General features: G+C 58.0%; 2 protein-coding genes across 2 annotated transcripts; one reads left to right on the top strand and one right to left on the bottom strand.

Moving 5' to 3' along the window:
* Positions 1–15,680: 15,680 nt before the first annotated feature.
* SLC29A4 (solute carrier family 29 member 4) lies at positions 15,681–26,241 on the top strand. The gene is made up of 10 exons (XM_026515539.2): positions 15,681–15,855; positions 18,353–18,484; positions 18,676–18,789; positions 19,228–19,356; positions 21,167–21,241; positions 21,675–21,922; positions 22,639–22,780; positions 22,900–23,087; positions 23,876–24,116; positions 25,271–26,241. The coding sequence occupies exons 1-10, from the start codon at positions 15,681–15,683 to the stop codon at positions 25,408–25,410; spliced, it is 1,584 nt and encodes a 527-aa protein (XP_026371324.1). The 3' UTR covers positions 25,411–26,241.
* A 2,639-nt stretch (positions 26,242–28,880) lies between these two features.
* Positions 28,881–113,879, bottom strand: TNRC18 (trinucleotide repeat containing 18). Its single transcript, XM_048224641.2, is given in 31 exon segments — positions 28,881–29,202; positions 29,584–29,658; positions 29,781–30,017; positions 32,980–34,313; positions 34,648–34,812; positions 35,413–35,529; positions 37,891–37,999; positions 38,082–38,157; positions 38,599–38,716; positions 40,487–40,628; positions 40,961–41,113; positions 44,887–45,320; positions 55,484–55,735; positions 60,527–60,802; positions 64,334–64,694; positions 66,083–66,254; positions 67,923–67,963; positions 67,965–68,052; positions 68,280–68,416; positions 68,973–69,148; positions 73,750–74,748; positions 76,099–76,528; positions 77,877–78,067; positions 78,564–78,710; positions 79,155–79,360; positions 79,618–79,720; positions 86,670–88,391; positions 88,828–88,953; positions 91,243–91,398; positions 111,124–111,556; positions 113,501–113,879. Coding segments are annotated over 30 exon segments (8,937 nt in total). The 5' UTR covers positions 111,311–111,556; positions 113,501–113,879; the 3' UTR covers positions 28,881–28,995.
* Between the last annotated feature and the right edge of the window lie 14,444 nt (positions 113,880–128,323).

Genomic DNA, 128,323 nt, shown 5'->3' with positions numbered 1-128,323 from the left:
AGCTGCCGGGCACCGACTTCAGTGCCCGCGGGCTGGACGATCGTCCCCCGTCTTTAGCGTAATTAGCCATGATCCCAGGACACGGCTGCTGTTGGGACCCCAACTTGACAGATGAGGCAAGTGAGTCTGCTCAGCGGTCCCACAGCGGAAGGCCCAGGTTGGACTCGATTTGTCTGACGGCGAGGCTCAAACCCAAGCGTCCTGCTCTCCCGAGGGGAGGAAAGGACACGGTGTCGGGGGCAGTCTCCAGGGACCTTAGCAAAAGGGTCTGGGGTAGGGTGTCACCCTCTGTCTGTCTCTGCAGTCTCCCAGTCCGTGATCTCACCGCACACGGGCCCCCAGACATGGCGAGCTGCTCACAGAATCATCTGGACAGATACTGCCCTCAGCAGACGTTCTCCGTCCAAGGAGTGGTGCGTCTCGCTTGGCTTACCTTCCTGTGTCATCCATTTCTGGATTGGTGAGTTACCTTCTTTATATGCAGAGGAAACAATAAAGCTATTTTCAGCTTGGGAGCAAAACGAATCCAACAGTAAATAAAACCCCAAAGGCCGGTGCTGGGAAGGTCTGTAGTGTCCTCCAGCCGGCAGGCTTCCTCCACTTGGGAGGGGCTCCGTCTACACCACAGGGGGTGGGGGTGTGCGGGTGGAGAAGGGACGCAGGCAGGGAGTCTTCTGGAGTCCTGGCAGCTACAAAAGCCCCCTGGGCTTCACAGATGCAGATAGTGAGGTCCAGAGAGGGTGAGCTCCCTGCCCCAGGACACACAGCCTGCGGGCGCCAGGGAACGCTCTCCATGGCTCCCCTCGACTGCTCCAGTGTTTTCTCAGCACTTGGGAACAGATGGCTCCAACTCCCACCCACAGAAGCCAAACATTTTCCCTGGTTACCCTGCTAATTTGCTCGCAAGCCTCCTCTTGTAAATAGAGAGTACAAAGGCTCCTGCGAACAGTGTGCCTGACGAGCAAATTCTGAGTCCACGGGAAAGGCTCCAGGCGGAGCGCGGCAAGCCCCAGGTAAGGCCCAGTGTGGCTCAGGTGTGGCCAGCAGCCTCGGCCGGCTGGCCCGTCACAAGCAGGGTACCGGCTCGGGGTGCAGACAGGCCCCGAGCTCCAGCCCTGGTTCTGCCCCTTCCGCCGAGGCCATCTGGGAAAGCTTGGGCTGGCCTCTGGGGCTCTCTGGCCTCCTTCTCTCATCTATGAAATGGGCGTGAGAGCAGAAGGACATGAGACAGCGTGTAGGTGCTCTGGGAACAGAGGTGTCTGTGAGAATCTGGTCACCGTCATCTGATGACACTGGGCTGGCGTCACCCTGTGCCCCCCCTCCCCCCCACCAGACAGTAGTCCACTCACTCAGCCCCTTTCATTTCCGGAACGCTCCTCCAGGCCCAGCCCTGCCCGGAGACCCAGAGAGCAGCTAATGCCTTAAGAGTCTTAGCTGTGTGACGCCGGACAGGTGCCTTCACTTCTCTGGGCCTCATCCCCACCTATAAATCAGGCTGTGGTTGGTGAGGATTCGATGATGCCTGATACCCGGTGAGTGCTCAGTGTCATCCTCACCTCCCCAAAGTCAGGGGAGGCTCCCTGGAGGAGGGGACCGTGGCCCAGGGCCTTTGCAGAGCAACAGACAACAGTGGGGGAGAGGGGAGCGTGGGATGACAGGCAGGCCCTCCAGGAAGAGGGAACTCCCCCGGGAAAAGCTCGGGAAGGAGTCACCTCCCTGTGGGGGAGGGGAAGCCACAGGAGACTGGGTGTGGCTGGGGTGTCGGAGGCGGTGCAGGGGGCAGGTGGGCAGGGGATCCAAAGGTGTGGCCCTGGCGGGGAGGGAGGAGTCAGGGCACCCAGCAGGTCCCAGGGTCCCCAAGCTTCCCCCCCCACCTCACCCACAGCAGCCGTAATAAAGAGTTCTTCCTGCTCAACGCTCCGGGAGCCAGGCCAGGCGGCTTCTGCCATCCTGGCCAGCCTCCAGTGGCGGCTGTCCCTCCACGATCTGCCCAGGGAGCCTTTATCCCAGCCTGCCACCAGCCTGAGCCACCCTGAGGGGTGGAGACCTGGGAGGCCACTTACGGCTTGGGGGCCCCAGTCCTGGAAGCGTGGCCAGGGTGCCACCCTTTTGAGCTCCAGGCCGGGGGTGTGGGGGTACCGGGCACGGCATCACCCACGGGACAGACAGGGGTGGCTGGGGAGGGACGAGCGTCAGCCTGGCGTTGCGGGGTGACGGGAGTCTTGCCCCCCTGTCCTAGCTTCCCCAGAGTCGCTGTGAGGATTTGAGCAGAGCCTGGCTCCTCGCTGCTGTCTCTATGCGTCCAGCCCCCCCAGCCCCGACCTGCTCATCCCCTCACGGGTAGCTTTGCCCTCTGAGGAGAGAATTATGGGCTTTGCTTGTTTATCTGATTTGCCTTTATTGGGTCTCCTCTTCTACCGAGTCTGACGGCGCCGTCCTTGCATGGGGACAGGGCAGCGTGCTGGGCTGACTGCATCCTCGTGGGTGATGCCAGGCAAGGGCCTTCTCGTCTCTGGGCCCAGGGGCCTTTCCGTCCATGGTCAGACATAGGTTCTGCCGCCGCGGTCCTCGGGCCTGCCCTAAGGTGCCTCTACAATCCCGTGTCCGGGGACCACTGTGAGCACGAAATGCGGCGCGTTTATGGCTGAGACCCACCATCCCCGGCGGGAGCCCCACCGCACCACTCACCTGCTGGCTTCTTCATCTCTAAAAGGGGGCTCGGGGGCACCCCGGTCTGTGCAAGAATTAGAGGAGGTGACATCGATGAAGGCTGCTCCCTGCACCAGGGGGACACAGAGGAGAGGAGACCCCCGTCCCTCCACCATCTGCTGAGCCCGGCCCTGCCTGGCGCGTCCAGCCGGCCATGGACAGCAGCCCACGCAGCGTCCCTCCCTCCGCCCTGGGGAGGCTCCCTCTCTCTCCCCGCTGTGTCCTGGGCAGGCCCCACGCTTCGCTCTCTGTCTGGCTTTTGGCTGCAAGTACCGGGTGATGGGAAGATTCTAATGGGCTTTAAGTTAATAAGTTGGGACTAAATTAGGTTTGAGCTCCGTAGGAAGCAGATGGCGTTGCCGCCATGGCCCGGAACACCCCGCTGGAGTGGTGACGGGCAGACAGGGGCTCCGCGAGGCTCTCTTTATTCTTCTTTCTCCTCCAGCATTTTATTATGAACATTTTCAACATAAAGAAGATCCGAAAGAATTGTGCAGTGAGCACCCATATGCTTGCTGTCTGCATTTGCTCTGTCAGCTTTCTGGGACAGCTGCCCGTCCCTCCGTCCCCCTCGCCAGCCACCAACCCATCTCGCTGTTCAGTGCATTTCTAAGTCAGTGGCAGACATCAGTACACTTCAGCCCTAAACATGCTCGTCATTAGCTAGAGGTCAATATTTGGTTTTGGTTTGGGGTTTTGTGGGGGGGAGGGTTAGGCAGAATTTACCAAGAGTGAAATGTACAGATCTAAAGTGGACACGTGCTCGGTCTTGACAGACACACACGTTGTGTAAGCCTGAGCTCCACGAGACACAGAACGTCACCATCGCCCCGGATAATTGCCTCTGCCACCCACGCTTCCTGAGGGGGCTCACCAGCTCCATTACCCTAGAGCCCCGTTGCCTCACCTAGAACTTCAGATGGACGGATGGGTGCCCTGCCGTGTCCATACCTTGCCACTCGGCACAATGCTCTTGAGGAGCCTTCTGGCTGCTGGGGTATCAGTGGTGGGTTCCCTTTTCTTGCTGAGAACAATGCCATGGCCTGGAAGGACCACAGGTCATGTCCTCATCTCCTGCTGATGGATGCCTGGGCTGTGGCCAGGTTTTGCTGTGGACACAGCAAAATCTCAAAGGTGCCACTGTCGGGAGTAACAGACGTGGCTGAGAAACACTCCAGGCCGTGCTCGAAACTCTCAGCGAGACGGGAAGGCTTCTAAGAATCTTAAAACTTGGACTCTCTCTGCTCGACTACAGGGCTCCTGAAACTCTAAAGTGCTGTGTCGCAAAGCCCCAGACAGACAGAGGATGTCACAAACCGACGTGTGTGTATGGCTTTTACCCTTTGGAGGGTGATGTAATCTGATACACAGGAAGCCCATAAGTTTTTCAAAGGAATCACATCGGCCTGTCCTGAGCAGAGCTGAGCCAAACTTCTGCTGGTGGGGCCCGAGGCCAGCGAGCTGACCTGTCACCCTTATCAGCCATTCCTTGAGGGTGAGTGTGCAGAAGGCAACAGGTGGGAGGGATCAGCCAGCTCAGAACACCTTGGGCTTTTTAGGTTCTAGCCCTGTCGGTACCGAGATATCATGGGAGACGTTTAGCAGAAGGACACCTTTTAGAAAGCTAGGAAGGGAGTTGGAGGGCAGAGTGTCGAAAGGGAAGAGACCAGGGAGAAGGCCTTGGTAGCCATCCTACTGAAAGATGAATTAAAAAAAAATTTTTTTTGAGTATCTGAGGCCATTTAGAGCAGCACTTGGAACTTGGCAAGTGAGGACAGCAGGTGCCCTGGCCCCTGGCAGTGGTAACCCCCCCCCCCCCGCTCCCGTTGTCCATGAGGCAGACCCCCGCCCGGTGCTGCAGGGGCCCAGATGACAGGACAGGCATGCTGCAGTTTCCTCCCGTACTCCCGGCCGCAGTCTGTCACCTGCTCCGCTGAAAGGGCCTTAATTGGCTGCATATTTCATCCTGGCAGCTGGCCCTCCTCCAAGGGAGGGTTGCTAACAGGGTCGGGAGGACAGACATCGATTAGCAGAGTCCTCGCTGCTATCAGCAAGGCCCTGGTGTCATTGGCAATGACAGCAGGCCTGGCCCCAAGGCTCGCCCACTGTGGTGCCTCCCCAGGGAACCCTTTCCTGGCGCTGCACTCCCCCCCAGCAGAGGCACCCATGCATAGTGGCAAGCACACAAGTTGCAGGGCCACAAGGCTCAGCCTTGACCTACCAACTAGGGACCTTTCTGGGCCTCGATCTGCTTACCCATAACCTGGGCGAGGACGCTAACAGTCCCATGTCATAGGGGAGCTGGGAGATGTACTGATTTGCTTTTTAAGATTTATTTATGTATTTGAGAGAGAGAGAGCAAGCACAGCGGACAGGGGCAGAGGGAGAGAGAGAAAGAGAATCTTGGGCAGGTTTCATGATTGGTATGTAGCCTGTTATGGGGCTTGATCTCACGACACTGAGATCAGGACCTGAGCTGAAAACAAAACTCAGATGCTTAACCAACCGAGCCCCCCGGTTGGTTCCTCCTTGACACCAGAGGCTCCTTTCTGCTCTGCAGAGCCCACAGCTGGATAGCCCCGAGGTAGGCTCCTGAGCCGGCCAGCTGTGGGGACGGCCCGCCCCTCTCAGCTCTGAGCCCTCCTCAGATGCACCCCCCCTCCTGCCACCACCGGCCTCTGGAGCCCCCACAGTACAGCCCTGAACCCCCAACCACCGCAAGCCCAGCTCAGATCCTTTGGACGTTGGGCAACGTCAGTCACACGCCCGGACTTTGCCCTAATCTAAACCCCAAATGTTCTCCCGTTATTCCAGACCAGGGCTCCTTCACCCCCAAGTCCTCCCGTCACTTGGTGCCATCAGGAACCAGGGTGCAGAGAGCATGGGAACCAGCAAGTGAGGCAGATAAGATGTCTATCCGCACATAGACAGGTGTTTCATTTTCCATGAGAAACGTGCACACGGCAAAAAGCATTACAGATTGGCCTGGGCTCATGGAAATGGAGAAACAGGAACATTCAGGAACACAGTTCGGTATGTCCTTCTAGTCACTTCTCTATGGGGAGCGAATATTCTGCGTGCGAAATTGTGTAACCCGCGTGTCCCACTTAAAAAATGCAAAGCGTAGGGGCACCTGGCTCAGTTGGTTAAGCGTCTGACTCTTGATCTCAGCTCAGGTCTGGATCTCAGGGTTGTGAGTTCAAGTCCTGTGTTGGGCTCCACACATACTGGAGCTTACTTAAAAAAAAAAATCAAAGCGTATAAAAGGCTACAGTAAATTAACTAACTTGAATTTATTTTTTTTTAAAGGCTACAGTAAAAATAATTGTCCCTGGGGCGCCTGGGTGGCGCAGTCATTAAGCCTCTGCCTTCGGCTCAGGGCGTGATCCCGGCATTCTGGGATCGAGCCCCACATCAGGCTCCTCTGCTGGGAGACTGCTTCTTCCTCTCCCACTCCCCCTGCTTGTGTTCCCTCTCTCGCTGGCTGTCTCTCTCTCTGTCAAATAAAAATAAATACATAAATAAATAATTGTCCCTTTTCTGACCCCAGCCCCAAACTCTTCTTTCTCCAAGGCAATCCCTGTTACCTGCCGATGGTGCATCCTTCCGGAACAACCTGCAGGCAGGCAAGCACACCCATGTATGCTCTCCCTTTGTAACACAGTGGTTTCATACTCTACCCACTGTATTGGTCAGGATGTCCAGAGAAACAGAACCAATAAGATGTGTATGTATATATGTGTGTTTATAGATATATAAATATAAACACATATAAACACATAAACACATATAAACACATATGGATTTAGTTTATGGAAATTGGCTCACATAATTATGGCGACTGGCAAGTCCAAAATCTGCAGGTTGGGTCAGCATACTGGAGACCAAGGAAAAGCTGATGCTGTGGCTGAAGTCCAAAGACTGGCTGCTGGCAGAATTCCCTCTTCTTCAGGGTCAATCAGCTTTCCATGCTTTTCAGGCCTTCAACTGATTGGGTGAGGCCCACCCACACTACGGTGGACAATCTGCTTTACTCACCGTCCTTTGATTTAAATGTAAACCTCATCCAAAAACACCCTCACAGAAATATCAAGAATAATGTTTGACCAATATCCGGGCACCATGGCCCAGCCAAGTTGATGCATAAAATTAGCCATCACACATACTTTTCTGAACTTGTAATTGCTCCATATCAGTACAAATAGAACTGCCTCATTCTTTTTAATGATTGCATAGTATACCATTGTATTGTTATGCATTCAGGTTGATTCTAATTATAAAAAGGCAACAAATATCGCTCAGATATACAGCTTTGAACAGATTTGCACGTCTAATGTATAAATTCTTAAAAATAGAATTAATGGAACAAGTGATTTCTGCATTCTGATGTGCCCAATTTCCTCCTATCATAGACGTTATACAAATCTACACTCCCACTTCAATGTGCGAGAGGGCCTCTTGCTCTCACCTTGCTGAGACTGACTTCAAACTTTGGTTTTTGCCAATATGATAAGAGAAAAATAGCTTCTCAATATAGTTTAAATTTGTACTTGTCTTATTAGGTGCAGAGTCGGGCCGTTTTTCATATGTCGAAGCCACTGTATTTTGGGTCTTGTTTTCTTTTGTAAATTGTCAGCTCATCCTTTCTGTTGGTTGTTTGGTCTTTCCCATTTTGATTTCTAAGTGCTCTTTATTTATTAAGGAAGTCAAACCCGTCATATGTGTTGTCATATGTGTTGCAAATATTTTACCCGCTTGGACATTGAGCTTTTCCATTTTTTTTTGTAATGGGTTTTTCCATGCACAAGTTTTATGTTTTTAATGAAATAGTCAAACATGGTAGCCTTTTCATTTATCGCTGCTGAATTTTGGGTCTTATGGAGAAAGAACATTCTTTCTATAAGATTATCCAAAAAAAAATCTGCAGGGGTTTTTTGTGTGCGTTTTGTTGGCAGTGGTGGTTTGGTTTTAGTTTTGGTATGAGGCATGAGCTAGGAATCCAATTTTATTTAGTTTATTTTGTCGTCAGATTGTCACCCAGTAGTGCAAACACCACTTACACAATAATCCATCCCTCTCCCACAGATCCGACGCACTACCTTTGTCAGTGTGTGTGTTTGGGTTGACTTCCGGAACCGCCTTCTGTCCTCTTGATTGGTTCGTCTCATGAAAGTCTAGCCCACACAGCTCTCAGTACAAGAGCTTTGTTTTAGGCTCGTATCTAGCAAGTTTGTCTCGACGCCTTCTCCCTCTTCTTCTTCAATCTTTTCTGGGCTCATTAATTCATTTTCCCATATGAATTACAGAATCAGTTTATCTAATTCCAAAGGGAGGACATCTTGCTGTTATTTTTACTGGGATGATGTTAGAGCAGAGAATTGATTTAGAGAAATGACATATTGGTCACACTTTTTAGTCTTCCTGCGGAAGAACGGGGCGTGCCTTTCTGTTTATTTTCTCCTGCGTGCCTGGCAAAAGTTTTTCTTTCTTTTTTTTAATGTCCCTTTACAAGTTTTTCGTATAGATATTGGACATTTCTAATTAAGATTATTCCAAGGATAAAGGGGCCTGGGCGGCTCAGTCGATCAAGCATCCGACTCTTGATTTCAGCTCAGGTCATGATCTTGGGGTCGTGAGTTCGAATCCCGTGTAGCACTCTGTGCTCAGCGGAGAGTCTGCTGGAGTCTCCCTTGCCCTTGCCCTTGCCCCTCCCCCGCCCCCACTCTCTCTCTCTTTCTCTCAAATAAATAAATACATGCATCTTCTTAAAAAATATTATCCCAGGGATTTTTATCTATTTGGTTGCCTATGTCAAAGAATCTTTTCTTTCATTTTCTTTCTCTGATTGTCTGTTCTGCCTCAGGTGGGAGAGCTGAGGAAATCTCTTAAAAGGTTTTCACCTGGGTCACTTGGAGTTTTCAGCTACATAATCCCGTCACCTACAAATAATAATTCAACTTCTCTTTTCCGATTGTTACATACCTTATTTCTCCCTCTTGTCGAATATCAGCTAGGACTCCGCAGTGGGGGAGAGCAGAAGGGCAAAATACCAGAGGTGAGAGTAGGCATCCAAACCTTGCTCTTCGTGTTTAAAGAGGGGTGGCTTTGACTTGCCATCCACGCAAAAAATCACTAATTCCTATTTTGTTAGGGTTTGTAAATAATTAGGAATAGATGTCGTGTTTTACCAAATACCAGCCAAATGTGGTATTTTACCCATTTAAGTGTCCGTAGCAATGACCACATGTTTTCTCTTCGACCTGCTCGTATGACGCATGATGTCAATAGCATTCTTTACGTGAGACCATCCCTGCCTGTACCAGGTTGCAGAGCATGTTAATTTCAGCGCTAGCTACTATTCCATTGAGGATTTTATACCGCTATTCAGAGGTGAGACTCGTCTGTTGTTTTCTTAGAGAAATCTGTCACGTTGAGGAAGCTCTTCTTTCTTTTTTTTTTTTTTGCCATGCTTGGAAGAGTCAAGTTGCACACCGTGGCTCCTTCTTCAAAACTTTGGTAAAATCCTGCAATTCTGTGAACCTGGCCAGCCAAGCCTGGGGTTTTGAGCAGAGGGGTCATAGATCTTCCACAGAACCCTCTAGTTCCTGTCTAGTAATTGTTCCATTTAGATTCCTGTCTCTTCTGAGAGCAGGTTGTCTGCTCGTTTATGTTTTCCTAGAATATCCTTTTACCCATTTTTTTAAAAAAATGTTGTGGCCTGGATGCAAAATGTCTTTTGTATTCCTTCCCATTTCCTGTTTCTGTGTCACTGGCCACACTTTCACCCTACTGGTTCCACGGCCTGGTGGTGCCTCAGAATCATACAGCCGAGGGGTGACTTAGTGTTCCTCCGTGTGGTTACACAGACTTCCACTGGTTTCCCTGGGTTTGTCAAATATAACAACCACGTTGTCTGTCCCCCACCATGATGACGATTTCTTACCCGCTCTCCTAGGGTAATGGGGCTATATTTGCAATGCTTGCCTGTTACAAAGCACATCTTCGTGTATTTAGAATTATTTCCTTGGGCTAGATTCTCTGGATCAAAGGGTAAGCATGTTTTTTAGGCCAATTTACTTTCCAGAAGGGTTGTTCCAATTTGCACTCCCACCAGCAACCGAAGATTAAAAACCCAGGTCGGGTCATGCTTCTTCCTCCAGCTGAACCACTCCGGGGGCTCCCGCCCCTTCCCACTGCCAACAAGACCCCCCTCAGACTGGTTTCTGCCCCCACCTCACCTCCCATCTCCCACCAGAAGGTTCTTCCTCCTCTGTTCCCCACTACACTGACCTTGTTTCTGTTCTTGAATAATGAGATTTGTCTGGCTCCTGGACTTCGCGCTGGCTGTTCCCTGTGCCCCACACACCCTTACCACAAACCACCCACAATGGGCTCCTTTCTGTCACTCCGTCCAGGCGTCTCCTTCCCAGAATGGCCCTCCTGACCCCTAGGCAACGACACCCACCCCATCCCCACGGTCACATACTATTCCTCCTTTTGTCCTATGGTCTTGCAGACGTTGGATGCTTCCTGAAGTGGCTCCTTGTTTGTTGCCAGCGTCCCCCACTAGACTGAGACCCCGTGGGGGCAGAGACCCCAACGTGTCCCCTGTATGCAGAGCAGTGTCTCACACCCACCAAATAATTTCTATTTACACCCAGGAGAGCTCGGCGCAGCTTCCTACAGAGGCCCTTTCAAAGCCCCAGACCCATGGGGAAGCACGAGGCTCAGTTTCTTGAAGACCAATCACTTTGGGCTCCTAGGGGGCTCAGTCGGTCGAGCCTCTGCCTTTGGCTCAGGGTCTTGGGATCGAGTCCCACGTCGGGCTCCCTGCTCAGGGGAGGGTCTGCTTCTCTCTCTGCCTCTGCCCCTCCTCTCTGCTTGTGATCTCTCTCTCTCTCTCAAGTAAATAAATAAAACCTTAAAAATAAATAAATAAGATCAACCACTTTGATTAGCTGTCCTTCTCCCCGGGTCCAAACAGCACCAGACCAAGAGCAGGGGGTGCGTGCCGCCCTGAGCGCGCATCCGCACCTCCGCCCCCCCCCGTCCCCCCCCCCGCCCCCTTTCACTTGACTTCGCTCAACGGGGCCTTATTCAGCACCGCGTTCAGTCCACCCTTCAAACAAGTGTTTGGCTCTTACTGTATGCCAGGCACTGCGCTGAGCGCTGAGGATCCGGACAGATATAAGGCAGGGCCAGTCGCACGGGGCTGCCAATGTTTTAGAAGGGGTGAGCAAGGCTTTGAGGAAGGGCGCCAACCACAGCTATGGGCTGAGCAGCGCCTCTGAAGCTTCCTGTTTGGTGGCAGAGGAGTTCTGAGAGCAACAGGAGGAGCTAATCTGGTAGGAAGTGAGGGGAGGCATCGAGGCGGGGGCCGGCAGGTGCCACAGCCACCTCAGCTGATGCCATCCTGGCAGCTCGGTCCTGCGTGGGCAGGGGGCTCACCCAATTCCCACGGACACAGATCCCAGACCAGGAGGGGCCCAGGATATGTCTACCTCTCACCCGGGTCCTGTTCTCATCTTGTGTCAGGACCCCTTTCCCTGCATGGACACTGTCCTGTGCCAGGGGGCCGGGGGGGGGGGGGAAGCTCCTCTCTGCACTGTTCCTCGAGCTTCCACACGGTCTCTCTTAAAACCACGTTATAGAAGGGTAAACTGAGGCTCAGGCAGAAGCGTGCGAGCTGGGGCCCTCAGCCCTGAGAGAGGGTTATAATGCCATCTGCCTGGGAGAAAACGGAGGGTCCCAAGCTGGGGGGAGGAGAGACTGGGCAGGGGTGGGGACCATGCGAGGGAGGGGCACAGGGTTGGCGTCAACCCCTAGACCTGCCTGGAATTCGTGCATCTCACGATCTCTAGCCCATGGACTCCTACTCATCCTTCAAAACTTTGAGTCTGGCCACCCGCGTGACCTGTCGCACCCACTAACCTGGGCACGGCAGGCCTGCCCCCACTCCCTGAGGACCCAGGGCAGGAGGCGGGGGGCACGGGGGTAGCGGGCCTGGGCATCCACGCAGGGAGGTGGGCATGGAAGTGGCAGGCTAGATCAGACGCAAGTCTCCCCGGGGGTTGGCCGGGTGCCACCACGCCCCACCCCGGGGTGTCAGCGGCGACCTCAGCCTCGGCCCCGCCCCCGCCTCCGCCTCTGCGGGCTCCCGGGCATGGGGAGGGCGGGGGCGGGGCTCCGCGCGGGGAGGGGGGCGGAGGGGGAGGGCGGGGCAGGCAGGCGGGGCTCTGCTCGGGGGGCGGGCCGGGGCGGAGCGCGGTGGCCCCCGCCGCGCTCGCCTCTGCTGCTGCGCCCCCCGGACGCGCTCACCGACCCGGGCCGGGCTGACCGCGGACCCGCGGAGGACGCCGGCTGCGCCGGGCCCGAAGCGCGGAGCGTCGGGCGCGGGCGCCCAGGGGTCCCGGCGCGGGGGCGGCGGGCAAGGCTGGGCCGGGCGCGCCGAGGACCCCGGGGCCCGGTCGTGCCGAGGTAAGCGGTCACCGCGGAGGTGGTGGGCAGGGACAGGGACGGGGATGGGCTGGGGCGCGGAGACCTGTCGGAGCCTTTGTCTGCGGCGCGCGCGGCCCCACTCAGCGCCCCCTCCCCCTCCGCGCTGGCTCGGGGCAGCTGGGTCCAGGGGCGGGGGCACGTGGCTCTGGGGACCCCGAATCTCCCACCCCACCCCATCCTTGTCTTGGGAAGAGGGTACTACTACGCTGCCCCATCCAGCATCTGGACCGGGCCAGCACCCCCCCCATCAGCCCATCTGCGAGCGCAGGACCCAGACCCAGGAGAGTGGCCCGTGGCCCCAGGCCATCCCCAGGTCTGGGAGCCACCTCCTTCTCTTCTTTGGCATGACCAAAGGGTCCTTCCACCCTAAGTTCCTCCCTGGACCCTCTCTGCCCCATCTCGCCTCTTCCCCCAGCCAGCTCCCTCCTGGCTCTTGGAAAAGCCGCTGTAAGAGGCAGGGCCTGTGCCCAGGGGTCACCTCGTGGTGGCCTGGAGAGTCTGTCTTTTGCCTAGGGGCATGGGCCTGGGAACCAACTTTGTTGCTGATAGGGCCAGGCAGGCAGAAGGAGCCTGGGGGATGCAGGGTGCTGCCAGCCCTGGGACCCGCAGAAACCAAGGGCGGCGAGGAGGGGGTGGGTCTGGGCTGTGGGAGCCGCCAGCCAGCGCCTGTGGCCAGTGCATTCACCTCTCCAATGGCAACTGCAGGAAGGGGCGGCCCGGGGCCTTGGAACCCCTTCTCTGTGGGCAGAACCGGCAGTGAGGAGTCGGGGCCATGTGTGGGCTTGGCTGTGGAGAGCAGCAGAGAACTCAGTAGGCCTAGGCACAGGGGGCCAGGGACATCTAAGGGTGCCCAGCTGGCTAGGGCTTGTGGCCCACGATGAGTGTGAGGCCTGAAGAGGGCCAGCAGGCTGGCTTTCCAAATAGAATTCACGTTCCTTGTCCCTTCTGGGGGGACACATTGTAGAGGCAGTGCACAGCCCCCAAAGGGAGGGATCAGCCTGGCCTTGGGGGCACATTCGGAAGCAGTGTCCGCTCAGTCACAGCTGAAATGGGGGTGCCAGAGGTGCTCGACTTGGCTGGGACGCCAGTGCAAGCTGCGGCCTTGGCTCTCCGTGCAAAGTGGGGGCCCGTGAGCTGGGCTTTCAGTATTGCTGGGGGGTTAGGAGCCCTCTCAGGCCCACAGCGGTGCCCCGAAGCAGGGGTTTGTGTGACTTTCTGAGCGTCTCCCACGTGTAGCCAAGCCTTTGACCACTCAGCCACCCACCCCCGACAATCTGTGAAGTACTTTCTCACCCTTCTTGTCCACAATAGGGAGGTAGGGAAACTGAGGCCCAGCGGTGGCCCATTGAGGCAGTGACTGGTGATCTGTTGGCCAAAGACGTGAACTGTGTCTTCTCAACTACTCCCCAGGGGTGGACATCAAGGGGTCCTGGCAGGGTGGGGGGAGCCGAGAAGAGCCCGTGCACTCTTGGATTTTTTAAACCTATGTGCATGTCCTTAGATTTTAAGTAAAGTGGAACATGAGAGGAGGAGGAATGGGTTGGGGGCGATCTCAGGTCCAGGCTGTTGGTGTGGAGCTGAGGGGTCCGGGGAGGAGCAAGGTGGCTGAGGCCAGAAGAGGTGGAAACAAGCCACCTCAGTGCACCCCCGGACTCTGCCACCAGTGAGGTCATGCCTGGGGGCTTGGGGCCGCCACAGGGGAAGCCAGAGCCCCCTGCCCACAGGAGGGCCGTGGAGCAGCATGTGGGGACAGTGGCTGAGGCTGGCACTGTGGGTGGCAGCTGCCTGCCTCACCGATGAGCCAGAGGGAGCAGTGGGGCCGCCTCCTGGCTCGATGCTGAGCACGTCTGCCTTCCCGGGTGGCGTGGCCAGGCGTGGCCAGGGCGCTGCGTCTTGGGAAGCTTTGCAGAGCATGGGTCAGGGGTTCGGGGTTCAGGCGTCCTCCAGGGCTGGGCTTCCATCCTGAGTGGATTGCAAGGGAGGGTGTTCCATTGTTGTAGACCACTGCTCTGCCCCCGGCTCCTTCCCCAGCCTTCCTATCTGCTCAGGGAGGCGGGGAGGGTGGGGCCCAGGGTCTCTGAGCCTCCTGTGTGGGATCCTGCCCAAGGCCACGGTCATTCAGACCAGGCCCAGCTCTGTCCTAAGTTCCACTTGGTACCCCCAGCTCCAGATGAGGCAGGATGCCCAGGGCTGGGGCACACTCAGGGAAAGCACTGAGTCTGCAGAGGGGTTACCCAGTCCCCAGAGGGAGAACCCCAGACTCTCTTCTCCGTGCTCGTAGGTGTCCATCAGCCGGGGCTGCCCCCAGGTGGCAGGGGCAATCCCCCCCGGTCCCTGGAGCAGCCTGGAAGCAGGATGGCTCCCGGCTCCGAGGCCCCAGTAAAAACTCAGGGGAGAGTAGGAAAGCTGGAAACACGGCCTGGCAGGAGGCGCCTGGTGACGGTCAGCATATCGAGCCTGGAGGCTGGGAGCGGGTAAACTGAGGCAGGAGTGTGGGAGGAAATGAGAGAAAGCAAGAGCAGATGGAGGTGGAGGGGTGACGGTATGCCGACCGCAGAGAAGTTTGGAACAGTCCCGGGCACATGGGATCCCTCGGGAAGCGGGCCTTCTCGGCCTCTTCGTGGGCTCTCGCACACACCCAAAGGCGGCTCTGGGGGCCACGCTCAGCGCCTGATGCTCTGGTGTCCCCCCTCTGTCTCAGATTCTCTGCGAGGAGCTGCAATGAGCTAAATGAATAAAAGTCGTTAGAAAAACAAATTGATGGAGCACCTGACCGGCTCGGTCGCTGGAGCGTGAGATCTCGGGGTTGTGCACTCAAGCCCCACACTGGGTGTACAGATTACTTTAAAAAAATAAAATCCTAAAAAAAAAAAAAAAAGGAAAAATGGATAACTCTTTTAGAGAAAAAAACAAGACTCCCCCCATCCCGACCCACCCCACAGTGGGGGTGGCTCTCCATCACGGGTAAATTAGCTTCTTCCTTAGGCAAAGGTAGTAGACTTGAATTGAAGCAAGAGAAACTGAGGCGAGACCGAAGGAAGGCCTTCCCGCCCCGGAAGGTGGTTGGCCCCAGGATGGAGGCCCGCGGTGCTTCGGAGTGTCCCACGGGCCTGGGTTTGGGTCGGGACGGCCCCCCGTACTGCCGGGGGTGGGGGTGGCACCCTCCAGGCGCGTGTCCCCCGGCTGTGAGGTGAGTCCAGGCGCCTCGTCCCAGAGGGAAGCGGTGCGGGGACCCCGAGCGCAGGCCGGCACACCCCACGTTCCAGATTGTCGGCTGTCCTGACCGCTCAGCGAGCCCTGGAGCCCCGGCCCGTCCCTCCCGCCCTCCATGCCACCGCGCGGCCGTCACGGGGGTCCCCGTCACTGCGCCACGAGCCCGAGCTCCCGAGACGGGAACGGCGTGCCACCGTGTGGCGAGCCCAGGGTCCCCGCGCTGCCTCAGCCCGCCTCTCCTCTCCGCAGCGCCGGCGACCATGGGCGCCGTGGGCAGCCAGCGCCTCAAGGAGCCCAGCGTGGCGGGCACGCCGGACAGCAGCGTGGTGATGAGCTTCAGCTCCGACAGCTGCCAGCTGGAGGAGGAGGGGGCGGCGCGGACGGCTCGGAGCCAGGCTGGCGTGGCCAGGGGCGTCCTGGGTCTCCCAGGCTCTGGTGAGTGAGGGGGGAGGGGCCGTGGGAACCCTCGGGGAGCCTTGGGCGGTCCCTGAGCGCGGGGCGCAGTGTCCGTCAGCCGTGGGGACGACCTCACGCGGATGCCGTGTGTCTGTGTGGGTCACGGAGCCAGAATGAGCCCTCATCTGGCCACGGGCTTCCATGACCACCGGGCGGGTGGAAGGGCGCCAGGGGGATCCTGCGCTGCCCTGTAGAACTTCCATCTGGAGGTGCGACCCATTGTCGCTTTGGTCACCTTCGCTGGCCTCCCTTCAGTGGAGACGGGCAAGTGCCTGAAGCGAGGACCGATGTGAGGTGCAAAGACTTGATTTCGGCCTGGCTGTGTGACCTTGGACAAGGGCCTGAACCTCTCTGAGCCTCGGACCCCACCTCGAGGAAACGGGCCAGTTGCCTCTGCGACCAGACTTGCTGGGTAGAGGGCTGCATGCGGGGCTGACACCGGACAGGTTTGGGTTCAGCCCCGTCCCTTCACCAGCTTGGGGACCTTGGGCAAGTTACCATTCTCTGGTCTTTGGTTATATCCTCAATGAAAGGCGAACGGTTCAGGAGCCACAGTCAATGTGGCTGCAATGAAAGCCCCAAAACGTGGCTTGGGGCTGTCCCTGCGCTCGGGAGGCCCCCTGTGATAGCTCATTTTGGGGTGGCTGTACTTTACCCTAGCACTGCTCCGGGCCCAGAAACGGGCTTATTCTCTGGTTCCGCCCCCTCTCTCTGCACACGGGCAGTGTGTGCTGCTGGCCAAGCCCTGCAGTGGGTTGCTCCCCTGTGCCTGGGCAGAGCCAGCTCTGGGCCCGTCCCCCAGGTGCCAGACGTCCCCTGGCCAGGCGTGGCACTAGCTAATATGTGGCCGTGGCCCTTGCAGCTGTGGCCATAGAAGTGGATGGTGGCCGTAGCAGTGGTTTTAACTATAGTGGCCGTGGTGACAGGGGCTGGGTCACTCGGGTTCAGCCAAGAAACAGAGCCAGTAGGAGATGCATAGACGGAGAGTAGACAGATTTGTAGACCTAATGCAGGCATAGATATAAACACGTGCATATGGATTTATTTCAGAACAGAAGCAACAACAGTGAAGCCTGGCCAAGTGGTCTGAAGTCCATAAGGCAGGTGCTCAGGAAACCCCAGGGGCCTGAGCCGTTTTGGGTCTCAGCTCTGGGAAGACCTAAATGTCTTGCCTGATTAGGTCAGGCCCACCCAGGGCAATTTCCTTTTGACTAACTGAGAGTCCACTGAGGAGGGACTTTCATCCACACGATCCCTTCACAGCAGCGGCTCAGTCAGTGTCTGATTGAACAAGGGATTAGTTCAGCCTGCCAAGTGGACCCATAAGACTGACCCTTCACAGCTTGGCTCCCAAACACAGCTCCATAACCATACTTAACCTCCAAATAAAGGCACTGACAAAGTCATCGCGCTCCCTGGGCGCGACACAGAGAACCCCTCTACAGCCAAAAACATGCGGACGCCTTCCCCGCCTCGATCCCACCTCCCTCCTGTCGCCCGCGATTTAAATACTGAGGTTTTAAACATAAAGGCATCCCGTGAGGCGGTAAGGTGATAAAGGGGACAAAACCCAAGCTTGTACACATACACAAACATAGTCCTATCGAGGTAAGGGGCAAAGACGCATAACAACGCTCTCCTTGGGTCTGAGGGGGTCACGTGGCCGTGGCTGGTATTTATAACTACCCTTCCCTGTTGCCCTCCGCTCTCAACTGGTCACGCTGCTTTGCCCGGTGCGGTGACCCAGCCCTTCATTTCTAAAGCCTACGATCGGATCGTTACCGTTTTCCGTTGACTTCAGCCCCAGGGAGCAGAAGTCGTAAGAGATGCCGTGAGGAGCCTCTTGCTTTGCAGAGATACTCATACTCTGTTCCATCCCCAGTCTCCCCTTGGTAGTCAGGATGAACGGCCCGGCCGGGACGGCAACCCTCTTCTCTGCTGTTGATTCGGGAGGAGCCCGACCTGGCCGGTGCCTGTCTTGCTTCCCGGTCAATGGGACCGTCGTGTCTCCGGGTAGAAGCGTTTCTCCCTTGGGAACCTGGACCCCCCGCCCCGTGGCCTAGGAGCCTCGAGTCACAGGGCGGGAAGCAGCCACGTTGCTGGCGGGGGTCTGAAGGGCGTAGGGAGCGGTGCCACTGCCACGTCCACGTGCGCGCTCCCTGGACACACGAGTGCCCGGGGACAGGCAGCCTCCCGGGGTGTTTCGCCTCGGCTGAGTCTGCCAACGGCCGTCGCACTGTTCTGTCAAGCCAGCTGCTCTGCGGCCGTGACGGTGACGGCCGTGGGTGGTTGCCATGACAGCTCTGGCCGTGAAGGGGGATGGTGGCCACGATGCCGGTGGGTAGGGTGGCGGTGACCATGGTGCTGACGGGCCGCGGACATGGGGATGGCGCTGCTGCGGTGGACTCCGGTCCTGGCACAGTGGCCGTGGCTCCGAGGGCTTTGGCCCCCCCTTACCTGCTGCCTCTGGGTCCAGCGGTCGAGGAGCCGGCGCCCGACGACCGCTACCACGCCATCTACTTCGCGATGCTGCTGGCCGGCGTGGGCTTCCTGCTCCCGTACAACAGCTTCATCACCGACGTGGACTACCTGCACCACAAGTACCCAGGTGGGTCCCCCGCGGCCGCGCCCGGCCACCGCCACAGGCTGGAGCCCGTGTTCCCCGGATCCTCGCTCAGCCGCTCCCCCTCTCTGGGCTGTCAGCCGTGTTCAGGCGGAGCGAGGAAGCGGCACCTGGCGAGGGTGGGTGCCGGCCGTGGGGCTCCCCCGAGCACGTGCTCCCCCCTCCCCCCGCCGCAGGGACCTCAATCGTGTTCGACATGAGCCTCACCTACATCCTGGTGGCGCTGGTGGCCGTGCTTCTGAACAACGTGCTGGTGGAGAGACTGAGCCTGCATACGAGGATCACCGCGGGTACGCTGCCCCGCGGGGCTCCCAGCTCCGCGTGTCTGACCGGCCACTCACCTCCCCAGTTCCCGGCGACTCAGTCTCCCCACGTGGGCAATGGGCCCGCCTCCTAAGAACGTGACAGGGTTCAGTGTGTGAAAACAGGGTCAAGCCGGTGGCAGAGGCCCCACGGGCCAGCATGATACCTGCCCCTGGGGAGGCCTTTGTGGACCCCCACATCTGCTCTTCCTGTCTCTTTCCTCTTCCTGGCGACATCCAGTTTCAAGGCCCAGCTCAAACGGTGCCTCCTCCAGGAAGCCTTCCAGGCACCTCCAAAGTGTCCCCGGCCCTCCCAGTATTAAGGAGAAAGGCAGACAGAGAGGGGACCTCTGACGGGGCTCTACAGGAAGGGTGGGACAAGGGGAGACCCCAGCCCACTGCCCACCTCTCTGGCCTCTCCCCTAGGCTACCTCTTGGCCTTGGGCCCCCTCCTCTTTATCAGCATCTGTGACGTCTGGCTCCAGCTCTTCTCTCACGACCAGGCCTACGCCATCAACCTGGCCGCCGTGGGCACCGTGGCCTTAGGCTGCACAGGTAGGACCCTGGGCCGGGGCGCGGGCAGGGTGGGGGGCTGGCGCCGAGACTCTGGGTACCGTCTGCGGGCCGTCCCACCCCAGCCCCGCCGCCTGCCGGGGGTGTACCACACGGGGGACGGGGGCTCGGCGCCGGGTCGTAGCCACGTGCGTGCCCCGCACGCATGCTCTGTGAGTGCACACCCCGCCTCCTGCGTCCGCCCACACATCCTACACACGTGCACACGCCCCGCACCACACCCACGTGAGCACTGAGCACACACAGCATCTGCACACGCACGCTGTTCACACGTCCGCACACCCACTGCTCTCCGTGTGGACGTTGAGGCAATCCCGTGGCTGTCTCGGGCCTACGCTGTGCTTCAAAAACTAACCTGCCCACGCCGCCACGCCACCACCTTTCTCTTGGACAGTGGCTTTGAAACATTTTTTTAACTTTTTATTTGGAAACTGTTTCAAAGCTATAGAGAGCTTGCACGAATATAGTGTAAGCCCTTCGCGCCGGCTCCCCCATTGCTGACATTTTGTCACACGGGCTTTCTCTCTGTCCCCCTTATACACGTAGATACATACGTGTATACATACGTTTCATCGCTGAATACATACAAATATAAAATAATCTAAGTTTTCACCTTAAACCATTTGGGAGCTGTCTTGCCCAAATACTAGCTCTCGAGGGTGTGTTTTCTAGAAGCCAGGACATCTCTTCTATGACCGTGTATGGCTGCCCGAGTCAGGGAGCGTAACACCGCACAGCGCTATTCTGCGTGACCGTGTCCCCGCTTCCCCAGTCACCTCCATCATGTCCCTTATAGCATTCTGTTTCTGACCCAGGATCTGATCCGGGATCGTGCCCTGCACTCACTGTCATGTCTTTAATCCCCCTTAATCCTTCGTGGTCCTCAGCCTTCCTCTTTCGTGGCAGTGACATTTGGAAAGGTCCAGGCCATTAAGTAGGGTGTGTGATGTGATGAGCACTGGGTGTTATGTGCAACTAATAAATCATTGAACCTTATATAAAAAACTAATAATGTTGGATAATTGAATTTAAATTAAAAATAAAACAAAAACAAAAACAAAAAAAAAAAAAAAGAAAGGTCCAGGCCAGTTGCTTTGTACTCTTTCATACTCTCTTTGAGCAGAAAGAAATACACTGCACGCCATGAGCCCGTGAATGCATTTGCATGTGTTTGTCAGTGAAATCAGGGCTCTGGGAAACAGTGTCCTCAGGTCTGCTCTGTTCCATTTTGTTAAACAGCAAATGCCGGGAAGGAGCGGGAGAGCCTGTTTTTCCTAGTGTGACTGCACCGGGGTGTCCGTGGAGGCCACGGACTCTCAAGCCCGCAGGGTCTGCACCCAGCACCCCTCCCCGCTAGATCCGGGGGGCGTTTCTGCCTGTGTTAGGATGAGAACGGGGAGGCGGTGCTGACCAGCTGGCTCAGAAATCTCCATGGCTTCATAGAACGAGACTTATTTCTGGCTCTCTCTGCGTGTCCAACACGTGGTTTGGGCGATGCTCCACACGGTTGCTGGGAGCCGGCCTGCAGCGGCCCCCATCTGTCACACGGAGCTCCTTTGGTCACTGCCGCTGGGGGAAGAAACCCCGGAAGTCCACGTGGGCTTTTCCCTGCCTCGGCCAGAAGCGGGCAGGTCGTTTCTGCTCGTGTTTCATTGGCCAGAGCCAGTCACGGAGCGCGGCAGGCCCGTGGCCCCTGGCACGTGCTGTTTGGTGGGCAGGGTGGGTGGACCAATCCCTTCGCCACCCGGTGATAGTGGCATCTCACGGTTACTCCTCTGTCTCTCCCCCCAAGTGCAGCAATCCAGCTTCTATGGGTACACGGGGATGCTGCCCAAGAGATACACCCAGGGCGTGATGACCGGAGAGAGTGAGTGTCTGCAGCCGCCCGGGGGGAGCCCCCAGCGAGGTGCAGACCAGGCTGGGGCTGGGGCAGGTGCAGGGCAGGTGCAGGGCAGGGGCAGACCCTGCCAGGGCTGGGGCAGATGCAGGGTGGGGGGCAGACCCTGCCAGGGTTGGGGCAGGTGCAGGGCGGGGGGCAGACCAGGCCGGGGCTGGGGCAGGTGCAGGGAGGGGGGCAGACCCTGCCAGGGTTGGGGCAGGTGCAGGGCGGGGGGCAGACCAGGCCGGGGCTGGGGCAGGTGCAGGAAGGGGGGCAGACCCTGCCAGAGTTGGGGCAGGTTCAGGGAGGGGGACGGGGCAGGTTCAGGGAGGGGGACAGACCAGGCCGGGGCTGGGGCAGGGCCGGGGACGCCGAGTGGGGGCTGCGGTGCAGGCCCAGCAGGGCACCCTCCCCCCTCCAGGCACGGCGGGTGTCATGGTGTCCCTGAGCCGCATCCTCACCAAGCTGCTGCTGCCGGACGAGCGGGCCAGCACGCTCATCTTCTTCCTGGTGTCGGCGGGCCTGGAGCTGCTCTGCTTCCTGCTGCACCTGCTGGTCCGGCGCAGCCGTTTCGTGCTCTACCACACGGCGCGGCCCCGCGACAGCCGCCCGGGCTGCAGAACCGGCTACCGCGTGCACCACGACGTCGCCGCAGGGGACATCCACTTTGTGAGTCCCCCAGGCGCTGCCACCGCGAGGTCCTGACTAAGCTCCTCAGGCCGGGGGCTCCGTCACGCGGTGATCTGGGGCGTCTTTCCACGGGGGACCCTCCTCAGATCAGTGGACCCAGGTTTCGACCGTCCGCAGCTGTGGTCTTAAGGCCCTGCTGGCAGGCAGGCCGTAGCCATCCTGGGGGGCAGGGCGCCCTCTGGTGGCAGCAGTGCTGCACGGGCCCCGGAGGGACCAGGGTGACAGGTGGGGCCAGCCCTGGCGCCTGTGGGATGACACCGGGAGCCCCGAGTGGGAGGAGCCAGCATCCCTTCTCCTGGGGGGGCCCCGGGGCCCCTCAGTGTCCTTGGCAGCCGAGTCCTCGCAGACGGGGCCCAGAGAGTCACCCGGGCTCTGCTGGGGAAACGCCGCCGTGAGCCGGAGACACGGAGAGGGGCCGCCAGGTGACATGCTGTGTCCCAGTGCTGGGACAGGCCCACCGTGGGAACGGGGCCCCTCTGTGCTCAGAGAGGCTCCCTGAGAAGTGGCCTCTGGGCTGAGGGAGGGGCGTGTGGAGGGGCGGTGTGAAGATCCCCAGGACGGACACCGGGGGCCGAGGGAAAGCAAGTGCAAAGGCTCGGGCTGGATGGAGCTCTGCGTGTTTGAGGGGCTGTGGGGGGTGGGAGGCCTGGGGGCCCCTCCCCACCCGCACCCCACCGGCTCCATCTTCCCTCCAGGAGCACCAAGGCCCAGGCCTGGCCAGCAGCGGGTCCCCGAAGGACAGCCCGGCCCACGAGGTGATCAGCAGCAGCAGGGGCGCCTACACGCGCTTTGACGTGCCCCAGCCCAGGGTGACGCGGAGCTGGCCCTCCTTCAGAGGTGGGGCTGGGGAGGGGGCGGGCAGGGCGGTCCTCCGGGCGTTGCTGCTGGGGCCCTGCCCCATGGGCCACGCGCAGGCACGCATGCCTGACCCCTGACCCCCGGCCCGCCGCCCACAGCCCTGCTGCTGCACCGCTACGCCGTGGCCCGTGCCATCTGGGCCGACATGCTGTCCATCGCCGTGACCTACTTCATCACGCTGTGCCTGTTCCCCGGCCTCGAGTCCGAGGTCCGCCACTGCGTCCTGGGCGAGTGGCTGCCGATCCTCATCATGGCCGTGTTCAACCTGTCCGACTTCGTGGGCAAGGTGAGCCTGCAGCCCCCCGGGGAGGAGACGGCGCCGCGGGCTCCCGAGTGGGGAGGGGGCAGCCAAGCCACGGCGCCATCCCAGACCGCGTCCCCCCCCCCACCGGCGACCCCGCAGCACAGCTCCCCGCTCCGCCAGAGGCCGGTGCCGGCATCATCGTCGTGTCTGTGCACAGTGAACGGGCCTCCGGGGCGGGTGGCCACTGACAGCTCTCCCAGGGAGCAGCCACCTCCGGGGCGGAAGAACGTGGGCAGAGGGCCCTGAGCTACGGGGCCGGGTCAGGGCTCGGGGCTGGAGCGAGATCAAGGCGGCCGTCCCTGGGGCAGGCCTGACGCGGGCCTTCTTTGGAGGCACGAAGAATGTGAGGCTCAGAGAGGGAAAGCCCTTTGCCCGAGGTCACGCAGCAGAGCGGTCTGAGAAACGTGCCTGGCTCAGGAGGCATCGAGGCCTAATCAGTGGGCTCGACTCCTAATCCTGCCACACAACTTGCCGGTGGGCTTGCCCCCCGGGGCCTCGAGTGCCTCAGTTCTCAATCAGGGTCAGGAGCCCCACCTGGGAGGGTGTGCTGAGGATCGACCGGGGCAGGGGCGGGGGGCGTGCGGTCTTTGATGGATGCCAGGCCCGTGGCAAGGATCGGGTGTTGCTGTAACAAGGGATTTGGTGGATTTCGTGGTCACGGCCAGCCAAGGATGGGACACACCCAGAGCTGGGAGCATCCGGGGACAGGGACCGGGAAGGGGCGGCGGGCTCGGGAGAGACGGGGTGCCAACGTGCCCGGCTCCCCACAGATCCTGGCAGCCCTGCCCATGGACTGGCGGGGCACCCACCTGCTGGCCTGCTCCTGCCTGCGTATGGTCTTCATCCCCCTCTTCATCCTGTGCGTCTACCCCAGTGGGGCGCCTGCCCTGCGCCACCCGGCCTGGCCCTGCGTCTTCTCTCTGCTCATGGGCATCAGCAACGGCTATTTTGGCAGCGTGCCCATGATCCTGGCGGCGGGCAAAGTGAGCCCCAAGCAGCGCGAGCTGGCAGGTAAGGCCTGGCACCCCGCTGCCCGGCAGGGAAATCGAGGCCGCGTAGCAAACAGGCACGACTGTTCCAGGGTCAAGTCAACCTCAGGGAGCTCATAGGGGCAGGACGTTCATCCGTCACTTATTCCCATGCGTCGCGCGACTACTCGGTGAGCCCCGACTGTGTGCCAGGCCCTGTTATAGGCTCCAGGGACATGAGGCAATGATCCCTGTGCTTGTGGGGCTCACAGTCCCGAGATGACAAATGACAATACGTGTAATGTGTGGAGTGGTGCTAAGAATGACAGAGAAAAACCCAAGCAGAGAAAGAAGATGGGGTTGTTGGGATAGGGAGTTTGCAGTGTAAGCAGGGCAGTCTGGGAAGGCCTCCCTGAGGAGGTGACTTTTGAGCAAAGACCTGGAGGATGTGGTGAGGGAACCAGCCATGGGGCCATGCAAGGGAAGAGCCCTGGAGAAAGCCCAGGGGCAGAGCCCGCAGTGGGAGGAGGCCGCCAGGGTAGGGGTGGGAGGCCCGAGGAGGGGCAGGACCCAAACGTGTGTTAAGATGCCTTCCACTGCTGCTTGGACAGCGAGGAGGGAACGGCAGGGGCAGGGAGGGAGGTGCTACTGCGTTTGTCCAGACTGTGGGGGTGGGGGGCTCTGACAGGGTGAGGTGCGGCGTCTCCGCGACAAAGTGGCGGATCCTGGATCTGTTTTGATGGTAGAGTCCACAGGGCCAGCTGGTGGATTGGGAGACTGGGTGTGAGACAGGGATCGGGGGTCAAGAAGGAGTCCCCAGGTGGGGGCTGTCCCAAGATCGCCGTCCACTGAGATGAGGGAGGGTCTGGGGGGATGGGGCCCTGGGGTGTGTTCTGGGTACAGTGGTTCGAGAAGCCCTTAGACATCCTGGATTGTCCACGACAAGGAAGCACGTGGAGTTGGGGGGCTGGAGACAGAGAAGCAGGCAGGGCCCGGGGCACCCCGTGAGTTCACCCGGGGTGTAACAGTCCCCGGATGGCCACCTCTCCGGGAGCGGGCGGTGGTCACTGCTCCATGCCCGAGGAGCCACGGCTTGGACTCTAGCCTGGTGTCAAGGCCACCAGGGTGGTCCTCTGCGCGCCCCCCCGCCGCCCTGCCTTCCCCGGCCCGCCGCCTCAGGTCCAGTGTCATCCGCAGGGAACACCATGACCGTGTCCTACATGACGGGGCTGACGCTGGGTTCCGCCGTGGCCTACTGCACCTACAGCCTCACCCGGGACGCTCCCAGCAGCTGTTTCCACGCCTCTACCAACTCCTCCTTCCCCACCGGCCCCTGAGCCAGGCCTGGGCCCCCCCCAACCGAGGCCCAAGGCCCCCTCCCCACCCCTGCCTGCAGTGCCTGCGGGGCCTGGCCTCCTCCCTGTGCCAGCCACGACCCCTCTGGGCCCAGGGTGATGCTGAGCCATCAGCCACCCAGGGCCACCCAGCACTGTGCTCCCCGTTCTGTCTCATGCCTGCCCTTCACCCTCTGTGTGCGGCGGCCCCTGGGGTCACAGCCCTCCCTGGCCAGGAGAGCAGACCACCCCCACCCGTGGTCCCCGACCCCAGCCCTCCTTCACCGGGGAGCCCTCCTCATGGACATCAGAGGTCCTCAAGGAGAGAGCATCTCCCCTCTCCCTGTTCCTAAGCACTGGTTCTCCCAAACGAAACGCATTTGCCATGAAGGAACAGCAGCCATGGGTCTGAATGGCCTCAGACCATGGTCTACAGTCACCCCTCTACGACCATGGCTTCTGCGCCGGCCTGGGTGCCCCTCCCCACACCGAGACGCCCCCTCCTTGCACCTGGGCACCCACCTGACACCACAGGCCTGGGGGTCTGCCCCCACCCGGGGACCCCTGTCCACATCTCTGGCTCCTCCGTGTGATACAAGGGGACATGTCCCAGCCAAAGTCATCACTTGACTGAGACCTTGATCTTCATCCAGCGAGGCCCAAGGAGGGACGGGAGTCCCTGCGAGGGAGCGAGGGGTGTGGGGTCCCTCCCCGGGCAGGACCCTCGAGCTGAGGGGATTCTGGAGCATCTTGCCAAAGACAGGCTTTTCCAGGGGGAGGCCACCCCACCCCTCTGTGTCCTGTCCCTGCCGTCTGTCCACTAAGTGTACCGCACTGGCCATTAAAAGATAAAGGCAGAGATCTGCCAGCCGCTGCCTCCGAGGAGCGTCTGTGCACGTGGGGGCTGTGCTCGCCACCTCGCTCACTGGCGGCGGGGGAAGGGGTCCTGGCAGGACAGGGCCACCCACGTGGCTGGGACCTCAGTGTTCTCATCTGTAAAGCGGCCTTGTCCATATCCAGGCCTGAAGTTCCTAGGGGGTGGGCAGGGGTGACAGTCCGGCAGCAGGAGGGTCTCCGTGCACGCAGTGGGGGGTGAACGGCGGCGTGTGAGCTGGGCACTGGGGCGTGAAGGGCGCCTTGGTGCTCCTTTGGCCCTCAGGTCAGGGGAAAGGGCTGTGTCCCATCCATTTGAACCAGGAGAAAGGCAAAGAGGGGGAGGGAGCTTGTCCCCTGCCCACAGGGATGGAGCCAGGACCTGGGGCTGAGGCTTCTGGGCTCCAGTCCTGGCTGGGTTGCTGATTGGTCTGATATGAACAACTTCCTGTACGGTTTGGTGCCTTAGTTTCCCCAAGGAGTGGTGTTGGTCCACTCTTCAACGTGGGTCCCTTGGAGAAGGGTCGGGGAGGAGGACTGGCTGTCAGAGGGGGCTGTGCCCCAGGCCTGCGGCTTCAGGGACCCACCCACCGGGACCCACTGGGCAGGCGTCACCCGCAGACCCAGGTGGGCGCCCTGAACAGCCACGGGAGCCGAGACCTCGAGGTGATACCACAGGGGCCACCAGGTGGCGCCAGTGCACTGCTCCAGGTGGGAGTGCCGCTGTGTGTCCTGTGTCGTGTGTCTCATACGGGAGGCCCATCAGGGTCCTTCCTTTGGCAGGTCGCTGGCGGGTTCTTGGTCAGCGAGAGCTGACCTCAGGGCGGGAGGGGGGTTGGCAGCACCAGGAGCAGGGCCCAGCCTCCCCCAACCTTGCAGGGGTGCAGACCCACGTCCCCACACCTGCCCAGGACCACTCAGACCATAGCACCAGCTTTGTTCTGTGGTCTCCAGATGTGGGCGTGGCTGGGAGTGCAGATTCTGCGCTTGGGGGGGGGGGGGACACAGGAGGTGCAAACCCTCCAGCCTCGCACGGGCCAAGAACGCTTTTGGCACTGATGGACATGTCCCACACCTCGGCCACCCAATACAGGAGCCACTGGCCACTTCTGGCTGCTGGCCACCGGGGACATGGCTGGGGCCACTGAGAAACTGCATTTCCCTTAATTTACCTTAGCTTGGGTGTGAACAGCTCTGCGGTGCTGTGCGGGGTGGCGTGTCGCTCCTGGCCCTGGAAGGTTAGCACCGTCCCCCGCCCCCCGCCCGCCGGCCTCTGCCCAGCACCATGCACCCCGCCAGCCCCCAAAATGAACCACTCCAGACAATGGCAGTTCTCCGATTATAGCTTTTTCTTTTTTCTTTTTTTATGAAAAAGATCACACAGAATTCGCCAACAAACAAAATTCCAAAAGAAACTTAAAAAAAAAGGAAAACAGTAATTCCCCCAAAAAACAAAACCGAAGTCTGGCTTTTCCTTCCCTTAAGATTGTCTGGACGAGGCCTCCCGTCCCCCTGGAAGGCGCGGGGGCTGGTAAGTGCTGTCGGGCCGAGCCGGGGAGCGGGGCCACTGTGCCCGGCCGCCCCCTCCCTCCCTCCGCCTCTGCTCTCCCTAACTGCTTCTCCGTTCTGGGGGCGAATACAGTACACCTGGGCCGGGGGGTGGGGCAGGCAGGGTGTGCTCGGGACGAGGGGGGCCCGTGAAGCTGGGTGCTAGACACTCACAATCTAATAGGAAATAAAAAATAATATTCTGCACGTCAGAATGTGTTCGCTTTTTTTTTATAATTTCATAGCTATTTTTTCACAGTTTTAAAAAGTTTATATTTATATATATTTATATATATTTATCTTTATATATATAATTAAAAAGTTGACTCCATTTAAAGGCGTATGATACAGGGGCGGGGAGAGTCTCGGTACAATAAAACTGTACAGGCTCCAAGCGCGCCGTCTCCCTGCCGGCTGCCCGAGGCCTGGGCGGGAGGGCCGGGCGGGGCCGGGCCAGGACGTCAGCACCATTGCGGTTGGGAGTAGTGTACGGGGCCAGACTGGGACGGGTGGGCCCTCCCCGGGGGCCTCGGGGCGAGCAGCCCCCCCTGCCTGGCACCCGGCCGGGGCTCCCGGGCTCCCCCCTCACCTGGCTCTCGCGCCCGAGTCCAGGCCATCCCGGGAGGGCGGAGGCCGGGCCCCCAACCGGTGCCCGGAGCAGGCCTGGCCTGGTCGGTGAGGCTGGCGGGCGTCCGGCCACCCCACCCCGTCTCGCGGCGGGAGGCTTGGGGGAGGGCTCCGTGCTGAGGGGGGGCGTCGGGCACGAGAAGCCGCGGGGAGGCCCCTCAAGCAGCGGGAACCCCAGAGCGAGTGTCAGTTTGGTTCCTTGGAAACCCCCTCCCCTCTGAATCCCCGGTGGGCCCCGGCCGGGAGGCGCCTGGGTCCTGGGGGCCCGGCCCGGCCAAGTGCTTACAAGGTGCTGGAGGGGAGGCCCCGGAAGGGGACCCAGCAGAGCCATACCCTGATAGCTGAGAGGAGCCCCGTCTGGAGGGGCCCCCAGGGGTAGGGGAAGGGGGCTGGGGACGTGTGCACATGCGTGCACGCACGTGCATGCATACAGGCACACACATGTACACACTCGGGCACGCTTGCATGCACACGACCAACGCACGTGGCCCCCAAGACGTGGCAGTGATGGGGAGGGGCCCCCGTCGGCGCCCGCGGCGCTCAGCAGAGCACGGGCACGCCGTCGGTGGAGAAGATCATGCCCGTGGTGGGCTCGTACGTGCCCGCGAGGTAGTACAGACCCTCGCTGTCCTGGTACTTCTTGGTCTTCAGCATCTGCTCGTACTGCTCCAGGCCCACCACCAGGCACTTGTGCGACACGGTCTGCACGTCGTTCTCGTCCACGTGGGAGGACTGGTAGAGGGCACGCTGCCGGCACGGCAGGCGGGCGTCAGGGCAGGGGGGCCGGGGAGGGGGGGCACCCCCTCCCGGACCAGAAGGACCAGGGAAAACCCTGAGGGCAGAGACGGACAAAGACCCCTCCGCCCCCGCCCCAGAGAGCCCGAGAGCCCGAGACTGGGATTCAGACGCAGAGACCGAGAGGGATCCCGAGACAGACACACAGACCAAGACAGAGAGGCCTGAAGGCTAAGGGCCCCAAAGCACCGGGGACACAGCGCGGGGGACGGATCAGAGCCAGACATGGGGTTGCGGGGCAGGGGCCCCGACGCCACTGGAGCCCAGCCCCACCCCCTCCCCCAAGCTGTGTGCGGAGGGTGTGAGGGGCCCAGCCTCTACCCCGGGCCCTACCTCCATGAAGTCCTTCCTCTGGCTGGAGGCCCGCAGGGCCGCGGGGAGGCTGCGGCCGGACTTCTGGTCCCAGTGCTGCGTGTGGGGCAGACAAGGGGATGGTGGTGAGCCCGGCGCGGCCCCGCCCGACCCCAGAGCCAGGCACCCCAGCCTCGACCTTTGGGCCGGTCGGGCCACTGCGGGCCACCCAGCCTCACCTGGCCCTCGTGGAGGCGCTTGCCCGGGCTGGTCTCCTCGGGGTGATAGAACCACTTGACACGGACCACCATGTTGCTGCCCCAGGACTCCCACATGCTCTGGATGCGGCCGATGTAGGGCAGGTTGGGGCGGCCGGCCGACAGGAACACGGCGCAGTCCCCGATGCGGATCATCTCCTTGCCGCGCACGATGGCCTTGTAGAAGAGCTTGCGGGCCTTGCCCTTCATGCCGCGGCGCTGCGGGACACGGTGCGTCACAGGGCCGCCCGCAGCCCGATCCCCGAGCTCTGGGGATCTGCAGGGGCGGCTGGGGAGGAGCGGACCCCCTGCTGGCTCCAGCTGGGGAGCCTTCTTCATCTCTTTGCACACTGGGTTTCCAACGGGGGCTTCCCGGACACAAGGACCCGCACTAAGGGGGACTTCCGTTCCCTGTCCCCGAGCGGCGCTGGCACAGGACGCCTGGGAGGGCCCGCAGACCCCACACCTGCTGTCTGCGAGGCTCGCACGGCTGGGCCCTGCAGTCCCCTACTGAACCCCAACTTCCCGGTAGGGACAGCAAGGTCCAGTGGGGGGACAGGGCAGGCTCCCAGCTTCGCCTCTGGACGGAGCACAGGGCTCCACCCCCACGGCTGTCACACAGCCCTTCAACATCCCCTGGGGCCATAGGTCACCGGCTGTGCGGCCTGGTTCTTACACCTGAGCATGGGACTGGGAGTCAGCTGCCACATGGCCTCATCAGGGGTGAGGGAGTGGGGAGCATGGGCCGAGGGCTGTCCCTGGGACCATGTCAACCCCCAGGGGAAGCCCCTGACTAAGGTCAGCCCGGGGCCCGCGGGATCCAGCACGAGGAGCACATCTCCCGGGCCCATGGCGTGCTGGGTTTTTCTTAGTCACTCAACAAACATTTCCTGGCCTGGCACGGGACAGACACGGAGGTCCGAGGAGGGAACACACCAAAACCCACCACAGCCCTAGCGAGCTCGGGGGTGGGGGGCAACCCGCAGAGAGACCAGACCTCAGCAAAGCACGGCCCCCCCCACGGAAGCGGAGCATGATCTCCTCGAACTAAGATCTAAAACTCACTCTGCCGGTGACTCAGGGCCAATTCGCCTCAACAGGGGAGACCTGCACGCTCATGTCCAACCTTTCCTACTTTTAAAGCCTCGGACCCCAGTGGGGACAGACTTTCGGATGTTCTTGTCACTGGTTTCTTGGAGGTGCTACAAACCACAAATTCTTTTCAGCTCAAGGGGGAAAATAAATTCAGGGTGAGGTGCACGGCTACAATGTTGGCACCAGCCCATCTCTGCCAGCCGTTGTCTCTGGCATCCTGCGGCTCCATCCACGCGGCTCCCCGGTGGGGCCGACCCCGCCCCTGCAGCGAGCACGGGGCCTGGCCTGGCCAATCTGAACAGCCTGTCTTCCTACTGGCTCAGAGGTGGGCTCGGGACCGCTACCAACTTTAGCTCGAATCCCTTGCAAAAAGACCCTTCCTCCCTCCTGTCACTTCCGAGCGGGTAGAACAGGAGCTGGAAGCTACTGGGGCTGCTTGTTGCCCAGAGGGAAGAGGCTGTCCGAGCAGACCAGTGTGAAGGTAGAAGGCGCAACTGAAGCCTGGAACACGGACCCACCAGTGGGTCTGAAGACAGCCTTCCAAACCCCTGGATGCAGCTGCACCTGAAGCCGCACCTCCCCGGACTTTCCGTATAAAGCGGCCAGTAAGTCTGGCCCTGGGCTCTGTCACCGCAGCAGTGAGGGCCCCGAGGCTAACGCAGGGCAAGAGCCAGTCACGGTGGAGGGCAGACAGCAAGGCTGTGTCAGTCTCCGGCTCGGAGGCACCTGCTGGAACCAGAGCTCCAGGAGGCCTGGTGGGGAATGTCTGAGTGCAGCCTGGCAGGGAAGATCCTACAAGCTCCAATTTGCTGTCCCCAGCGGTGGCCTTGGCAGGAGAGGTCCTCTCATCCTGGAGCCAGCAACCCCTGCGGGCTGGAAGTCAGACAACCCGTGCCCCGCAGGCTCAGAGAAGCACATTATCTGCCCCAGGTTCAAGTCAGTGCCTCCAAGGCAGGGAAGCCCTAAGGAGAGCAGGAGCTGAGAGGGGGCGGGGTGCGGAGTGCTCCCCGACTCCCTGCTCTGCACCCCTTCCGCAGAGCCCTCCAGTGGCACTGGCAGAGGGGGCCCCCAAGAGCCACTGCTAAGACAGAAACCCCCAAGCTGGGGTCTTGATTCGGAACCTCTCCCCCACTTTTCTGGCCTTGTTGACGTGCCCCAGGGAGCGGATGCAACAAACCCCCAGCAGCTTCTCAAGGTCTTAGGAAGTGCGCTGTCGGACCCCACAAGCTCATCCCTGTCAACCCCCAAGTCCCCATGCCTGCCCTGGCACGAACTGGCACTGGGGGGAGGGTACAGACCCAGTAGGGCGTCTCCTCCAAGCCTACCTCCCAGGGGGCCTGGGACTCGGGGGACGGGCTCTATGGGCAAAGCTGTCCAGCTGCACCTGCGGACAAGGAGCCGGTCTTCCTGTCCAAGGGCATGGGACGGACTGGTGACTGTGGGGGCTGCTCCCCGCCCGCACACGGAAGCTTCTCGGGTGCGTGTACATGCGGGGTACACGTCGGCATGTGCACAGGGCAGACAGGCACAGGGTGGGTTGGGAGGGCTCCTTCTGGAGAATCACCCTCTATTATAGGACCTGGGCAACCAGAACATTCTCCCTTCGCTCGATTGTGGGTGGGTGGGCACCCGATCCAGCCCCAGGGCTCTGCTGGCAAACACCGGGAAAGCAGCGCCTCCTGCTGGGGTCGCCACCCCGGTCAGCCAGAGGCCGAGGGCTATTCTGCTGCAAGGCTAGAGGACAGCTGAGCACGAAGCCCACGCCAAGAGTCAGGCTGTGGGGTTCTGAGAGCCCCTCTGTGCGGTAACTAGACGCCTACCCAAGGGGCCTGTCCCTGCTTGCTTTTTGGCCTGTGTTCCACAGAGGGGCGGGTCTGGGCCCGAGATCACAGGCAGCACTGCTCTGGGGGGGGACACGGCTTTGAACCCAGCAGAGCAGGCGTTCTCGGGCGCTCTGAGACTCGGGGGACACGAGTATAAAATGCGATCGCCCCACACGGCTCACCCCCACCCTCACGGTGCAGGGGCTGGGCGGGCAGGTGACGGACGGGCGGGCACGCAAGGGCAGAGCCCCGCCCTCGGCTACCTGGGTGGGCTTGCCGAACCACTTCCAGAGCTGCCGGGCGGGCAGGAAGGCGGCAATCTTGGGCCGGTTCTCCACGGACGGCAGGCGCTGCCGCTTGGCCAGCTCCTTGGTGGTGGGCAGGTGGACGCCCTCTCTCTTCTTGGGTCGGCTCTTGGCCCCCGCCCCGGCCTGCGCCTTGGGCGGCAGAGGCTGCGGGGGCTGCGGCGGGGGCGCCTGCGGCGGGGGCGCCGGGGCCTTCTTGCCCGGGGAGTGCGCCGAGGAGCGAGCCTTGCCCGCCGGCTTGGGCGCCTTGCTGGGGAGGGCCGGCGGGGCGGAGGGGCCGGCCGCGGGGGCCGGAGCTGCCTCGTCGTCGGAGCTGCAAGAAGAATCGTCGGTGGTGGAGGAGGACGAGGAGGAGGACGAGGACGACGAGGAGGAGGAGGAGGAGGAGGAGGACGAGGAGGACGAGGACGAGGAAGAAGAGGAAGAGGACGAGGACGAGGAGGAGGACGAGGACGAGGAGGAGGATGAGGACGACGAGGACGACGAGGACGAGGACGAGGAGGACGAGGACGACGAGGCCCTGGAGCTGGAGGCGCTGCAGTTCCGGCCGCCGCCGCCCTGGCCCTCCTCCTCCCCCTCGGTCTCTGAGCTGCTGCTGCTGCTGCTGCCGCTGTCGCTGCTGCTGCTGCCGCTCTCCGACTCCTCGGCCCCGTCCTGCTCCGCCTGGCCCTTGTCTGGGCTCTTGGCGTTGCCCGAGTCCTCGAACTCGAGCCCGACCCCGGGCTCCTGGGCCAGGTCGCCATCCGTGGCCTTGGGCCGGGCGGCCTTGGGCTCGCCGCCGCCTGCGGCCGGGGGGTAGCCGCCCAGGCCCAGGAGGCCCTTGGGCTCCTGCCAGCCCCCGGCGCCTGGGTCCTCCCGCAGCAGCAGGGCCTCTTTGGCCTTCTTGCTCTTGGGCGACGTCACGCCCTCGTGGTCCAGCTTGACGAGCAGCTCGGCCTCCTCCCCGGGCCGCCGGGTGCCCTTGGGGGCCGCCTCTTCTGCAGCCCGGGCCTTCTTGGGCTTGGGTCGGGTGGCGGGCATGGTGATAGGCATGGTGACAAGGGGGGCAGGGGCCAGGGCCGTGGCGGGGACCGGCAGCTCCCCAAAGGGCTCAGGAGCCGGGCAGCTGGTGAAGGTCGACGGCGCCGGGCTGGGCTGTGGGGGCGCTGGGCGAGCCTTGGGGGCTTTGGCCCGCTTGTCCATGGGTTCTGGGGGGCTCTTCTTGGAACTCGGGGTGCTGATGGGCTCCAGGGCCAACGGGGTACTGGGGACCTCCTCTGTTGGGCCTCCCTCCTCTAAGACGGCAGCTCTATCTAGAAGAGAGAAGGGAAAAGCTTATGTGAGGCCAGGGTCACAGGCCAGAAAGCCCTGTTTCAAGCCCGGCTCTGCCCGTTCCTGAGCAGCGTCTGCTCTGGGCTCTCAAGTCACTGTCACCCCAGCACGGTCCCTGGCCGTCTCGGCTCCTAGCACTTGTCCCTGGATGCTAGACCGAACCACCGCTCTGCCCCCGACAGACCAACGTGCCCCCCAGAGCTTCGGTTTCCCCATCTGTCACCGGGTCCCAGTGGCTGTGTGGCCCAGTCCCCACAGAGGTGTTCCCGCACCTGCCCTTGTGCCTCGGCCGAGGCCGAGCTGGGGCCGACATACCACTCTTGGCTTTGGTGCTGGGTTTCCGCCCACGCCCTCGTGACTTGGCGCCGGGCTCCTCGGACCCTGGTGTGCCCCCATCTTTGCTGTCTCCGGTGTCTTTGCTGGTCTTCCGGCTGCGGCGCTTGGCGCTTGGTACCAGGAGGGCGGGGGATGGCTCCGCACCTGCAGGGCAGGACAGACGGTGGCTCAGGCCTGGTCTCTGCTCTCCCGGTCCCCCGAGCATCATCTGTCACGGGGGACAGGGGCTGGATAACCCCGCCGCGGACCCTGCTTGGCCTGCTGCAGGGGCTGCATGGTTGGGGAGGGTGGCAGGGGTGCAGTCAGGTGTCTGCAGGCACAGAAAGCTCCATGGGGGCTCCTCGAATGAGCCAAGGCTCCCCCTCCCCCCGGAAGATGCTCAAAACCACGGAACCCCAGAAGTCAGGCAGTCCTGCCTCCAGTCGGGAGCCCTGGAAGTCACTCCCCACCTGGAACCTGAGCTTTGCATTACACTCAAGACCGAGGTGGGAACTTGGTGCTATTGTGGACATAGGGAGCATGGAACATTCAGTGATGGTGACTGGCCAGCCTCGATGCGGGCCTGGGGAGCCTGGGGAGCCCCGAGAGCCCCTGCCCAACGCCCACTCTGGGAGCCCCACCCATGGTTCCTGCCATTGCCATCCCATGGGTGTAAAACGGTGGCCAGAGCCCAGAGTTAGGCTCAGAGGGGAGCCAGGTGTGGATGTGGGGTTCCCCCCGCCCAGGGCAGCAGGGCTGGCTCACACTGGATCTTATAGTCAGGAGGCAGGAGGCGGATGTGGGAGAGGGGGATCCTCCCCGTGTCCCCATCATCGAACTCCACAGTGATCAGGTCCCCATCATCCTCGAGGCCGAGCAAGCCTGTGGGCAGAGGGGCAGGGTCAGGGAGGCCAGTGGACCCCACTCTCTGAGGAGCACAAGGGGGTCAGAAACCAGACGGTAAGCAGCCCTAGGCTTGAGATGTGCAAGGACAGGTATACAGTGGTGCAGAATGTGAGCTTCAGATCGTGTGGTCCCAGCAGGAGCACCAGCATTCCCATTCCGGCATCCTGCCTCGCTCCCAATACCCTCCCCCAAGAGCCTCCCCAAAGCAACAGGGGGCGAGGCAAGGGCAGGCACCCCAAGGGACAGAGGGAGCGGGCGAGGGGCTGGCACAGGTGGGAGCGTGGTGTTTCACAGACAACCAGCTGCTCTCAGGGACCTGGAAGGAGGCCAGTTTTCACAAGGGAGCCCCGCAAGGCTCAGGCCCAGGAGGTGCCCCGCACCTCTAAAGGCAGAGGTCAGGGGACCCCAACACTGGACAGGCTGAGGGTTACACCTGGGGCGGCTGGGCGGTGACCCCCACCCAGCTTCCACATGCAGATGCCCAGCCAGACCCCAAGGACAGGGCCATGGGTGGTATGCCGGCTGGCAGCAGGTGCACCGCGGGTGCTGGAACCGGGGGTCCCCACAAAACACGCCTGCCACGCACACGGTTTCCGATCTGCTTCCTACGGAATGCCAGGGCCAAAAGGACATCCTCCCAGGAGAGGCAGACATGGACCAGAGAAGTCAGGGGACGCTAAAGAAGAGAACAGGACCCCGAGAGGGAGAAGGGGGCCTCAGGAGACAAGGGAGCTGGGGGAACCTGACACGGAAACAGCAGATTCACTGAGAAGTCTGAAAAAGGTGACACAACACAAGCAACAGGATATGAAACAAAATAATATAAAAACAAGAAGACAAGACACAAACATTAAAAAAAAAAAAAAGACTGAGAAAAAACTTAGGAATTCTTACGTGACAGCAGGAATTTCAAAAATTCAAGAGAATGAAGGGCCAGAAGGGCAGGGTTAGCGGAGGAAAGCTCCGGGGAGGTAGAACGGAATGGTGAAGAAACAGATAACTGACAGGAAAAAAGATACAGGCACTGCAGGCAGCCCGGCTTGGGAGTGAAAGCCCCAGGGAGTGGCTCTCAGGGCAGTGCGGGCGGCCAGGAACAGAGGACATTTGCTTCACAGAGCCCTCCGCCCCCAAAATCCCCAGCAATGCGCACGCGCGCGCACACACACACACACACACACACGCACACACACGCACACGGAGACAGACACATACACGCAAACCCACGTGAAATTCCAGATCTAGGAATGAGAACACCCTAACGTTTCCAGAGAGCAGAGGCAAGTCTCCTCCAAAGACGTGGCTATAATCACGGCATCGAACTTCTCCAACATCAGAAGCCAGATAACAGCAGACTGGTGACTTTGAAGCAGTAATGGAAAATCATTTCCAACCCAGACTTTATCCCCAGCTCAAGGATCTCGGAAGCGCGGGCTCGGGGAGAGCGCTGAGGCACGCGCGTGCTGGAGGGCTTTGCCTCCTGCACCCTTCTCAGAAAGCGACGAGGGAATGGGAACAAGGAAGAGAAAGGCACGGACGCGGCCCGGAAGCCGGAGAGATGGGGTTCTCAGAGGGATGACCAGGGGGAGTCCCTAGAGTGACCCCATCGTGGTCCGGGGGCCAGAAAGCCGTAGGGGACCTGAATCACAATGAACTGTTACCACAGTCAGAGGCCCTCCTGCCCGGCTCCCCCCGATCCCACCTTCTGCGTCTATGCGGACGCCAGATGGCTGCGGGGAGCGCTGTACTGGGCAGCTGGTCGGGGAGGGGGGGGTGTTTTCTGTGACATAATGAACATCCACATCCCCGCCTCCCGGAAGCGTCGGGGCCGCAGCAGCTAAGGGGGCGCTGTCTGGGTGTCTGACAACTGTCCCTACATCTTCTGGGGCTCCTGCTATTTTCGTCTGCCTAGCTCTCGATCTCTTACTCTGCTAACAGCACCCCAACCATACCGGGGAGCCACCGTCCCCTCTCTCAGTCCACATGTGGAATCGGACAGCCGACCTCGCTCGTCAGCGTCGGGGATAAGACCCACAGCGCTGAGCGAAATCCGCACGAAACGAGCCGGCTCCACCGCTCCATCGCACGACTCACGTGGGAACCGAGGGAACTCCCCCCACAACGGCATTTGTGAAGATGGCAGGATCCCCGAGGACTGGGTGTGAAGCCAGCACCGACGGGAGCACACTCAGCACTGGGGCCTGAGGACTGCGTGAACCGCGCCGGCCCAGAGGCCCTGTAAGCCTTCAGCTATGCGAGCCGGCACTGCCGTTCGTGTCTGCACCCATCAGGGTTGGGGGGGCGACTGAAAGAGGCAAGAGGAAGCCGGGGGGACCTCACCTCGGACCACGGTGCCCGGGTACAGGCAGCGGTACTGCTGGCTCCAGTAGGCCGCGATTCTGGTCCCTTGCGGCAGGAAGCGAGTGGAGGCCGGCCTCACGTCGTTGATCTGGGGAAGCCAAGAGTTGAGCGGCAGGGTGACCAGGACCGGCCCCCACCCACCCGCCCAGGGGCGCGCCGCCCGGGCTCACCGCCTCCTGCAGCAGCTGTTCCAGGCAGTAGATGTGGGGCCGGTTCCCGCGCTCGCCCTCCACCACCACACGGTATCTGCAAGGCCACGGCACATGTGGGGTGAGGGGACAGGCACCGTGGACCTTCCCAGAGGGACCCCTGCCCCTCGACTCCTGGCCACCCGCCCGAGCGCCAGCTCTGCCTCCCAGACCACCCAGCTGTGACGTCGGAGCCGGGGGTCTGCTGACGCCCTATACAGACCCAGGGCAAGTCTCTCCCCTTCCGGGTCTCGGTTTCCTCTGCTGTAAAGCGAGGGGCTGCGGGTCCAAGAGAGGCCAGCACATCCCCCTCGGCCCTCGCGCAGAGAGCGCCGGCCCCCCGGGGCCATTTGCCTGGTTCTACACAGAAGCCGAGGCTCAGAGAAGCAAAGCCACCTGCCCACAGAGGCCCGGCACCCCGGGCACAGGACTGGCTGAGGGTCTTCGGGCTCAGGCCAGTGCTGCCCCCCCCGCCCAGTCCCCCAGGTCCCCCACTCACATGTCCGGTGAGTGCACGGTCTGCACGTGCCCGGCATACAGCAGCTTGTCGTCCATGGGGATGAGCACACGCAGGCCGTCCTTCAGCTCGTCCTTGTCGATGATGCAGGAGCGCGGAGCTGCAGGGGGGTCGGCGGGGAGGCAGGGCTGGAGCCAGGGGGCAGCCAGGAGACCCGCCCTCCCTGCGCGGAGCCTCCCTTCCCCCTCTGCAGGCCATGTGTGTGCCCCCCATGTGCCCAGACAGGCCTCGTGCAGGGACACGCAGTGGGGCCACGACCAGCCCCTCCCATCCTGACCCAGGCCTCTGGAAAGATTCCAAGTGGGGAAGAACCAGGGGTGACAGCCTGCACGTGCTGCCCCTCCTCTACCCCAAAGACCACCACCCTTCGGGTCCGGGCAGGAGGCTCCAGGTCATCAGCCCCCCGCTGCTACCCCTTCGGCCAAACCGCCACGACTTTCCACCTGGAATGCCATTTGTTCCGGCGGAAGCCAAACCCCCCTAGCCAAACTTCCCGGCGAGGCTGCCCTCACTGGTCCCGGCCCACCTCCTCACTTGTCCTCATCCCAAAGCTGCCTCTACCCTTGGCTTAAAAGCCACCTACTCCTGGCACCCTAAATCCAGACGCTCCTCAGTTTCCTCCTTCAGCCTCAGCCATACTGCTTTGGACCCCCAGACCCACTCTTCCTGCCCCAGGGGATCTTGAACCCGGCCCCACCCTTCTGTGACCAGGCTAGAGAAATCCAGACAGCTCGCCGGGGTGGACAGAACAGCCAGCCCACCTGTCCATCGCTGCCTGCACCCACCCCCCTACCACAGCCCCACCGTGGGTGCAATGGACTTCCCACCCCTCGACACTAAGTGTGGCCACCCGACTTCCTCTGGCCAGTGGCATGAGGGGAGGACTGATCAAGTGCCGATTCTGAACCTAGGCCTTAAGAGGCCTCATCAGCTCCCACTTGCCCTGTGGGCCTCTAGCAGCATGGTCAAGGAGCAGAGCAGTCCCTCAAGCCATTGTGCTGTTGTGGGAACAAGCCCACACAATACCTACTGCCGTCTACCACCAAGGAGCTGTTTGTTACACGGCAACAGCTGACTGATACACTCCCAACCAGGCGAAGACGTGCCTCGGCCAGGCTCATCCTCTTGCCCCGCACCTGCCCCACCCAATTCACGGCCTCAGCCTCTCGTCCAAGCTCCAGACCCCTGGGTCCAAGTGCCAGGCTTACATCGCTTCCCTGGGACGTCCTCCAGGCACCCCAGACTCCAGTCAGCAAAGCACGGCACAGGATCTCCCTCTGCTCCCTCCGTGCCCACCCTACCACCACCCATCCGCACCCCCTCTCATCTGCTCACACAGCCCACCCACCCCACAGCCCCCCTCTCCCTCCCAATTAGCCCAAACCCACCGCATCTCCCTCCGTGCTGCCCCATGGCGCTGCAGCCCATCATCTCTCGCTGGGATCCCCACAACGGCCTCCTCCCTGGACTCCCTGTCCCCCTCGAGGCCCCTCCCATCCGTCCTCGACAATCCAGTCAGAGAGCACTTTCCAAACCAACCCGACCGCACTGACCTTCCACTTACAACCTCTGACAGCATCTTAGTTTCATCAGGGCAAAGACCAGACTCTGCCCACGGCCCGCAAGCCTGCGCCACCTGCCTCTGCCTCCTCCTCCCCCACGGCTGTGCTCCCGCCCCCACCAGCTTACCAAATCAGAGCCAAATGGGCCTCTCTCGGTTTACCGCACACACCAGGCCCCACCCAACCCCAGGCCCCTGCAGGCGCCCACTCCTCGTGCTAGCTCAGCCCCCGCCCACCTCCCCCCGCAGGGGAACCTCCTGTACCCCCACACCGCCGGCTGGAGCCAACATGGCATCGCGGGTACTTACCCGGAGTCAGCGGCCGCTCCACGGCCCCGCCGCGAGGCAGGTGCTCATCCTCAGAGAAGCTCGAGTCCTGGTTGGGCTCGAAGTCCTCCTCGGCAGCCATGCTCTCCATCAGCTTGCTCACGGCTCCCCCCTTCCCCCGATTCTGGGGACAGAGCACAGCAGGCCAACGGCTCGGGACGTGCCATGCCCAGTCCTGCGGCTTAGGACCCTCCCTGGGAACCCAGGCTCACAGGCCGCAGGGGCACCTGCCACACGGGCAGCGGGGGTGCAGCCGGCCCCACCCCGCAGGCCAGAGGGAGGGCACCACGGGCCCGTGAGCCAGATGGCCATGACTGCACGTGGGGAGCCCGCACCTGCAGACACAAGCAGGTCGGAGCATGAGCAGCCTGGCCGGGGGCTAGACGGCGTGCGGGCAGCTTGCCCCCATCTGGGGGGTCCCACAGGGACCTCGCTCTCGGGCACGGCGAGCCTTACCTCCTTCTTCACCTCCTTCCCTTTGGCCTTGGCCTTGCTCCTCTTGGCAGTGGCCGGGGGGCTGGTGTGGGGAGCCCGGGCCTCGGGGGGCAGGGCGGCAACACGGGGTGGGGGCAGCGCAGCCCCTGAGCCGGCCTCCTTCCCCTTCTTCTTCTGGGTGAGGAAGCAACAGAGGTGCCATCAGAGGCCGTCCTCCCCCACCACTCGCCCTCCGGGGAGGGGAACGAGACACCTCCCCTCCCTTTCCGCAAGTATGTCTGTTCTTCATCTTAACTGTTTTATTACCACTATATGTTGCTTGCTGTAAAAAGGAAAAAAGAAGTACCAAAGTGCATACAGGCGCAACTTCCTGTCCAGCGTACCCTATCAAGTACACAGCACTGACCAGAATCACTAGGGGCTGCCTGGCGCATACTTCCAGAACTTTCCACCAGCACTACAACCACGTAAACAGGTTACACAGACACATTTGCACACACACGGTATTTTTTTTTTTTAAACACAGATGGGAATTTACCAAAACTCCTGCTTTGCACCCCCTCCCCCACCGCGAGTATGTCTGATATACACAGAGACTGCCTCACTTCAGCGGCTGCTGTGTGTGCGTTTGGGGGCGGGCGCAGGTCACTGAACCACCGCCCAGCGATGGATGCACAGGCGGCCCCCACTTTGCTCTTCCAAGTGACGCCGCAAGAACAGAACAGTACCGGTTAGTTCCACGGGCACGTTCCAGAAGGAGCAGGCGGAAACCTTCGACTGCCTCGGCCCCAGCAATGAGGGGAGAGCCACGCCCACCCCAGCTCCAAGCCCCCCAGGGACGGTGGGGTGGGAGGGGCCACATGCGTGTGGGCACACACACACACACACACACACACCCCAGCGGCCTGGAAACTGGTCCCAGAGCGCCCACCGGCTTTGCACTTCGGAGCAGAGCAGTGCCAACAGCCTGCCATCCTGGGACCTTAGGGAAACCATCACAGATCCAGTTACAAGCTTTTAGGCGGGCGGCTGCGGGAAGAACCAAGTGGGGGTACTTGGTGCAAGAAGCAAGCTCAGGCTATGGTCTGCACGACCCAGGGGCGATGGGCAGGCGGCAGGGTCGGGCGGGGGTGGGGGGGGGTCACTTTATGCTTTTGAAAAGACACATTCCTGAAACAAAACCACCAAGTCCAGGGACCAGAGGATGTGGGAAATGAAGAAACAGAAAGAGAATCCCAGGCGAATGTTAAAAAAGACCACAGAGAAAGTCACGGCTTCCCACCAGACGAGTGACATCCCCAGCACATGGCATCGTAAGGGACAAAGCAGACGACGGTACAGGGATAGGAGGTACTCGGCGTGGATCCCCATTTGCGGGGGGAATAGATATAATTCTGCTTTCTCGTTTCGGACGTGTGCCTTCATCCTGTTCACATTTCTGAGATCGGAAGGCACCCCGGGGGCAGAAGGAACGTCTGTAACGTGGTTCTGTTGCCTTTCCCCCAAGCGTCTGTTGTGAATAGAGAGCTCCCCCTGCGGCGTCCGTCTCTGCAGCTGTGCACATGGGGCGGGGGGACGGCAAGCCAAGTCTGAGGGGACTTGTGTTTTCTTCCCTGTTCTGCATCCTCCAAATCACTGTTCTAATCACACAACGCTGATAACTGTGTCTTTCCCGCTGACCAGAAAGCCCCTTTCTGGGAACCTTATTTTTTTTTTTATTAAGAAAAGACCTCCAGGGGCGCCTGGGTGACTCGATTGGTTGAGGATCTGACTCGTGGTTTTGGCTCAGGTTGTCATCTCAGGGTCCTGAGTTCAAGCCCCGCTCAGGCTCTGTGCTCAGCAGGGAGTCTGCTTGGGATTCTCTCTCTCTCTTTCTCTGCCCCTCCCCCCCAAAATAAAGAAATAAAAATCTTTTTTAAGAAAAAGTAAAATAAGGCTGATGGCAAACGGGAAGGTACAAGTCTAAAAAGGATACGAAAGTGTATCTCACAAAACTACGAACGCTGGTTGTTCCTGGAGTGATTTCATGCTATCTGGTATCTCTCCTTTCGTGGATAATTAGCCTGTTCTGCTCTAGTCTTTCACTGTGTCGCCACAAGGCTGGGGTTGGGCAAGCCCCTCCTCCCCTCCCCGACACAAGGTGCTGCATCTTGGCAAAGGGCCCAGGGGCCAGTGTGGCCCAGGGGTGTTCAAAGCTCAGCTTGGATGACTGTTAGCTGCCATGACCTTGGTGGCAGAGGGGGGTGACAAGGCCACCTGCAAAGCGCAGTTAATATGAGTAACCCACCTCACAGGGTCTCGTGATACAGGGACATGGTAAGAAATATATACTTGGTCTCAGCCCCTGGTTCCTGACCCAGAGCTCCTAAGCCCCTTGGGATTTCCTGGATCACAGGAGCGTCTTTTGTCCTAATGAGGTGACTGCGGGAAGTCCCTAGCTAGCCTCGGGATGGGGGCCGCTCACCAGAAACACCAAGCCAGGAGGAGAAGCCGGGAACTCTGCGCTCCAGCCCACATCCTCCGGAGAGCGCAGAGGGTCCAGGGTCTGAGTTAATCATCAATCGTGCCAGTGTGATGAAGCCCCCCCTAAGGCCCTACCTGAGGGACTCGGGCAGCTTCCGGGTCGGGAGCACCTGGAGAGGGCAGGGAAGTACCACATCCTCCCCCCCGCCCCGTCCCTACCATCCGGCTGTTGCGGAACTGTGTGCTTCCTGATAAATGGTCAGAGTAAGGAAAGTGCCTCCCAGTTCCGTGCGTCCCTCCGGGGAATTATCGACCCTGAGCAGCGGGTCCTGGGAACCCCCCACTACGCAGCCAGTGCGTCGGTCAGAAGCAAAGGGACAACCTGAGCCCCGGGACTGGTGTGTGAAGTGGGGGTGGGCTGGGGACGGTCCTGTGGGACGCGGCCCTCCGCCAACTCCAGGGAGTCCTTGCTAGAAGGGTCATGGGCAGACAAAACAGGTTTCCCTTTACCAATAAAGGACGTATGGGTGGTAAAGGGGTGAGAGCCTGCCTGGGCCCTATCGCGGACCACCTGGTGAGATCATCACGAGCATTCCGTACTATTCTAACACCTTCCCTCTGAGGCCTGGGAAAGCTGAGAGGGCTTCATCCGTGGACAAACAGGTGACCACGAATCACCGCGGAAGACCCACAAATGCGGCCCCTTCCTCACTAGCCCCCATTACGGGAAATCAGTGCTGAGTCTCAACCCCATCGTGACGTCCTAGTTATCCGAGAGATCATCCTCCGTCAGGGTCGGGGGCGGGGAGCCCACTGCCGAGCGCTGGCTGTTAGGTCTGAACGCAACCACTCAAAGCGGGGACGACTGGCCATGAGCTTCCTAGCAGCCCGAGCAAGGAGGGGAGCAGGTCTGCATGTCCTGGAGTGCTCAGAAAGCAAGCATTCTCCAGCTGGGAGCCCAGGCAGAGAACTCAGGGCGTTATGACTTCCACTCGCTTCTGGAGAACTGAGATTCTCCTCCAGGTGTGGGTGGAGGCCACGCACCACAGTAGGACCGACAGTGTCAGACTTTGTCACCAGCAGAATCACTACCACGTAGCACGTGGCCGTAACCACAGAGACCCTGACCTAGGGTCCAAGCTCATCACTCGACGCGACAGCACTTACTTGACCCGGCGACGGGCACCTGTGTGGGAGACCTTTCTCGAGGAGCACACGGAAGTCCTCCCTATCACACGCGGGGAGTTCAGTATTTTGATAACTGCATGTCAGCCTGGCTGTTCTCCTTTGGGGTCCCCGCACCTCACCTCCACATGAGAGACGGGAGGTGAGGGCACCTCAGTAAGGGAGGGGTGCTCAGCGCCTCTGAGGCAGGGTCTCCGTGCCTGCCGCCCAAAGGGGGGCCCCTGCAGCTGGGGGGAGCAGGGCCCGGGAGTCGGGGTCCCTTCCCGTGGGCCACCCCCACCCCCGCACGGAGCCCCTACCTTCCTGGGGTCCTTCCTGTCCTTGGCACGGCCGGTGTCCTTGCGAGGGCTCAGCGGGCCCCCCTTGCCACAGCGGCTGGGCTTGGTGGCCGCGGGCGCTGCGCTGCTGGGGGCCGGGGTAGCGGCGGCGGAGGCGTCGTGCAGGAAGATGCGCTCGCTGCGCCGCCGTGTCCACAGGTCGTCGTCGCTGGCCTCGGGCCCCGCCTCGAAGCCGGGCTCCTTGGCGCCCCGCAGCTTGCGGGCCTTGCGCCCCTTCTCTGCCGCCAGCTTGGCCTTGTCGGGACTGGTGGGGCCAGGGCCCCGGGCGCTGGGTGCAGGCGAGGCCAGGGAGGGGCCTGGCTCCCCCAGTCCCTTCTTGGGCCGCAGCAGCCCGGCAGGCGACCGCTTCCGCACCTTGACCTCGCTCTCCGAGTCAGTGTACTCAAACTCCGTGCCTGTGTGCGGGACGAGGGCAGGGGCTGTGGACAGGGGCTCCCGGGACCCCCACTTCCCACCCACCCAGACACCCTGGCCACCAGCAGAAGGCCACAGTCCCTCCCCTCCTCCAATGGAAGCTTCTCATTTGCAGGAGAGGCACCTGAGGCCCAGAGGAGGAGGAGGAGGACTCACCCGGCCACACGCTTGTGAGTGGCAGGTCCTGCGGGCCCCACCGCTGTCCCAAAGCCGCCCCCACCCCACCCCGTGGCTGCCCAGACTCTGCTCCCTCCCCCTCCCCCCAAGAACATTATCTCGTTATGTGAAGATTCCTGCCCGGCCCCACGTGAGCTTCCCCTCTGCCTCCTATGTGCCCCGTGGGAATCCCAGAAGCCAGGGCAGGCTGGGGAGGCCTGAGGCCCGCGGGGGCAGCAGGTCCAGGGGAGGCAGGTGGAAAGCCCGCATGAAATCCCCAAGCCTGGCGGGGCCTCTCCTCCACTTCCTCGTGCCGCTTCTCAGAGCTGGGAGGTCCCTGGCACCCACCCCCTTTCAGAGGGTAGGCCTCACTACAACTCACACAGCCCTGGGGCCTGGCCCCCTTCTGCCACCCCTGAGGCTCATCCCATCCCACAGACAAGGGCCCAGGCTCGATCCAAACCCTCAAGCTGCTGGGCTCCTTCACACACAAACTTCTCTCCAATACCCAGCTGTGCTCCATCCCTTCAAACCTGCAGGCCTTTGCTTCTCATGGCCCCTCTGCCTGGAGCACCATCTCTCCTGGCCCCCACCTGGAAACCCGCAGTCTCCCATCTGAGAAGACCCGCTCAGCACCCTGGGGCACCCTCTGTCAACACCTCCATCACCGTCACCACAGGCACATATCCAGCTGTTAGCTTCCCGCCCATGTCTGCCCATCCTGTCCTGCTCCCCCCCCCCCCAGAAGCAGATCCCCAATTTTACTACCCCAGGCCTACTGACCCCTGGGCAGCCAGCAGCCTGCCCTCCAGGGCTCCTCTGGGAGGCCCAGCCCCATCGCCCAACAGAGGCAGCCGCTACAGCGCAGCCGGGCTGGGAGGGGGCACGCTCTGTGGGAGGGAGCCACTGGCAAAGCTTAACGATCCCATTAATTAATCTTTGTTAACAGACTTTCCACTGCACAGGGAGGCAGCTGGGGGCTTTCATGGCTGATTAGGGTCCAGGCCGTAAAACACAGGCTGGAGTTCTGCTGCTGGGTGTGATGGAATGAGGCCCCACCTGACAGCAGCCCCCCGCAGAAAACCATCAGAAAACCTAGGTCCAATCCAACACTGCAGGGGCAGCGTGTAGGGCGCAGGAGCGCCGGGTGGACAGGGCAGTGACGGACGGTGGACACTTCCTTGGGAGAGGGGAAGCTGGAGTTGCGTGAGTAAGGTCCTGTTGTAGGATAAATGCTTGATGAGGCCAGTGAAGCAGCAGGAACAGTGCCCGGGCGGGGGGGGGGGGGGGGTTCTCTGGAAGGTCTTGGGGTGAGGACAGGCATGAAGCCCAGATAGCGGGGAGCATGTGCTGAGGCCTCACTGCCACATGGTGACACAGCAGGGAGTCAAGTCTGTGTCCTTGACTCCCGCCCAGCCTCCTGTGCTCCTGCCTCCTCCCCAGGAAATAAGGCAGTAAAGGAGGAACAGACAAGGAAAAGCACAAAAGATATAAAACAGAAGGGTACGACACAAGGAGACCGAAAGTCAAAGGATGAAAAGACATACCACGCAAATGGCAACCGAGAAAGAGCTGAAGAGGCTACACTGGATACCAGACGAAATTGGCCTTACGACAAAAACCGTTACCAGACACAAAGAAGGACATATTTAAATGGTAACATGGTCAATCCGTTAGGAAGATATAGATGAACATAATCGGGAAACATATAAAAAAAGATTATACAGTGTAACCAAGTGAAATTTATTCCAGGAATATAAGGTTCGTTCGATGTGTAAGAAAATCGATGTAATGTGCTATATTAATAAAGGACAAAACCACACGAATACCTTGATGGACAGAAAAACTAATGGACAAAACCTAACACTCTTTCATGGTAAAATCACTCAAACCAGAAACAGAAGGAAATCTCCTCAACCTGACAAACACGTCCATAAAAATCCACTGCTATCATGATACTTACTGGTGGCTAAATGTTCTTCCCCTATGATCAGAAGACATACCCTCAACAATATATGGAAGCTTCTAGCCAAGGAATTTGGCTAGAAAAAGAAAAGGTATACACATCTGAAAGGAAAAAATAAAACTATCTCTATTTGCAGATGATATCATCTCATATTACAGAAAATATACTAAAGAATCTACTTAACACCTACGAGAACAAATGAGTTCTGCAAGGTTGCAGGATACAAGATCAAGATACAAAAATCAATTGCATTTCTACACGCTAGCAATGAACACTCCAAAAATGAAAAGAATTCAATTTACAATAGCATCAAAAAGTACTTACAAATAAACTTAAAAGAAGTGCCAAGACTTGTACAGCAAAAACTATAAAACACTGTTGAAAAAAATTAAAGACACAAATAAATGGAAAGACAGTCCGTGTTCATGGATCGAAAAATTTACACTGTTAAGATGCCAGTACTCCCCAATACCATCTATCGATTTAACACAATTCCTAATCAGAATCCCAGTGGGCTTTTTTGCAGGAATTCACAAGCTAATCCTAAAATCCACATGGAATGCAAGGGTCTCTGAGGCACCAAGACAGTCTTGAAAAAGAACAACAAATATGGAGGACTCATACTTTCCAATTTCAGAGCCTCCTACAATGATTTCTACGGTAATCAAGACAGTGTGCTACTGGTCTAAGAACAGATATAGATTGATGGACTAGAACAGAGGGTCTGGAAATAATTCTTCATATTTATGTTCAGTTGATTTTCCACAAGGGCACCAAGAGCATTCAGTGGGGAAGGAATTGACTTCTCAACACAGGATACTGGGACAACTGGCTCTCCATATAAAAGACCCCTACATCACTCCATAAGCAAAAAAAAAAAATTTTTTTTTAAGATTTTATTTATCTATTTGACAGAGAGAGAGAGACGGTCAACGAGAGAGGGAACACAAGCAGGGGGACTGGGAGAGGAAGAAGCAGACTCCCAGCGGAGCAGGGAGCCCAATGTGGGGCTCGATCGCAGAACCCTGGGATCACGCCCTGAGCTGAAGGCAGACGCCCGACGACTGAGCCACCCAGGCGCCCCTCCGTAAGCAAAAATTAACTCAAAATGAATCACAGACCTAAATATAAGTCAGAAACCATAAAACTTTTAGGAGAAAACAGGACTAAATCTTTGTGACCTTGGGTTAGGCAATACTTTTTTTTTACATAAACACCAGAAGTATAAGTTATATCTTTGGACTTCATCAAAATGTAAAACTTTAGACAACTTACAGAATGGGAGAAAAAATACTTACAAACCATGTTTCTAGTGAGAGAGTTCTAGCTAAATATACAAAGAACTCTTAACAACAACAAACAAAACCACCGGATGAAGAAATCAGGATTGAAATAGGCATCTCTCCACATACCAATGGCTTCTAAGCATATGAAAGGACGCTCAATATCAGGAGAAACGCAGATAAAACCACAGTGACGTACCGCTGTGTACCCACTGGAACGGCTTCCTCCCCAAGAAATAAGGCATCATCAAAAAGACACACAGTAACAGGTGCTGGGGAGGAACTGGGGAAGAAGCTGGGACCTCACGGGCTGCTGGTGGAAATATAAAATGGTACAGCCACTTGGGAGAGCAGTTGGGCAGTTCCTCAGAAGGTGAAACATAAAGTTACCAAATAAACCAGCAATTTCACCCTTCGGTTTGTCGCTGGCACTGAAAACATGTCTATGCAAAAACGTGACATGAATGTTCACCGCTGCATTATCCAGGGTAGCCCAAAAATGGAGACAAAAAAGTAGATAAACAAAATGTGGTCTATTCATAACATGGAGTATTATTCAGCCATAAGGTCTGAAGTCACCCAAGAAGAGACAATCAGAATAGACCCTTATCTATAAAAGAAACTGAATCAATAATTAATAACCTTCTAATACAGAAAATGCCAAGCCCAGATGAGTTCACTGCTGAATGTGATCAAACTTTTAAGGAAGAAATTATACCATTCTCTACAATCTCTTCCAGGGGATAGAAGCAGAGGGAATACTTCCTAACTCATTCTGTGAGGCCAGAATGACTCTAGTACCAAAACCAGACAAAGACACTACCAGAAAACCAGACCAGTATCTCTCATAAACATAAACGCAAAAAATACGCAACAAAATATCAGCAAATCGAACCCAATAATGTATGAAAAAAAATTATACACCACAACTAAGTCAGATTTATCCCAGGTATACAGGGCTTGTTCAACATTCAAAAATCAAAAATTAATTAATGTAATCCATCACATCAACAGGCCGAAGAAGAAAAATCTCGTGATATTGATGGAAAGCATTTGACAAAATCCAACACAAATCCATAATAAAAACTCAGTAAACCAGGAATAAAAGAGAGCTTTCTCAACTTGATGAAGAGCATCTATAAAAACCCTACATCATACTTACTGGTGAAAAACTAGAGGACTTCCCACTAAGACCAGGAACAAGGCAAGGATGTCCAGTCACCACTCCTTTTCAATAGCACACTGCACGTCCTAGCTAGTGCAGTAAGACAAGCGGAAAAAAAGCATATTGATAGGGAAGGAAGAAATAAAACTGCCTTTGTTCACAGATGACATAAGTGTCTATGTAGAAAACCTGAAAGAATCAACCAAAAAATCTCCTGAACTGATAAGCAATTGTAGCAAGGTTGCTTTTACAACCTTCATATGTAAAAGTCGTCACTTTCCTACATACTGGCAATGAACAAGTGGAATCTGAAATTTAAAACACAGTACTGTTTGCATTAGTACTCCCCAAAATGAAACACTTACGTTAAATCTAACAAAAAATGCACAAGATCTATGGGATGAAAACTATGAAACTCTGATGAAAGAAATCAAAGAGGACTTTCCATGTTCACGGATAGGAAGACTTGATATTGTCAAGATGGCAGTTTCTTCCCAATTTGAGCTATGTTTGCAAGATGATTCCACTCAAAATCCCGGAAGTGGATATCAATACACTAATGCCAAAATTTATATGGAGAGTCAAGAGACCCAGAATGGCCAACTCAAGATGCAAGAAGAACAAAGTCAGAAGACTGGAAAGTACCTGACTGCAAGGCTTACTGTAAGGCTACAGTAATCAAGACAGTGAGATACCAGCAAAGGAAAAGACAAACAGATCAATGGAACAGAAAAGAGCCCAAAAGTAGACTCCCATGAAGGTAGTCAAAAAATCTTTAACGAAGGAGTGAAGGCAATACTATGGAGAAAGAATATGTCTTTTCGACACATGGTACTGGAACCAGTAGAGATCCACGCGCAAAAAAAGTGAATGTAGACACAGATCTTACACGCGTCACAAAAATTAGCTCAAAATGGATCACAGGCCTAAAGGTAGCACACAAAATTCAAAAACCCCTAGAAGATAATGTAGGAGAAATCTAGATGACCTTGGGTCTGGCAGAGAATCTTTAGAGACGATACCAAAAGCCCAATCCGCAAAAGCTGGACTTCCCTAAAATGATACATTTCTGCTTTGTGAAAGACGCCATGAAGAGAATGAAGAGACGAGCCACAGACTGGGAGAAAATATTTGCAAAAGAACACACCTGATAAAGGACTGTTTTCCAAAATAGATAAAGAACTCTTAAAATCCAACATTAAGAAAACAACCCAATTTAAAAAGTGGGTCAAAAATCCTAACAGACACGTCACCAAAATTACACAGATGGCAAATATGCATACGAAAAGATGTTCCAAATCATGTGTTAGGGAAATGCAAGTTAAAGGAAGATACCACCGCACATCTAGTAGAATGTCCAAAATCCAAAACACTAATCCTAAAGGCTGGCAGGGATGGGGACCAACAGGATTTGTCATTCATTGCTGCTGGGAATACAAAATGGTGCGTCCACTTCGTGAGACACTGTGGCCATTTCTTACAAACAAACCTAAACGGACTCCTACCATATGATCCAGCAATCACACGCCTTGGTATTTACCCAGAGGAGCTGAAAACTTATGTCCACGTGCAAAAACACTGCACACAGATGTTTACAGCAGCTTTCGTCAAAACCGCCAGAAGTTGGATGCCACCAAGATGTCCTAGACGCCCTTGAGTAGGTGAATGAATAAACAAACTGTGGTCCATCCAAACAACAGAATATTATTCAGAGCTAAAAAGAAACAAGCTACCAGGTCATGAAAAGACATGGAGGAACCTCTACCGCATACTATTAACTGAAAGAAGCCATCTGGAAAGACACCATGCTGTAGGATTCCACCTACCTGACGTTCCAGAGGGGGCAAAGCTACGGAGACAGTCAGAATACCATGACTGCCAGGCATGCGAGGAGAGGAGGCAGATGAACAGGTGGGGTACAGAGGATTTTTAGGCAGTGAAACTACTCTAGATGATTCCAAAATGGCGGCTATACACCATTACACATTTGCCCAAACCCACAGAAAGTACCGGCAGTGAATCCTAATGCAAACTGTGGATTCTGGGTGGCGGTGATGTGTTAATGTAGGCTCGTCAGTGGTAACCAATGCACCACTCTAGCGGGGGGTGTCGATAATCAGGGAGGCTGTGCATGTGTTGGGGGCAGGAGGCATAGAGGAATCTCTGCATCTTCCTCTCGATTTTGCTATGAAGCTAAACCTGCACTAAAAAAATAAAGTCTATTTAAAAAAATGAAGTACTGATAGAACATGGATGAACCCTCAAACAATTGTAACAAATTAAGCCAGACACAAAAGGCCACATGTTGTATGATTTCATTTATGTGAAAGTCCAAGACAGGGAAATGCATAGAAGACAGAGAGTAATGGCTGCCTAGGGTTGGGGGGGGAGGTTGGGAGAATATGAAGAGTGAATATAAATGGGTATGGGGTTTCTTCGTGGGGGGGGGATAAAGATGTTCTAAAGTAACATTGTGGTAATGGTTATACACCTCTGTGAATACAATAAAAGCCATCAAATTGTACACTTCAAATGGTGAATTTTATACGTGAATTATATTTCAACAAAGCTGTTATTTCTGAAAAAGGGTAGATTCAAGCCTGACCATGTCAATCATTACATTAAACATTAATAAATTAAACACTTCAGTGAAATGACAGAGATTACAGAACAGATTAAAAAGAAGGACCCCGGGGCGCCTGGGTGGCACAACGGTTAAGCGTTTGCCTTCGGCTCAGGGCGTGATCCCGGCGATCTGGGATCGAGCCCCACATCAGGCTCCTCCACTATGAGCCTGCTTCTTCCTCTCCCACTCCCCCTGCTTGTGTTCCCTCTCTCGCTGGCTGTCTCTCTCTCTGTCGAATAAATAAATAAAATCTTTAAAAAAAAAAAAAAAGAAGGACCCAACTATAAGAGACTCACTTTAAATACGAAGACAAAGGTAAAATGACAGTAAATGACCAGTTAAAGACATACCACACAAACAGGAAGCATAAGAAAGGTGGAGTGACCGTTCACTATCAGATAAAAGGGACTTCGAAACAAAACGTATTAAGAGAAAAGGATACTTTATAATGGTAAAAGGACCAATTTAACAGGAAATCATAAACACATATATGCACCTAATAACAGAGCTTCAAATACATGAGGCAAACATCCACAGAATTAAATTACAAGGAGAAAGAAAATCCTGCAATCACAGCTGGACGTTTTATACCCAGCTGTAAGCAACTGATAAAACTAGACAAAAAGTGGCAAAGATTCCCAAGATCTTAACACTTTCTTTTTTTTTTTTTTTTTTTAAGATTTTATTTATTTATTCGACAGAGAGAGAGACAGCCAGCGAGAGAGGGAACACAAGCAGGGGGAGTGGGAGACGAAGAAGCAGGCTCCTAGCGGAGGAGCCTGATGTGGGGCTCGATCCCATCACGCCGGGATCACGCCCTGAGCCGAAGGCAGACGCTTCACCGCTGTGCCACCTAGGCGCCCCAAGATCTTAACACTTTCAATCGCACTGCCCTGCCTGACAGAACTGAATGATTTACAGAACACTGTATATAATGACATCAGAATACACATTCTTTAAGTGCACACTACGAAATACCACAGATCCTCAAATTTTTTCAGTTTTAAAAGATTGAAATTATACAGAGTATTTTCCCTGACCAAGATGGTATGAAGTTAGAAATCAGTAATAATAAAATAACCAGGTATCCCCCACCGATATTCGGAAAATAAACAATACTTCTAAATAATCATTGGATGAAAAGTAGAAATCACAAAATAAATTAAGAAATATGTTGAAGTAAGAGTAATAACGAAAATAGGACAACAGAAAATGCGTGACATGCAGCTAAAGCAATGTTCAGAGAGACCTTTCAAGGTCTCCACAAGGAAAGAACATCCCAAGTTGACAACCTAAGCCTGCACGTTAAAAGATAGGAAATAGTTGGCTAATTATATCCAAACAGAAGGAAAGAAATAATAAAGAGCAGGAAGTCAATACAATTGGTAACTTCTAGCCACACTGATCAAGAAATAGAACAGAAACAAATTACTTGTATCGGCAATGCAAAAGGAAACATCACTACAGACCCCTCAGAGTTAAAACTATAAAGGGGGGTCCTCTCTGCCAATAGAGTTGACAACCTGGATAAAGTGCAGAAGCCTGCCAGGCCTAAGACGGCTGGTGCATTTAGGGATGAGGATGGGGGTTGTGGACAGGACGATGATGTCTGGGTAGTCACAGCCTGATGGTGGGGGGTCAGACAGGTGGAATGTGACCATGGGGCGACAGGGAACCAGCCAGATGTTCTCAGCAGAGAAGTGGTCTGATCAAGTTTGAGCTTTGAGGAAGAGCCCTCCAGCTGCTTAGATATAAAGAATACCTGAGAGGGGTGAGCCAGGAGGGAGGCCAGTGCCACTGCCCAGGGCAGTCAGGCCCAAGTCCCCAGGGAACAATGGCAAGACGTGGTGGGGGTGAGAGGGAGGGAGAAGGAAGAGGAAGGAGGCAGGGTCGGGGCCTGGAGACTGTAGAGTTGTCCCCAGATGGGGGCCCACAAGGCAGTACAGGCCACAGGAGGAGCTTCTGTCTGTCCGGTAACCTGCAGGGCATGAAGCCAGGGGCAGCTGGGGGAGACCGGGGGTAGAGCAGGGTAGCACCCCAGTGCCCACTCTCCCTGTCCCAGCTCCTGCCAGAGGGCCTCACGTGGACCCCAGAGGTTCAGAAAAGGGCAGGAAGGCCGGGCCGAGGACTTGGCCCGGCTGAGGGCAAGGGAGCTCACAGCCGGAACACATGTAGGGCAATCTCAGACCCCAGCACGCCAGGTGCAGTGGGGCTGGGTCCGGCAGGGGACACCTGGCCCGGTGAGAATGGGGGTGGGCCTAGGAGAAGGTCCCCTGTTTGTCTCAAGAAGGCAGGCATATGACTGGAGATGCAGAGAGGAAGGAAGCGGGGCCAGGACAAGGCCCAGGCTCCGGCCCGAGCCTTAGAACCAGCTGTCTCCCTTTGCCCATCACGGAAGTGGGACGGTAAGCCTGGCTAACAGAGTGACACAGCACACGACAACCCCGGTGATGACCTTCTCCAGGCCCCAACCCCAGGCCACATGCCCATCTCACTAAGTGAACCACCTCGAATGCCCGGATCTGAAGAGCCCGTACCTCTATTCCTTCTGTGTACACACTGAGCCAGTCCCCACTTCTCTCTCAGGCTTCAGCCTGGGTGCCACCTATCTGCAGAGGCCTCCCCTTGGGCTTCGAGAGCCCCCCAGGGTGCAGATCTGAGGCCTCTCTGCTTCCCAGAGCTGCCTATCACCGGGCACCTGAAGTGGGGGGGTCAGGCTATGACTGGGGGAGTCAGCAGCGTGAACAGTGAAGGTCGCCCTGCACAGCTCTGGAGCCCCCTCCTGGGGCAGGCCAGGCCCATATCACCAGTACCATTCTGCTCCGGATGGGGCTGGCCAACAAGGCAGGGCTCCACTGGCCCCCAGCTCTGCTCCTACCCGTCTCCGAGTCCATTTCCGGCCTGCAGGATGGGGCAGCGGTGTCCCTGCATTCGCTGTAGGTACTTACCCATCAGGTTCTGCCGCTCTTCCTTCTTCCGGGCCTTCTGCTTGGCCTCCAGCTGCACCACTGATAGGGACGGCCCCACTGTGGGGCTGGGGAGGGCGCTGGCTGCAAAGCGGGCCAGCAGGCCCAGCCCACTCTCCTCCAGGCCTGGCGACAGGGCCCGCTCCCGGGCCCCCAGCCTATAGCCGCCGGCGGCCTCGTCCTCCTCCTCCTCCAGCTCATCCTCCTCGTCCTCCTCCTCCTCGGAGCTCTCATCTGGTGCAGAAAACAGGGGGCGAGTCAGAGCCTTGGCCTAGGCAGGTACCGCCCCCCACCGCCCCTACTCGGCCAGAGCACCAGCGAGGGGTGCCGCAGTTCCAGCCTAGCTCCTCACTCCTCATCGGCCGGGGTGGATCCAATCCCAGCCCGTTAAGTCCCCCCCGATGGCTCAGTGCCCCCATCGAAGCAAGGCCAAGACGTGGGCATCCTGGACAGCCCGGAGGTGGGCAGCGGCTTTGGGAATCAAGAGGGTTTCTGTAAGGGGAACACCCAACATGCACTGTGCTGTGGGGAGGGGGACAAACACACGGACAAGGACTGGAGACAGCTCTCTCCACCATCTCACACACACACGCACACACACGCCCCGACGTACGACATGAAGGCTGAGAAAGGAGGCAGGAGAGAAGGAAAGAGGAGGCCAGGGAGGGGCGGGGGGGGGCGGGGGAGGGCCCCAGGGACTCAGGTGCCTGGGGGTCTGGGGCTGGTGGTAGGAGGAAGTGGAGTTTGAGCTCTTCTCGAGCACGGTCTGGGGTCCAAAGCTGACTCCCAGCAACACCCCCGAGCTGGGAAGCCTGGGGCAAATCCTGGCCCTCTGTGAGCACTTTCTGTGAGCATCTGCTCCTCTGTGGCATGGGGTGGCCGTCCCAGCCCAGCGACCCAGCTAAAGGGAGACTCCTAACAGGATCACAAGTGTTTAGAAGAAAACACTTTGCAGGCTCAACAAGGACCAAACAGAAACAGCCCCAGCCTGTTCTACAAAAAGAAACCGCCGTCCCCCAGGGCCAAGGGAGCCACAAGCTGGCTCCACCTCCTGACCCATGGGGGGCTGCGAAAGGAGCGGGCATGCAGGTCAGCCCAGGCTCAGTGTGGCCAAGCGCTCAAGCAGAGCTCAAACCCAGGGCTGCCTGGCCGTCACGTCACCCAGTCTCTGGGAAAGAATCTGAAGATGCTCCAGCCTGTCTCTCCAGTTGGTGAATAGGGACTTAGTGCTTCTCTCCAGGAACTGGCCGGCCACCCGGGGACCTACAGCCCTGAGCCCAGCGAGGGCCATAGGAACAAAGGTGGGGCAGGGAGCAGGCCAGCAGGGAGGCCAAGGAAAGCCGTGTTCCCTGCACAGGAACCAAGCTCTCCACCAAGAGAAGAGACTGCAGGGAGGTAACAAGCTTGCTTCTGACCTTCCCAGGGAGACAGCCTAACACCGCAAGGGCGGGCAGGCGAGAGCGTCGGGGGCTAACTGCCCAGGGGACGCCCAAGGGATACCTGCCCAAAGGTGCCTGTCTGCCTGGAGTGCTGGGACCATGAAGGTGGCTCTGGGGCCACTGACCAAGGGCAGGGCCAGGCAAGGCTGGAGGCAACTTTCTGCAGAACAAAAAGGAAGGGACATAGAGACATGGCCAGTAACCCCCCATGCTCTATCCTGGGCAGGGAGCGCCTGGGCTCAGGGAATAGAGAGGGGCAGACACAGTCAACTCCACATCCTCCCGCCACGCCCCAAGCCACCTGCTTGCTTGCGTGCAACTAGCAGCCCAAAGTGGTGGCCCCGGGTGCGCCAGCGGGGGCAGGGGTTGTCTACCCATTTTTCTAAGGGAGCCTGGGTCTCTTGAGTGACCCCTCGGTGAGGGAGGGGGAAATAAGCTTAAGGAATCCCTGAAGGGAGTTAGGAAAGGAAGGAGGCAGAGACAGAGGTTTGTTAAAAGGAGGAGGAGGAGGAGGAGGAGGCCCGGCTCCCAGAGCAATGGATGAAGCAGGATGAAGGCCAGCGGGGCAGGCAGGCGGCAAGCAGGCAGTGCACACTTGCGATCCATTCACATTGCGGACATCACATGGTTGTCTCCGCCCCAGTGGGCCACAGCGGCAAAGCAGGCTAAGTGTAGGCAGACTTTCGGCAGCGCCTGGGTCCCCCACATCAGGCCTCCCTGGGGTTGGCCAATTCGAGCAGGGTGGTGGGAGGGGGTGCTGGCTGGGGTGGGGGCACAGAGTCAGACGTGTGACCAGTTTTCCCTTCTAGAGAACGCCTTCCCTGACTGCTCAGGTGTGGAGACTCCAGAACTCTCTCCCATCCAGAAGGATTCCCTACCAACCACGTCCGGTGGGGGAGGGCTGGCTCTAGGGTTTCTGGATACCCGGAATGTCTACATCGGATACCAGTCGGCCAGCAGCAGCCCAATCCCAGCACCCTGACATGGAAAAGTGCTTGGAAGGAAAAAGCCAAAACCAGGGTTTGTTTCCCATAAAGCAAGATTGGTCTAAGGAGACCCTCCCCGCCTCCGGCTGCTGCGAGCCTGAAAAGCCCCCACTGGCTGCTTCCCACAGTGGCTGGTCTGCTCAGGCTGGGGTCTGTGGGGCAGGGCGGGGGAGCAGGGGGGGGAGGTCTCAGGACCAAGAAAACCTTTCTGGAGCTGTCCACACCTGAGGCAACAGAGCTTGCCAAGGGCAGAGGGAGAAAAAGTCCCAACAAAGAAGGCCAAGGCAATACAGAAAAACTTTTTTTTATTAAAACAAAAACAAAAACAAAAAAACACCAAAAACCTCTTGGCTCAGTGCGTGGGGTTGTCTGTTGTAACTTGGTTTGATTTGGTTTTCCAAAACCCGATCAATAAATGCCAAAGCAATCCGCTGCTGCCATAGCCGATGGGGGCAAACCCCGAGGAGGGGAGGTGCAGAGGGGACACAAAGAAAAGGGTTTTGCCTACCTACGGAGCAACGAGCCAGGCTCGGACCCAAGCTCAGTGACCCGCTGCGCCGTCTGCCCTACTCCCAGCCTTCGCTTTGCGTCCAGAGTGCAGCGTGAGAGCAAATGCAAGAGACCAAAACAGACATTCAAAGCATCATGGGTAGGGATCAAGGGTGAAGGTATGGTCAAGCTGCTGGGGGGAGAGAGCAGACACTAGAAAGCCAAGCAGTCAGGTGTTTTAGTACCAGATGTCAGGAAGACCCTATTACCCAAATATCCCTGTCAAGACCTGACCAGCACACGTGTGCAGCGGGGCCCCTCCCCTCCCCCTATCTGGGCTCTCTCCTCTGCTGCATCCGGCCTGGTCTGAGGGCCCCCTGGCTCCCTCTGCCCACTCGGGGCAAATGGCCCTGTGCAAAGACAACCGGAGGGGCTTCCTGCTTCTCTATGGGGTCCGAGCTGGGGCAGGAGAATTTAAACACGGGGAAGCTGGAACTCTGGCCTTAAAGGGGAGGAGCCAAGGGGGGAGAGGAAGGGGTCAGGGAGGGAGGAGAATGGTGAACCAGCCAGACTGGTCTCACAGAGGCCAGAGCTAGGGGCAAATGAGGCTGACTGGGGAGTTAGTGACCTCCCCCCTCCTTGGCCAGACTCCATTCGCTCAGGTGTGGCAGCAGCCCAAGAGAATGTGGGTCCCAAGGGCACCTGGCTCCCTGCTGTGTCATCTCCTGGTCACCCAAAATGGATCTGGGCAAGTCAGGATGGGAGGTGTGGGCAGGGAGAAGGCAGACCAGGAATGGGAGCACAGCCTGAATCAGGGTAGCATCGGTCCCAGGGCCCGAGCCGGTTCCCATCCAGGTTGGCCTCTACATGCCTGGGCCTCACTCAGGGGGCATGGGGTCTTGGCTCTGGGAATCCCCGAAGGGGGTCCACCCTGAAGCAAATCCTAAACCAGGGTGAGGAAACACTTAACGACCCTCTGGCTCCCCCACTTGCCCCGGGGGACGCTTCTAACCCGGGAAGTGGGAGCCAGGATGTTCACAGGGATCACTGAACCCCACCCTCTCTCCACAGGTGAGGCGGATGAGGGGGCGGGGCGGGGCTGCCAACAGACCAGGCCTGTGGGCTCAGAGACCAGTGCTCTCTCTGAAGCCTGGGCCCCGCCGCTCAACATGGCAACGAAGCCCACGCTTTCAAATCTCACAACAAAACTCGGGGCAGCAAATGGTCTTGACCCTGCACTGCCTACACGCCCTTTAAAACAGAAATATGTGTTAGAAAACAAGCGTTTATATTTTTTAAACCACTATTACATAGAAATAGAGCTTTAAGAAAATAACAAACAAACAAGCAGCTAAAAAAAAATAAAACCAAAAAAACAAAAGATGAAGCTGGAGGTGAACGCAGTTGACTTGAAACCTGAAGCATGAACATGCCAACAGCTACCAGGGATATTTGAATAATAGAGAAGAGCGCCAGACAGCATATCCCAGCTCTACCCCTTGTGGGGCGGGGAGAAGGCGGGGGGGGGGGGGAAGGAGGAACGAATGAGGGGGCGGCAACCTAATGGTCTAGTAAGGACACAGCAAGAGAGACAAGGCACACGGGTTTAGTTAAAAATGAACTCGGTATGTTTAATAAAGCTTGGTATTACCAAAATCGCGGTACAAACATCAAGTCACACGCCCACACGACAGAATTCCATTTACAGAATGTCCCTCGGGAGGCCTCCTCCGGCCGCGCCCGAGAGAACCCGACCCAGGCCTGCGGTCTAGGGGGGCAGAGGAGGCGAGGAGGGGGAGACGGGGAGCGCAGAGGAGGGTGAAGACTAAAAACAGTCCGTATAAAAGCTCAAAAAGAGCCAGGCCGTGGCGTTATCACAATGATACAGGTACAAATAAGAACAAAAATAGGACTCAGAGGATACGGCAGGCTACGCTGCCGAGAACCTAGACGGCCGCCCTTCCCGAGGTGTCCCAGACGGGCCACCTCTGCCCGCCATCTCCTTGCCATCTCCTGCGTGCTCGCTCGCTCGCGCTCGCTCTCTCGCGCTCTCTCTCACTCACTCTCTCGCTAGAAAACACGGAAGGTATTTTGTGTTTGGAGCTAGTAACCTTGGTCAAACGAGTCCTCCGAAGAATCGCTGAAGGAGGAACGGGCCTCGACCTCTTGAAGCAGCAAACAAAAGGGCTGCTTCCTGCCGGCGGCCGGCTTGGGTTTCAGAGTCCGGGTGGCCGCCAGGCCCCTCTTGGTCAGCTTGGGGCCTCCAGCCGGCTTGCTATTCTTTGCCACCATGCCACACAGGATGGAAGACGTCAGTTTGGAGCTGGACGGGCCTTGGGCAGACCACTCGTCCTTCAGGAATTCTTCGTCTTCCTCTGAGTCCGTATCTGCAGTCAAAGTAGTTTTTAATAAAGTAAGTCATAGAGTGCTGGGAGGGGAGGGGGGAGCTGTCTCTTGTTAGTGGTTCTGAGAACGCCCTGGCGCGTGCCCGGGCAAAGAGGTCCGAATGCCCACTGGCCATGCAACAAGCCACCACCTGGACCTCTTCTCCCTGCCTGAACTCTCACCTCTCGCCCAGAAGGCCCCCCAGCTGCAGTCCTCACAGAGCTCATCCTTTCCAGGCTGGCGGCCGCCCACACAGCCACCTCTGCAAACAGCCTTTCCAGACCCCAGGGGGAGGCAGGAGCCCCACTCTCAGGAAGGTCTCACCCAGGGCCAGGGAGGTCACTGCACCCAGCCCACAGGCTCCTTCTGGGGAGGAACAAGACCCAAGAAAGGAAGGGCTCGGGTAAAGCTCTTCTGCCCCAGAAGACCAGTTTCCAGTGGCGCAGCCTCATGAGAGCAATCACGCACGCACGTCCCAACTCCCCGCCCAGCGGCATCACAATGGCCATCGTGAAAGCAGTTACACCAAGGAAATTGGCAAGTGATGTTCCAACTCAAGGGTTCCCCCCAAACATTTTCCTATCAAAAGGCCACATTACCAGCACACTGCTGCTGGCTTCCCGAGTCTCCTACCTTACTGCACCGGAGGGGGGAAGGCCAGGGTTCTCAAGCTTTCCTAGGAGAGGATCACCCAGCTTTGGGTGGGGAGGGGAGCCGTCAAGCAGGCACACTCTGGCCCCTTCCAACCCCATCCTAAACATCCTCACACCATTTTGATCCGTTTTATGTATGGGGCTGTCAAGCAAGATTTCACTGGAAAAAATGGCTCCATAGCCGAAGACTGTAATCCCTTGATCTGATAAAATCCACTCTGAACATGAGGAACAGTAAGGAACAGAGCTACAGCTCTGGAAGCACCTGCCATCTCCAAGTCCACGAGAAGCTACACGTGTGTGCATGAATGTGTGTGTACGTGTGTTGGGGGCGGGAGATGAGGCAGAGGTAGTGTCTTCTGGCTGCCTCCTCCATCATCTATCCTTTCCACTCCAACCAAGACCCCAACTGCAGGATCGCCTCAAAACTCTAGATAGGGGTGACGTGGACAAGCCCCATCAGGCCCCTGTCCATCCTTTCCAAGGCCACATCCCAGGCTCGGTGGGTGCTGACAACCAAGTTGGCTTCCCACCAGGCATGCCCCCCAACCCCTACAACCCAAAGTGAGAAAGAAAGCAGCTTTCTCTCTTCCCATGTCCTGCCAGCCATCTCTGTGCTAGAAAACACTCTTACCTCTTTGTGACTGCGTCCTCTCATTTACCTACAGAAAAGCCAACATGAAAAATACAAACAAGGGGCACCTGGGTGGCTCAGTCGGTTAAGCAACAGACTCTTGGATCTCAGCTCAAGTCTTGATCTCAGGATAATGAGATCGAGCCTCATGCTGGGTTCTGCGCTGGGCATAGAGCCTACTTCAAAAAAAAAAAAAAAAAGCAAGAGCTCTCTCCAGAGCCAGCCGCGTAACATAGCCAGCATCTAGTTGGACACAGATCTTCTGATCTCTTTCTTGCAACTTTAACTCCCTTCTCTCACCTGGACAGTGGAATGTTCAACACAGGTTTAACAGACTAGCAATCTGAACATGGCTTTGTGGGTGCAAACATCTGCACACAGTAGACTCACTGGCTCAGAGCACTCCAAAGACCTCAGGGACTGAGCTTATCTCTAGCCTCTAGATGTACCCCAACCCCCTATAAGTGCGAGGAGTACAGGATTCTTCTGGCAGTCAAAGGAGCAGCAATCCTCCCCACTCCGTCATTCTAAAACCTGCAGAGATGGAAAGATCACGGGAAAAGTCCTCCTTCCCTCCTCCTCCAGAGCTATGAGTTTCTGAGATGAGCTCATGGTGGCCATGGGCCTGGGCACTGCTGTTCAGATCATACCCATCCGAATTGAGGGCCACAAAAGCTATGGCAATCACATATGTCCTCAACACCTAAGGCACAAAGGAGCTGTTTACCTCACATTCATCTCTGCATCAGCCCTAGAGACCCATTAGCCCTGAGCAACCACACATACGAATGTTTAAAACAAAACAAAACAAAACACAACAGCAGCAGCTTAATCTCGCGCGACTGCCAGCTTTTACCAACATGAGCACTTGGAGCTCACAAGAGCCCTGCGAGGCAGGCAATGATAATTTAACTCCAAGTCCATAAAAACTTTATTCCCTTTCCTCAAGAAAACAAACTTTAATCACATTACAGGTGTCTACTTTCTTGTACCTCACATTCAACCATTTCTCCAATGAACCACGCAGAGCCAATCAAAAGCCCAGACACACACGTCCAGGCAGTCCCAATGAAAAAGCCTTCCACCCCAGTTAGGGCCTGGGGACTCCAGCAACAGACCCTGCTGACAACTGCCAGGAGCCATGAAGCCCCTCCTGGCCTTCCTACAGTGGCCACAGGCTTCACGCGTGTGGGTCCTGGGCATTAGGGGCTCCACTCACACACACCTAGGAGCACTTATTACACGCCACCAGAAGCCCTAGAGCCAGCCATCCACCCACACACACACCTAGGAGCACCTACTACGCACCAGAGGCCTGTAGAAGACCAGCCATCTGCACACACAGCACCTACTAGGTGCCATACAGTGTCCCGGGGCCACCAGAGACCCCCAAGAGCTGCCGTGGGCGCACACACAGGAGCACCTACCATGCCACCAAAGTCTGTGAAGGGCCAGCCATCTGCACACACATGCCTAGGAGCACCGACTGTGCGATGCGGCAACCCGGGCCCACAAGACGCCACTGAGAGCCCGACGTGAGCGCACGCACACCCAGGAGAACCTACTATGCGCCACCAGAGGCCACGGAGAGCCAGCGGGGCGGATCCCAGGCCCAAGGCTGGGGACCCCGGCTCAGGAAAACTGCGCTCCCGAGTGCCCAGGGAAGGAGCTCCCGTGCGGCAGACTCCGGCCAGTGAGTGGCTACGCAGCCCCCTCGGTCCGGCAGCGGTTGCGCTTCGCTGCTCTACGCTCCCGACCCGGGCGGTCCATCCTCCGGCACAAGGCGGGGCAGCCACCCGGAGGGTCAGAAACACAAAGGCTAGCGCGGCCTGCACAGCCCTCAGTGCGCTGCCCAGCACGGCATGCGCTCTGCGGACAGACGCCGCTCCTCCGAACCCCTGGCCGGAGAGCCGCCCGTGGACAGGGCAGGCCGGCTCCTCTCTACGGTCGTCACAAGCCGCCGCTCCAGGCGGAGCAGCCGCCGACTGTGGCGCAAAGGCCTCCGCACCCACCACTTTCCCACAAACGAACGGAAGACCGGTACAAGACGGCAGGCCGACTTCCGCTCCTGCCCGCCAATCACAGGCACTTCCGCACACCCCCCCCCCGCCCCCGGCCCGCACACACTTCCGGTGTGGAGCCGCGCACGGCGAAGAGAGACCGTCGAGCGCCCACGAGAGAGACAGAAAGAGGAGACTGAGGAGCAAGAGGAAGCGCCCGGAGGCGGCGCGGCGTCCGCTACTTACTGTAGGAGTAGCTGCTCACTTCCGAGGCGAACGGGGAGTGGGCCGACTTGGGCTGGCCTCTGGCCTTGAAGCCCACCTCCATCTTCCTGGCTTTGGCAGCCCTTTTGTGTTTACCTTCTCTGGAGGCTTTGAGGGACAGGCTGAGGCCTTTGGCCAGCGCCTTCCGGTCCTTGCCCAGCAGGCTGTCGTAGGGCGTCAAGTACCTGTTGCAGCCCCCGCTCCCTTTTGACTTCCCCCCAGAACTGTCCGAGAACTTGAAGGGCGACTTGAGCTTGTCCTGCTTGGTGAGGGACAGGGCCTTGTCCAGCTTGCTGGCCAGCTGCTCCTGGTCACTGGCCATCTTCTTCTTTTTAATCTTCAGCTGTAGAGGGAAGTCACGGGTTAAGACACTTGGCAAAACAGGAGAGTGGGTTTCAGCCCCTTCTCCCTGCCTCTGTGGCTTCCGGCAAGTGGCTGAACCCCTCTGAGCCTCAGTTCTTCCCGCTGCGTAAAACAGGGATAATCATGGGCAGGCCTCTTGGGGTTGTCCTGAAGGTGAACCGAGATTAGGCCCACAAAGTCTTATCACGGTGCTGTTACTGCGGGTACAGCGATCACTAACGCTGGCATTGCCACCGGCTCTCCCCGATGCTCTCTGGTGCCTCTTAGGGAAGCCCTTCAAGCAAGCAGCCCTGCTGATGCTTGAGGGGTGGTGGTGAGGAGGGAGACACGGAACCAAGATAGAAACCTCACATCCTAGATGGCTGATCTGTTTAACTCGACCACCTAAAGCAGCCCAGGAAGACTGCAGCAAAGCCTAAATCGGCCCATCCAACTAAATGGGCCGAAGCTGCCAAGAGAATGCCTCGAGTGTGCCTCGGATGCCCAAAGCAGGAAAGAGCTATTGGAGATCTCACAGATTAAATTCCTGGTTGCACGTCTGCGATAGTCATTTGTTGTCAAAGGGAAATGTGCAGTTTCAAAGCCATTAATGCCCCTCACTTGAATGTTTTAGCTCTATTTTCTTTTATCAGGTAACTTATACGGGGGGAGAAAGTTGGGATAGAGTCATTGAAACCGCAAGAAGTATCCTTCACAATTTGCAAGTAAAGGATCCTAATACACAGACTGGCTTTGTTCCCTCCTCCCAGATCCAGTCTCCCTTATGTGAGTATTTCCCTCTGATGGCCAAATCAACAGAAACAGTCCCCTTGTGTGGAGCTTTACGAGGAGGGATGACAAGGTACATTAGTATTTAGAGACAAAGACCTTAAGTGGACCATTTCAATGCTCTGAGAAATAAGAAAAATCAAGGAGTTGGCTCGCACCCCATTACCCCTGAGAGTTCACAAGGAAATTACAATGGCATCAAGCCCTTGTTTCTTAGAACTACAGAATGGTGAAGCTGCTCGTTAGACAATTATACTATTAAACAACAGTAATTGCATTATTTGGTTAAGAACTTGCAGTCTCTGTTCGTGGCTTCAGCAAAGGGTCATGGAGCACACACAGGGGATGTGGCTTTCAGTCTCAGCTCTACCTGAGGCCGTGCTACTTCGGTTAAGTCTCTGACCTTCTCTGGGCCTTGATTTCTCCCTCTGTGCAATAAGGAAGACTGGAGGACAGTCCCTCTGGCACTAAGGCAATCATTTCTACAGTTTCTGTGCAGGACTAGGGTCAAGAAACCTGTAGAGGGAGCGTGAACTCTGGCGTATCCTCCAGACCCTCCACCCTAAGATGGCAGCACACCTGGAAGACAGGCTTACTGACCTGACTCATGAAGTCTGATGAGGCTTCGTGCTCGTCCCAAGGCTGGTTCCTGCCCCTCACTTTCCCCGTTCCAACGAGGGCATCATGTTCCTCCTCAGGTCCCTTGTGTCTCTTCCTCATCCCTGCTCCAAGCTCGTACTCCTCCGACGTCAGCAGGGGCTTACTGCTCAGCCTGAAATCCAGATGCACTGCTGGTCAACACCCTGGCCAGGAAAGACTCAAGGCATGGGGGTCGCCCTCACAGCCCTGAAGGGTGGGCTCTGGACGTTGAAGCACAGACAGTGATGGCAGAGTGACAGATCTGGGGAGACAGAGCCTGTGAAGCTATGGTGCTGGGATTCTATTTGTGAATGGGGCAGAATGGGAGTTTAACAGGAAAGAAGAACACTTCTCTGAGGCAGTACCCTCTGCTGGCCTCTTTCTCTCTCGTGCTTCTTCACACATACACTCTCACACACACACACGCCTTATCGAAACGTGCCAAGAACAAGGATCAGAAATGTCAAGGAACTCTCCCAGGATGGGAGGGGGATTAAGAGTCACTGGCTGTTCTCCTGTACCCCCGGGATTAAGACAGTCAGGATATGGTCCCAGGCTGAAGGCTGCTCTTGCCTCCTTTAAGCTAAGCCCTCACAAGTAATAACAGCAACTAATTTTTACTTGGTGCTGTGTGCTTTGTTCTACGTCAGCGCTTCGTTATTTCAGCCACAAAACAATGTTCTACGTACTGGTTTTTACACAGGGGGAAACTGAGGCTCTAAAAGGCTAGCACCCAGCCCGAGGTCACGATAAACGCTGGATGGAGCCGGGACTCAAAAGCGAGAAAGCGCGCCCACCTCCGGGGCCTGTGCTCCGATCCAGTGGCTGCCTGCTGGAGGCCCCAGCCTCTGCTGTCTTCAGGAACTGCTTCCCTACCCTCCTTTGGCTGGTTGTAGGGGATTTCTTCCCGTCTCCATCCTCTCCTCCAACAGGAACATCCAAGGAGAATAAATGCAAGTCACGGGGGCCCTTGGGGTGGTCTTCTGACAAGACCTGTGGCCAACCCTCTGCTGCTCCTATGCCTTCTGAAGCCACCCTGCGGCCCCCTCTGCTTCCTCAAGCCAAGCACCGGGCCGCCTATGTCTGCCCAGCCCGGATGTCCCAGGCCGAGGCGCACTCCAACCCCGTTCCCCTGATGGGCCTCATTCGGTTCACGCTACTCCCTGACACCCAGGAAGACCGCAGCATCATTCCCATCTGTGCCCCCGCCTGCAGAAAGAGCTCTCAGTCCAGCCACCATTCAAGAAAACTTCCAGAGGTGCCCCACGTAGCTTCTGCCGCCACTCAAGGAGCACACAAAGGAGCAGCCCTGGGTCGCAGGCTCAGGTGCGACTAGCCAACGGGTCAGGCCAGGAGGACAGGAATGACACTGTCAGTCACACAGGGAACCAAGTGACAGCACAAGTCAGAGCCCATCCCAGCAGGGCTGGAGCTCAGCAGATCCCTTTGCAGGGAGGAGGTACGTGGAGAAGAGCGGGGATTAGTCCCTAACCATGGAGGAAGCAGGTGTGGCAGGAAGATGTGTGAAGCGCTTAGCTGATGGCACGGACACCTCTCTCCCTGGGATCATCTGCCCACTCGGTGCTGGGTGAATGAGTCTGCCTGTCCATTCGCCACTCGCCTGGCTCACCCTCCTGGCCCGGGCAGCGCGCACCGTGCTCCCCGAGAGCTACCAAACCAGGTGGGTCAGAGCCCAAGGGACTCGAGGTCCCCGGTGCCCAGACGCAGGCCCTCTGCGGGCCCGTGCTCCTCCCCTCCGAGCTCTGTGCCAGTTCCCGACCCACCGAGGGGCCAGCCTTACTTTCCGCTACTGTTGCGGCTCTTCCCTCTCTTGCGGGGGGGGCGACAGGGCGCTCAGGGCGTGGGTCCGTTTCCTCGGCCTGCCAGGGCCTCTGCGTGCCAAGCTTCTATGGGGTTCCTCGCGCCTGTCCCTTAAAAAGAATCACACGCTTGGCTGTGAACCTGGGGGGTTGGAGGGGGCGCGGAGAAGGACACACGATACGCACACGTCACTCGGGTCCACACACACCTCTAATGGCCTACCGCAGCCAACCTACTGAGCGCCAGCGCCTACAAGAGCCCAACCAGGGCGCCACCTGCTGTGGCCTTGTCACCCGGCTGGCCCGGGCCGCGGGATATGGCTGGGGTGCACACTCACTCGGAGTCGCGGCGTCTCTGCAGCTTCACCAGCTCTCGCTGCTTCTCCTTGTACCGCCGCTGGACCTCGGCCAGCCGCATCCGGAAGTCCAGCTCCATGGCATCCATGCTTTCCAAGGAGGACTTCATGGCATACATCTGCGGGGAGAGCGGGGTGAGGATGCCGACGCCCACCAGCTCCCACTACCTGACTAGGCGTCTGCCCAGACAGACATGGTGAGGCTTGATGGTGACAAGGGCCCAGCTCGAACCCCATCTCTACCCCTTACTAGCCAAGGCCGTGGGCAGAACGCAGGACAGAGATCAAAACCCAACTCTGCAGGGCTGAGTCAAGGGCAGAATGGCCCAAGACAGCTGCTTTAGCAGTGTGGGCCATCGTGTTATCCATCACTTACAGATGGAGGCTCGGAGAGGCGATGCTCTTGCCCGGGGCCCACAGGCAGCAAGGGGCACAGCCAGGCCTGCCCTTGCCAACCCATCAGGCTGTCACCCATTATCACGTGGATAAACTGAGACCCAGAAAGGGGAAACAGCTTGCCCAGGATTGCACAGCAAGTCAGTGGCGGAAGCTGGACTCAGATCAGGCCCTTCCTACTCCGAAGCCAGTCATGTCCCCAGCAAGATGGCATCGACCCACCTCCACTGCCACCCCCCCAGGCCACAGGCAGGCACAACCAGGCCCAGGACACCTCACCCGCTCCTCCTTCTTCTGCATCCAGCTATACTTCTTGTTGGGGTTCAGCTCCCGTGGAAGCCGCAGGTTCTTGAGCGGGTCCACGAAGGGGCTGTCCAGCACCTCCTTCAGCATGTGGCTGCTGGCTGCCAGCAGGCTCTCCAGCGAGGGCCGCACCGCCAGGCCCCGCTCTGCACCTGCACACAGAAGGCAGGTGAGCCCATGCCTCCGTGCCCGCCCCACCATGCAGCCTGGGGGCAGGACTCACGGACACTGCCCCCAACCCCACTCAGACCCCGCATAGGGAGGAGAATGAGGCCCAGGACCAGCTCTGGGCCTGTCCAAGGCCACACGGCCCCCAGGATGCTGACTGGTCCGCAGTCTTTCCAAGAAGAAAGAAATGGTGCTAAGCTAGGAGAATGAGTGAGAGCCGGGGCACAGAGCACGGCCCTGTTCCAAATGTCCACAGCTGCACAAAGTCACTGAGAGGGGCCGAGCATCGGCAGTGGTACTTTCCAGGGTGTGCCTCTTTCTGCTTTTCGGCCCTTTCAAGTTTCCATGAGGAATATGCATGGTTTTCATTTTCAGAAAAAAAGGAGCCCGAGTTAAGTTTTACAAACTGTAAAAGTAGTTACGAGAACACAGAAAATACAAACCAGGCAGAAAGGTGGGAAGAAACAAAAACCTTCCCCTCCCCGGCAAAGTGGCCCCTGACACTGGAAGTGCCACTGCTGACGTTCTGGTAGAAGGCCCCAAAAACAGTCGCCCGCATTCAAACACACGTGACATCCGTGGGCATCTTGATAAATACAGAAACGTCACAAACCCACACACACGGAATCACACTTCACCTTTGATCCCAGTACCGCGTAACGAAGATCTACCATGTTATTAGCCTGAACCTTATAAAAACTGTTCTTTCTGCAGCTCAAAAACACCAGAATATCCGCAATCTTATGTGGCCAAACCCAGGAACCACTGCCTAGAATTCTCTTGCACTGCTGAGTTTTAGTTAATCTAATAAACCTCCATAACGACACTTTGCTCATTTCTAAATTTTTTTTTTGGTGGTGGGTGGATAGGCACAAGTCAGGACACACGTGTTTTAGGAGAATTCCTACCTGTGTGAATAACGTGAGCAAGGTACGTGCATCTCTCCCTCTCATAAAAATTCCAGCTACCCTTCAGAAAGGGCACCAGCTCAATCTCAGCAGAGGCTCATGGGGGCCCATGTCCCCTGCAGTCTCTCCCAAAGTAAAAGGAGTTTTAATTTTTTTTTTAAACCGGTGTTTTGTGATCTAACATGCAATTGATTTTTGTGCATGTACTTGTGTTACTAGTTTTTCACATGTACCTGAGGGAAAAAGTCTGTTCTTTACTACCGATGTGTACAGTTCCATAAAATCAACATGAATGATGATCCGCACAGATCAGGGCTGCTCGACCTCGGCGCCACCCACGCTGCGGTCAGCTCACCCTCTGCCACCGGCGCGGCCTTCCCGCGCATGCGCTGTAGGAGGCGTAGTGGCACCTCCTACCTTTACCCACTAGATGTCAGCAGTACTCCCCCAGGCAGGGACAACCAGGCGTGACCCTGCGAGTGGGCGCCACGGGTTTTGCTTTCACAGCCTTACAGAAAAGGAGGCTGCAAAGCGGAGAACCCCATCAGCTCACAAGGGGATGGTATGAGGGGAGGTGGGTGCGCCAGCCCACCCCCCAAGGTCCCCCGAGCCGTAAGATTCCTAGCCGTTGGGTAAGGCAGGAGAGGGCCACTCCATTACAGAAGAGGGGACCAAGGTGCAGCTTTGTCACCTCCTTCACCCTCCAAACGCGGTCTTGCTGGGGGCTCTCATGACTGACAGCCCAGGGCAGCCTGGACGACTCCAGGCCAGCTGCTGCGGGATGAACCGTGTCCGCCCAAATCCGCACGTCGAAGTCCTGACCCCGGTACCTCAGAAATTGACCTTATTTGGAGTCTCTAAAGAGGAAATCAAGTTAAAGTCAAGTCATATAGGGGAGCCCTAATCCAGGAGGGCTGTGTCCCTACAGGAAGGGGAACGCTGGACACAGGCACAGAGGGGCAACCATGCGAGGACACAGGGGGAGAGGCCTCAGCAGGACCCAACCCTGCTCACACCTTGATCTAGAACTTTCAGCCCCCGGACTGTAAGAGGACACGTTTCTGTTATCTGAGTCCCCCAGCCTGTGGTGTTTGTGACGGCACCCCCGGCTAACTAATACACCAGCCCTGGGGCTGTACCAGCACGGACGTGACCCGTGGGCCACGGGGAAGCTCTAAATGTGACCTGGGGCCTTTTGCAGAGGACTGAAGCTCAGGATCCCAGCAGCAGCCGCTGAGAAGACTAGACAGCCACCAGGACCCCCTCACCCTTGCAGGGCACACCCCTACACACCAGCACCTCCCAAGTGCACTTGCCAGCCCAGGGTCACAAATCCAGCCCCGGGCCACGCCTCCACTGCAGAAAGCAGCTGCAGGTCACAAACACAAACACACACACACACACACACACACACACACCCTCTACTTCCTGGCAAGTCGGCTCTTCAGGGGCTCAGGCTAGGAACCCGGGAGCCGCTCTTACACCTGCATGGAGTCTGGCAAAGCCCGCTGGCTGCAGCTTAACTTCCACTCAGAATCCTCTTGCTCCTCACCTCCACCCGCCACCGTTGCCCCAGCAGCATTGTCCACACAGCCCCCAAAATGACCCTATTTAAATCGGATACTATCACTGCAACTCCAAACCCTCTTCCAGGACTGCCCAGGGACCCACCCCTCCCCATCCCGCCAACCTTCTTTGGCCATGACTCTCCTCCTTCCACTCCCCTCTACCCCCAGCCTCTCTGCTCCCGGTCCAACCCACCACACACAGTGCCACACACACCATTCACCTCAGGGCCTTTGCACCGGCCTGGAATGCTTTCCCCAGAAGAGTTCCTCCCTGGCCTTCCTCAGGTCACTTTATCAAGAAGGGCTTCCCTGGCTTTCCCACCTCTACCCTGTCCCCTTCCCACCATTTCACCTACTACTGCTTGTCACCACCTGACAGTGCCAAGGGCTGCACGTGGACAGCCTTGTCCAAAAACAGTGCCAGGCACACAGTTAAATGAGGGCAAGCAGGACACCCAAACAGAAAACGATGCAGGGATGTGAAAAGGAGCAAAGGTGGGCAGCAATCCCTACACCAGACAATCCACCCTCAGCCCCTCCTTCCCAGATGCCGCCGGCCCTCTGCGGCCCCCACTGAAAACCCACCAGCCACTGGCAGGACTCAACAGGGCTTTCATTTTCTTCTGAAAAACAATTTTTTGTACAAAACTAAGTGAGAGAAAATGAACTTTAGAACAACAAGAACCGAACAACAGACCCCTGTGGGGGAGTGGGCAGCACCCGTCCAAGCTTCCGGGAGGCCACATGACCACGGCAATGAACAAGCCTTGAAAATGCGGCCTTGGTTCCAACCTAGCAATTCCACCCCTGGGATATACCCCCAGGAAAATCAGAGGTGCGGCCAAGGATTTTTCCTCAAGCATAATCATGACATTATTTACCCAACAGCAAAACAAAACAGAAGCCAGTGCCTGACAATCTAGGACTAGGTCCCTCAAGACTGGGGCCTCCACTAGCTGGAAACTCGACTGTCCCTAAAAAAATTTTTAAAGACACACAGCTTTGAAAAATATTTCCTAAAGAATATGCTAAGTGAAAAGGGCAGCTCACAGAACATTGTTTACAAAACGATCTTAATTTTAGAAGTGTATGTGTGTAGAAAAAGTTCTAGAAAAAAAATGCACCGAAACACTGGCAACACTATTATTACCACCCTGACAGCTGTCGCCTGGGCCCCTCCCTCCTTCGTGCCAGCTCTGGGCCGAGCGTGGGGTGGTGAGGCTCTCCTGGCCCACAGCCCCTTCTGTACACATTTCTTGGAATGCCCTGAGTTTCTGTGTTGAACACCAGTGGGTTTGTGCCCAGCCCAGAATTCACTGCCCTCCGGCTGAAAGCACCCGTTTCCTTCTGAGGGCTACCCCTCCCTGCACCCCAGAGGGGACAAGCCCCATGAGGGGCGCGGAACGAGCAGCCTGTTCCTTCCCATCCCCCCGGCCGCACGGTTTGCTTCTGCAGAAAGCGTGAACCCCAGGGAACCAATGAGAAGGAATCAAAGTACTTCTGCTGGAGCTACCAGGAAAGAGGTGGCCTCTTTTGAGAGGCTGCTGAATTGGGCAGGCCTGTGGGCCTGCGAGGAAGTGCCGGTGACCCCATAAGGGCAGTGGGCCTGCCGTGAATGAGGCCAACAGAGAGAAAAGTGGAGCAGGTGGAGAGAGAGATGGGGAAGGGTACGAACGAAAAGAAACTCCTGATGACTTGCAATGCCCAGATCCAGCCATACCTGAAACTTACTACCTAATTACTGTCGCGCTTAGGTTCCAAGAGACAATCGATTTCCCCCACCCTTTTCTAAGCCAGTTCAAAGGAGAGTTTCTGTCCACCACAAGCCAAAGAACAGTGCCATTAGAAAACCCAGCACTGACAGCACAAGGAGAAACGTCACCACTAAGAAACCCAAGGACCGGCAGAGCAGCAAAAGGAACGGGCTCGGAACACTACTAACCTGCAGCCAGTTGAAATGGTAAATTTCATTACGTGTATTTTGCCTCAACTTTTTAAAAAAATGGACGCGAATAAACCATATCCTGGGGATTTTCAAAATGTTTAAATTCTTACAAAAATTAAAAACACAAGAAATGCCATAGAAAGCCACCACCCATCGCGGCTCACCTCCCACGTCCTGGCTCCTCTTCTCCAGCTCCAGCTCGGCGATCTCGCTCAGCAGGGTGATGCCGTGCAAGACGCTCTGCCCCAGGACCAGGCTCTGCGCTGCCTCCAGCTTCTCCAGGGCCTGCGCTCCGGGGCCCGGGGACGGCAGAGGCCTGGCCTGGGGCAGCTCTGCAGCCGCCGCCAGGGCGTTCATGCCAGCCAACGGGTCCTCCAGGCCGGGCACAAACCAGTCAGAGCCTTCATCCTCCAGGAAGCAGGTGCCACTGGGCACAGGTGCGGCCTCCCGGGCCTCCAGACTCAGGCACTCTCCCTCCCCGGCGGGCACGCCACAGTCTGCCAACTCAAGGCTGGGCCGGGGCTCGCTTGGGGCCGCCTGGGCTAGGCCTTCCTCGGGCACCGCCTCCACCAGGGGCACCGCCATGGGCCTATCGACGGGCACCTCCACTGGCTCCTCCTTGGCCTCGACCAGCGTCTCTGGCGTCAGTCGCGCCCCCAGGTCCGGGGCGGCTGTGCACGATTCTGTCCGGCCGGGTGAATCGACCCGCGCTTCGGCCCTGTCCGCAAAGTCCGGGCACCCAGGGGGCTCCACGCCTCCCTGCCCGCTGGCGCTCAGCGCCTGGGCCTCCAGCAGACCACCTCCACAGCCAGCCGTGGGGCTTGGGGCTGCCAGGGCTTCCTCAGGGGGCAGCGTCAGAGGCGACTCCAAGGAGGGCAGCTCTGCGGGGCCTTCATCCATGTCCTCCACCTCGGCCTTCACCTCCCGTTCTGCCAGCGGCTCTTCGTCTGGGCCCTCTCGCAGAGGCTCCGGGATCTTGGAGGGGGACAAGCGGATGGGCTTGTCTTCAGGCGAGAGCGCCAGGCGCTCGGGCCCATCGGCCGGGAGTGGCACGTCGGGGGCCAGGCCGTCGGCGTCAGAGGCCGCTGTGGGCTGCAGCAGGAATGGGTAGGGCCTCCCGTAGTGCGGCGGCAGGGCTTGAAACGGGTACCTGGGTGGGATATCTGCCAAAGACACGGAGAGTCACCTGTCATGTCTGACATCCTCCATCAACCCCCACCCACCAGCCAAGACGGAGTCCCATGGCCACCCTCTTGTCCCGGCCAGTGTAGAGAGCTGGGACCTCTTCCAGGGCATCTGAGGACCCCTGGGGCCTTTCGGCATGCCCAAACCACAGACAGAAAAATCAGCCACCATCCTGTCCCCAAGGGGCTTCAGATCTCAAAGGCAGACACCATAAATGGCTTTCTTTCTCTAGCCCCCAACCTCACAGCACCCAGCACGAGGCTGGCCCAGAAGCAAATGCTCAGTAGACCGCGAACGGTCTTCCCCAGCCGGGGGGCATCTCTGGTCCTCCACTTCGGCCCAGCCCATTAAAGCAGAGCTGGGGCCTCCAGGTTGTTCAAGAAGTAACAGTAACACAGTGCTGTCCTCCCCCCACTTTCCTACTCTAAACTCCCACCCTCAGTGTCCTCTCCCAAGAGCAGGATGGTATGCGGGCGGATCTCTGCAGTGCTCCCGGGAAAGCTCCAGGTGCTCCACAGGAACCTGACCAGGGGGAAATGGGTGCACACCCAGCCCCGGGACCCAGGCACGTGCTCAGTGCCAGACATTCGCGTGGCATCCAATCTCCCCAGAGAGGGGCAGCCACTTGCCCCAAGGTCACACAGCATTCTGGTGGCAGAACCTGAATGCGAACTCACATCCTCCCAAGCACGCTCTCTCACTCCTAACAGCCACCAGGAGGAGGGACGCCATCAGGGCCACCCGCCTACACATCTCACTGGTGCAGGCTGGGCCGAGAGCACCTGTGCCCCCCGGGGGGGGGGGCCAGGGGGCACCCAGAATGGGAGTCCCCGTGCTGTTCTTGCTGTGACAACTCAGCACCTCCCATGGGCCAGGCACAGTGTGCTTTTACGGTTCTTAACTTCATTCACTTAACCCTCACAACAAGTCCTTCAGAAACAGCATCTTTTTTTTTTAATGTAGCTTCCAAGCCCGGCATGGAGCCCAACATGGGGCTTGAACTCATGACACTGAGATCGAGAGTCAGAGGCTTCACAGACTGAGCCACCCAGGCACCCCCGAGGTAGGGTCTAATGTAGCACCCATTTCCCTGACTGTGCCCCTGAGGTGCGGTGGGAGAGGCCGGGTCTGCCCCACATGTTCATGCGTTCATTCCAGAGCCCGGCGGCAGGCCCGGTGCACGGCAGGTGCCCCGCAGAGACAGAGGAAGGAAGGAAGGGCTGGACAGATGGATGGTAAATGCACCGGCGGGGATCAGTTCTGCCAGAGCCAGGCCAACTCCAGTCTGGAAAGCACGCAGCCCCCAGGGGTCTGAGCCACACTCCTACCCGAGAACAAGGCCTGGAAGGGGCTGGGAGCTTCCTTCTCCAACTCCAAGTCCTTCTTCTCCACGACATTCTCAGGAGCCTCCTCCTTGCGTGTGATGCCAGGAGTGGGCGGCGGGGAGGCGGGCGGTGGGCTGCTAGGGTGGGAGCTGGGCGTGGCGGGGTAGGCGTAGGTGGGCGCCTTGGACACGTCCTCCAGTTTCTGGATGACCTTGGCCTTCAGGGCAGCCACAGGGGAAGCGCGGGGAGACGGCGGCGGGCTCACGGCCTTGCCGTACGTGCCGGTGGGGCCGGCGGCCAGGCCGGGGGGCTTCCGAGGCAGCAGCCCAGGGCCCGCGGCAGCCAGGCCAGCCTTGCCTGCGGCCTCCAGGCTCCGCTTGCTCACCTTCTCCTCCATCTCCACACGATGTTCCTGGGCCTTCAGCCGCTCCTGCTGGGGACGGGGCAGGCAGGCAGGGTGAGCGCAGCAGGAGCCATCACCCAGCACCTGCCCTGTCCCCGGGGTCCCCTCAAGCAGGGTCCAGGGTGCAGGCTGCCCACCCTGCTACAGACATTCCGTCAGGACTCGCGTGTAACAAGCACAGCGTTCCTTGTGGAACCCCAGACGGGGCCGGGGAGGGCCTCCAGTCCAGACCCTGGCCCTGCTGGGAGCCTCGCAGTCAGGACAAGGGGGGCAGGCCGGAGGCATGAGGCTCCTGATGATGAAGGAGCCACCCCACTCCCCACACTCGGACGGCATTAGGATAGCTACCTTCATGGAGAACTCACTACCTCCTGACTGCTCTCCTACCTCATCACCTTTGGGTCTCGAAATACCTGTGGGGGAGGGGGATCCTCTTCCTACATTTGATGCCTTTGAGGCAATGGGAGGGGGCTGCTTGAGGACAGCCAGTGCTGGGGGGCAGGGAGCCAGGCAGTCAGCACAAAAAAAAAAAAAAAAAAAAAAAGACACAGGGAAGAAATGCTCCCGGCACCAGCCCCTCTCCTGATTATTAAATCTCACTGAACCCTGATGACGCGCGAATACTACCATCTCCGCTTTCTAAAGGACGAAACCCAAGCCCAGAGACGTGAAGTCATCCACCCAAGGGCACAGAGCCACGTATGCCAGAGCTAAGGCTCAAAGCCCGGGCCCTGTCTGCTGCCTGGGCCCACGTCGGCGGCCTCGTCTGGAGTGGCCGCTGCACAAAGGAAAAGGGACAAGGCCAAGCAGAGGACAGACGTCCTGGAACGCCCACAAGGAGGCAAGAGGGCTGTGGGCTTTGCGGAGCTCACCCACACAGGGAACCCCTCGTGCCTCCCATCTTATGGGATTGGTCGATGTGGCAGTCAGAGGCCACCCCGGCCTGACAAGGGAGCCAGGACCACGGAGCAGGCAGCCCGGCCAGCAGGCTCGAGGAGGCGGTCAGGCTGGGCTCAGGAAACAGCGGGAATCCCTAGCATCTCTTCAGCATCCAATGCAAACTTCCCCAGTCCAGCAGGCTGCCTCTCCTGCCTCGGTTTCCCCGCTGCTCCCCGCACCCTGCCCCCTGCCAGCTTCCATCCGCCTCTGGGCCTTGCTCACATTGTTCCCTCTGCCCAAAGGGACCGTCCATGGTCAACTCCTTCCGGTCTGTGGGCAGACGCTCCCTCCTCCAGGTGGCCCTCCCTGACCACCAGCCCCCGCCATCTTTCCTCCCTCCCAGTTCGTCACTGCTGAGCTTCTGCTTGTGGACCCATCTGCCTCTCCGTCCCCAGGGGGCTGGGGCAGTTCCCCCTGAGGCCACCCCACCCTCACTCACCACGAGCTGGGCGCTCCTCTGCAGCTCCAGGGCCTGGGCTGCCTGCTGCTGCAGGTACAGGAGCTCCTGCTGCCGCAGGAAGCGCTGCTGGGAGAAGAGCTGCAGCTGCTGGGCGTGGTGCAGGGGGCCGCGGCCCGGCGGGTACAGGGCGGCCCAGAGCGGGGGCGCCGCGGCCCGCTCCATCAGCTCCGCTAGGGGCAGGACGCACAGTGAGGCTGCACCCGCCGCCCAGCGCCCCTGTCGGCCCACTAGAGGGGGGGCAGGGCTGGGCCGGGCCTCCCTCTGCACCCGCCTCCCCGGCCCAGGGGACACGGGCCCTGCCTACACCCCAGGTGTGGCCCTCACAGTGGCAGCGTGCCAACATGGGGACTCCAAGCCTTCCTCCCCCCACCCCCAGTGGTCTGCCAAGTGGGACTCCCGAGGGACGGGAGGCACCAGGGTGGGGGGTCCAGGCCCCAGGGAGGAGAGTCTGCACTGGTTTTGGGTAGGAGTTCATCAAAACAAGGATCCCTATGGCTTTATGACACGGGTAAACCACGGACATAAAATATCCTCGAAGCCCCGGTCTGCCTCCTACCCCATTATTCTAGATGGACACCCCCCCCAAGAAGGCCCCTAGCATCTGGATCAGTCTCTCCAGGTGAGGCTACCACGACCACTGCCCTCCACCCAAAGGCCGCCACTTACCAAAGTGAGGCAGGTGATCGCTGGGAATGACCACCAGCTGGCCCGACTGGGGGTCCCTGACGAACTGGTAGGCTGACGGCAGGGAGCCCCCCAAGCCAGGCGGGAAGGCAGGTGCCATGCCCTGGTGCAGAGGTGGGGGGCCCAAGCCTAGGGGAGACCCAGGCCCGTGTCAATGCCAGGGGCTGGGGGCCCAGGCCCACCCCCTTTCTGTCTGCTCCCCCGACCCCCACCTCCTGGGGCCTCCATGCAGGAAACTGAGAGGTGACAGGCTGCAAGCATGTCCACAGCCACCCGTCCCTGGGCCCCACCTCCAAATGGCTCAGCAGAGGGACCCCCACAAGGCGAGTGTCCTAGTAACTGCCCTCTTCAGACACATGAGGGAGCCGAGGTGTGGGGAGAGGAAGCAAGGCCCGAGCTCTAGCCAAAGGGAGATAGGAGCTAGATCCGGGCGTGGGTCCCACAAACAACTGGCCTCCACCCGCAGTCCTGCCCCGGCACCAGCCCCCAGCCCCGAGCTCCGGGCAAGAAACACATCGGGCCCACTCTGTCATCAACCACCAGATAAGGGGGAAGTTGTCACCCCACACTCACCATAGGGGTGTCCAGCGAGCCACATGGATGTGCTGCCCGAGCGGGGCAGCCAGGGGTGAGTGGCCAGGTGGGCTGCGGGGTCGGCGGACCAGCGCCCAGAGCCTGCCAGTGATGGGCCACCGGTCACCATGAGGTTGGGGTTCAGGCCATTAGCAGCACAGCTGGTGGGGTGCAAGCGGGCCAGGTCAGCCAGCTCCTTACTTTCTCTGGAAGGGAAGCACGCATTGGCAACAGCCCCATGGGCCTGGGAGATGTGGGAGAAAAGGGGTATCACCCAGAATGCCCAGCGGGCCCCCAGCATGAAGAGGAACCAGCTATGGCTCAGAAAAGAATTGCTCCGAGGACCTTCCCCAGGAGAGGGGACCCACGCTCATGGGAGAGGGGCCGTGGGGCCATCTGGCCTAGGATCAGGGTCGGGGACGAGAGGCCACGTCCAGCCCCCAGGCTGCCCCCAAGCCCTCACCTGAGCAGCTTCTCCTGGTCTCGGTCCAGCCGCGCCCCCAGCAGCCGCTCCTCCCGGTGCCTGGTCCTCTCGTCCCCACAGTCACCATCGGCTCGGCTGTGCCCTGAGGGGAGCGGGCAAGCGGTGAGCCCCGAGCCCGGGGCCCCAGCAAGCCCCTCCCGCCCCCGGCCAGTCGTCCTGGGCGCCAGGCCCCTCCACAGGTGCCTATCTGTAACTTGTCAGCACAGCAGCCAAACGCCGGGAGACGGTCACATGAGAACGCCAAGCGCATTCACGACAAGGCTTTCCCACTTCATGGCCGGGAGGCCAGGTTCTGGGGGCGGGGTGGGTAGGACAGAGGGGAAACCCCAAGCCAAAAAAGCAGCAGAGCAGACCCAGGTCCCAGGGAATCAGCAGCCACCCTCAAGCCCCACTGAGGCCCCGTCACGGTTCTGGCACTTACAGACGTGCGGCTCATCTTTCTAGAATCAAGACGGGAAAATAAAACCAGAGAAAACACGATCCACGTGGGGGTGAGTGCAAAACGTGGGAACTGCCACTGGGGCTCCCCCGTCCCTGCCCTGGTGCTCAGCATGCACCAGCCGCCCGGCCCCCCGAGACCCCTCAGAGCAGAGAAGACGGGTCCCCAAGTCCAGCCCGGCACACAGCCAGTTAACTAAAGGGGGGGGGGCAAGGCAGGAGCCCGAGAAGGGCACCCACCGTGGGCTCTGTCCCTCCTTGCCCTGCCACCTTCCTCCAGCTCCTGCCCCATCCCCTCTTCCTCGGTGTTTTCTATACCACGAGCCAGAACTCAGGACACGTGCGGCAGCCCGGGGCCAGCCAGCGCATGGGAGGCAGCAGAGGCCACACAGAAAGCACCTGAGACTTTTCTCAAAAGAGAAACTCACTGCAGCTGAGGCTCTCTCACCCGCATCTTGAGACCCAGCAGCGCTGGGAGGCGTGCTCAGGGAGGGGGCCACGCCCAGCACCCCCGGCACGCAGGTGTTACCACTCTGCAGGAGACAAGGGGTCCAGCAGCGGCCCCCACACTCATGACCCTCGTGGGCAAGGACTTCCCCCCCTTGGAATGCTACCATAGAGCATCTCCCCTTCATTTCTCCCCTCTGCACCCCCAAAACCAGGAGCCAGCAACGAACAGAGCCCCCAGGAGAGGCTGAGGGGCGCAGGGGCTTCTCCCTGTCCTTTTGCGAAGGCAGGAGCCTACCAGCCCCAAGACGAAGGGCAGGAGCTCCGAGAGAGAGGGCACAGCAGCAACCCAGGCCCACGTGCTCACGGACCAGGTCCACAGGGGGGCAGCAAGCAGCCGAGCACTGGGAAGAGGCCGGATCCCAGAGGCAGCTGGAGACACTAGGACAGCGAGAGCACCTGGGAGGGTGGCCCGGAAGTTCGGAGGTGGGCCAGGACAACAGGGAAGCACAGTGAGCACTCAGCAGGGAAAAGCCAACAACGGGGACATCCAGCAGCCAGGGAGGAGTGTGAGCGGGCAAGGGAGCGAGCGGCTTCACAACCCACCCCTGTGGGACACCGAGGCACATCCCTGGCCACCTGCTAAACCACTCACGCAGGCCGCGGACGGCAAAGGCACTGAGCAGACTTCGTCTATGCCAGCTCAAAGTCACCGCAGCCCCTCCCGGTCCGTGGCAGGCAGAGGACAGGTCCTCAGTGGGAGATGATTGCCACAGCCAGGCTGGGGTGAGACCCAGCCAGGGTTCTCCTGGCCTCCAGTGTCAATGTGGTTCCCATATCAAAGGGACCCTGAGCCACCTGCCCACTTAAAGGACTGGAAGGGGCCCTGTGCAGGGATCCCCCGGGATAGTACAGTCCAGAAGGGCAGCCCAGGCTTCAGGCAGGACCAAGGTGTGGAGGGCCACCCGGAGTCCTGTGACTGGGCTGGGAAATCAGCGTGTGTGCCCCAGCTTCCTTCTCCCAGAGATCTCAGATGGCTCCCACTCCCCGGGCCACCCTGGATTCAGGGACAGGCTCTGGCACTACTTCCTGGAGTCCCCTAAAGGGACAAGTACCCACAGGGTAGCCTGGCTCCAAGTCTCTTGTCCTCTAGCCCGATGCCTCTCCATTGCTGTGGCTGTCACCACGCAGGGTATCAGTGGCTTCCCATTGCAGGCCCTACCTCCCGCCACAAACCTGTCTGGAGACCCACCCATCTTGGAGCACCCACCATCCCCAAGGTCACTCAAGTCAGAGACCGAGACAGCTCCCTCCAAGTCTGATTAGTCTCTGAAGAAATGTGACATGCCTCCCACTACCTCACCCCAGGCTTGGCTGGATTACAGCTCTCTACAGATCCTTCCGCATCAACCTGTGACCTCTATCCCCTATTCAGACCTGTCCCACCCGCAGAACACCAGCCCCACAGAACCATGCCCCTGCGACCACGGCTCTCTATACTTGTCACACTCAGGGCCACACATGCTGTTCCATCTACCCAGAGTGCCCTTCCCCTAGGCTACTCAGCCTCTCCTGTCAGAGCTTAGCTTAAATGCCACCTCCTCCAGGAAGCCCTCCCTGACCACCTCTCTCCGATGAAGCTCCCTTATCTATCTCCCTCCCAGCACTGACAACATGCTACTATCCTGCTTGCTGGTTGCTCACCAATCTGCCTCCTCCATGAGCCTATGTACCGCTCTGGTTCAAGGAGTCCCACTCCTGGTTGTGTACCTCTTCTCTACACAACACTTGGCACAGCAGAAGCTGCTCAATAAATAAGGAAGGAAGGAACGAACGAACGAACGAACCAACCTGTGGGTATCTACAGGAAGAATGAGCTATGCAGCAAGAAGAGCAATTACAAAGGCCCTGGGGCAGAAGTGTGCCAAAGAACATCAAGGAGACCATGGCGGCTAGACAGAATAATAAACAAGAGAGGTACAAGAGATGAGACCACAGAAGAAGTGGGTGGTACAGACTATAGGGTCTTGGAAGCTGTGGAAGGGAACGTGGTTTAGATTTTGTTCAAGGTACGAAGGGAAGCCAGAGCAAGAGTGAACCAGAGGGCCCCTCGCCCCTCAATGCTGAGTTCCAGGCTGGCAGGAGACCAGCTTCGCCATGAGCCGGGCATGTGGGGCAGTTCCCAGAGACGCAAGACCTCACCCCAGCCCTTCTGTGCCCAACAGGACCCTAGATCTCCATGCATTCATTCACTCAGGGGTCATCAACCCAGGAGGTGGGTCCCAGCCCTCATCCCACTCTAGATTAGGAAACTGAGGCACAGGAAGGCAAAGCGACCTGCCCAGGTCACACCCCTGACTGACCGGGAGGCTGTCCTGCCTGGAATCAGGGTCTGAGTGCGTCCTGACCGCTGAGGCGCCGAGGGTTCCACGCCTCCCACAGAGACGGCAAGGAATTGGTGCTCAGGAAACGGCCGTTCATCAAGTACTTGCAGCCTGCCCCGGGGCCCCAAGCCATGGGGCCACAGCCTCTCCAATCTGGGCAGAGGCCCTGCGGAGGCCTGGTTCCCACGGCCACCCCACCCCAGCCTCCAGGAACATTCCGGCAGATCCGGCCACCACCAGCTCAGGCTGACTGAGCTCTCTCTAGGAGGTGGGGCCATCATCGCTGCTTACCCCTGCACGACCCCAGCTCTGCCTGGGGCGACGTGGGCGCACCCCCATGGTCCCTCCCACCAGAGCTCCCCCCTCCCCCGCCATGCCTCCATCACAGAGGTGAGGCCAGTGGGGAAGAGGAAGAGGTAGGAGCCACAGGCCTGGGCCTAGGGTTCAAGGTCGGCCCGCTTCTTCCAGCCCAGGGGCCTTCGCGTCTGCAGGGCCCGCTCTCCTCATGGGGGAAGCTGCGAGAACAACAGATCTTCCTGCGAGGGGCCCGAGCTGGTTCCACCCATGACTGGGTTCTCCCGCTGAGTAGCAGCCGCTGTGCTGGGCTTCCGAGCACACGCACCATGGGCACTGGGGCTCACGGCTGTAGGTCACATCTGTCCTTAGTCCACCTCTGGCCCATGTGGGCCCCCGGGGACATTTCCCAGAAGATCTAGGACTCATGGGCACTGTCAGAAGCTCTCAGACCCCAACACGCTGCATGCGAGCAAACACAAGGCAGGCCTGGTTGTGAAGCACCTACTACGTGCCCAGCGACAGCCGCACGGTCAACGTGGACACCGGGGCCCAGAAGCCTCAGGCCTCCTGTTTAAGGTCACACCGCTGATGAGGCAAAGACCAGATTTGAACTGACCGGCAGAAGGCTCGCTCCAAAAATTCAAGGAGATGGGGAAGACGGGAAAAGACCGAGACCCAGGCTGATGACCACCCACTTGGCCAGGGGGTGCCCCCAACTCCTGCCCTCCCCCAAGGGCGCCAGTATTGGAAAAACCACCACTTATGGGAATGGTGTTAAGGAAAAGAACACAGCCTACTTTTCAATGGGTGGCAGGGACAGCCCAATGCCTGAATATCTCATCCCAAACCCGTCAGGTCTTCCCTCCCTCCACACATTCTGTCACACACATACACTGTTACACACACACACACACACACAGAGTCACTCTGAGTCACTCAGTCACACACTGTCACACACTGTCACTTTCACACATACTATCACACACACTGTCACACACTGTCACTGTCACATTCACATAGTCAGGGTCACACATTCACAGTCACACATACTGTCACATATAACGTCACACACATCACACACATTCTCTCACGCTCCTACAGTCACACACAGTCATCGCCAGTCACAAGCACTGTCATAGTCACACACACTGTCACTCAAACACATTCTCTCACACACACCCTGTCTCACACAATTCTCTCACACACTCATACACACAGTCACTGTCATTCACCATCACAGTCACACACGGTCGCTCTCACACAGTCATACATTCTCTCACACACACTGTCAGTCACACATACTGTCACGTGCGGCACCACACACACATTCTCTCACACTCAGTTACATATTGTCTCACACACCATCTCACACGGTCACACTGTCACACACATTCTCTCACACACACACTCATACAGTCACCCACTCTGTCCATGTCACACAGATCCTGTCACGCACTGTCACACACACACCCTCAAACACACATTCTCTCTCTCACACAGGACCCTTGGACACATGTCCCTTGGACATGAGTAGGTACTCAGGGGACTATGAGCCCCCAACATGGGTGAAACACCATGTCACATGAGCATTCCTCCAGGGAAAGGACCCAAAGAGATCTCCAGCCTCCCGGAGGGGTCCCAGGTGGCAAACCTCTGTCCTAGCAGAAGGGCTTGTCCACCACCAAGCCGGCCACCTCTAACCAAGAGCTGTCATCCACTCCTTCAATCCCAGAATGAGGCAGTGCCATGGCCCAGCCCCCCCCCCCCCCCCCCGCCCCGGGTCACAGGACAGGCTTCCCTGGCTCAGGCTCCACAAAGAACCATGGGCTCAGTCATTCAACAAACATCCAGGAAGTGTCACTCCCTCTAGGCCGGATGAAGATCGTTAGCACTACAGTGTGCACGCAAATTGGTGGGGCGAGGCCAGCAGGGGTCCCAGCGCAGCCCTGTACCTTACTGGGCTCATCCAGGAGAGCAGGGCTAGGAGAGTGGGTCTGGGAGGCTGGGACAGGACAGTGGCCACCCACCATGGACCGAGGCTAAAACCCAGTCGTCAGCACAGGTGGGCACAGGTGGGCCAGACCAAGAAAGGGACAGGGTCCCAGGAGACATTCACCCAAGATGCCTGAACGTGAAGACCCATGAGAACACTGGGACCCAGTTTCTATCATCACGCAACCTCCAGGAGTAAAGTCTGGGAGGTGCAGGGAAGGGGGCCATGTGGGTGCCAGAGACAGGTGCCCAGGGCGTGGGTGAAGCCTAAGCTCGCAACTGGCTGAATATGGGAAGCTGGTCGGACACTGGAAACAGGCATAGGGAAGAAATCCAGGTCTACTGTTGCAAAGTCACAAGAGCAAGGCCAGTGGGACACAGCCTTCCTGGGCCCTTACCCCAGTCTCCCAACCCCACACCACAACACACTAAACACCATCCAGGTGGGGGGTTTGGCCAGTGTCCACCCAACCTACAGGAAGGGTCGTTGGCTCAACAACGGGCAGACCAAGTCCACAGTTCCAACCAAAATGACACAAATATCAACCCTCCAAAATCCCATTCCAACAGCGCATATGCAAGGGACAAAAGGAAACACAGTTGACCAAGTTCTGGAGAAACACTCAACTTCACCAATCATTGAAAGAAACACACCATTCTTCCCCACCAAAATTAGCATAGTCTTTTTTAGGCGCCAAGGTACTGAACGTCAAGACCCATGAGAACACTGGGACCCAGTTTCTATCATCACACTCGGTCACTCATTTACCAAACACCTACTATGCGCCAGGTCCCACACTAGGTACAGGGAACAATGAACTAAGTAAGGCACTTACTCCCTCAAGGGCCGAGGGCTGAGTACTTAAAGCCAGCCTGTTCCTAGGAACCTATTCTTAGAAAATGACTCAAAATATCAGGAAGGTAAAACGCACAAAAATATTCAATGCTACGTTCTAAACACAAAAACATCAGGGAAGAGAAAAAAATGCCCACGAGAGGGATGGTTAGCTGAACTACGGTGTGTGCTCTAGACAGAACAGTAGAGGTCGTGAAAAAATTATATAAAGATTTCACAACAGGGGGGAGAGGAGAAAACCCACACTGTAAGCGTGGGGAACGCAGGGACCAGAATTGGGTGCGCTCTAGGAACCCTGCAGGAACAAGCACATCGCAAAGGAAAATGAATCCAGGTAAAGATCTGAAAGTGTTCAGGGTGTTGGGAACACAGCACGATCCCTTCCTTCCCTTCTTCCTCCTTTCCTGCATTTTCCATATTTTTCTATGTGTATAATGGAAAAAGCAGTAAACTTTAAAACAGTAGCCGCAGCCCCCAAGTGGATAAAGGACAAATGGTAGCAGGAGGGCAGGCAGAGGGGGTGCGAGGAGGCTGAGACAGGTAGAAATGGAAAGCAAAGGTGGACAGGATTTGGGAGGCCAGGGCGGAGCTTGGAGAAGGTGGGACCCAAGACCCACCTTTGACATTGCTCAGCGACAGGGAGCGCTCCTGGTCTGCCAGCCCCGGCCCCAGCCGGCCACTGCCGCCACTGTCCTTCTGCCGGGCCACAGCCACCGCAATGCCCACGGGCGGGTGTCGCACCTCTGCCTCTCCCTGGGCACCAGAGCCCTCACGCCCGAAAGCCTTGGCGCTCTCGGGCCTCTCCGGGTCCCGCTTCAGCTGCCGGCCCCCACTGGCCGCAGGGCCCCCGGGGTGTGGCAGGCGGGCCTGGGTGCGCGGGGCGCCCGCGGAGGTGGGGGCAGGCTCGGGTTTCATGGTGCCCAGGCCTCCAAAGGGGCTCTTCTTGCCGCAGCCGCCGGGGCGCACGGCCACGGCCTCGCGGGTGAAGCTGCCGCTGTACTTGATGAGGCTCTGCATGGCCGAGGCCTCCCCGGGCCCGTGGGCCGCGGCGTGCACGTCGGCGCCGGGCCTGGCGCAGGCGGCCGCGGTGCGGGGCAGCGCGCCCCCGGGATCCAGGTAGGCCTTCTTGGCGACGGCTGCCTCCTCCTCGGCGCGGCTGGCGTGGTGGTGCTGCGCGGCCAGCACCGCCATCTGCGTGGTGGCGAAGTTGCCCAGCTCAAAAGGCTTCCACTTCGGCTCAGGGCCGGCGGGCGGGGGCGGCCGCGCGGGCTCCAGGCCGAAGAGTTTGGCGGCCTGCTGGGGTGCGGCGGCCGGCCCGCGGGGGGCGCGCTCGCAGGCCCGCGGCTCGGCCTCGGGCTTGAGCAGCTCCTTGGCGGGGAGGTAGGCCCGGGCGTCCGGGGAGGCGCGCGCGGTCCGCGCCGGCGGGGCCTCCGCGGGCGGCGGCCGCTTGAGCGAGCGGATGACCGAGTTCTTCTCGCGGAGCGCCTCGGGCCGGTCGGGGGGCGGCCGCGGGGACCCGGGCGGCGCCTGCAGGACGCCGGGCCTGCCCACCTCGCGCTCCCGGGCCCGGGCGTCGCGCGCCTGCGACGCGATCTGGATGGGCCCCGGGCGCTCGTCGAAGGCCTCCACGGAAGGCACGAAGGTGGGCGCCACCACGCGGTGCTCGCGGCCCGGCTCGCGCGCCGCCGCCGCCGCCGCCGCTGCTGCCGCTGCGGCCGCCGCCGGGAAGATGGTGTAGACGCCGGCGGGCGCGGACTGCGGCGCGGCGAAGGCCCCGGCCGGGGCGCTGGGGGGCGCGGGCGGGCCCTTGGGTGGCGGCGGGAGCGGCGAGGGGCAGGGGCACGGCCCGGGCAGCAGGGCCTCTGCGCGCCGTAGCCGCGCGCTCTCGTCCTGGCGTGCCGCCTCCTTTGCCACCAGCGCGGGGAGTCCCGCGTCGCCCGCGCCGTTGCAGAGGCTCAGCGCCGGGGGCGGCGGCGGCGGGTTCTTGCCCTTGCACTCGGCGGCGGCGCCCGGCCCGCGCGGCGGCCCCAGTTCGGCCAGGAAGGGCGACAGGCGCTCGGCGAGGCGCTGGGGACCGCGGTCCTGGCGGCCCTCCGCCCGCGCCTCCTGGGTCAGGTCCACCACGCCGCGCGTTCCCGCGGCCTCCTCGCGGGCCCTCGGGTCCTTCTTGCCGAACAGTGGGGGCGGCTCCCCGCCACGGCCCGACCGCTCCTTGGCTGGACCTTCCCGCGAAGAGCCTTTGGCCGGGGCGCTGGAGGAGTGGCCTCCCGGGGTCCTGGACGAGGGCGCGTGAGAGTGCAGGGCACCCGGAGCCCCCGTGGCGGGCAGGTAGAAGCCGTCTGCCGGGAAAAGAGTATGGGCGTGAGTGCCCCCTCCCCCCAGCCAGCCAGCCAGCCGCGGGGTCCCTGAGGGGAGCCCCGCAACCCCTGGGTTAAGAAGGAGGGCCGTGCCCAGCGCAGCCCTTGGGGGGCAGACTCTGGAAATGGAGGGTACTGAGTTCACAATCTCGCTTTGGCCAATGACTAAGCTTCCTGAGCCTCAGTTTCGTCATCTGTGAAAGGGGTGGAGGCCAGCGTTGTTTTAAGGGCCTTAAGAGGGTCAGGGGAGCACAGCACTAAAAGGCACCAGAAGGGGGGGGCGCTTAGGGGCAGAGGTTTCAGAAAAGGGAGCTAGCTGCTGTCTGGAATACAGGGTAGTGGTGGGGGCCCCAGACAAGCCCCTCAGAAGTTACCCCCCCCCAAGCCCAGTCTCCCTGCTCCTGCCCCCTCATCATACCTTTCTGGGTATCGAAAATGCTGGGCTGGCCCAGCTGGCTGAGGAGGGGGCTCCCGCTGCTGGGGGGCTCCAGGTGGTTCAGGTGGAGGTAGGATGGGTACAGCCCACTAGGCAGATGGGAGAAGCCTGGAAAAGAGAAGAGAAAAACTGAACCGTCCCACCGCATGGACTCCCACGAGGAACTTCCTTCCATCCTTCTCTTTTTCTGGAAAATAAAATATTCTGTCAGCCCCCTGGTTCAGGGAGCCCTGAGATTTACGGCCAGCTCCCCAGGGCAGGCCTGTCCCCCCATTCCAGACCCTGGCACTTCAGGCCTCCCTCCAGGCCCAGGCAGCCCCCAGGAGCTCGGGCTCTCAAATCAGAATGGATCCAGCTAGGCAGGGGAAGGTGGTGGTGGTGGTGGTGGTGGTGGTGGTGGTGGTGATGGCTCTAACCACAGGCCAAACTGCCCGGAGGCTTTGCCTTTGTGATTCTGATTTAAACTTCAACAAAACACAACTCTGTGAGGCAATACTCTTAATATCCTCACGTTATGGATGAGGAAACAGAGGCTCAGGGAGGACCACGGGCCCAAAGTCACACAGCAGAGGAGCCTGACTTGGAATGGAGGTTACTGGGACTGTTAACCTCAGCCCAACACAGACCCCCCGTGGAGCAGTTTACTGATTTAACGAGTCCTTTCTCTGCTGTGTGACCCCGAGCAGGTCACTTGCCTGCTCTGAATATCAGCCCACCCAGCACCTGCAGCTGTCGGGTGTCCCTGGCCAGGAAGGAATGCCTCCCAGTCTCTCCCCACCAGTGCTGCCCAGAACCAGGACTTCATGGGACAGAGAAGACAGGAGGGTAGCCACAGAGAAAGAAATGAGACTCCTCAGAGGGTCCACGGGGAATGGAGGCCCAAGAGCCACTCAGCAGGGCCCAGAAAGGTAGGCCGACTAGCGAGCAGGCAGGCGCTGGGCACTGGGGGATGGTCCTGATGCTCTGCCTGGGCTGGGGTCCTCCCGGACCACAGGCCTATAGGAGGACCTTGAGACGCAGGCCCTGCATGCCCCTAGTTGCTCTCTGTGAGTCCAGGGACCCAGGGCCCTGTGTGGCCAGGTCCTCACTGGACCCATGCGACACCTGAGAATGGCATAAACAACAATCACTGAATAATCAAGACCAGCTGATGCCCTCGAAACATCGCACGGGGTCCCTGTGCTTTCTCATCGGGAAAAGAGACCCAGCAGTCCCTCTCCCCCAGCTGGTCGTGGGGATACAGTGAGCTCCGCTGGGTTCGGAACCGTTACTAGGTTACTAGTGTTTGCAACACAGAAGGAAAAGGAGTCAGGAAGGGCAGAGGCGCAAGCTCGTGGCACAGAGACACCAGGCAGCCCCTGCTCTTCAGGCCCCTCCAGCTCTGCCCTGGCTGGCTCAAGTGGGAGGCTCAAATAGGACCCCAGCCCCAAAGGGCTGCCCACCATCCCAGGCCTAGAGAGGCAGGACCACCCCCCCCCCCGTGGGGGGACACATGATGGCGGGTACTGGGGAGACTCTGGCACAGAGGAGGACATGGGCAGACAGTGTGCTGTGAAAAGCCCAGGAAAGCCATCAGCCTGCAGTGGGTGCTCCCAGGACCCAGCATCCAAAGTCCACCAGAGGCGGGGAAGGAGCTCAGGGTCCCCCAGGCCTGTTCTTCACCGACAGAGGGGAAAGTGAGGCTCCAGGGAGGTCCAGAATTTTCAGAGCTCTCAGAAACCCACATTTAGGAGCTCCACGAAAGAACTGCCACAGGAGAGCCCTACAGCCCTGGTCCCATTGCTCCAACAGTGATTATCAAGGGCCCCCAGGGAAACAGTGGTAAGCAGAACAAACTAGGCCCTGCCCTCAGCACTCACCCTGGTAAGAAAATATCTGTCTTCACAAGTGGGAAATGGCTGGGGGTGGGGGGGTGTCAGCTGAGCCCTAAAGGATGAACAGTGGGGGGCGCCTGGGGGGCTCAGTCATTAAGCATCTGCCTTTGGCTCAGGGCATGATCCCGGGGTCCTGGGATAGAGCCCCACATCAGGCTCCTCTGCTGGGAGCCTCCTTCTTCCCCTCCCACTCCCCCTGCCTGTGTTCCCTCTCTTGCTGGCTCTCTCTCTCTCTGTCAAATGAATAAATAAAATCTTTAAAAAAAAATAAAAAAAATAAAGGATGAACAGTGGGTGACTTAGGGGCTGCAGCAGAGGGAACTGGCTTGTGCAAAGGCCCTGTGGCAGGGACCAGAGGAAGCACTGAGCATTTGAACAACAGCAGGGAGGCTGAATGATCAGGGCTTGTCCCCCACCCCCAGCCACCGCAGGAGGGATGACTAGAGGTGGAAGGGAGTGGGCAGGATGGAGAGGTGCCAGGGACAGTGGCCCACAGCCCTCAGCCCTGCCCCACACTCCTTACCTTCATGGGCATGAGCGGCCCACAGCTGCACCATAGGCAGGTTGCTGGGGGTAGGGGAGCGGAAGGAGAGGTCAGAGGGCAGGGGCACGGGGCTCCCATGGGACGAGGCTGAGGGCCCCATCCCGCTGGCCACAAAGCTGCCCAAGAAGGCCTCGCCTGCAGAGAGAAGGGGGGGGGCTGTCAGGCACTCACCAGGCCCCACTGCTCGGCCCAATGCCCCGAGTTCCCCATGTCTCCCCCACTTCTCGGAGCTGACACCGGCAGGAACACCCAAGAAAGCTTTCTACCCCACCCACCCCAAACCTTCAGGCTCAGGATGGATCTGTCACCTCGACCAGACCCAGTACTTGAAAGACGTGCAAGTGCAGCCCCAGAGGAACAGCCAGAAGGAAGCCCACCACCATGGAAGGCCCTAGCCTCTGAGCCACCCAGCGCTCCGCAGGAGGGTACGGTCCCCCAATGTGCTGATGAAAGCTGAGGCACGGCTGGGGGCAAGGACCTCCTGAGGCCTCAGAGCGAGGTGGGGAGTGGGGGGCTCAGGGTCTCTGAGCTTCTGAATCAGGGAGGATCCCAAGAGTCAGAGAATGACCCCCCTGAGGACCCCAGAGCAGCTGTGCTGAGCTCTGAGGAGTGCTCAGCCAGCCTCAGCCAGCTGGTGAGGGAGGAACCATGTGCCCATTTAAGGCATGAGGAAGCTGAGGCTGGGGTGTTGTGGGGGGGAGTGCCTGGTCCCACAGCCAGTGAGCCACGATCCAGAATACACACCCAGCCAACATCCCAGGACTACAGCGAATTAGCGAGAAAAACAGAGCAAGAAGGAGAGCACGGGGCCTCCTACCTGAGGTCGCTCAGATGGGGGGGGGGGTGCCCAGCTGCTGCTTGCAAGAGCAATGTGCTGGGGGCTTGGCTGGAAAGCACCTACCCCTGCCACGCCCCATTTGGCCAGCCCCACGCCAGGAGGGACAGCCCCTCACTGTCACCACCCAGGGGCACTGGTCCTCAAAAGCCACACACCCCACCCTTCAGGGGAAGATCCCAGCGGGCCTCCAGGTCACCGGCCAGAGGGAGGCCTGTGATACTTGGGCAAAGGACGTCCCTTCCCTGGCCTCAGTCTGCTCGTCTGCAAAATGGGGTCACTAACACCTCCCTTAAGAACTGTAGTGAAGAGAGAAGCACGCATTGAACAAGAATAACAACAGAGCAGCAGCGCACTGTCTGTGGGGATTCTGAACCCTCCCCCAACGCCCCAGGAGGAGGGGCAGCGGCCCACACACAGAGCTCAGCATGAGGGTCACCAGGCACCCAGCGGGAGCCCGCTCTGGCCAGCCGGAGCTAAGGGCTTCTCTGTGTGCCCCCTCGGGCCACCGTCTCCGCGTCCCTGTGAAGCAGGTACTGTCTGCAATGACCCAGAGAAGTGACTCGGGGGGAGGGGGGCCCAGCCCACTGTCCAATCTCTGGGTCCCCAGCAGCCCCATATGCGGGGTCCGTGTACAATAGGTGCTCACTCACTACCTCCCGGGGGCACAGGATGCCAGAATGTCCACCCACTCCCTTTGTGCTACATGTGGGGAAACCAAGGCTGCAAGGGGCAGGGCCTCCGCCTGGGTCCTCCGGAGCGGAGACAGCAGCAGGCAGGAGGAGGACACCTTCTGGCCACATGTGCCATCACCAGCACCCCGCATCTGGGGAGCCCCCCAAACTCCAGCCCAGCCTCATCCAGCCCCCTCACCAGACTCCAGCGCCAAGCCTTCGGGACCCAGAGCCATGGTGGCCGGTCAGTACACCCATGTGGCCCCCAGCCCGGGCGGCAGGGCCTCTGGGCCCTGCTAGGCCCCAGGCTTCCTCCTTGGCAGGCAGGCGGGTAGAAGGCTCCGGAAGCCAGCAGCCAGAGGTTTGCGCAAGGGCTTACATCAGCCACCAGCTCTTCCTGCCTCGGGCCGCACGGAAGCCGGGTGGCCCAGGCCTGCCCCTGCCCAGGCTTGTGAAACCCGCCCAGCAGCACCCAAGGCCTGGTGGGGCGTTGGTGCCCGGATGCCACCAACGGCTCCCGCCCGCCACAGAGGCTCAACGGTGCCCAAACTCCCTTCCCTCGGGATGCTAGTGCCCCAGCCAGAGCGTAGGCCAGTGTGCCCTCCCAGACAGCAGGTTCATAACTCTGTCCAAAGGGCACGCCAGCGCCATGTCAGACCAGCCCCCAGGTCTCCCCGAAGACCCCTCCCGGCTCCTTTCCACCCCAGGTGGGGCCCTCCCAGCCACCCCATCCAAGCCTCCACCAATGACACCTGGTAACGCAGATCCCTCCATCAGCCTCACTTCCCGCCACACCCAGTGCCCAGGACCTGCCCGGCATGCAGCAGGTGTCAACTTTGGGACGGACTACGTGAGCACTGTTTCTAATCCCCTCGGGGCAAAAGCAAACAGACACATGTCAGGATTAGGAGGGAGGGTCGGTACAGCCCCTGACCCCCGAGGACATCCTGCCTGGGATCCCTGGGGTGGAGGACAGGCTGCTGGCCCCCCCCCACCCCACACCAGAGTCTCCGGGAGGCTTTGCGTGGCCCCGCCCCCACCCCAGCAAACCTGGTGCTCTTCTCAGTCTAGCTACGCACCCCTGCTGCTCCTCACACCCACCCCTGGGGACCCACTGGGCTCTCCCTAGACTTGGCTGGAAATCCTCCAACACAGCCTGAGGTGGGAGGGGTCTCGCTCCCTCCCACCCTGGGCGGAGCGCCAGGTCTGCCCCCACCCTGGTCCCAGGCTGCCCCCTGGTGGCTAAGGGTGCCACCTGCTCTCCGGACGCCTGGGAAGCGAACACCGAGACCCACAACACACAAATGACCACTTTGGAAGAATAACGGCGAACACTCCACCAACACGGACAGGCACCGGGCATCACATGTGCTTAAACCACTTCACTGCCATACGTGCCATTTACAGAATCTTCTCGCCCACCTGAGGACCAAATGACACAGCACTGGGCCGGGAGCAGAACTGGACCCCGGGAGTCCAGCAGTTGGGGCGGCCACGCAAGGGCCACCGGGGTATCCATCAGAGTGTTCCTGCAAGTTCCCGAACAGACCAGGTAACTGGCCCCGTAACCAACAGTGTTGGACGCACATTCTGTATCTGTGCGGACCCTACAGTAGCCACGGGCCACTTGTGGCCACGGAGCACTTAAGCGTGGCTGGTGAGGAAACACATCTTTAATTTTATTAAATTTTAATTAATTTAGGCTTCATTTAGCCACGGTCTGCAAAGGCTCCTCCTTGCTGGAAACCGGAGTGAGGGCAGGGATGGGGCCTCTGACAAGCCAGCCCCTCCACCATGGGAAAGGAGGTGACAGAGGGGTCCCCAGGGACAACAGAAAGACCATCCCTGGCTCCACTGCCCACTTGCTCTGTGACTCTGGGTGGGATTTCTGAATTCCCCCGGGCTGTGTGAAGTGGACCACAGAGTAAAAGGTGATCCGTAAAATGATTCTGTGAAGGGCCGGGCAGTGCTGGGCTAGTGTGTTTACTCTTTATTTATACGGACAAACCCTGGTGCTGAGAGAAGCAGAGAGACTGCTCAAGGTCAGGGTCTGAGAGGGACTGCTCCCTCTACCCAAATTCCATCTGTCCTTCCTTAAAATCAAATTTTATTTGTACTATTTTTTTTAAAGCTTTACTTTCTATTTACTTATTTGAGAGAGAGATAGAGAGAGTGATGGAGCACAGCAGGTGGGAGAGGGAGAGAGAACCGGAAGCCGACTGCGCTGAGCACAGAGCCTGACTCGGGGCTCGATCCACCGACGGCCAGGACCATGACTGAGCCGAAACCAAGAGTCGGACGCTTCACCGACTGAGCCACCCAAGCGCCCCTAAAATCTAATTTTAATTTAGAAACCAGAGAGCTGGTGATAGCCCATTACGAATGCACGGACTACCACTGAAACACACACTTTCAAATGGCTAATTGCACACGGTATGAATTTCACCTTGAATTGAAAAACAACAGGTAAGCTCTGCTCTCTGCCTCCGATGCCAGCACTGAGTCTCCCCCACCGGGCCAGGTAGGTGCCCCAAAGCCCAGAGTGAGGCAGGCGCCACAGGCAGAGCGGGAGCCCTGGGAACACAGGAACCTTGTTACCCTCATTTTACAGACTGAGAAACTGAGGCTTAGGGGTTGATGCCTGGGGGACGGACGGTGTTGCTTAGACAATGTTACCAGCACACTGCCACTCCCAAGCCCTCGGCTTGGCAGTCCCACCTGCCACGGGCCCTTAGCTCTAGTCCAGCCACTGTTCCTTGGGCCTTCAGAGAGGGAAAGTGAGGGAAGCCCCCCCAGGAGGTGCTTAGAAAGTGGTCTTCTCACTCTCTGGTCCCCAGCGCCCAGGGAGAAAGCAAGGGTGCCCCAGGGCAGAGGGGCAAGAAAGGGGGCATGGAGGCTCAGCTGCGGGGCAGTGGGCCCCCTCCACTGCGCCGGGGGAGGGGTTCAGGGTCCCTCTGGGAACATAAGCGGCAGGAGCTGGGCAAGGGGACCTTAGCCCCGTCTGTGCCCCTTCCTGCACTGAGTTAACAGGCCCTCCCCAAGCTGAGACCCACCAACATCCCAACCCCTCCCACCCCACATACTGCCAGCCATGGACAAGCACCTCAGGGATACAGCAGGGAGCCATGAATTTGGGGGTGCTGGCAAGCCTGCTTTCAGCCATCGCCACCCCCTCACTGACACCTGGAACGCAAGAAGGGCTTCAGGAGTTTCCGACTCCGAGGCTAGCCAAGGTCACGAGAAGGCAAAACTCGAATCGAGACAAGGTCTATCCTTCCATCTGCCCATCCCTGCCTCCCTCCCTCCCTCTCTGAAGGCTTATGCAGAGCGCTCATGCTTATGCAGGGCTACCGTGTGCTAAGCGCCGGGGACTGAAGCCCATCCAGACGTGTTCTGTAAGGGGTTGTTGCTATGCCCATCTGCTGGTAGACGCCCCCCAGAGTAACAGTGAGGCCACCTCAGTTGGCTGGTGGCATCTTGCCTCTATAAAGATAAAGTCACTGGGGACCCTTCTAGAAGCTCACTATATAATGGGCACCTCACTGGTGGGAGCAGGGAGGGGTACTTGGCGAGATCAGGGTGGGTACAAAGGTTTAGTCAACAGTAAAGGACTTTAATCACTGCCAATGGGCTGGGCTGGAACATGGAACAACACAGCCCCACAGGCTGCACCCCAGGGCCTTTGCACCTCAGCCTGGAATCCATTCCTCCCTCCAGATATGGCAAATTATCTGTAAACTCCCATCCGTGTATATACCTCACTCCCTTCTCTTACACCTCAAATAACACGTGATGAATACGGCCTTCCCTAACCGCGCTGTTTTATTTATTTTGCTAACCATGCTATTTTAGATCGCAACCCACCCCACCCCCACACCCCTTCCTGAATTATTTTTTTCCATAGTGCTTATCACCATTTATCATACCAAATACACATTAGTTCCTTCTTTATTGTAGCTCCCTGTTTATTGTCCCCCTCCACCCACTGGAACAGGAGGCAGCAAACTTTTTCTTGAAAGAGCCAGATAATAAATCATTTACGCACTGTGGGCCTATTCTGCCTGCTACAGGGAAAGCAGCCACAGACACCACTTCAACTACTGGGCTTTGTTCCAATAAAACTTTATTTACAAAAACAGGAGGTGGGGCACTGGGGTGGAGTGGAGCTGCTGACTCCTTGATTTTGGCTCAGGCCCTGACCTCAGGGTCTTGAAATCGAAGCCCACGTCCTGAGCGCAGAGTCAGCTTGAGATTCTCCCTCTCCCTCTGCTCCTCCCCTGGCTAGCACAATCAATCAATCAATCAAACCTTTAAGAAAAAAAACCAAAAAAAAAGAGGTGGACCTAATTTGGCCAGTTTGCAGGCCCCTGCGTTACAATGTGGGTTCACTCCACCCCAAGTGCCCTCTAGGCTGCACACAGTAGGTTCCCGATTAGTATTTATGGGTGGGAGGGATGGGCAAGGTCATGATCAGCTAGGGCTGAAGGAAGGAGAAAGGAGGGGGGCCTTTCCTGGGACCCAACTTCACAGCCACCACAGGGCTTGCTACAGACTTCAAGGTTTTGCTTCATTCTGTCTCCCCACCCCCCTCAACCCTGGCGGAGGGGGGGGGGTTCTTAACCCTTTTGCAGATGAGGAATTGAGGCTCTGACCCAAAATCTACACTCTTCCACTCAGCCACACCACCCAGACGCTAGCCCCTATTTTCCTATTTTCACTCCACAAGGCCCCTCCCCCAACCACCTTTCTATTTAAAAGGTTTTGGCCTCGGAAAGGAGCTGCATCCTTTACGGTGTCACCAAAGGCTATCAGAGCATCTCATCAGCACGATCAGATCAGGGTTATCACCCAGAAAAGAGCTCATCCCAGCCCAGAGCACCGACATGTGACTAAGGCGTTGCTATGACAGCTGAAAATAGTGTGAGGACCCTCCGGATGAAATGACCTTCAGACTCCCACTGATCCCGAGACGCAGGGCCTTCTGTAATATCTAAGCCAGGGAGTGGGTTAATGCCCTCCCTGTACAAAGAAAGAGTCTTATCATTCAGTAAGAATCCCAAGCCAATCACCAACAACAGTAAATGGCTGAATCCAGTGAAAAATGTGTCGTTAGGATTACAAAGAAGTATTAAAACGGGATGATGTCATTTTCATCTATCGAATAAGCACATTTGGGGTTTGGCTGCGGGGAGGGCGGGGGCGAGGTGGGAAGCAGCCCAGGGAGGGTGAGTAGAGGGCCAACCCATCGCCAGCTTTTGGAAAGCAATATCAGCAGAACTCTTCAAGGCCAGGAAAAGACACAGACCCACTTCTGGGGGTCCCTCCCAAGGAAATCACCAGATGTACTTACTAGGATTCTCACTGCAGCCAAATTGATGGAGAGATTCAATGCACTCCCACCCAAATCTCGACAGTTGTGTGTGTGTGTGTGTGTGCGCGCGCGCAGTCCATAAATATTACATACAAACGGAAAGCAGAGCCTCCGAGAAGGTCTGTGCACACCCATATTCCCAGTGGCATTATTCACAAGAGCCGAAAGGTGGGAGCCACCCAAGGATCCACTGGGTAAACAGAATGTGGTCCATCCATACAACGGGCTGTGATTCAGCCTTAGAAGTAAAGGGAGCTCTGACACGTGCTCCAACACGGATGAATCTTGAGGACATTATGCTAAGTGAAATAAGCCAGACATAGAAAGACAAAAACCGAGACGAAAGTAGGATGCCTCTTTTATGAAGTCCCTGGAGTAGCCAAGTTCATAGAGACAGAAAGTAGAAGGGCAGGTGCCAGGGGCTGGGGGAGCCGGAGTGGGGAGTTATTGTTTAATAGGACAGGGTTTCAAACTGGAATGATGGAAATGTCGCAGGGATGGTTGCACAGCAGTGTGAATGTGTACTTAATGCCACAGAACTGGATACCTAAACATGGTAAAAATGGTAAATCTGTATGCATTTCACCAGTTTAAAAAAATAAAAGTTATATAAACACAAGGGACTGGGGTACCTGGGTTGCTCAGTCGGTTAAGCATGTGCCTTCGGCTCAGGTCATGATCCCAGGGTCCTGGGATTGAGTCCCGCATCGGGCTCCCTGCTCTGCGGGGAGCCTGCTTCTCCCTCTCCCTCTGCGGCTCCCTCTGCCACTCCCCCTACTTGTGCTGTCTTGCTCTCTCCCAAATAAATAAATTCTTACACAGAAAAGAAAAGAAACACAAAGGGTCAAAAAAGAGCCAAGGCAACCTCGAAGATGAGGAACAACGTGGGAGGCCTTTGCTATCAAATACCCAAACGTATACACCTGGCACAGCGAGGCTGGAGCGCCATCAGCATACGTGGGAACAGACCTGGGACAGGCCAGTCCACAAACAGCCCCACAAGCACACACAGTAGAGGAAAGACGGTGCCGTGAATAAACACTGCTGGCCAGCTTGGACATCCACGCGGGAAAAGCCCTGAGTCTGGACCCCCTAACTTCAGACCACACGTAAACATCAATTCCAGGTGGAATTCCACGTGAAAGGCAAAACAGGAAAGCTTCTAGAAGAACACACTGGAAAATACCTTCACATCCGAAGGGCAAACAAAGGTTTCTTAAAGACCATATAAAAAGCACAAACCAAAAGGATAAGACTGTTGTACTGGATTGTATTAAAACGAGAAATGTCTAGGGGCGCCTGGAGGGCTCAGTTGGGTAAGCGTCTGACTCTTGATTTCCGTTCGGGTCATGGTCTCGGGGCCCTGCACTGGGCTCTGCATTCAGCACGGAGTCTGCTTGAGATTCTCTCTCTCCCTCTGCCCCTCCCACCCTGCTTGGGCTCTAAATAAGTAAATAAATAAAATCTTTAAAAAAAAAAAGACGACAAATGTCTATTCATCACAAGACACCATTAGGAGAAAGAAAAGGTGAGCCACCCCATGGAAACAGATCTGTGCACATCACATCAGCAGGGAAGGGTTTGTACCCAGAACATATGAAGAGCCCCTGCAAATCAGTAAGAGAAAGACGACAACAGAATGTAGAAATGGGCACCAGGAGGGGGAAATTTGTCCAAATGGCCAGTAAAATGACTACTCGGCCTCTTTTGGAATTTTTTTTTAGTTTATTATTATTAATTTTTTTTTTAGTCATCCCTACACCCAACGTGGGGCTCAAACCCAGGATCCCGGCATTAAGAGTCCCATGCTCCCAGCGCCCCAGTACTCAGCATCTCCAACCAGGGAGGAAACGTGAATGAAAACTGCCGCACGCCCACCAGAGGGGCAAACGTCAGCAAGGAAAGATGGACAGTATCAACTCTTAACACACGGCTGGAGGAGGCGTAGACTAGTACGGCCGCTCCGGAGAAGAGTTTGGCAGAATGTTCAAACCTTTCTGACCCAGCCGTGCCCTCGCAGGTCTACACCCAAGGGCGAGGCGTAGAAATGCGCACAGCCAGTCCGAATTTAAGAGTCTAACCACCAGTAATAGTCAAAACCCAACAACAACCCACACGTCCATCAACAGCTGCGTAAACACATTGTGACATGGCCATTTGGTGAGCACCTCCCGCAAGAAGCAAGACGGCCACCCAACCGGACCAGGGCCGTGGGAAGTCTCGTGACAAAAGACACACGATACACTGCGCACTTCCTCGGACGGCACATGGAGGGTGCGGGCAGGCAGCTCAAATCTCTGGGGGTTCGATGGGGTCCCCTGGGAACGGGGAGGGGGAAGTGACCCAGGGTTACGCCGCGGCGGTGGGGGGGGGGTGAAAAAAATAATAGAGCCATACATCTATGATCTGTGCTCATTTCTGTGTATCTTACCCCAATAACAACTACCGCAGAAGAAAGGTCAGTGGGGGTGGAGAGGCCAATCTGAACCCTCACGCAGTAAATATCACATTCTGAGTGATTTTTATGAACGCTCACATTGACAAAATCTGCACAAACCGAAGCAAGTAAAGAAATTAAGATGAGCAGGGAAAGGAAAAAGGAAAGAGAAAGAGCAATTCCTCCCAAGGGCCTAGCTCTCCTCAACCCCTGGCTTTCCAGCAGAGAGCTCCGGCCTCGCTCCTGGAGCCCCTCACTTCCCAGCTGTGTGGCCTTGAGTAGGTAACACAACCTCTCTGTGCCTTACTTCCCTCTTAAAGTAAAATGAAGGCGGCAGGAAAGGAAAGAAGCCGTGACTGCGGCGCTCCCCAGCTGGATGGAGGCAAGCAAGGCTGAGGGACAGAGCTCCAGGCTGGGGTGGGGGGGCGAGGGGGCTTACCCTGCATATTCTTGGTGCTGTGGCTGGGCCGCGGGACCTGTGGCCACTGCCACTGTCCCCAGGCTCCCATCAGTGTGGCAGAGGCTGCTGTTGAGTCTTGAGTAGCAGCGGTCCCCCCAAACCAAGCAGAGGCCTGGGAGCTGCAGGAGCCACCAGGCCAGATCAACCCACTCCAGCCCTGTCTTGCCCGAAAGGGAGGAGTCCAACTGGGCCCGCCCCACCCCACCTCCCCTCCCCAGCCCCCCTCCTCTCCAGCCCCTGCTACTGGGCTTTGTTCCTCCACCTCCCTCTCAGCCTAGGGCTACCAGGCCTCCCTCCCCTCCTGCTGGGAGCCAACCCTGAGCCCCTCACAGGCAACCTTTATCTCCCTGCCACCAGAAAAGGCCAATCTGGCTTTAACTCCAGTCCCACTTCCAGCCCCGAATAAGGGACCCCAGTGGGCTGGGACTTAGCCCGGCCCCAACCGGAAACCCAGCCCACAAAGTAGGTACTCAAGTCTAAATAAAGGGAATCCTGAAGCCGCCCAGAGGGGTCAAGGCCTCACCCCGGCCAGTGATATGCAAATGCGTCCACCCCAGCATGGCCCCAGGGCTCCAGACATTCTCACGTCTACAGCAATTACAGAGGACTTCCCCATTGATTTTCTCCTCCCCCTCACTGAGGTCTAAGGAGCGCCTTCCAGAACCACTGGGACAAAAGTTAGGAAACCTGAGAGCGGGAATGTCAGGGACAGAGGACCGCGGTCTCCACCCCCCTCCCCAGGCAGGGCGGTGGGGGGGCGGAAGGGGGGGCAGAGGAAGGAGAGTGGGCTGGATCCCAGAAGTGGGGGCAACACAGATCTGTCAAGAAAAACCCTTTCCCAAATGCCAGAACCTCACGAAAACGCCATGCGGGTTCACAACAGAGAGCAAACAAAACAAGACAAGAGGAGACGACCCTCACAACATTTTGGAAGCAGGGAAATAGGGACCACAGAGGTATACCTTGGCAGGGTGGGAAGCCGAGGGACTTGCAACCTAAACCTGGGAGGGGACATTATCAAGAAACAAGCAATTCCTGGGACTTCTGGGAGGCTCAGTCGGTTGAGTGTCTTGAATCTTGATTTGGGTTCAGGGCAGGATCTCAGGATTGTGAGATCGAGCCCCGTGTCAGGCTCCATGCTGGGGCGTGGAGTTGGTTCAAAATTCTCACCCGCTCTCTCTCTCCCTCCACCCTTCCCCTGCTCACCCTTGCATGCTTTTTAAAACAAATAAAAATGTTTAAGAAAAAAAAGAGAGGGGTGCCTGGGTGGCACAGCGGTTAAGCGTCTGTCTTCGGCTCAGGGCGTGATCCCGGCGTTCTCGGATCGAGCCCCACATCAGGCTCCTCCGCTATGAGCCTGCTTCTTCCTCTCCCACTCCCCCTGCTCATGTTCCCTCTCTTGCTGGCTGTCTCTATCCTGTCGAATAAATAAATAAAATCTTAAAAAAAAAAAAAAGAGAGAGAGAGAGAAAGAAAGAAAGAAAGAAAGAAAGAAAGAAAGAAAAAAAGAAAAAAAGAAAAGGAGGAGGGGGTGCCTGGGTGGCTCAGTTGGTTAAGCATCTGCCTTCTGCTCAGGTCATGATCCCAGGGTCCTGGGATTGAGCCCCGCATCAGTCTCTCTGCTTAGTGGGAAGTCTCCTTCTCCCTCTCACTCTCCCACTATGCTCTCTTTCTCTCAAATTTTTTTGAAAAATTATTTAAAAAAAGAAAAAGGAGGACTATCCAGATCATAAGAAGGAGCTCCTAGAAATTAAAAATATTAAATCGAAGGTTAGAAGACAGTTAAGAACATCTTCTAGAAATCAGAGGAAACACTGAGAGATAGAAAACAGAAAAGGATAAGCAAAGAAGGTGATCAGTCTAGGAGACCCAATATCGAACCTACAGGAGTACTAGACAGAACAGCAAACGTGGTGGGAAGAAAATTACAAACCACTAACGGAATTAATATTAATTCCAAAAAATTACAAAAAAAAAAAATTTCAGCCTGAAGGACCTCAGTTTCCAGATTAATAACGGCCTAAGGAGCACCCAACACAGCGGATACAAAAGAACCATAGGAAGTCACATCCATGAGAAATCTCAGAACACCAGTGATGAAAGGAAGAGCAGCAGTATTACTATCTATCTACCAAGCTTACTTTGTGCCAAACAATGTTCTGGGCTTTACATAAAAAAGCCCATTTAGGGCACACCTGGGTGGCACAGCTGTTAGCGGTTAAGCATCTGCCTTCGGCTCAGGGCGTGATCCCGGCGTGATGGGATCGAGCCCCACATCAGGCTCCTCCGCTATGAGCCTGCTTCTTCCTCTCCCACTCCCCCTGCTTGTGTTCCCTCTCTCGCTGGCTGTCTCTATCTCTGTCGAATAAATAAATTTAAAAAAAATCTTAAAAAAAAAAAAGAATATTAAAAAAAAAAAAGCCCATTTAGTCTTCATAGAAAAGGCAGGCACTATTCCTCATTTCACAAAAAAACAAAACTAAAGCATGTCGAAGACTACATGTCCAGTAAGTGGTAAAACATGAATTTTAGTAGTTCCAAAAGATTTTAAGCATTTGGAGAAGAATTTTTTTTAAAAAGGCTCACAAACGAATGTCAAGAATCAAAGTATCATCACACTCCAGTAACACTGGAATGTAAAAGGTGATGTTGCAATTCCCTCAAAATACTAGGGGGAAATTATTTCCAAAATGCCAGCCAAGTACGAAGGTAGAATTAAAGGCATTCTCAGGCATACTAGGCCTCCAAAAAACTTGCCTTCCATAGACTGTTGCACAGAAAGCTACTATAGGATGTGCTCCACCAAAACAAGGAAGTAAGGCAGAAAAAAAGAAGGCAAGGGAGTCAGGAAACAGGAGATCTAACGCAGCACAGAAATAAAGAAGTCTGAAGGATAAATGGCTCTACAACAGGCCCGAGCACCAAGCAAGCCAGACTAGAACAGGAAGACGGAAAACTCTAGGAAGGAAATCTCAAAGAAAAGAAGCAGCTCAGGCAGTAGAGTTGCCCAAATGAAAAGTATTCTAAGTGATTAGAAGACAAAGATTCTAAGAAATTCTAGCAATGTTTTTAAAGGCAATTAATAACTCCAGGAAATACAAAAGTGAGTTTTAGTATACTACTTGGCTCAAATGTGAACAGTATTTACAAAGCCAAAGCCAGAACAGTAAACCTGGTTGAAACACAACTGTATTTCATGTATACTGGGAGGATAGGGAAAATAAACATGGTGGGGGGTGGGGGTGCTGGTGATATAACAAGAATAATAATTTCCTAAGTGCGTATTACATTCCAGATACTGTTCTCAATGTTTTTCATGTTATTCACTATTTAATCCTCACAACAATCTCATGAAGTAGATACTATTATTTTCCCTCATTTTACAGATGAGGAAACCAAGGTACAGAGAAGGAAAGAAACTTGCCCACGGTCTCACATTAATAAACGGGAGAGTCAGGCCTCAGACTCAGACAGCCCATGCCAAATCTTCATCTTCCACACAAATCAATAGAGAAAAATAACCAGTAGTAGAAGCAGGTTATTACACAGAAATATGGATGAAAAGGCCACAAGAAATAGCCAAAAGATTTAAATTAGGGAATCAAGAATAGGAAGACAGGAAGCAGGGAATGGCTGGTTTTCTTCATAATCCTTATAACACCATTTGACTTTTAAAATGATGCGGAACTTTTACTCTAAGGTTTATATTAAGCGTAAAGCAGAACTGTACACTTTCAAGGGGGGGCACTTCCCAGTAGGAAGAATATTCCTCAATAAAACCTTAAAAAATAAAAGAGGAAAAAAAGTTTTAAAATGCACACACCATCAGACGCTAACACACAACCACCGGAATGAATAGAAGCGGAAGAAACTGACAATATCCTACTAACGGCAAAGGCACGGGGGCACCAGAATGCCACGGCGGAGAATGAACAATGGTGCGACCACTGGAAAAATCACAAGCGTTAAAGCTGAACATCCACAGACCCTGTGAGCAGCAATCCGCTCCTAGATACTGTATCCAAAGACGTGTGGACGCACGTGCACCAAAGACCGGCTTCGTAACCGCACTGTCCACAGCAAACACTGGGAACAACCTGAATGTCCATCGACGGGCGTGGATGAATTGTGCTACTTTTACGTATAATATTCCACAGCAACAAGATCAATTACTGCGCACACCGTAAGATTGATAATCGCACACACAAAATGTTGAGTGAGAGCAACCAGAAATAAAAGAGGGCTTGCTGTATGATTCTATTTATAGAAAGTTCAAAAATAGGTAAAACGAATCCAAGGTAGCAGAAATTGGGATGATATTGGAGGTGGGGCAGATAGTCACTAGGAGAAAACGTGAGGGAACCTTCTGGATGCTGGAAACATCCTGATGTTGAGCTGGTTGGTAGTTACATGGGTGTGTTCATTTCGTAAATATGCGACGTTCTCAAGGCTCAAGACTGAATAAATACGCAATGTTCTAAACGCTCACGATTGAAGCATTTTACAGTATCTGTTACACCGAGAGAGAAAGAAAGAAAGAAAGAAAGAGAGAGAGAGAGAGAGAGAGAAAGAAAGAAAGAAAGAAAGAAAGAAAGAAAGAAAGAAAGAAAGAAAAGAAAGAAAGAAAGAAAGAAAAGAAAAGAGAAAAAGGAAAAGAAAGAGAAAAATGACATTAAATTGATGGGTTCAGGTTGGGACCCTGGAATCTCAGGAGCCCACGGGCCACACACACCATTCCAGAGGCCCCCCGGAGAGGACTGGACTAGAACAGAGAACTAACTTGTTAGCTTCTGACTTGAGTCATCGTTAATGATAACAGTAATTACAGCAATCACTTTTACTGTAACTTTTGCAGAGGGCTGGGCCTATGCTACGCACCTAGCTGGCACTTGGCTCATTCAAACTTCACAACAGCCAAATGAATTCAGTACCACAAATGGCCCCATTTTATAAATGAGAAAATCAAGGCTTAGAGAAGGATGGCACACCCAGTAAGTGGAGGAGCAAGATGGAAAGCTTCAGCAATCTAACCTCAGCCCCCTAGGCCAACCTGCCTCCAGGTGAAACAGTTCCTTATCCAGAGACTGCAGGGTGGAATCTTCGGCTGGCTGGAGAAGGCCCAGAATGTGCAAATGTGTGAGCGTGCATGGGAAGTATGTTTTGTTCACTTTCACTAACTCATGAAGGAGCCTCGGATATAGATGATGGGGGAGTCTGCGGCCTGCAAAGGTGGCATGGGGCTTTGGTGTTTCCCACTGAAGAGCCTTGACATCCTCCCGAGTCAGATGCTGGTGGCGGGCGGCAGCAGGGGGGGGGGGGCGGGGATTGACCGCTGGCCAGGGCTCCCAGCAGCCCCTGGGGAGGCCCAAGACTTGTCCAGACACCAGTTCCCACGGGTCCCCTCAAAACCTGGGCTGGAAGTCAAGGACAGGGGTGGTCACAGTGATGGGGCTGGAGTCTGGGTGGAAGACAGGGCTACGTGTGACCGGAAGGGAGCTAAGTTTGCTCCACGCCAGAGCAAAAGCACCCCGAGCTGGTCACATCCAAATCAAGAGTGCTCAAAATCACTGCACATTCCCCCACAAGTAGCACTCCCCCCAAATCCAGCTTTCGTCCTCCTTCTCTGCCCCTCCACGGCGGTCTTAGCAGCCCAACTTCTGCAAGGCCCCAAACCCTGGCTGCCTCCAGTCTCCCTCCCCGGTCACTATCACCTCCCTAACCGCCTCCTCACCGCTATCTACCAGACAGTCTCCACCTGGCAGCCCAGACTGATTTTGTTAAATGCTTATTTTGAAATAATTTCAAACTCAGAGAAAAGTTGGAAATAGTGCCATGACCTGCCATATATGACCTTGCCCGGGGCCAGCGCTGTGAACTCTCTCACCCTCTATGTCACTCCGGGTCAGTGATTTATCCGTGTCTCCCATACATATATAAATTACAGGTATTACTTTTTCTCCTCCCGAGCCATTCCTGAGAATCAGTCGTGGCCATCGCGTCCCCTGTCCCTAAACATGTCAGCGTTCTTCCTTCCGAAGAGCAAGGACATTCTCTTCCGTAAGCTCGGTACAGTTATCAACTTCACGAAACCCACTATTGATTTGATACTATCAGCTAATCTACAGCCCATATTCCAATTTCATCAATTGCCCCTAGGATGTCCTTTAGAGCAATTCCTTCCCTGATCCAAGATCCAATCGAGGGCCATACGTTGCCTTTTGCTGTCACATTTTTTTTCTACCTTTTAATCAGGAACAGTTGTTGGCCTTCCTTTGTCTTGTACGCCACGGACACTTTTTAAGAGTCCAGCCCAGTTCTGTAAAAATGCCCCTCACTTCGAATCACTCCCTCCGTTTAAAACCCTCAACTGCCTGCTCATTCCTCAGCGTGAAATTCCTCGACCTCATTACTGGCCTTCAGGGACCTGCAGCGTCCCCCCTCCTCCCCTCTCCCCCAGCTCCCGTCATCGCCCCCCCATTCCCCTGCTCCTAGTGCCCCTCATTCCAGCCCAAACAGAACCTGGGTATTCTCTTTCCTTCACAGCCTGTATCTCTATTTAAAATGACTTCCTTTGCTGATCTGCGTGCCTAGTGCCTGGGCCCCACGCTAGGATGGGAGCTCCAATGAGGGCAAAGATTTTTGTCTGGTCATTGCCGGACTCCCAGAGCCAGAGCAGTGCCTGGCACGCGGGAGGCACTTGGAAATGGTTTGCTGAGTAAATGAACAAGAAAGGAAGTGCTTGGATTGACAGCAAAAGAACCAGCAGGCTCAGAGAGCCAGGGGGCCGGGGAGGCCCCTCCGGAGTCCAGAACCTCCCCCAGGCCTCGGCTGTGCCTCCGGCTGGAGGAGGAAGCACCCAGCAAATCTCCTTTATCTCTGGATCGCATCACTCCACCAGCCAGTCCCACTGATTAATCTCTTTAAATCAATCCCAGTAGGCGGATGGGCTGGATTCCAGAGATAGAGCTGATGGACCCTGGAGAAGACCCGTGGCCCCCTATTGTCCACCGGCCAGTCCAAAGTGCACGGCCTCTCAGTCCTCATCCTGGGTTCCACCCCCTATTCACGTATCTTCCAGGGCCCAGCCGCCCAGGGAGTGGGGGCAGGGAGAATAAACATCCAAGTACAAAATCCTGCTAATAGGTCTTTAATTGCAGCCTGAGGAGGACCTGAGTCCAGGCCTCCCAACCCCAGAGCCAAGAGGCAAGCCTACCAGGTGCTTGTCACTTGTCCATTTCACTGACTCCTGCAAACATTTAAGGGCTCACACTGCAACAATACTCAAGGTTATGGGGAAAGTAATGGCCAACCAAATCCCATTTATTCTTTACCTCCTCTGCTGCACAGGAAAGAGCCAAACCCCTCAGCCTAGACCCAACCTGCAAAAAAGGCATCTCCTGGAGACCCTCGTTCACTACAACCCCTGCCAACACCTGCCTGGATGGGGTCCCAGCCCAGCCCTAGTCAGGGTCCCCCTCCAGCCCCGGAGCTCTCTCTGAGTCTCCCAGTGGGGCAACTCCCTCTGTCTAGGAGGGCTGGATTCACAGGCACTCCCATCCACTCTGCCGAGCAGACTGGGAAGCGGTCCAGGGGTAACCTGGCCTCTCACCGCCTTGCTGTGTGACCCAGGGCAAAAGGCTCAGCCTCTCCGGGCTGCCCAGAAGAAAAACAAACAAAGATAGGGTTGATAACGCTGGCCAGACCTAAGTTGCTGACAGCCAAGTAGGAGAAGCGCCTGAAAGAGAAAATTTAGCACCTGCACCCAGCAAAGAAAGAGGGGGAGGGGTGCTGGGTTGAGGAATTTGTGACCACCCCGCCCAAGCAGTGAATGGGGAGCAGCTCTCTACCTCCAGGCTAATGGGATTAGCACAGGGCTGGGCTCTGGGCTTTGGCCTAGGGTCCAGGGTCTCCCAGGGGCCACTTAAGGTGGGGGTAGCAAGGGGCAGAGCCAGCCCCCTCCCGCCCTTCCTTCCCAGGTGAGCACAGGCCAGCCAGCGCTTCCCAGAGCCTGCCTGCTACTTCCTCCATGACCTCAACTGCCAAGCACGCAGGAATCAGGCAGCTCCTAAGACAGGAGGCACAGAAGATGGGCCTCTGCAGCCACCTCCAGCTGGACTTCCTCCTCCTGCCTGCCGCCCCCCGGGGGGGGGGGGGTGCTTCACCTCTCCTGCCTCAGCCTCCCCATCTACCTAATGGGTGTTAGGCAGTCGGCCCACTGCAGCTACATTCAGCAGGGCCCTGGCTCACGGCAAGCAGGCCGAGGCACTCCTTGATAGGGGCTGTTTTCACTGCTGCTCATTAGGGCACTTGGCCTCTGCCGGGCAAGAGAACCAGACCAGAGACGGAGCACCCTCTCCCTGGCTCGGGGAAGGCAGAAGCCCAGCGAAAGCCCTGCCAGCCAGGAAGACCCAGGCTCTGACTCCCAGGCGGAAGAACTCTGTCCTCCACCCTGGCTCGGACTGAGTGACCGGATGAGCTCAAAAGACACGCAAACACAAAAATTACCGTGGCCTCTGGGGGCGCGCAAAAGGGGATGGCCCAAGCGGCCCTTTGTACCCCCGGGCCGCCCCCACCCCTCCTCCAGGATCCCGGCACCCCTCCCTCGCCCACAGAGCACCTTTTGAGAGAAAACCGTAGCCCCCATCACGGCCCCCTGGGCGGAATGCGGCCCCAGCTCCTGCGGGGGACGCACGCGCGCCCCGAGGCCAAGACCCAGTCCTGGCGCCCCCGCGGGCGGGATGTCTGCGCTCGCCGCCCGGCGTGTGCCCCTCCCCTGCCCTGCGCTTCACAAAGGCCCTTTGTCCCGCCGAGCCCCGGGACTCCGGTTCCTGAAAAGTTCCATGAGAAAAATCAAAGAGAGAGGCAAAACCGGGCGAGCGCGCCTCGCTCGAGCGGGCAGGATCGGTGGGACAGAGCCAAGGTGGCCGGAGGTGTCCCTTCCAAGGCCGAAGGGAGAGTCGGCGGCTCCCCGAGAAATCGCAAGAGTCCCAGACTACACTCTGGAGTGGGAGAGGTGGATTTTTTTTTAAGTGCAGCGTAGGAGGCCAGGCACAGAAGCTGGAGGCGGCCGGGGAGGAGGGACCGGGTGTCCTTCGGCGGCAGGTCTGGAGGTCCCCTCGTCTCCCTTCCCACCCTGCCCGACTGGAGCGGCCTCGGCCCGCCCAGGACAAGCTTCTCCCGCCCGGGTGCCGTCCCTAGTGAGCCTGAGCGGCCCGTCTCGGGGAAACGGCAGAGGCCTCCGGGCCCTCTCTCGGCCATTTCCTCCCCGCGGTTCCATGTCAGACCCAAGGTTTTCCCTCCACCGCTCGGGGCCGGCCAGACCCGCTCCCACGCCGCTTCCTTCCCCTAGCTCCGGGATGGCGGCGGCCCCAGTTTCTGCGCCCCACGGCGCCGCGCGCCCGCCCGCCAGAAAACACGGGGTTCCTGGGGCCAGGGCTGCTGCGCTCCTGCCCGGGTGTGAGTCCTGGGACAGCCACTCTCCTCCCACAGGCCGAAGGGGATCCCGAGGGCCTCCACCCGCCGGCCAGAGGCCGAGATCTCCGTCCTCCCCACAGCCCCAGGCTCTGAGGCTGCCTGGAGAGCCCGCGCGGTGCGAGTGGAGGAGCTAGGAAAGGAACCCGGGCCCACGGGCGCCGGGCAAGGGCGTTTGCCAAGAAAAGGATTCGAGCTCGAGCTCGGGCAACGGGTGTCTCAGAGGGTGTGGAGCTGGCTTATTCTTTTCTTGCCCAGATTTTGAAAACCCCAGCCTGACCTGGAGCCGCAGGGGCCCGGGGGTTTGAATCGCCCCGGTGGCTCCGATTTCGGCAGACGCGTGTGCTCTGGAAGGGCACTGGCACCAAGGAAAGCAGCCGAGCCGCGCAGCCCTCTCCGCCGGGTCCTCGGGACTGGCCTCTGTCCCGGGCCCGGGAATCTCCCCGCTCTGGGAGCTAAGCCTGCCCGCACTCCCGAGGACCCGCCGAGGGAAAGGGAGGTGCCGCGTCCCTGCCGAGAACGCCCAGGAATAGGCCGAGTAGTTTTTCCCGGGCCTCCCTCCCCAGGATCCCGGGGGGACCGGAGGGGGCGGCCACGGCGCAGGGCACTTACCCGGGTGCGGGTGGAGATTGAGGCCGGCCATGTACTTTCCGGGCGGCAGCGGGCCGGGCAAGCCAGAAGCGGGCAGGCGTCCGGCCGCAGCGGTGCCCACGCGGTGGCTGTCCATAGCCAGGCCGGACAGCAGAGGCGGCGGGGGGCCGTGCACGGACCGCGGAGGCCCGAAGTCTCGGCCATCCATCCTCCGCGGGAGTGCCGCAGCCAGCCCCCCACCCGGCCCACGGGCCTCGCTCAGTGGGACCTAAAAGTTCGGCCTCGGCGTAGTCCCAGAGTCCTCGGGCGGCGGGGGCTCCGCGGCGTGCATGGCGGCGGCGGCCAGCGGGGCTTGCGCTCGGCTGCGGGCCCGCGGCCCGGGGCGCACAGGCGGCCGGCGGTGGGGCCCCTTCGGGCGGCCAGGCGGAGCTGCGCGAGGCGGCGCACACGGCGTCTTGGCGGGGAGAGGAGACCGGCCGCGGAAGAAACAGAGGTGGGGGGGAGGAAAAAGGAGGAGGGAAAAAACAAAGTTTCAGAAAGTCGTCTTGCCGTTCGGGGTCGGGGACTGCGGATCGGGTGGCCAGAAATGAAATCGGGGGTAACCCCTTTTCCATAAAAAGTAAAAATCCATCCTCCTTCCTCCCGCGGCTTCAGGCTCCCGGGGACCCGGCTCGGGAAGTGGCCGGTGGCGCGCGCTGCGCCCCAGCCCAGACTGGCTCGGCGGCTTACGGGGCCTCCCGAAACTGGGGAAGGCCCCTCAGCCGCGCCCGGGCTGCATAAATACAAAACCTCCCAAGTGGGATTGATTCCTGGGCGTCACATGTTCCGGGGTTTCAAACCGTGAAGCCTTTCCATGAGCAGTTCGAAATGTCTCCCTAAACACTGTGTCACTATCTGATCCGGAAAGTTTAATATTTAACCTTTTTGGCCCCTGGCCTGCCTTTTTTGAGTCTGCTTTCCCTAAGGTCGCCCTGAGCCGCCAATTAGTGTTTTGTTTTTTCTTTCGGGAAAGGGGGTGCAAAGCCGGTTTATTATTTTTAAAGAGACTCCGTGCCTCCTCCTGCCGCCCCCCTCGGGCCACTGTGAGTCGCAGAGTTTGAGTCCGAAGACCCGAGACGTGGCATTCTCGCCCGAGGACTGGAAAGAATCCTTCAAAACAAGCTTTGGTTTCATTTTCCAACGCCTTGGCCTGGGAATCCTGCGGCCCGAGGACGTGGCCTGGCGCGGGGGATTTGGGGGGAGGGGGGCGGTCAGAAGGGAAGCAAGGGGTTCGAGGGTCTTACTCCTACACTAGCTTCCCCCCCAACCCAAAAATAACCTACAAAGAAAACCTTCGCAGCGCGGGCCGACCAAGGGGCGCCTCCCCCAGCGTTGGGTAAACCCCCCTGTAGTTCCAGTTTAAAGCTGTTTGTTTAAAAGATTTGTCGTTTGCCGATTCCCATGGGGGCGGGAGGGGGTCTTGGAGCCAACCCTGCCCTCGCTCTCCGTCAGCCCGCAGCAGCTCGGATTCCTGATTCCGGGAGGCCCGGGCGCTCCTAGAGCCGCGGAGCCACGCAAAAGCCACGGGCTGTGGATGCCCGCCTTGCGCCCCGAGACCGGCGCCCAGCCCCCAGAGCTGCAGACCCTCTCAGCCGCAAACCCCCCGACCTCCTTCTCCAGCCTCCCTCCCCAACTTTGCTAAGGGTGCTTATTTTAACCCGGTTTTCGTTACAAACACCCCCTTCCCTCCCTCCCTCCCTCGCTCACTCCCATCAGGCTCTGGTTACCAGATCCGCGTTTACTTTGGAAAAATCTAAGATCGCCACATCCGAGGATACATGTCTTAAGCAGGCGATGAGCTTTCCGTGATTTTTTTAAAAATGTTCTTTGTGTAGCTTTCTTTTAAAAGCTAATGCTTCGGAGCATGCCCCGACGCCCCACTTTGGGGAAGTCGAGGTGAAGGCCCCCGGAACACCCTCGCTCTGGTAGAGAAGCTGGCTCGGCCATCTGCGGGCTCCGCTGCGTTCTCTCTACTTTTCTCCCCCTCTTAAATGCAGTTAAAATGGCTGAATTCCGGCTTTTAATTAAAAACAGCCTATAATCGAAAACGTCTCGGCGTCCCTGGCTCCCCCGCCGCCTGCCGGGAACGGAGAAGGGAACCGACGCCCCTCAGCCCGGCTGGGCGGGCTGGAGCTGGGCTAAGGGCTCAGGTGGGCGCCCCAGGCACCGTGGCCCGCCCCCACCCCTCCCAGGGCGCCCCCACCTCGCGGACGCCGGTCCCCCATCCAGCTCTAGAGGGCCGGAGAGCTGCGGGGATCCCCCCGCGCACCCCGAGGGGGAGGCGGGGTGGGGGGTCAGCTGGAGAAGTTTGGAGACCGTCGCGCCCGGCCAGGGACGGACTGGCGGTCCGGCGGCGTACCTGGCGCTGCGGGGCTCCCGGCTCCGAGCTCCGGTGACTGCGACTCCGGTGGTGGCCCCGGCTCCCGGCGCAGCTAGGCGCCCGTGCTGCCCGCCATCCCGCGGCTGCTGCTCCCCTTCGCCACCCGCAGCCGCCTCACACTTTTTGCCCGCCTTTCCTTTTTTTGGTAGAAAACCGCTCCCCGGGCCGAGCGCTCGGCGCGCCAACTCCTCCGCCCTCCCGCGGCCCGGCTCCCGCAGCCCCCGGAAAAGCCAGCTTTCCTCCCGCCGAGCTCCCCGCTTTTTAATAAAATCCAGGTAGCGCCGGTTTAAAGAATCCCAAATCTCCATATACAGCCCGGGATTGGAAAAGGTACATTACACAACCCCCCTTTCAAGTTCCTCTCGCTGGATCTAAAAAAAAAAAAAAAAAAAAAAAAAAAAGCCAGCGGGGGGGGAGGGGGTGGCTGGGGGAGGGGAGTACTCTCCAGCGAAGAAACACGCATTGTTCCCGGGCGCCCGCCTCCCCCCCCCAGGCCGGCCCCCGGCCTCCGTCCATTGGCCGCGTGCACCGCCAATCACGCGCATGTAAACACCTTGGCCCTCAGCCATTCCTATAAAACCAATTACGGACCAAGGGGCTCCAGCAGTTTCCAGGCTCCCCACGGCGGGGCTGAATGATCAAAACTGGTGGTGAGAATTTTTCCCGGCCGTTTCTAGGCAGCCCTCCCCCTCCACCAGCTCGGACCCCCCCTTTCCTCCCTCTCCTCCCTCTTCCTACCCCCTCCCCCGGCGTCTAGGCTGAGTGATCAAAATAGAGGAAGATGGTTGTCGCCGCAATCCAGGGCTTTGCAAGGCGCGGTTTAATGGGCCGCCTGTCAGCTTCCTGCTCGCAGGAGGAGGTGACAAGCCGAGCGAGCCGGGAAGGGTCTGGGGCCCGGCGGGCTGCACCCCGCGCCCGGGCCCCGGCCCCCTACCTCCCCTGGGGCGCGCCTTCTAGAACGCGCGGTGGAGACGCCAAAACAGACAAGGGCTGCTTTTTCCCTTTTTAACTCCCCCTTTTAAAACAAAGCAGCGATTCATTCCTTTTTCCCCAGCAGCGCGGTTGGGTGGGATGAACAGGCGTGAAGGCCGTTTTCCTAGCCTCGGCCTGCGGGTCCCTCCCTGAAACGCGGTGTCAGATGGTTACTGATTAATATTTTGGAGAGGCCGCGGCGGCGGGTAGCGGGTGAGTCTCTAATCTTCTAAAAGGGGTTCCTATAGAAACGCGGGCCGGGGCGCGCCCCCCGCTCGGCCCCGGTCGGGGCTGTGGCGCTTTGCACCGCGAGCCCTTCCCCAAAGCCTTTCTTTGCGTGGGCGCTCCCCTCCCCTTACCCCCCCCCCTCAAAAAATCAGAGCAGAAAAAAGGATTAGATCGGCTGAGCGCGAACTGACTCCCTCTCGATTCTGACATTTCAGCCTATTAGCATTTCTCCACGGGGCCTTCTGAAACCTATTAAAGTGTAATATTAAAAACCTCTTGGCTGGGGGCCTCTCTCGCCTTCCATCCGCCGCGCCCCCTCCAGGGAGGGCGAGACCGGGAAAAAAAAAAAAAAATCTGTTGAGCTCAGAGGAAGCAGAAGCCAAGCCCAAAAAGTGCTTGGCTGGCCGCGGCGGCCGGAGGGGGAGGGGAGCCCCAATCCCCCAGACTTTGTACTTTTATTTTGCGCTTTCAGCAAAATCCTTTCTGGGTTGAGTCGCCGGGAGCTGCCCGCGGCAACCTACTTGGCTGCGGGCGCGAGGACTGCGGACACGGTCCGAGGGGCCGCCCTGGGGCCCCCGCACCCTCTCTGCAGCCCCGCAGGGACCCGTGCCCGGCTGGCCATTACGTACCCTCAAAAGGAAGCTTGGAGGGGCAGAAATCCTTGCCGATCCTGCCTCGGAGAGCAACCGCGGTGATTAGATTTTAATTAAAACAAGAGAAGCCCGCTCTTTCGCCCCGCGCTGCGGACTCAGCGTTTTCGCCTGGCTGGTTCTTTTTTTTTTTTTTTTTTTTTTTTTTTAATCCATTTTTAAGCAACTTTTTTGGAGGGGGAAAAATGAGCTAGTTAGCGCGCCCGTTCGTTCTATTTTCTTTTCTCCACTTTTAGAAGAAAACGAGGAGGGGGGACAGGCTTGGAAAAAGCGAACTGGGGGTGTCTAATTTAATTCCAGTATAAATTTGAGGAAAAAAGTTCATCCTCTTGAGGGCAGTTTCAAGTTGCCCTTCCAGGAGCCTCTGCGCTGGTTTCGAGGCTGCCCTCTTTTGGAAGCTGGAGCTCCGCAGGGGGAGGAGGGAGGAGTGAGAAGTAAAGAAAGGAACGAAAATAGCCGGAGCCGAGGGGAACAGCGGCGGTGTCCGCGCTTGGAGCAGGGCGCGCAGGTCTCAGTGGCGGCTGGGGCGGCGGGAGGTTCCCGGTGCGGCCCCGGGACGGCCAGGAGCAAAGACGGAGAGGAGAGGGGGGTTAGAGAAAGGAGGTATTGTGTCTTGTGTGCCTTGGGGGAGGGGGTTGACTGCAGAAATAAAGTAAATGCAGTGCGCGGGGCTGCTGGAAGCCGAGGCAGGGGAAGGGGCTGTGCGTGGGGGCGCAGCTCTGGTAGGCGCCGAGCACCCTTGAGCCTTATCCGAAGGCCTTTGTGGGTTCCTAATAAGCCCTCCCACGCCTGAGCCCCCATCGTTTCCCCACCCCCTGGTTGCCCTCCCGTATTCGGAGCCCAGACCCTGAACCCCCCACCCCAATATCCCCGCCCTGGATCTGGAATGGATTTTTTGTTTGGGGGGGTATTTAATTTTCGTATAGCTTAAGCAAACAATACGTATCTTGAGAAAGTTGAGGTGGGGAATACAAAGGACTTGAGGGTTGGGGGGGGAGCCTATTTTTATAAATGTTTAATGTTTTCACCCCTGGATGCTCCAAGACGCCGTAATTGTGATGGCGGGGTATGTGTGCCATAAATCATTTAGTTGCTAATAAAAATTCTGTCTGTTTGCCCTGCATTTGCCAATGGCGTTTGCATTTTCCAAGTATGTGCCTTGTCTGCGTGGCGAACCGAGCCTGCATTTCATTAGGGTCGCGGTTCGGGGCAGGCGAGACCCCCCTCCCCCAACCTCCTCCTCCTGGGCCTTTGTGGGCCCCAGCCCCTTCGCGCCGCCCTCTCGGCACACACTCACGCCCGCGGCCGCCCTAGTCACCGCCGGAGCCCAGCCGGGCGCAGGGCCTGGGGACGCGGCGGCGGCGGCGGCGGCTGCTCCCGGGTCCTGGCCGCGCGGTACCCAGGACAGCCTGCCCGCGCCGGCTCTCGGAGCGCAGAGTGCGTGGGGGCGCAGCGGGCCCCGCCGAGGAGCTGGCCGACCTGTGCGCACCCTAGTCCTTGCACGTCCCCCCCCTCGCCGCTGGGCCCCGCGCCCCGGTGCCCCCGCATTCGCTGGGTAAACAGCGTCCGGGAGCCATCTTGGGGCGGGGGGGATGGATCTCAGGCCCAGTGGTGGGCGCAGCCCGGGCTCCTGCCGAGACTTCTGGCATTCGTAGGGCACCTCTGGGGATCCCTTGCCAAGCTTCGGGGTCTGGGGAAGCACCCTCGCTGCTCTGGCGGACTACACTGAGCTGTCAGAGCCAGGCCTGGGCGCCCTGCATGGGGTGGAGAGGAGGCGCCGGTCCGCGGTCCGCCCGGGTTTGGCCGCCATCTTCAGTTCCCCCTCCCCCCGCATACTTCTGTTTACCCGGCGGGATCTGTGGCCAAAAAGTGTGTTGACGCAGTGTGTGTATGTGTGTGTTTTGTACTGACTGGGCGGAAAGTCGGCCGGGGAGGGGGGCCTCCTTGCAACCCAAACCTCAGTTCCGGGAGAACCGGCCCAGGCCCGCGCTGCCGTCCGCGGCCACCCTGGGCCGCCGAGCGGAGGCCTTTTGTGTGTTCTAGGCCTCCGGCTCCGTGCACGCAACCCGACTGACAAAATTATTCCCTTTTGTTTTAAACCCAAAGAACAGGCCAACTTTGAGCCCGGTTCTCCCCGGCTGTGCCTTTGCTCAGCCCTGCGCCTCAGCGAACGCTGCCCTATTCTATTCGGGGCTGAACCCGCCGCTTCTGGAACCCTGGTGTTGCTGCCCACGTGGATACATTCTCCCCATACCCTTTCCCCAGAGAAAACTCGCATCCTTTCGTTGGCTAGGACACCTCAGTCACCTCCACCCATCGCCCCAAACCGCCTTTCCCAGTGGGGACATAAGTCCCCACGCTGTGCCAGCTTCTCGGTGAAGCGGGCCCTGAGCGTTCGCTGGCCTCTGCGGCCCGCTCGGAAAGCCCCGGCCAGATCTGGGGCTTAAAAGAGCCAGTTTTCAGGTCCCAGGTCTGGCAACCAGGGAGCTCCCGGCCCGGGCACTGCGAAAACCCGGAGAGGCTGCGCCCGGGACATCCATTCTCGCCATCCCTTTTCTGCGACTGGCTCAGCCACGATTGGGCGCTGAGCCGAGGTTCGGCCAGCGCAGCCAAGAGGGGTCCCAACCCTCCAGAAAGATCATGGACGCAGCGCCAAAGCTGGAACGCCACAGGGACAAGAGCGCTCGATCGGTGGGCAGAGCCCGGGCTGAAGCACCGGGCTCGGCCCCAGCGGATTCCGGCAGATCTCGGCTCCGCCTCCGGCCCTGGCCCCTTTTCCGGGCCCCGGGTCGGGTCTTCCATTCCACTGTTTGGCTCGGAGAGGTCGGAGACGTGCTCGGTGCACAGGGGGCCGGATGTGGCCATAAATCTCCATGCGGGTCCTCCTTCCCGCTGCTCACAGGCCGGTGCTCCTGGCCGGTCTGGCGTCCCGGGCTTCACCGGGTGCTCTGCTCTCCCGGTCACAGCCCGGGCCCCTGAGATGGTGCAGGGAGGCAAGCCAGGAGATTCCCCGTTCACCAAAGAGAGGAACCGACTCGCCCATTCAGTGCCATCACCTTCCATCCCGGCGGTTGCTGGGCCTCACCGGATCGCGGCCTGGGGGTAGGGGCACCGGCCAGGCACTTACTCCTAGGAAGGCTCGGTGAGGCTGGGAATGGGCTCACGGCCACCTGCTTGAGCCCAATTCCTGCGCCATTAAGGAACGACACGAGGGTTAGGTCAGAGCGTCTTTCCAGAGCTCAGCCAGCCACCCTTCTCCGCAGACCCTGCTTTAATCCCGCGCCATCGTTCTGCCCTCAGAGTCCTCTGCCAGTGCCCGATATAGGGAGGTGGGATTTTTTTTCTTTATTCTTTTCTTCCTTCCTTCCTTCCTTCCTTCCTTCCTTCCTTCCTTCCCTTTTTTTTTTCCCCCTGCGTGATGAGGACCATGCAGGGTGTGTATGGGAGCGGTGCCGGGAGGCGGGGGCTCATCTAGCTCCGCACCCGGCGCCAGCCCATCTCTTCCTCTATGCCAGGGATACCCCGAACTTTTCGCCCCAGCCCGGTGTCCGCACCCGCATCTGCCACCGGCTTTGGCGCAGAGTCGAACCATCGGGAGAGCCAGGAATCAGCCGAGCGCTAGTTCAGTCTTTCTACCTCAATAGTCACGGAGCACCTGGGGGACAGACCCAGAAAGGGTGCATTTGCAGGAATAACGCTTAATGTCGCCAGCCTTGTGTGCCTCTTTGCCAGAGGGGCGGGGAACAGGCCTTCACGCGGGTACCTCGCAGCAGCCGAGTCGGCCGTGCGTGCGATCAGGGCAAGCACCTCCGAACGGTCTTTGCTCTTTGCTCAGGACTTCGGTGGGGACCCGCCGCGGAAGGGGGGGGCATTCACCCCCTCGTAGGCGCCTCCCTCTCGCTGTAGCAGCGACACCATTGCAACAGCCCGTGGCAGATGCCGGAGGCGGAAGGTTTTGTAAACCTCGCCCCGAGACTCTCTTACTGCAGGAGCTTTGGCTCCTTCCTAGAATTTCTAGAAGCCCGTTTGGAGGGACTGAGAGGGCTCCGGCAGGGCCTGGAAGAAATGGAACGCTCGCCCCGCCGCCCGGGAGCGGAGAGGCTGCAGAGCCGCATTCCGGCCATGCCTCCCCGCTGGCCCCAGCCCCGCCGCAGCGCCCCAGGCAGCGTCTCCGAAAACAAAGCGCTGCGGTTTCGGCCCAAGGTTAAAGTCCACCACCAGCGTGTTTTTTTTTTTTCCTCTCCGGAATCCAAGAGCGATAGCATTTCTCCAAATAAACCGCCAATAAATCAGCTCCCGGGCCGCCTGCTGAAGAGCTCTGCTGACCTTGGGGAATGGTTTTCCTGCTCAGACCCCCGCGGAGGCCGACGGTGGGGAAAGGGCCACAGTGCCCTGCGCCCCCTGTGCCCCCCTCCAGAGAGAGGCAGGAGAGGGGATGGCCAAGGGCATTCGTGGGCGGTTATTGTGGTGCTTGTGTGCCCAGAGGGTGCTTGGAAGGATTGGAATCGGGGGGCCGTGGGAGTGTTTGGGGGGGTGCTGGGAGTGTCCGGCTGGTAGGGGTTATTGTGGGAGCTGGCTGCTCTGGGGGAGGCTGACCGCATGTCCATTAAGTGCCTGGGGTGCCCACACTATTGTAGGATGAACACGGCCTCTTTGGGGGCCTCCTTCTTTGTCTGGGTGTGCCTGGGTGTGCTCGCAGGCGAGTTTGTGCGGGTGTGACTAATGGGATTTATGTATGTCAGTGCCAGGGTGACTAATGGAGGGCTTGGCAGCACGTGTGCTGGGGGAGGAGGGGGTGCACCTAGGTGGGGAGTCGCGGCTCTAGGAGGAGGCTGCCTTCTGCCTGGTCTTTAGGGGTTCACCTCTCTGGCCGCCCATTCCCAGCTTTGTTTAGTGAGCCCCCCCCCCCCCGCAGGCCTGTATGTGCCGACATTCTGGAGCAAATTCCAGCACAGCCCTGGCCCGCAACGTACCTCTGCCCCCTTCCACTCCCCTGACCCACTCTGCCTCTGCACATCCAAGCTGGCCCTTCCCCATCCACGGCAGACAACTCCCAGTTTCTTCTTCTCCAGGCTGGAAATTTCTTTTGATGCAAACTGGCTCCTGCTTCATGCCAGCTCTGACAGCCCTCTGACTGTGGTACCGTAGTGCCCATTCGACGGACGAGAAACCCAAGGGGAGGTGACAAGCTCACACAGCTCAGAAGTGGCAGCAAACACCCTCAACTAAGCCAGGCAAGGGGATACAAATGTGGAGCCCCAGCATCCATGGGAGCCCCCAGCCCGACCAAGACCAGCTTAGAGAACTACACTAACCCCCTGCCACATTGACAGCCCTTCCTCATCAATCCTCTCTATTCCCTGGCGCCTCTTTCCTGCCCTCACCTAGGGGGAGGCGACAGAGGTCAGAGGTCAGTGGGAGTCCTTTGGGCCTGGGGTATGGGCAGGTGAGGTCAGGCCTTCCCTGGGAGCAGGGCCCACATTCCACACTCCAGGGCTGGAGGGGGCTGCAGGCAAGAGTTCAGGGGAGTGGATCCCGGGTCCCCCACACCTGCTATAGATTCTGGACACACCTGGACAATGACATTTCCCATCTCCATCGGGGTCATGTGGTTTCACACACACACACACACACACACACACACACACACACAATCACAATCTCTGAGTGCTCTTGTAAGTGTTCTTGCTGCTACGTGCACATGCGTTCTGTCCCGTGCATCTGTGCTCCTGTCACATACACTCGTCACGAGGGGCCCTGCGCGACCCAGAGAAATGGGGTGGTCTTCCTAAGGTCACCCAGCCTGCGTGGCCACAAACAACCGAACCCAGTTCTGCGCAGCCCTCCACCTTCCGGGCTCCTCACTGGTGCTCCGGGGCCCATGCTGGCATCTCAAGAGAGAGGACAGCAGCACCCAACCTCCTTTCCAGGTGTCCTGGGAGTCTCCCACACCCACAGGGTCCCAGGACTTCTGTCTCTCACACACACGCTCGTGTGCGTGCACACACACACACACACACACACACACAATGCGTCTCTCCCTCCCTCCCTCTTTTTTTTTTTTTTTGTTCTTCTTTGGCATTTTCTTTCAAGCAGAAAATAAAAACATTTCCCATGGCTACAGCTTTGAAAGCTTCCTTCTTCTCTCTGCCTTTCTCTCGCCCCCACCCCCATGTGGATCCATTTCTAGAGTCAGCAGAAAGTCAAAAACAAACCCTGAAGATCAAACCTGACAGCCCCCCCTTCTGCATCCCCTCCACTTTCTCTGCATGTCTTAGCCTGTCTCCACCCTGGAGATGAACAGGAGGCAGCCCCCCAGCACATGCACAAATGCACTCCCACACCTTCTATGGCCGCAGGGAGTCTCTTAAGAACCTTCTAGAGCCACCCCTGCCAGAAAGGCCTGCTCATTCAGTTCCTCCTGCTGAATTGTCTGGGTTCTCCCTCACGCTCCCCTTTCCAGCCCTGCTCCATCCAGCCCTCCTCTGGGAGGCCCCCTGTTGTGGGCTGAATACCCCCCAAATTCCTATGTTCCAGTCCTAGCCCCAGTACCTCAAAGTGTGACTTCATTTGGGAACAGCGTCCTTGTGGATATCATTGGTTAAATGACATTGGTCCTAATTGAGTAGGATGGGCTCTTAATCCAATATGACCGGGGCCCTTACAAAAGGGGGGCACAGACAGGTACAGGGGGAAGCCTGAAAAGACAGACAGAGACGACCATCTAGGAGACAAAGGGAAAGGCGTGGGCCAGACCCCCTCAAGGCCCCCAAAGGAACCCACCCTGGCCACACCCTGATCTTGGGCTTCTAGCCTTCAGAACGGAGGCAGTAAATTTCTGTTGTTATCCTGCAGTGACAAAAACCCCCAACATCTCAGAGGCTTAGCACAACACATAAAAATGTATTCTCCCTGATGCATCGTCTGCTCTGAGCCCCACGCGACGACACTCCTCAGCACCCAAGCCACTTGGAATCCACGAGTTGTGGACCTCGGGGTGAGACCATCACAGGGAAGGGAAGATCATCGCACCGGGGGTTTGACGGCCAGAGCCCAGAAGCGTTACGTCACTTGTGCTCACCACCCATGTGACCGCACCCAACGAAACAGTGCTAGAACGTGGGTCTCCCCCTCCCCCCCACCCCGTGCCCAGGAGGGACAGGAAAACCTAAGATGGGTGAGCACAGGCAATGTCCACCGCAGCTGGAATGTGACCTCTCCCGATCTGTTAACTTTTTTTTTTTTTTCAAGATTTTATTTTTAGGTAATCTCTACACCCAACTCAGGGCTCGAACTCACAACCCTGAGATCAAGCATCTCGTGTTCTACCGACTGAGACAGCCAGGCGCCCCTAACCTTAGCACTTTCTTAAAAATTGTGGTAATATACACATAACATAAAATTTGCCATCTTGACCATTTGTAAGTGCGGGGTTCAGTGGCATTCAGTACACCCCCGTTTCTGTGCAGCCAGCCCCACCATCCATCTCCAGAACTTTTCCATCATCTCAGACTGAAACTCCCTCCCCACAAAGCAGCTCCCACCCCTTCCCTAGCCCCCCGACACCCACCCTTCTGCTTCGTGTCCCCGTGAATGGGACTCCTCTGAATACCGCATGTAAGTGGAATCCTACAGTATCTGTCCCTTTTGTGTCTGGCGTATTTCACTTTGTATAATGTCTCCAAGGTTCGCCCGTGTTGCAGCGGGCGTCAGAGCGTCCTTCCTTTTTAAGGCTGAATAATGTCCCATTGTCTGGCTGGACCACGTTTTGTTGATCCATTCGTCTGTGGATGGACACTTGGGCTGCCCCCACCTTAAGGCTCCTGTGAATAACGCTGCTAGAAACAGATAACCCCTCGAGTCTCTGCTCCCAGTTCTTTGGGGTCTCTACCCAGAACTGGAATTGCCCGATCCTGATGGCATTTTTACGTTTAATTTTTGGACGCACCTCCATGCTGTTTTCCGGGCACAAGGGTTCCAATTTCTCCACATCCTCGCCATCGCTTGCCGTTTGACAGGTACGGGGGTGTTTTTTGTAGCCATCCTACTGGGTGTGGGATGGTATCTCGTCGTTTGATTTTGCGTTTCCCTGATGACCAGTGATGTTGGACGCCTTCTTGTGTGCTCGTTAGCCATTTGTAGATCTTCGTTAGAGAAAAGTCTGTGCAAGTTTGCCCGTATTCAATGCTTTTAATTGTTGTTTGTCTTGTTTTCTGTCTTTGGCCCTATTTTTAACACCATGCTGACCAAAGTGGAACACTTGAGTGGGGCCACCTGCGGGTCCCCAGTTCTCAGACCACCCCAATCATCAGGACACTGCTAAAGGTCAGTGTTTTCCTGAAGCCACACACTTACTTCCTCGCATGTACCCACTCCTGTTTGTTTCACAAATACTCCCCGGGTCAAGCCCAGATAAAGTGGTACAGAGTGGCCCAGAGTCCCGTCCTCAGGGAGCCTGCAGTCCAGGGAGTGGGACGGTTTTGCCCACAAAGAGTGTGGTGTGCATGGGCAAGGAGGAGCGGAGGGCAGGGGCGAGACCAGGCAGGCCCTCCGCCCGCAGGAGGAAAGAGATATTAGAAGGAGCCAGTACACAACCTCCTTAAATAAAACAAATACTGGGGCCCACAGCTAAAAGGCCCGGAACTAGAGCACCCGTGGGGATGGCTGGACCAAGCTCACTCGCTCTCTTCCTCTTCCCTCCCTCTCCCCCAACCCCTCCATTCTCCCTCCCTTTCCACTGGCCTTTCTCTCTCCTTGGAACATCAGTGCGGTGGGCTATGGCCAACCTCAGATCTGCAGCAAGAAAGAGGGACCTCCCCAAAGGGACACGGGGAGAGTTGGTAGTAAAAGGAGGAACGCCGGGCAGAAAGACTGTAGTGAGCGCTCCCCCCATCAAGCGCTTCTCTGGGGGCAAGATCGAATCAGACCTGAGGGATGACTGACGGACAGATTTCCATCGTGTGGCCTTGCTCAGGAGAATGTCACCGTGGGGCCTGCAGTGGCCACCAACCTTGTGCTCCTTCTCCCCCCTCCTCCTCCCCCTTCCCCCCTCCCTGGGTCCAAGTTCTGGCTCTGCCACCTGCTTGACCGTGACATTTGCAAAGCCACGTCCCTGTCTCAGCCTCAGTGTGCCTGCTGACCTGTCTCTCCCTCCCTGTGTCTCTGCACACCCGCCCACATGCACACCAGGTCACAATCCCACTCCAGATGAGAACATACCACACTATGGGGCACGGGACCCGGCCTTCCCGAGCGACTGTCTTCACCCACTGTGACCTCTGACGATGGCCATGCGGTCTCTCCCTGCTGCAGAGTGACCTTGACATTCCTCCCATTCAATGTGGAGTCTTAAAACAAGATGCATGAAGTGGCACTGCATGGCTTCCAAGGCCAGGTCAGAAGAGGAGACACGAGGTCACCGTTTTGTCTTAAGGGGCTCACATGGAGCCCTGAGCCAGCAGGTGAGAAGCTGGATTGCCCGAGGCCACCAAGCTTTAAGAAACTCCTCCCACATGCTGAGGCCCTGTGTAGTCTCTCCAAGGGACAGACGCCCCGGGTGAGGTCCTGCCCCCAGCCAGCACCTGCTCCTGTGTGTGAGCAGGAGAGAAAAAGAAGCCTTCTCAGAGCTGCATGAGTGAGGCTCGGGGGCTCTGTGACAGCCCGGGTCATGCACAGGGTGGCCGAGCCGGGGCTGGAACCCAGTTCTGTTTGCCCCCCCCGCCCCACCCAGCTGCCCTCCTTGGTGGGTGCTGGAATGACCACCAAAGGAAACTGGTTGGACTCCGGAGCCAGCCGGCCTGGGTTCCAGTCCTGGCTCTGCCACCCACTTGATGTATGATGTTTGCAATGTCACTTCCCCTCTCTGAGCCTCAGTTTACCTATCTGCGAAGTGGGGCGAACATCACTCCTTTCTTGGGATCAGTTGACGGCGTGTGTGCCTGTCTTGGGTGGCGGATGGTGGCCGATGAGCTCATCTTTCTGATCACGAGCAGATGTTCAGATGGTCACGGGGGCCTAGGATCCCGAGCCCCAGGGTGACCAGCGCCTCGCTCCTGCCACTAGTGATGCCTGGGTACCAAGCAGGTGCCCAGGGAAGGGTGCTTTCACGCTGGCACAGCCCGGTCCCCAAGCCACTGTCCCAATGCTTCTTGACCAGAACAGGACGGAAGCCTGTGTATGGCTTTCCCGCAGCTGCCATAACACCTGGCTACACACGAAGTGGCTCCACACAGCAGACACTTCTCGTACAGTCTAGGAAGCCAGGCGTTCCCAAGCAAGGTGTCAGCAGGGTTGGTTCTCCCTTGGCGGCTATGGTGGGCAGTCTGCTCCAGGCGCGTCTCCAGGTGTCTGGTGGAGGCCGGCGCTCCTTGGCCCTCCTGGGCTTGAGTCCCAGCCCCTCCGACCTCTGCCTCCCCCATCACAAGGCGGCCTCCGCTCTGGGTCTGTCTTCACGTGGCTTCCTCGGCTCTGCATGGGTCAGTCTCTGTGCCTCTTCTCCCCTTCTTATAAGGACAAGAGTCATAGTTGATTAAGGGCCTGCTGTACCCCAGTGGGACCTCATCTTCACTGATTACATCTGCAGTGACCCTATTTCCAAATAAGGCCGCATTCTGAGCTTCCAGAGGTCAGCACTTTGTCTTTCTGGGGCACAAAATTCAATCCGCCATCCCGACCTGGGGGCCTTGCCCCTCTGCCCCCTCCTACCACCAGGACACAACCGAAGCCCCTCCCTCAGAAGGCATGGGGTCCTCCAGCCCTCCGTGAAGCAGAGGGGTAGACTGAGGCCTCGTGCACGAGGGACAGGTCTGGCAACCCCCCACTTCCCCTCGGCACACGTTCCCTGGCACGTGCCCTCACTGGGGGGGATCCCAGCCCAAAGCCACTGTGACTCTGGAGGCTTCGCCTGGGGAGGCCCAGGAACCTGAGCAACCCTCGGCCAGTGACTGCGTCAAGTCGAGCCATCCTCCCCCTGCGTGTCCCACACCCTGCAAGGACCCTGGCAGAACTGGGCCCCCGCTGGCCACGTGGTAGCTGGACTATGATACTCCATGTTCTGGCTGCCTTCCCATTGCTGTCACCCTCCCCTCCCCTGCTTTCTGAGGGTCACCCCCAAATAAAGCACTTGCCCTCCCATCTGCTCCTGGGGGGCTCCTCCGGCAGCCGGTTCCTGCAAACCCTGCCCTGGCCACATGGTCTCCACCCCAGAGAGGCCAGCAGGGACCCGGGAAAGGCTGCCTCCATCCACGTCACCCAGGCCACGGCTGGCGGAGCCGGGGCTCGGCAGAGAGCGCCTGGACCAGAGCTCCGCCCGCACGGCCTGTGCTGACCTGTCTGGGTGTGGTGTCTGGAGGGGATGGTGTGGCTGCCTCTCCTTTCCAGGGGGGCCATGGAGCTGGGGCTCTTGTCATGATGCGGGAACGGAGGCCCAGGCGGGGGAAGTGACTTGTCCAAGGTCACGTGGCGGGATGGCAATGAGAAGGTCTTGAATCTCTATCCTCCTGACCCGGCTACTGCCTCCCACGGGTCAGTCAGCCTACAAGCCCGGGAGCCCACATCAGTCTACTCGCGCCACGGTAACGAGGATCGGGCGCTCGTCTCTCTCAGTCCGAGATCGAGGCGTGCGCAGGGCCGGCTTCTCCTGCGGCTTCTCTCCATGGTGTGTAGACACCGTCTTCTCCCCGTGTCCTCCCGTGGTCATCCCCCTGTGCGTGTCTGTGTCCCAACCGCCTCTTCACATAAAGACACCAGTCCTGTTGGATGACGGCCCACCCTCGCGACCCCCTTTTACCTTAATTACCTCCTTCCCAGGCCCTGTCTCCAAATGCAGATGCGCTCTGAGGTACTGGGGGCTAGAACTTCAACATACACATTTCGGGGGACGTAATTGGGCCTCTTTGGGCTGCTGGACAAAAATCCAGAGCCCAGGGGTCTTAAACAACAGGCATGTATCTCCTCTGGAGGCTGGAATTCCACGATCAAGGCACCAGCAGACTCGGCGTCTGGTGAGAACCTCTCCTGGTTCATAGGTGGCTGTTTTCTCCCTGTCTCCTCACGTGGCGGAAGGGGCAAGAGGGCTCTCTGGGGCCTCTTTTATGAGGGCACTAATCCCATTCCTGAGGGCTCCGCTCTCAGGAATTAATCACCTCCCCAAAGCCTCACATCCTAATACCATCACATTGGAGGTTAGGATCTCAACATATGAATTTGGGAGGACACAAACAGTCCATAATACAGCCCACACCAGAGGCCCCTGCTTTATTATCATCCTCTCCCTCATGTCCAACCCAGTAGACCTCAGTGGACTTCCACCCAATGAACAAATGAAATGACATAATCCTGGTAGGGTTTTGAAGGATGAATAGAAGTTTGCTAGGCAGAGAAGACAGAGACAGACATTCCAGGCTGAAGGAACAGCCCATGCTGAGGCTTAGAGACCTCCCAGCAGGGTCAGCCTGGCTCCCCAGTAGCATGCTGGGCCTGGGGGAGGGGGAGAGCCAGGCACCGCCCCCCCCAGGTGACTAGCCACCCCAGGTCAGCACAGGTGACGGTGGCCCTGTGGCAACCTGCTGACCTCCCACCCCTGAGCCATGGCCCATCCAGCCTCCACAAGGAGCAAGGCCCCAGCACCTCCGCCCACAGGAGCCCAGCTTAGATGATTCTAGGTATCTCTTTTCCCCTTCATGCCTGGGTGGGTTGAGCACTATTTATTCAAACTTGCATTTTATTGGTGCTTTTGTTGAAAGCCCAGGAATTATTCACGGCTGGTTTCGGTTCTCTTCTGGCAATGACCGCATCTTTGTACACAAGGTACAAATTATGTGTCAGTTCAATTCACCGTCAATCGGAGGCTGCTCCCAAGCATCAAGCAATGGAGGCTCGGAATACTCTAGAAGCCAAGTCTGGCTGGAGCAGCAAGGGCCTGAGTGGGTCATGGTCCCCGGAGTCACCAGGG

This window comes from Ursus arctos, unplaced genomic scaffold, assembly GCF_023065955.2.
Source record: "Ursus arctos isolate Adak ecotype North America unplaced genomic scaffold, UrsArc2.0 scaffold_2, whole genome shotgun sequence".
Taxonomy (NCBI): domain Eukaryota; kingdom Metazoa; phylum Chordata; class Mammalia; order Carnivora; family Ursidae; genus Ursus; species Ursus arctos.
Note: the sequence above shows the minus strand (reverse complement) of the source record. Positions and strands in the feature narration are given on the sequence as shown.

Bases quoted from the DNA above. Each gene is read 5' to 3' on its own strand.
- SLC29A4 (XM_026515539.2), top strand. From the start codon at position 15,681: ATGGGCGCCGTGGGCAGCCAGCGCCTCAAGGAGCCCAGCGTGGCGGGC. The intron at 18,485-18,675 runs GTGGGTCCCCCG...CCCCCGCCGCAG, and splicing joins CCTGCACCACAAGTACCCAG to GGACCTCAATCGTGTTCGAC. The intron at 24,117-25,270 runs GTAAGGCCTGGC...TGTCATCCGCAG, and splicing joins CAAGCAGCGCGAGCTGGCAG to GGAACACCATGACCGTGTCC.